Source organism: Lissotriton vulgaris, chromosome 7, assembly GCF_964263255.1.
Source record: "Lissotriton vulgaris chromosome 7, aLisVul1.2, whole genome shotgun sequence".
NCBI classification, from domain to species: domain Eukaryota; kingdom Metazoa; phylum Chordata; class Amphibia; order Caudata; family Salamandridae; genus Lissotriton; species Lissotriton vulgaris.
In genome coordinates, this window is record NC_141695.1 from 46275146 (window position 1) to 46419324 (window position 144179).

Genomic DNA, 144179 nt, shown 5'->3' on the forward strand with positions numbered 1-144179 from the left:
ACCCAGATAATCATCCGGCTGGACGATGGCCCGGGAGCGTCCACCAGGTTGCAAGACATACTTAAAGCCACGGTCAACTGGATGTCCGAGAACTCCTTAAAAATCAATCCGGATAAGACGGAAGTGTTGCCCATCTCCATCTCGGGCAACCCCTGGAGTGAGAAATTTTGGCCTGTGGAGCTGGGTGTGCCACTGAAACCGGCAACTGCAGTCAAAAGTCTAGGCCTATACGTGGATGACAAACTATCCATGAAAAAACAAGTCACTACGGTAGTAGGTACTTGTATAGGCCTGATACGACAATTAAGGAAGATCTCTGCATTACTTTCATTCTCTACTCTGAGACACGTGGCCTCAGCCACAATCCTAGCTAGGCTGGACTACGGGAACTCCCTGTATATAGGTTTACCCCAGCGGCTGCTGGATAAACTACAGGGGGTTATGAATGATGCAGCCAGGCTGATTTATAAGAAACCCAGGACTGCCCACTCTTCCCCCCTGATGCAGGAGCTACACTGGCTTCCGATTCGGCAGAGGGTTGTATTTAAAGGCCTGTGCATCGTACACAAGGCGCTGTATGGTAAAGCACCAAGATATCTGAAATCCCGCCTATTCCCATACATACCAGGCAGGACCTTGCGCTCGTCGGACGCTACCCTTCTGTCCCAATCTCGGTTCAAACTAGCCATGGTGGGGGGACGTGCTTTCTCTAATACACTCCCAGCTTTGTGGAACAAACTGGCCCCAGAACTTAGGAAGGAAAGCAATTTGCTATCCTTCAGGAAAAAATTAAAAACTGTACTTTTTAAGCAAGCATGGAGCAGACCCTAGGCGCTCTACTGGGGTCAAGTGAATGCCATACCTCACGTCGTAATCTGGACAAAACAGCGCTTAGAGACCCCGGTGGTTATAACGCGCTATATAAGTTAAATAAATAAATAAATTAATTAAAAAATGAAAATAAATCCTTATAAATAATAGGGACTGGTGTATTTTAGAAAAGGTGTGTAACATTACATGAATTGTGAAAAATAAAATAATGTAATTGAAAGTGTATGGTTTGAAAATGAAAAGTAGAGGTTTATAGTTCACGTTTTGAAAGCAGTTCTAGAGGGTCAGATCAAAGTGTATGGTTTGAAAATGAAAAGTAGAGGTTTATAGTTCACGTTTTGAAAGCAGTTCTAGAGGGTCAGATGCATGATAGATTTATAAAAAATAGAACATGTTTTTAAATATTATTATGGAAAAAATATGTGCCTTTATGTACTATTTACATTATCTGCCTGTTGCGTATTCTTTGAGTTTTAGTAATCCTGTGTCTTATAAGTTTTCTAGGGGCGGTTTGAGGTTCATGGTGGGTTTGGGCAGGGAGGGTAGGTGGGGGGTTTGTAATAGGGGGTCCGGGTGGGGTGGAGTGCGGAGTTTAGTGAAAAGTGAGGGGGGCGGGGAGTTAGGGTGTTTGGTAATGGAGCAGAGTCAGAGGACGCCACATTTGTGTTATGGGGTGCCACGGAAATATGTATTTATTCTCAGAGGTTTATTATATTAAGGATATATATCAACATGGTGGTCGCGTGAAAACAAAAGTTGCTTTTACATAGCAACAAGTCTCATATAATTAAGAGACGGAGTGTATATAGTGCTATTTAGTACTCTGCTATGTGATTGATGTCGAATATTTCATAAGAGGAGGCTTTAAAAGTTTTTCGATAAACTGGTTTTCTAGGGAAGTGGGTGGAGTTTTCCGTGTAAATTGCAGAATAGAAACTAGTAAGAACCAATTGGAAGTGTTGTTTTAAAGTCACATGACTGCACATGCGTGTCTCGACGCCTGTACGCGATAGGTGGGTGCGCGCACCCGGTCACGCACTATAAGAAAGCGGCGAAAAAACATCTCAGAATATGCTCTTGGAGCTCGTTTTGGTAGAAAGAGTTAGTTCTGAAAAGAACTTTTTTTTTTTTTTTTTTGGAAACAAGTGTTATGATGCTTTTGATTTCTTAAAGTGCTACGACATTTTTCAGTATGTCATACTATCCAAATAAAGTGAAGAAATTTAACTTTTCTTGGAGCATTTATGACTCTCAATTTTGTGTTTAATTAGAGTAAAGCTTTGCTCTCCGTATACAAGAACTTCTCCACAGTTGTTGCATTTTATGTGCACGTTCGCCAGACATGGTTTCAAGTCCATTTCAGCACTCGATGGAGATACAGGTCGTCCACCGGAAGATGTGCTGATTACTTCTGCTGGTAATAGCGTGGCCTCCGTTTTTCTTGTCAAAGGTGGTCGCTCATTTCCTTCAGATTCGGAAGATGAATGCGGAACGGTAGCCATTGCAGCAAAGTCTTCGGGAAGATGTTCGACGTTGTTTTCTCTTGAGAGTAGAAAAGAAAGTGATGGAAGTGGGTGGAGTGCTGCGTGTAAATTCCAGAATAGAAACTACCAAGAACCAATTAGAAGTGTTGTTTTGAAGTCACATGACTTAACATGCAAGTCTCAGGTCCTGTACGCGATAGGAGGGTGCGCGCACCCGGTCTCGCACTAAAATAAAGCGGCGAAAAAAGATCTCATAATATGCTCTTGGAGCATGTTTTGGTGGAAAGAGTTAGTTCTGAAAAGAACTTTTTTTTTTTTTTTTTTTTTGGAAACAAGTGTTATGATGTTTTTGATTTCTTAAAGTTGCTACGACATTTTTCAGTATGTCATACTATCCAAATAAAGTGAAGAAATTTAACTTTTCTTGGAGCATTTATGACTCTCAATTGTGTGTTTAATTAGAGTATAGCTTTGCTCTCCGTATACAAGAAGTTCTCCACAGTTCGTGCATTTCATGTGCACGTTCGCAAGATATGGTCTCAAGTCTATTTCAGCACTCGATGGAGATACAGGTCGTCCACCGGAAGATGTGCTGATTACTTCTGATGGTAATAGCGTGGCCTCCGTTTTTCTTGTCAAAGGTGGTCGCTCATTTCCTTCAGATTCGGAAGATGAATGCGGAACGGTATCCATTGCAGCGAATTCTTCGGGAAGATGTTCGACGTTGTTCTCTCTTGAGAGTACAAAAGAAAGTGATGGAAGTGGGTGGAGTGCTGCGTGTAAATTCCAGAATAGAAACTACCAAGAACCAATTAGAAGTGTTGTTTTGAAGTCACATGACTTCACATGCAAGTCTCAGGTCCTGTACGCGATAGGAGGGTGCGCGCACCCGGCCTCGCACTAAAATAAAGTGGCGAAAAAACATCTCATAATATGCTCTTGGAGCATGTTTTGGTGGAAAGAGTTAGTTCTGAAAAGAACTTTTTTTTTTTTTTTTTTGGAAAGAAGTGTTATGATGCTTTTGATTTCTTAAAGTTGCTACGACATTTTTCAGTATGTAATACTATGAAAATGAAGTGAAGAAATTTATCTTTTCTTGGGGCATTTGTGACTTTCAATTTTGAGTTTAATAAGAACGAGGCTCTGCTCTCCATACAAAAGAATTTCTCCACACTCGTTGCATTTCATATGCACCTTCGCAAGATATGGTCTCAAGTCCATCTCAGCACTCGATGGAGATACAGGTCGTCCACCAGAAGATGTGCTGGCCACCTCTGATGGTAATAGCGTGGCCAGGGCTCTTGTCGATGCTTTTGCATAATGCTCAGGATGCCTTTGTTTAACATGCCGCTGCATGGTGTGTATAGAAAAGGAATATTTTTTATTTGGATTTCCCCTTGAGAGCTCCGAATTGCATATCGTGCAGGTTACTTTTGGGGCATTCACTTTCTTTTGATCTTCAGGATAAGTAAAAAATTGCCAAATGAAAGATTCCTTTTTTCTTCTTAACGCTGGTCGCTCATTTCCTTCAGATTCGGAAGATGAATGCAGAAGGGCAGCCATTTCAGCAAAGTTTTCCGAAAGATGCTCAACGTTGTTGTCTCTTCAGAGTAGAAAAGATTGTGAGGAAAGTGGGTGGAGTGCTTCGTGTAAATTCCAGAACAGAAACTACTAAGAACCAATGGCAAGTGTTGTTTTCAAGTCACATGACTTTACATGCGCTTCTTAGGACGTGTAGGCGGTGACACTATCTAGTTACGAACGTGATTTCATACTTAGGAACTAGCATTCAAAAAACCTATGAAATTCACTGAAAAAACCATAGGTTTTACACACGTTATAGTTAGGAAATAGCATTTGAAAAACCTATGAAATTCACTGAAAAAACCCTAGGTTTTACACACGTTATAGTTAGGAAGTAGCATTTAAAAAACCTATGAAATTCACTGAAAAAACCATAGGTTTGACACCAGTTATAGTTAGCTGGAAATTTTACTGACATAAAACCAATGAAATTCCACGTTATAGTTAGTTGGACTCACTATAACTTGCGCGTGTAATGCACTGCTAATGACATTACATATTACATCACTCATGACATGGTCAGTGACATCACTCATGACATCACTGATGACAGACCTCCTTTAAGTGTAATGTAACCCTTAAAACACATATTGGAAAATAGAAATTAAGATTTTCAAAAAAATGGAGATACCCATACCAGTTACAACAACCAATTCAGTAATTCCACCATCTATATACACATTCTCTCATTCACCAACAGTTCTATATAGTCACTCTTACATATACTCACACATCATATGTAGTGATACACCTATTCATCCTGTTACACACCGACAGTCATCCAAAAGTTACTCACACACATTCTCACACATGCAAATAAACTATTGAACATCCATTCATTTGCATATACAACTATACACACACTACCACGTTACTTCTAAGGAAACTTATACATACTTACTCTCTTAAACAATCACTTATAGACACACATACTTATTTAAACAGGAACTCTTACAATCTATCACTTACACATATACTGCCTTATATAAATCAATACTCACATATACTAGATTAAAATATATCTTCTTACTGATAAACACACTAGTGAGACAGGCATTCAATCACTAACACACACATATACACACTCATCCACCCATACAGTCCTGTACATATGCTGTCTTCAAAAAACATAGAAACAGTGAGTCAGTCATTGATGGATCTATATGATAAGTAACACCCCCACAAAACCATAGAGACACTCATACTGATACTAAAAAAACATCTAATAACCCATATAAACACACATGTAGGTACTCATCAACCCATGCAGCCACTTATTCACAAAGTGAAACACTGATACATATATTTAAATATGTAAACATTACTCGCTAATATATGTATTCACTAAGATACACTTAATAAGCCAGTTATCCAATCATTTCTTTTAAAAAAAAACATTCATTAAGACAATAATTTAAACATTTATTCTTTCCTCGACCTTTACATATACATATATAAAACATATTTATTTTTTAGAAAGACACACATTCACTGGATGGTGTCATTAGTGATGTCACTGACCATGTCATGAGTGATGTAATATGTAATGTCATCAGCAGTGCATTACACGCGCAAGTTATAGTGAGTCCAACTAACTATAACGTGGAATTTCATTGGTTTTATGTCAGTAAAATTTCCAGCTAACTATAACTGGTGTCAAACCTATGGTTTTTTCAGTGAATTTTATAAGTTTTTTAAATGCTACTTCCTAACTATAACGTGTGTAAAACCTAGCGTTTTTTCAGTGAATTTCATAGGTTTTTCAAATGCTATTTCCTAACTATAACGTGTGTAAAACCTATGGTTTTTTCAGTGAATGTATATATATATATATATATATATATATATATATGAAAATACACAAGTTTGCCCACAAGCAAAGCTGCGCACTGAATGAGATTCAATCAGGAAAGTTTTATTACCGGATACCGCTACGTGTTTCGACACGCCAAGGTGTCTTGATCACACGATAACCTCTCCCCATTTCTCAGCATGTTAAATACACAGCGAGTTTCTAAACAATAAACATAAATGATATGTGCAAAAGTCGGCTAAACCAAAGTGAAACCCGTCGGTCGTATTGGAATAGTGTTTCTCTAATGCCTGCATACGAAAAACATGACCGTACAACTGTGTATACACTTGTGATATCTGTAAATTAAACATATTCCCTGTACTTTAACCAGTAAATTATCGATTTACTGATAAGAAGTCACAATTCGGTCTCTGTTCTCCGTATTCTTTTATGTACTCACTGGATGGGTTACAAGCGGCATCAGGAACTGCTTAATTAAGTGGGAGGAGATTCAAATCAAAAACATTTCAAAAATATCACATTGTAAACGACATTTAATTTGTTTAAAATTCCGGATATATAAAACCAGTGCCTAGCGTTGTACTAACTTTGCAAGATCGCTACACTCAGAAACAGTGGAGGAGTGATCTTACGATGGAAGAGGAAGGAGAACGAAGGACAGAGGCAGTAGCCCTTTTTGCCAGAGCACCAGGCAAAGGAGGGGGAGGGGCTGTAATGATGGAAAAACCAACAAGTAATCCCCTGAAAATGCAACTCAGAAAATATGAAAAACTTAAAAAACAAGAAAGCGCTAAGTGGTGGGAAGCCACTTCCCTGCAGGACTACATGAAAAAGAGATGGTACCACGCGGTCTAAGAATATACATAACACCCTCTCACAAATCCCCCAACGCCAAAATGCTGGAAGAGTGGGCACAGAATTCAGCGACCAGCAGCAAAAATATGCTATGCATACTGATAAAATATGCATGGGAAGATCGTGAGGATATCTTGAAACAACTGAAAGAGTTAGAGGATGAGTTTAAAAACAGCGGGGATCAAGACATAATTAAAAAATTTATGGATGAACTTAAAGGGCGTCTAAAGAAACATGAAGACGACATAAAATACCGCAAGCAGCGCAAATTGCATAGAGATTTTGGGGACTATGACAGTGGCAGGATCCTTACTTACAGCCCAAAATATGACTATCTATATAAACAGCCTGGCCCACAAATACAAGCCCCTGAAAGTGCAGAAATAAGAGCGGATACTGCAACACCGAGTATCACAAGTGGATCAGATACGGATGTCTCAAGGAAAACTACAAGTACCCTGTCAGAAACAGAAATAACCAAGAGACCGGCGACTTTTTTAGAGGAGTTCAGAGTGCTCAGGACCCGGCACAATAAGGAAGCGGAAACAACACAACGGCAACCTTTCCAGAAAAGAACGGCGCGAGGATGACCAAGGGGATGAGCAAGAGGTCGGGGAGATCACGCCAGAGACGCCTCAAGCTCCAGCAGAGGAGAAGAAAACGACAAAAAGCCAGTGGGAACCAAAAGAGGTGGCTACAGAAAAAGGAGATAATCATGGATGATGCAATGGTAAATAAAACTATAATTAACTTATCATCCAGATCATTAACTTTAAAAGAAAAACAAACTCTATGCTTGGGACTCACTTTCTGTCACACCGAACTATTTGACTATGCGGGGACAAGAGTTGACATTTTTAAATTTGTCAGGAAGATGAAATTAAAAAAATGGCACTCATTAAGACCGGACAGAATAGGACCAGAGCTTGACTGGAAGAAGGTCCCCAGAATTAACTGTTGATGAAGTAGATACACTCCAAGATGTATATTCCTTAAATGATATGATAGGGGATAGCCAACAAGACAATCAAATAGTGGGAGTGAGAGAGACAAGAACAGACAAGGCTGCATGTACTTCTTTTAAACCAAAGTCTACATTCTTTCCCATACTGCCTCATGACGCAATAGATACCTTCCACGAAGGGGCAGAGACCTATATATTACAGAGGCTCTCAAACAACTAGAAGGGAGGGCCTTTTATTGCAAGTCCAACTCTGAAGAATACAATGCAAGTATTACTGGAACTTGGGACAAACTACTTAAATGTAGGAATGAGGGACTCCTTTCTTGGCAGGAATTCTGTTTCCTCAAGAGGGATTACCCTAAGATGCCCATTTTTTACCTTCTCCCGAAGGTCCATAAAGACTTAAGAGAACCACCTGGAAGGCCTATTATCTCCTCCATAGGAATTATCAATGAGAATCTATCAATATACATTGATCACTTCCTGAGAGAACATGTATGCCTTCTTCCTTCCTATACTAGGGATACTACAGACTTCCTCAATCAGATTGAGAACATTCTATGGATGGAAGGAGCATTTCTCATCACAATGGATGTAAATGCTCTTTACACCAATTGACCATGTCCAGGGTATGGAGACCTGTTACCATTTTCTTAAACAATGAGAAATAGGCTATAGAGACCACACAGGTATGCTTGTTAACATGATGAAATTGTGTCTTAGAAATAACATCTTTATGTTTGACGGGTCCCTCTATAAACAAGTAAGAGGTGAGGCCATGGGGTCAGCATTTTCTCCCAATTTTGCCAATTTATTTCTAGGAAAATGGGAGGAGGAAATAAGGAGAAACATAAATCTTGTGGCAGATTTCACCAAAGTTCAAACCTCGATCAGATACATTGATGATCTGTTTGTTATCTGGCAGGGTGCAAAAGAGGAAGCTGTTAAGTTCATTGAGAAATTGAACTCAAACAGCTACAATATAACCCTGACATATAACATCAGTAGCAACTGTGTTGAATTTCTTGATACTGTCATAGAAGTAATTGATGGTCATCTTATTTCCAAACTCCATAGGAAAGATACTTCCGGAAATAGCTTACTCCATGCCCTCAGCGCCCACCCAGATCCATTGAAATGGAGTATACCTTATGGGGAGCTTCTGAGGGCAAGGAGAAACTGCAGCAGCTTAGAAGGTTTCCTCAATGAACTAGAAATGATGCTGACCAGATTCAGGGAACGGGGATATCCTGAATGGGTCCTTGCTAAAGCTGTTAAAAAAGTCCAAGATATAGAGAGATCCTCTTGTACCTAAACCTAGGGAGGACACTGCCCCTGCCAATACAAGAATCATCACCACTTTTCATCAACAATCCAGTAAAGTTCAGAAAATCATCACTGAAAACTGGAAAATTTTACAAGCAGACAATATCGTAGGCCCCCAAATTACAGAAAGACCGCAGATTACATACAGGAGAGGTAGGAACCTAAGGGATATCCTGGTGAAGGGGGGTATCACTGAGACCAAAAAACAACACATTCAGGGACTCAAAGGTTTCTATCCCTGTGGACACTGCCGGGCATGCAGGACCAGTGTTATGGTCAAAGATATTGCAATCCCAGGTACCCATGAACGCAGAATAATCAAGCAATTCCTAACATGCAACACTAACTTTTTGGTGTATATTCTAGAATGCCCCTGTAAAACCAAGTATTTAGGAAGCACCACCACATGGCTAAAAAGCGTGTGCAAGAACAGCTAAGAGCAATAACTAACAAAGACGCCAAATATCCCATTGCCAGACACTTCCAAGAATTTCATAAATCTAACAACTCCTTGTTGAGATACTATTCAGTAGAACAAGTCAACACAGGAAGACGGGGTGGCAATAGAGAACTAGCTCTTAGAAAAAGGGAATCCAGATGGATCATGGAGCTCGAGACTAGATTCCTGGGAGGGCATAATATGGATGAAGAACTGGCAACTCATCTCCATATTGAATAATGTTGCATGGGGAATTTTATTGGCTTTTTAACCTGTGGCAAGTTTGTAGTATGATCTTATGTTTCCATCCACTGTGTACAGGTGTTTTGCAAATCTTGCAAAGTATAATTATGTACAGATATACTTTCAGTATATGTTTTAAATCATTTTAATTATTTCGTTGTTATATATCTCTTTCAGGAAATAAGGATGGGGAACGTCCCACTCTCTGAACACTTCACTACGGCCCCTCCTTTCTCCATTTGGATGGAAGAACTCACTTCACCTTTGTTAAGATAAGATTTTCACTTTAGGCACTTTATCCCCACTATTCACATATCAGTTGTCTACATAGATGGTTTTGGCAAATTGCTGTCTATTCCAATTTTTATGACTCTGGGGCACTAGACCTCATGCATCAACTAGTCATGATTTGTATTGTCATATGTTAACCAGTTATAAATTAGCAGGGCACTAGACCGCTAATATGTTTACATTACGTGCACTAAGCTCTCTCTTTGCATAATGGGAGGGTTGCTTAGATAAACTGGGGTGTTTGTATAAACGGAATGGACTTGGTACGCATATACCACACCCCATTATCAAGAATGTATTGGTAAAAAAACGGTAAAAAACAGTTACCTTTATTTTGCAATGTCCTTGACTTCTGTTACTTAGATTTCACTGTCTAAGGCTCTCAAATGTTTACATATTTATAAGATATTTACTGGTTAAAGTACTAGGAATATGTTTAATTTACAGATATCACAAGTGTATACACAGTTGTACAGTCATGTTTTTCATATGCAGGCATTAGAGAAACACTATTCCAATATGGCCGACGGGTTTCCCTTTGGTTTAGCCGACTTTTGCACACCTCATCTATGTTTATTGTTTAGAAACTCGCTGTGTATTTAACATGCTGATACATGGGGAGAGGTTATCGTGTGATCAAGACACCTTAGCGTGTCGAAACGCGTAGCGGTATCCGGTAATAAAACTTTCCTGATTGAATCTCCTTGAGTGCGCGACTTTGCTTATGGGCAAACTTGTGGATTTTCATTGAAATTACTCGGCTTTGGGTTTGCCGATCTTTCACGCCACCTGACTACGGGAGGAGGTACCCGGAAGGACCCAGTGTGCTTTGTTCATATATATATATATATAGCAACCACTCCCGATTTGCAATAAAAAAATCGGACTCCGACACTCTGCATTAGCTTTACCATTCAGCCGTTTATTTTCTTTTCGCTTGACATGCTTTGGCACACCTGCGTTGTTCACAATGGCCAGCCACATAAAATCAAGTATTTTTAACAGAGGCACAGAGAATCACATGATCATCGTCATATTAAACAGGGAAGAAAGACTACTATATTCCAACATTGCATCACCACGTTATCAGAGGCCACTATTTTTGAATCAATAGTTTAAAATGTCACTAAAAATTCAATTAATACAATCCATAATTCTATATGGCTGAGATACCCGCCACCCCCTCTCAACACAATCCCCAAGGATGGGAAACCGGAAACGGTTCTGAACTTTTGGAAGACGGGAGGGAGTGACCCTCCCGGCCGTATTTATTAAAATATGAAACAAAATTAAAACATTAAAATAACAGTTTCATATTAATGTACAATTTCATTTCCACATTGTGATGTTTGGCTAACCTTAACATATTCTCTAATACAAAGGTTCTCCTAGCCGAACTAACATCCTACAAAACTTTTAACTTGAAATTGTACATCCTAACGTTTAAGGGGCAACGGCAAGGTCGTAACCGGTGTCAAGATCCCTAAACCAGACATATCCCCCTCACTTGTGAGGGGCGACCGCACAGAGGTGTACCTCAAGTGCATTTACCAATTTCCCTTGACTTGACGGGGGCCCCAATAAACTCGACGCCATTTAAAGGTCGTCCGAGGACTCGTGTGAGGTATCTAGAAGGTAGCGTAGACCCCCTCCCAAACCCCACACAACTTACCACATCTGCCGTCGCAGATGTCCTGGCCCCGGGAAATTCCCCAGGAGGGGGCTGTAGCCCCTCCTACCCAGGAAGGGGCCTTGACCGCCTTTCCTTTCCTTTCGGCGGCCCATCCTTAGAAGGGACCGCCTCCCCGTTGAGGGGCTAATGGCCACCTCCCTCGAGCGCTCCCATCCGTAATGGGTGACGCCCACCCATAGGGATCTTCCAATTACTGCTCACCGATCATGACCTTACCGCCCGACCAAAATAAATACGACAATTCTAACTAAATTACTAAATGACTAAATTACTAAAGACAGTAACAATTACAACTTATTAAAAGGCATGATTACTGGTCAACACTAGTGCATAATTACTTTATTTGCAAAAACATACTACAATTTAACCATTCTTTATTGCATATTCAAAGTTATCACGATAATCATCACAACCTGCAAAAATTAGCGTTACCACATCAAACTTTATTCAAAACCGCTTGCTGTCCTCAGGGGCTGGTGGGTGGGTCAAAATTGGCTCTTCGTTCCGTCTCGAGCTCACGTGCAGCGAGGAGGTGCAGCTTCAGAGCACAGGAACAAGAGGATGCTTTCTTGGCTTGTTGCTCCTTTTATCCGTCTTCAGGGCGGGCGTAAACCCGCCCCTGCCTGCCCCAAAGGGCGTGGCCGGCCGCGTCAGTGTCTAGGCCAGCCCACTCCAGGGCGGGAAAAAGCTCGCCCCGGCTACGCCGCTTCGGGCATACCAGCCGAGACTCGCCTCCCGCCCAAGATGGCTTCCCGGGGGGATCGTGGTACTCCGCTATACGTTCGGGGGGACCGAATGGTCGCCCCTTTCCATATGGCTGAGATACCCGCCACCCCCTCTCAACACAATCCCCAAGGATGGGAAACCGGAAACGGTTCTGAACTTTTGGAAGACGGGAGGGAGTGACCCTCCCGGCCGTATTTATTAAAATATGAAACAAAATTAAAACATTAAAATAACAGTTTCATATTAATGTACAATTTCATTTCCACATTGCGATGTTTGGCTAACCTTAACATATTCTCTAATACAAAAGTTCTCCTAGCCGAACTAACATCCTACAAAACTTTTAACTTGAAATTGTACATCCTAACGTTTAAGGGCCAACGGCAAGGTCGTAACCGGTGTCAAGATCCCTAAACCAGACATATCCCCCTCACTTGTGAGGGGCGACCGCACAGAGGTGTACCTCAAGTGCATTTACCAATTTCCCTTGACTTGACGGGGGCCCCAATAAACTCAACGCCATTTAAAGGTCGTCCGAGGACTCGTGTGAGGTATCTAGAAGGTAGCGTAGACCCCCTCCCAAACCCCACACAACTTACCACATCTGCCGTCGCAGATGTCCTGGCCCCGGGAAATTCCCCAGGAGGGGGCTGTAGCCCCTCCTACCCAGGAAGGGGCCTTGACCGCCTTTCCTTTCCTTTCGGCGGCCCATCCTTAGAAGGGACCGCCTCCCCGTTGAGGGGCCAATGGCCACCTCCCTCGAGCACTCCCATCCGTAATGGGTGACGCCCACCCATAGGGATCTTCCAATTACTGCTCACCGATCATGACCTTACCGCCACAGGCCCGATAGTTGACCGGCTATCCGGACCCCCCACAACACTCCTGCCTAAAGGTCATGTCATAAAGTCCTTAGCCAAGCTATCAGGTCTCCTATGAGTAACTCGTTCCACATCCGGGACAAATGAACACCATCCCCCAAATACATACTGTCCCCTTTAATACAACCATGCGAAATAGAATGCAGTGTACTTGAACGGAACAATCTACTCACTTTATTATTAATTTTCCTTACTGAATGATTCAGAGCAGAAACCGAAAGAGCCCCCCGCCACACTTTCCGTGGGATCATATGGGACCATGCAATTGTGCACCCTGGAACTCTTCTCGCTAACCAACTTACCGTGGAAAGCATCGCCTCAAGAAGAAGTCGTCTACCAGTGGTCACCAAATCATTGCCCCCAAGATGTACTATGACTACAGACGGCGGTGACCTCGTCCGCCCTAACAAACCCTTGAAAAATGATCGAAAATGGTCAATACAGAGCCCGCCCTTTCCGTAGAAGGACACACTGTACCCGTATTCCCCAGCCACGTGAATCATGTCACCTGCTTTGAATACGTCCGCGGCACGCCTCACGTATGAGTGGCCCACGACCCACACCTCCTTTTTCACAGCCGGTGATGTCTGACCGCTGGCCCGGTGTTGGGTCGACTGCACAGTCCGCCCCGCCTCGTAGGCTTGCGCAACTGAAAACCAAACAAAAACAAGAAGCGTGAGTACATCATTACAGCTTCACAACATGTGCAACCGCACATACCTCTTATAACAGTTCGAGGACCAACGCCCCACACGTTTTACTTGTTCGACATTCAGACCCCTGGCTGTAGCCTCTGTAGCAGCCCCTATCCGAAAGGAATGGGTCCCAAACTCGCCGGGGTTCAAGCCCGCGGCCGAAATCGACTTCGCAAGCACCCACTGAAACTGAAACCTCGTCAGTGGGGTGGCGTCAGCGTGTCTCAACAAGGTCCCCCCCCCATGATGCCACCCTTTGCGCTAAATATTCCTCTACGCAACCCACCGGGCACATGGAAGACCCGGGAATCCTTTGTATGATTATGCAGTCCCCAATCGCACCCTGATCGGTCTTGGACCTGACAAACGAGACAGTCATTGTCTCCCCCCTGACCTGAACGTGCTCTCGGCACAGTCCCCCCATGGTATCCTGCTTGTTCTTTGCCACTAGTTCGCTTACCCGCATAGCCCCATGGAATGCTAGCACAAAAGCGGCTCGGAATAACCTTGTTTCATACAGGGATGAACATGTTGCAGGGAGTACAGATAACAACAGAGCCAACCTATCCAGACCTATTGGGCGCCTTGCATCTACTCTGTGACCCTCAAGGCGTTGCCACCCACGTAGCGCTTTTTGCACAACGAAAGACGCAGTCGGGTCCTGAATCCCATGAGCCCTTGCCATAAAGGAAATGGCGGCCCGATGCCTCTGGGCCGTAGCCACTGATTTGCCTGCCTGATGTAAAGACAGCAGAAAATCTACTACTAGTTCTTCCTGGCCCCAAAGCTCTCCCCTAGCAGCCCCCACAAAGGCCCAATAGGATCGGAACGCCCCTTCATATGCCTTCCTCGTCCTGGGTGCTAAACTCTCTCCCACGAGGTTCTGTAGTTCGGGGCACCGAGAGACCAGAGAGCTTCGGGAAAGGGTGCCGCCACCGGGTCCGCTGTGGGCAGAAAACCCCAGAAGGCCTGCATACGAAAACGAGAAAGCGCATCAGCCGCTTTATTCATTACCCCTGGCACATGTCTTGCCTTAAATAGCCCGTTCAATTGCATACACAATAACACAATTTCTTTGAGCAATCTCAGAATCCATTTGCATCGTGCTGCCTGGCTATTGATACACTCAACCACGGTCATGTTATCAGACCAAAACACCACAGAGTGATCTCTGAACCCCTCAGGCCAAGTTTTCAGGGCCACAAGAATGGGAAAAAGTTCAAGAAAGGCAATGTTACTTGTCAGCCCACACTCATGCCACCATAACGGCCATTTTTGAGCCGACCATCGTGTGCCGAATATGGCACCAAAACCAATGCTCCCAGCTGAATCTGTCCACAGCCCCAGCTCCTCGGAGGACACGGCCGGTTTATTCCAGACAATTCGACCATTGAACTCCGCCAGAAATGCCAACCAAATGCGCATGTCCTGGCGAACCTCTGCCGATAGCCTCGTGCGATGATGACCCTCCTTCAGGCCGACCATGGCCTGAGCGATCGAGCGGGAAAAGGGGCGGGCCATCGGCATGACTCTCAGGGCAAAATTCAGCTGGCCCACCAATTGTTGCAACTGATGCAGCCTGACCTTGGACTCGCTAATACATGCTTCCAGGGATGCCCTGAATCTTAACACCTTCTCTCTTGGTAATCTAAAACAACCTTCCACTGAGTCGAGCTCGATCCCCAGGAACTCTAGGCAAGTCGAGGGACCCACAGTCTTACCTGGTGCCAATGGCACACCGAAATGCTTCATTAAGGCACAAAATTCATTCAAAGCCTGTCCACATTCCGGATCCCCGGCCGCCCCCAGAAACAAAAAGTCATCGAGATAATGCATGATATGTTGAAAACCCGTCCTCTTTGTGAAGACCCATTGCAGAAAACAACTGAACTTTTCAAAATAGGCACAAGATATAGAGCAACCCATTGGCATACATCTATCCATGTAATAGTGACCCTGAAACATGAAACCAAGGAGACGCTGATCGTCTGGGTGTACCGGGAGCAACCGGAACGCTGACTCAATATCTGACTTCGCCATCAGCGCCCCAGGCCCTAGGCGATTCAACATGGCAACGGCCTCATCGAAAGATGCGTACCGCACCAAACACACTTCCGGGTCTATCGCATCATTCACGGAAAGACCACGTGGGGCTGATAAATTATGTATCAGTCGGAACTCACCCGGGTGCTTCTTAGGGACCACCCCCAAAGGAGAACAAACAAAGTTAGCACACGGTGGCTCATCAAATGGACCGGCGACTCGACCTCGAGTAACCTCCTTCCCAATCTTCTCCTATACCACGGTCATATGTTGCAAGACCGACAGTTGGTTTTTACATTTTGCTACACCCTGAAACTCCCCCACTGGGATGTGGAAACCATATGAAAACCCGTTCCGCAACACCCCAGCGGAAGCATGATCCGGGTATTCGCTGAGCCAAGGAATCATTGCCATGGTATCAATCGGAGTAGGTAAAGGCGCCCCTCGGACTATTTCAGACCTGTTTGGCGCCTCCCCTACCCCCGTTATCACCCGTTTTGGCTCTGCACATGGACTCAGGATGGGATGGCTGCCCACACCCTCCACATTCGTGTCTAAATTTGCATGACCCCTGGGGCCTCGTACATTTTCCCCTGTTAAAGTTCCAACAAATCCCCCTTTTACCTGCGTTGCCGTTCGGCCTCGAGTGGTAGTCGTTACCTGTACCTGATCGAAAGGGTGTCCCAGCATATTGGCGGGAGGACTCACCCCCGCTACTCCCTACCAATGGTAACTTCAACATACCAGTACTCTCCATTTTTGACCACGAAACAGAGTCGTAACAATCCCAAGTCAAGTTTTTGTCGTGTTCTTTCGCTTCTCTAAAAATATTATCGTAACAGAACCACTGATTGCCCCCATATGATACAGAATATTCCATGATCCGTGACTGATAAATAGGCAATTCGGACAGCAACTCGGGCCTACGTTCGCCCATGATGGAGGTAAAAATTCCCCATGCCCTGCCCCAAGTGCCAATGTTTTCGTCAACCTTAAAGGCGGCCATCTTTGCGCGCCAAACACTCGGATGCATGAGCTCCTTTTGGCTCTTAACATGCTCCATCTCATAATGGTCGGTAAGCAACGAGAAAATGTTTACATACTCATCTGCCCACATCTTTTCCTTAATAGCCAGAGGGACATGCTGACCCAACTTTTCCCTTTGTGAGGGTGCAGACTCATCCCTCGCAATCGGCAATGGCCGCTTACCTGAACCGGAAGCTGCATCTGCCGCTGGACCTGCTCCTGTTGCTTTTCCAACCGCCGGAGACAGCGTGATAACTGGCGATGGTGCCTTCACCGCCTCCCTAGTTTCACGCAGTTGCTTCATCAACACCCGTGCGTCGTCAGCCGTGGCGCCCTCGCTATCTTTCCCCAACTACGCTGCCAATTGTGCTGCCAACTCGGGCGGCATATCCTCCCCGGACACGGGAGTGACCACCACGGGAATCGGATTCCCCTCCTTCGGCACCGGAGTTGGCTCTTCGAGTGGGGTATCGGGAACCGGGATGTCCCCCCCAGCTGCCCCCCTTCTGGGCCTCTTGCCTTTTCCTCCGGGAGCTGCTCCTGCCAAAGGTCGTTTCGGTCCCCCTTCCCCGTCTCTAGCCGCCATCTGCTTCTTCAGATCGGTTACTTCTTTCATGAGCATACGGAGCATCTGGTCGGTAGTAACTCGCTTTCCGACTTTCTTAGGCATTCTCAGACAGAGTATCTGTAAGACAAAAAAGAAAGATTACCACGCTCAAAATTGGCTCTTCGTTCCGTCTCGAGCTCACGTGCAGCGAGGAGGTGCAGCTTCAGAGCACAGGAACAAGAGGATGCTTTCTTGGCTTGTTGCTCCTTTTATCCGTCTTCAGGGCGGGCGTAAACCCGCCCCTGCCTGCCCCAAAGGGCGTGGCCGGCCGCGTCAGTGTCTAGGCCAGCCCACTCCAGGGCGGGAAAAAGCTCGCCCCGGCTACGCCGCTTCGGGCATACCAGCCGAGACTCGCCTCCCGCCCAAGATGGCTTCCCGGGGGGATCGTGGTACTCCGCCATACGTTCGGGGGGACCGAATGGTCGCCCCTTTCCATTAGTGTTTAGATAAATCAATTATTCATTAATAATCCTAAAAACATCAAAAACTACTATTTTACTCATAGCACAGAAAAACTTACACCCAAATTTAAAAGATAGTTTTTTGTATTCAAGATTAATTACTCCTGAGGCGCAATCATCTGTTTACAGCACACCGGGCTTATATAACACCGCTGAGACTTTCCAAATTTCTCCCAGACAAGAAATGTAATAAATGTAATTTACCAGGAGCTTCAGATATTCACATGTTCTTGGAATGCCCCAACATCGGTCAGTTCTGGGAGGAAGTGCTGTCTACCCTAAATTCCATTATGAACACATCACTAGTAATTTCATTGCCACTAATCATCTTTGGAACCGAGGACAGTATTTCTGGCGAAGCAAGATCTTTTTTGTTTTATGCTATTCTGTTGGCTAGGAGGCAGATTTGCATACGGTGGGTGGAAAAATCTGCTCCAACATATTCGGATTGGCTCACGTCTTTATATGAAACATCAAAGGTGGACATGGCTAGAGCTTGCAATAACCGTAATCTGGCCTTTTGGGATCTGTTGATACAGTGGAGATAGTGTTCCGGGGTTTTTTTTTTTTTTTTTTTCCCCGGGTCCTATGATTATGCCAATAACACTCCTTGGACCGGGTCTGGCCCCGATACGGTTTCTTTTTGGTCCTGCAGGTTGAGACATACCTAGATGGAGTCAGCGTAAGAATGCAAATTCCCCTTCTTCTTGGGACTTCTCTGCCACCATTAAAACATCTCGGAGTCCAGTTTCGGAGATGGGTATCGTTTTCTTGATTCCCTCTCTCGGTCGGGGACACGCAAGGTGGTTGGCATTTCCTAAGCAGGGGGTAAGGCAAATGAGGACAAAAAAAAAAAAAGATTAATTACTCCTTTCCTTGATTCAGTCTCAATGGGAGTCATTTCCTGAATTTCTCTTTTAGGGCCAGATGTAGGAACCCTAATACCGGTCGGAAACGGCCGATTTTGGCCGCTTCCGACCGGTATTAGGGTTTTCAGATGTAGGGCATGCATTTACAGAATCTGTATTTTACTGATTCTGTATTTACTGATTCAGTAAAATTACCGAATCAGTAAATACAGACTCAGTAAAATACCGATTCTGCAAATGCAGATGTAGGTGGCACATGTCAGAGTGCCACAGGGCTTTAAGAATCGATATTTTACCACCCAATCCAATTGGGTGGTAAAATACCGATTCCAGGTGTGCATGCACATCTGTGCATGCACACATGTGCCATGTGACACACAGACATGCCCATAGGGCATGTCTGTGTGTCACATGGCACACAAGCCTGTAATTTGAGTGCCAGAAGGTGTCAAAGTGACACCCCCTGCACCCTTGCAAGAATAGGTAATTACCAAATTGGTAAATACCGATCCGGTATTCCGCATTGATTCCTATGGGCTTCAAGGCCCATAGGAATCAATGGGGGATACCGATTCGTATTTACAGAATCGGTAATTACCAAATCTTACAGATTTGGTATTTACGGAATCAGAATGACCTACATTTCCACCCCACTAATTTACCACTTCTTAAATACCGAATCGGTATGATTCGGTATTTTAGAAGTGGTAAATTAGATTTACCAACATCCGGCCCTTAATGGCAAATGGCGTAGTTAATTTCAATAACTACGCATCCAAAGTTCCTCAGATAGAATTTATGGTGTCAAACAGTATTTCTTGAAAAGAATGGAGGGCCAGCCCTTAAGCAAAATTAATTGTTCATTTCTGTCAATTAATCAGATAATTATAAAATTAGTGCAGACATAAACTGTCAAAGATTTCTCATATTTCAATAAAGTGCAATACAATTCAATACAGTAAAAATTGACTACCACTTGAGCAAAAATTCTTATACAGTGCAAGTGCTTTATAGTGCATCTCATATAGTGCAAAAGTGTTTGTAATATACAAAGCATATTTTGAATATACATTTAATGCTAGTGCTTTTTCACAGTTTAATTCATAGGTATAATTCATAAAACATTAAAGGTCTTACAATGTTGTGCAAATTATCGCTAAGTATATGCACAAATACTCAGCATATACAATATTTCCAACTCAAAATTACTTTCTTAATCTTTGTCTCTCTACATTATTCTATACTCAATCATTATTCATGACCTGGATTGTTTTTCAGCATTCACAAATTAAATCCGAAATGACCATGACAATACATGTAAAATTCTAAACTACAGTTCTCCTCTGAATATCACAATTTAAAAGATAGTAACTATTAAAAAATCTTTGAATTGGAGTTTTTAGATTCATTTGAGATGTCATCAGTGATGTCATGAGTGATGTCACTGACCATGTCATGAGTGATGTAATATGTGACGTCATCAGCAGTGCATTGCATACGCGCAAGTTATCGTTAGCTGAACTAACTATAACAGGGGCATTTCAATGGTTTTGTATTTGTGAAATGTCCAGCCAACTATAATGTGTGTAACCTATGTTTTATTCAGTGAATTTCTAAGAGTTTTAAATGATAATTCCTAACTATAACGTGGCTGAAACATATGGATTATTCAGTGAATTTCAAAGGTTTTGTAAATGATAATTTTTAAATGTATTATTTATTATATTTCTTTCTTTTTATACTAATTTCCTACATTTTTAGTATAAATATTTATGTTTATTTTTTTAAAGTTATATTGCATATTCTTAATGTAAAATAATAAAACTAAATTTAGATTGTTTTTGTTTATTAATTACATTTTTCTTTCAAAATATTAAAAATAAATTCTATATAATTCCTTTTTCATTGTTTTTTGGGGGAGAATCGTACGTCATTCACACCCACCTCGTAAGAGCACCGTAACCGCACCATAAGCGGACGCAAAGCCATCTGACTTAAAAAGAAGAGATTAGATTGCTTCATAACATTTCCTATTCCAACTCTTATAAGACCCCTCCTATTTAATTCATTCTACTTTGACTTTGTAAGAAGTATCTCTTCTCTGAAGCCTGTCAAATTAGAATGATGACAACACCTATGGACCAATCTTTCAGCCACTCCCCTGATGGAGAATTTATTGAAGGGAAAAAAAAGTCAATTCACCTCTTGTGACCTATAACATTTGTCAAACTACACTTTCCCGGGGCAATCCTGCGAAAAAATATTCATTTGGCACTGCAAGTATGGTGCGGCACATGAAGACCTTGCACCCCAAGAATTTTGCAAGATCTGCAACAAGGAGGTCGCAAGTGCACCAGCTGTGGAAAGCAGTCCACAACCACATATTAAACATGATTTTAGTGAAGTTAAAATCCTCTAGATTGATTGTGACAAACTTTTATGTGACGGGGAACAGTCGATCGACCTCATAAAACGCAGGAAGCGTGAGAATCGCTGTCATCATTACTTTTTTTTCACATTCCATTTTGTTCCTGTTGGACACTTTTTGGGTCCCTGTTCTATTTTTTTTAGCTTTCAAAAAATAAAAACTTGTTAAAAAAATGGAACACTAAAAACATAAAAAAAATCTATAAGGCATTTATATCATAGTGAAGTACTTCCGAAGCACTTGAATGTAACATATCCATATAAATATGTTACAAGTCTATGCTTCAATTTGTACTGCTAGTGAAACTACCTGGGTGAACTTGTATGTGCTAGGAATGGATTCACAACACCCTTATGCCTCTTTTACACATCTGTTGCATTCCTTTCGTGATGCAGCGGTGGTGCAAAAGATGTGCCATAATGTGTGGTATTCACAATGACATGCATATGGAAGGTGCATCACATTGTAAAGCCCTGCGCCAGAAAATGGCTTTCCTGCGCAGAGTGGGGGTGGGGGGGTGAGGGTGGAGGTGTTCTGGTGCAGAAACGCCTCCTAAAAGTGACAAAGTGAAATCTATAAGATTTAATTCTGTCACTGTTATACTAATGCTGCATCAAAACACTGCATCTGCTTGAAACAGGTGTAAGGATTGACACAGCATTGTACGCATAGGGCCCCAAGAGAATTGCTGGAGCTGCATTATGTTTCCAATGCAAGTCAAGCAATGTGCCACCTTCACAACACAAATACATCACATATCTGTACCGTTTTTGTCCCATAATACACCACATTGTAAATACAGTGCATCCATGGTGGTGATGTCACAGTGCACACTAACTGGCATATCTCTGGCTATGTACCACTTATTGTACATCTGCTGATTACTGTTTGAATGTAGTGAATGGATTACTATACCCTGCTTAATGAAACACTACAAAACTATAACAGGAATGACAAAGTGTTTCGTGCAAGTGTAAGGATAAAGACTGGTGAATTGAACATATAAAAGATACATTTGCAGGTGCATAGAACAGTGCATGCATAGTCTATAGGATATTCAATCAGTCCATGCCCTAAGGCCCACTTTGCACCAAGACTACTTAGGTACTGACTGAATTATTACAATTCTGCAAGCACGTGTTTGTCTGAATGCATAGCAGCTTTACTTTTACAACAATGTATACATAACACATACTACTATATGGTTCACTACAATACTGAAACAGTAGTATGATCGTGTTTGCTGGAAGTGTAAGGATACACAGTGAGGAATTGAAGGTATAAAAGATACGTTTCTGGGTGCATAGAACAGTGCATGCACAGTCTATAGAGGTTTTAAACAGTCTATGGACTAACGCCTGTTTTAATCCATCAGTATCTAGATAGTGAGTGGATCATTACTCTTCTGTAAAGAAAGTTCCTCACTAAATTTATTACAGCTTCAGTTTTACAACGGTACAATGGAAAAGAACATACTGCTGACTGGCTCACTACAATACTAAAACAGCAGTGTCTGGTGGAAGTCTAAGGATACAGACTGGGGAATTGAAGGTATAAAACACAAGTTTACAGGTGCATAGAAGACTGCATGTATACTCCATAGGGATTTTAGGCAATCCGTACCCTCAGACCCACTTTGCATATTTTAAATCAATACAAAAATGTCAAGAATATATAACTGAATCTATAAGTGCTTCACTTTTAGTACAATGAATACATTAGTAGATAGTGCTCAAACCTTTATTATTTTTAAACAATAAATCTATTCTTCTAACATCTCATAATTTATCAGACCTTCTAAAATAAGTTCATCAGGTATTTCATACACATCAATTCCCTCATTAGCAGTTTCCAAATTAATGTGTTATAACATTTCAACATAATTTAATGCTTCCAGAAAATCTGCATCAAAGCTTTCATCTTCGAAATCATAGCTCAAGTCTGCAGCACTAATTTCCCCTTCTTCACTCTCATTGCCTGTAACAGATACGATTAGTTCTTCAATTATACTCAAGGTAATATCCAAAATCTCCTCAGTATGAGGCTGTTCTCTTTCCATAATTTTTCCTTTCTGCTGTTGCTCCTTGTATAAACATACAAACAGTTCATTTTATCAGTTTTTGTAATATATAACAATTACAAAACTAGTGTTTTTACCTATTTTGGCCAACAAAAAATGTTACATATAAATACCATTGTCTAATAACATACCATTAGTAGAGTTTTACAAATTTACAAACTTATATAAACATAATTACTCATAAGGATATCCTGTTCTTAGGTTTTCTTAAATTTTGAAACCAGTCACTCTTTATGACTATTTGAAAAGACTCAGGCTGTTATAGTAAGTACAGTACTAAAAAATGTAGAATATGTCTTTTCACCTTACCCATTCCGAAATAGTAAATATGTTTTAGTAAAATGCAAGAGATACTATTGAATGTCCAGAATAACACTGTGCATCTGTGTATATTTAGATATCATTATCAAACTACTTTTTGAATACTTTGGTACTCACCTTTTAACATAATTAGAAAGTAGTAATTCCTTATGTAAGTCGAAAATACTCACAACAACAGGTATAGAACACTTGTACTGTCAGGAACAGTAAGCCCAGAAACTCTTACCGAATACTTTCACAGTAACAGATGACGCTAGTTCCCAACTCCCAATCCAGGATCCTCCAGAGACCAACCTTTTTAGTCTAATCTCTAAAAAAAAAACATGGGAGAAGGCGACTGGGAAAAAAAATTAAAGAAGACGAGACTGGCTCGCGAGTTCTGGATTTCCTCCTTGGCACCTTCTCTCTAGCTGTCTTGTTTTATTCACAGACAATCCCTTGACATGGATACATAACGGAAACTAACAAAGAACAATTATTTAATAATCTACCCTACTATATCTCTATTCCTTATCTGTAATTTAGTGTAACGCTACTAATTACCTATCCCTTGGTCTTTCGAACTAGCCTTTCCTCTAGTGTGTATCTGCAACCTTGTAGCTTGCCGTTCTTTATTTTTTTCACTGCTGATAACCTATATTTACATAACATTCATGAACCTAGGCCTCTCAGTGTATTGCCTAATTTTTATATTATTAATGTCCTTGTGTTCTTCTACCAACCGTTCTTTATGCAGTTGCTTGTTATTTTGTCTGTCAATCCTTCAATATCTTGTGTTTTTCACTAATGTTCCTTCTTAATTCTAGTTGCGGGTAGGAGAACTAAGTTAAGTTTAACCTGGAACTTTCTTTAACTCTCTCAAAAATATTTGTGCTTTCTCTTCAGGAATATCTATGGAGCAATTGAAAACGGGTCTGAACTCCGGAACGTCTTAGGTGAAGTACGCACTTGTTTGGGAGCGCGCGCCTCACCAAGGATTCCTCACAAGTGTGAGATAAATGACCTCGTCCTCGAGGCGGCAATCTTAGAATTCCTCTGTTGCACTAAAGCTCTCCACGTATGTTTCCTTGCGGATTCTTCATCTCTCCTGCGACAGCTAGAGTTTAGATAAGTCATTATCGTATCCACTGATTTATTAAGGGTTAGGACGGGTACACTCAGTATATACTTTTTTGAACTGTCTTTAAAAGATACAAACCATCTTTCCAATCGAAGCCCATGTTAGATGTCCTTCACATCTAACATGAGCTTCGATTCGAATTCCATAGAGCATATTATCAAGCCCATTATCGCTGCTTTATCTGCAGTTTTCTGCAGATAGAGCGGCAATAATTTTATCTTCTGTCTCGATAATATGTCCCATAATTCCTTAATGTACAAAGATGCACTACATACATTCCCATACAATTATCAACGCACCTTTCAAATTGATTTGCAGATTAAGAAGAATGCCTCTCACACAATAGATATTCTTATACAGAATCTCTCTAGTTCATTGTTTGCAGCAGAACCACGAAGTGGAACATTTTACACATACATATATATAAATAACCAATTAAAATCCTTCACACACTAATTCAAAATGAAACACACATTTCTATTGCTTTAACATTTCAAACCTTTCCAACTGACATAACATTCCACCCTACCCCCAACAGATCATGCAAAAGTCAACTATCAACAATGGTCAAAAGTTCAGCACTCTATGAAACACTGCTCCTCATCAATGTTAAACTATGCATAAGAACTTACTTATAAGTACCAATAAAGAGAAAAGGTCTCATTACAAGCAACCAACATATAAACACATAAACTTGATAGATACCTATAAAATTTATATATTTTTTTATTGATTTTTTCTTGCTTACGTACGCTTATCTGAAACAACTTTCAGAATTTCGCACAGTAGACGTACACTAAATATACAATGGAATTTTTTTTTGCATCTATCACTAATTTTTTTCATTCCCCGGGGACCCCATCCCCCGGTGCTCAAATATAACATTCAGAACTGTGGGGAGAGCCCCAAACCCCCCACGGTCCCTGCCGGCTCCCTGCGCCCTTCGGGATCCAGAATTGTTTTTTGTCGGAGAGATCAGATTACATGCTGCTTTCTCAGATGAAAAGCAATCTGCTTTCCTACTCGAAACACAACTCTCGCCCTACTTTAGCTAACAGCAGTGTCCCTGGGATAGGCACCCCTTAACACTGCAGGAGCCGGCCCTGGTAGGTGGTGGGTCCCAGGGCCATAAAAGGCTCAGCAAAGGCCATCCAAGACTTTCACCTTGCAGATCATTGCAAATCCCCCTAAGCAGTCCTAGGGGGACAGGAAGTCCTATAGCAAATAACACACTTTTCCTGTCAATCTACATACTCAATCTACACACATATAGAAAGAAATAAAACATCACATTTATTCCCACTTAAATCAAAACGAAACACACTTTTATACTGCTTGAACTTTTGTCCCCTTCCCAACTGACAACACTTTCAACACTTCCCCCATTCCACAATCTGCCAGTTAGCATAGAAACACTTCAGGGAACACCTAACTCAGCACACAGGTGAAAAGTTCATCACACATTGTTGAAAATTAAAACAGCAAGTCTGCTTGACTTGAGAATAACCCACCATATCTTATGTAGCATTCTTTTCTATCATGTTTTCTTAACCAATAACAATCAGGCTTTTATAAAACAGAAACATGCATCCTAGCTTAGTGTAGAATGTTCTCGAACAAACAATAATTTCTTTTCTTTTTTCAGAACTGCAGGTTGTCCACCATTTTAGAAAAATCTTACTTTTCAAACGGCCATTCCATTTACAGAGACCTTCAGAGTGCGTCCAGATCTCCCTTTAATATGCTTTCAGTGTGGATTGTGGGACACAGCTATATTTTCTGTAGCCAAACGTATGCACAACAGAAAAGAATTCAGAAAGACCTACGTGTACCAAGTGTAGACATTAAATGGATTGGACAGAGGATTAAAGTGGCATCAATTGATGCCATTGGTGAAATCCTTTTTACATCTCCAACACCCTGACCTCATAATTGTGCACTGTGGTAGCAATGACCTAGGCACTTTGACAGGGGTAGGTCTGGAAATGCTTATGAAGGACACCTTTCAACAATTGATGACACTGTTCCCCGAAACTGCCTTTGTGTTTTCTAATATATCCCAATGGCAGAAATGGAAGCGATGCAACCACTATTGTCCACAGATTGAAAAAGCTAGGAAACATGTGAATAAATCTGTTTCTGCCTTTCTCCGAGACTATAGAATGGAGTCCATCTACCACAACAATCTACGTTTCAATATGGATGACATCTATAGGAGAGAGGGTGTACATTTTACAAATGAGGGAAACAGAGTATTCCTCTTGAACTTTGGACTCTGCATTGGTACTTACTTCTAGGTACTAAAATCTCCCAATAAACACAAGGGCTCTTTTTAGAGCCACCCAACATCTAAACACATACATTCTTCTTTTTCTCACTTCAGTACGCTTATGGGATGACTTCCAATCTTTGCACCGTACATCGTACATACGTGCTTGGTAGGCGTACGATAAATCTACCATAAAAAAATAGCCTTTATCACTGATTTTTTATAAGCCCCAAGGACCCCATCCCCAGGGACTAAAATGTAACATTGCGTACCGTGGGAAGAGCCCCAAGGCCTCAGCGGTCCCAGCCGGCTCCCCACTCCCTGCGGGAACCGGCATTCCTTTTAGTCACAGACAGCAGCTTACACGCTTCCAGTCCACTTTCAAAGATGATTTCAACAGTTATAAACTTTATAAAATAATATAGCAGTGCACGCTAAAGGAGAAAAGTCAGCACAATTATAATAGAATAGAAAGTAGACTAAAAAAAAATACTTCCACACTCAACAAAGTAATAAGCAGACTTCATAGTTTAATTTAGGAGCACCCCACCACAACTAGTTTTTGAAACGCATTATACAATAAAATGAGTCACAAAATAGGCTACATACATATTGACTGTATGACTGTATTTTAACGTCACATAGAAAAAAGAAAGCCACTCTTATGCTACTAGGAAAACACAACACTATGTAGCCCAAATTTCAATTGTAGTGATTTCTTAGTTGCAAGTCTAGTTGTCGGATTGACAAACACACTCCCTCATAACTGGTATACACCCACACCACACACATTTAGCGTATCCGTCACTACACACGTGACCATATGTATAAAAAAGACAGAGCGCACGTGTTGTACGCCATTTTAGAGTTGTTCCCGAAGCACGGAACAAGGGGCCCACTACCACTTTGGCCTCTTTGGTCACTGAGTTAGTGGTGCCAGAAGCACTGAGTGGGTGACAAACCTGCGATGATGATGATGGGACCATGAGTATGTTGTTAGCCATACAGATATCAAGACTCAGCACTCATTTCTCCCCTGAGGCAGAAGCCTGGGATCTACAATTCTATCCCTGCATTTTGGTAAACATTATTTTAAAAATTGTATATATTTTAGAAAGTCCGTTTTTACTTGCCATATTAACGGGACACTCGAGTGCAAGAATCACGTTGCACCAAGGCTTATTGCACATGCCTTCCTTCCCTGGCGCAGCCGATTAGGGCACTGACGACGCGGGGCAAAGGCTGTGGGTGCCATCTTGCTGGGAGGAAGCGTTGTTGGTCCAGTTGCAGGACGCCTCCCGCCCTCCCGGATACTTAAGGGGTGGTGTTGACACGGCACAGGACTTTTGCTCATTTCTCCCCCGAAGCGGAAGCCGGGGGATTTACAATTCTATCCCCGCATTTTGGTAAACATTATTTAAAAAATTGTATATATTTTAGAAAGTCCGTTTTTACTTGCGATAATAACGGGAAACTCGAATGCAAGAATCATGTTGCACCGAGGCTTATTGCACACGCCTTCCTTCCCCGGTGCAGCCGATTAGAGCACTGATGACGCGGGCGAAGGCTGTGGGCGCCATCTTGCTGGGAGGAAGGGTTGGCGGTCCAGTTGCAGGACACCTCCCGCCCTCCCGGATACTTAAGGGGTGGTGTTGACATGGCACAGGACTTTTGCTCAATTCTTTCCTGAGGCGGAAGCCGGGGGATCTACATTTCTATCCCAGCATTTTGGTAAACATTATTTTAAAAATTGTATATATTTTAGAAAGTCAGTTTTTACTTGCCAAATTAACGGGACACTCAAGTGCAAGAATCACGTTGCACCGAGCCTTATTGCACACGCCTTCCTTCCCCGGCGCAGCTGATTAGGGCACTGATGACGCGGGGCAAAGGCTGTGGGTGCCATCTTGCTGGGAGGAAGGGTTGGCGGTTCAGTTGCAGGACGCCTCCTGCCCTCCTGGATACTTAAGGGGTGGTGTTGACACGGCACAGGACTTTTGCTCATTTCTCCCCTGAGGCGGAAGCCGGGGGATCTACAATTCTATCCCTGCATTTTGGTAAACATTATTTTAAAAATTGTATATATTTTAGAAAGTCCGTTTTTACTTGCCATATTAACGGGACACTCGAGTGCAAGAATCACGTTGCACCAAGGCTTATTGCACACGCCTTCCTTCCCCGGCGCAGCCAATTAGGGCACTGACAATGCAGGGCAAAGGCTGTGGGCGCCATCTTCCAGGGAGGAAGGGTTGGCGGTTCAGTTGCAGATGCCTCCCGCCCTCCCGGATACTTAAGGGGTGGTGTTGACACGGCACAGGAATTTTGCTCAATTCTCCCCTGAGGCGTAAGCCGGGCGATCTAGAATTCTATCCCTGCATTTTGGTAAACATTATTTTAAAATTTGTATATATTTTAGGCAGTCAGTTTTTACTTGCCATATTAACGGGACACTTGAGTGCAAGAATCACGTTGCACCGAGGCTTATTGCACATTTCTTCCTTCCCCGGCGCAGCCGATTAGGGCACTGACGACGCCGGGCAAAGGCTGTGGCCACCATCTTGCTGGGAGGAAGGGTTGGCGGTCCAGTTGCAGGACGCCTCCCGCCCTCCTCTATACCGTATAAAAAAACAATGCCTTTCCGTCCGCAAGCCCGTCTGCGCCCGTCCGCGCCGGGACCGGGCCGAGGGCATATCTCGCCACCTTCCCTACTCATCTCTAATGTTGACAGACCTTCGTCCATCTCCCAAAGATAAATTCACCAAGAATAACCTAGGATCTATTTCAGATATTTCCTCTCTTGAATGCTCTCATTGAAAGGTCACTATACCTTTAGTGAATAACACAACTCACTGTAGTAAACAGAAACATCCCAAAAAAACGATAATAGCGCTTACTAATGTTCGTTCACTAGGAAAGCAGAGACAAGAAATATCCGATCACGTCAGAGATAGGAATATTGACATCCTGTTTATGACTGAGACATGGATGGACAATACGTCCGATCCAGATCTCGTGATTGCGGTCCCAAGTGGATTTAAAGTCTACAGACATGATAGACAGGGGAAAAGAGGGGGTGGGATAGCTATAATTGCACGAGATACAACAAAATAATAAGCAGACTTCATAGTTTAATTTAGGAGCACCCCACCACAGCTAGTTTTTGAAATGCATTATACAATAAAATGAGTCACAAAATAGGCTACATACATATTGACTGTATGACTGTATTGTAACGTCACATAGAAAAAAGAAAGCCACTCTTATGCTACCAGGAAAACACAACACTATGAAGCCCAAATTTCAATTGTAGTGATTTCTTAGTTGCAAGTCTAGTTGTCGGATTGACAAACACACTCCCTCATGACTGGTATACACCCACACCACACACATTCAGCATATCCGTCACTACACACGTGACCATATGTATAGAAAAGAGAGAGCGCACGTGTTGTACGCCATTTTAGAATTGTTCCCGAAGCACCGAACAAGGGGCCCACTGCCACTTTGGCCTCTTTGGTCACTGAGTTAGTGGTGCCAGAAGCACTGAGTGGGTGACGAACCTGCGATGATGATGATGGGAACATGAGTATGTTGTTAGCCATACAGATATCAATACTCGGCACTCATTTCTCCCCTGAGGCGGAAGCCGGTGGATATACAATTCTATCCCTGCATTTTGGTAAACATTATTTTAAAAATTGTATATATTTTAGAAAGTCTGTTTTTACTTGCCATATTAACGGGACACTCGAGTGCAAGAATCACGTTGCACCGAGGCTTATTGCACATGCCTTCCTTCCGGTCCGAGGTAGGAATATTGACATCCTGTTTATGACTGAAGCATGGATAGACAATACGTCTGATCCAGATCTCGTGATTGCGGTCCCAAGTGAATTTAAAGTCTACAGGCATGATAGACAGAGCAAAAGAGGGGGTGGGATAGCTATAATTGCACGAGATACGTATAAAATACGGACCTTACCGATATCCTCGCTCACTTGCTAAGCAATGCAATTTGCTATCAATCTATACTCCTCGCACACTTTCAGAGGACTGCTGTTATATAGACGGCCAGGAGCACGCTCCGGATTCCTTTCTGAATTTGGCACTATCTTGGAAACTTTGGCAGTTGAGGAGTCATTAACGGTACTTGGTGGCTTTAACTTCCATTTAGATAAAATTGATGATTGTGACACACTTTCTCTTTGGTCTGATATGGAAATTTTGGGGCTTCCTCAATTAGTAAAGCGCCCTACTCATGATGCAGGGCATACGTTGGACGGTATCTTTTCCAACTTAGAGAATATTCATATAACCAACATCCTCCCGCTCCTCTGGTCTGACCATCATGTAGTTTTAGGTTCTATTATAACTTTCGAGGCTTCCACTGCTAGTGCAGCCCCTCTAAGTCGTGAACCATTTAAGGCTTGGCGAGATAATAACAACCCAAACCTTAAACTTCTACTTGATAATACCAAACCGATTTTGTCAAATGATCCTGATATTGCTACTAAGCAATACCAGGACTGGTTAGGTTATGCTACTAATTCATTGGTTCCTCTCAAATTAGTAACCAGAAACAGGAAAGTCCCCTCAGCCCCATGGTCTTCTGAGGAACTAAGAAAGCAGAAACAACTTTGTAGGAACAGGGAGAGGCATTGGCGGAAAAATTATGATGAAGAAAGTAAAAACCATTATAAGGAGATGTTAGCTCAGTATAAATCTATTTTAGCGAGCAAATAGAGGATGCAAGGAATTACAATAGGAGGCTCTATGATATCACTAAGCAGTTAGCAGGAAACACTCCTGATCTTAATCCTCCTCCTCCCCAATCCTTTTGTGATGCATTAGCACAATTCTTTTTCACAAAAGTGAATGATATCTATTTAGCTTTCTCCTCCAATGCTAAACACATTATACACACTGAACACCCTTCTTCTCCTAGCAGTGTACTCACTCAGTTTAGTGATATTACAGAGGCCCAAACCAGAGAGATAGTAAGCTCTATTAATCTGGATCAGCCTTGGATCCAGGCCCTCTAAAAACCCTCTCCCCAATCATGGACTCTTTGATTCCGGTTATCACGCAAATTTGCAATTCCATGTTTAGTTCAGGAACCTATCCAAGCATGTTAAAAATGTAACTCCTGAAGCCCCTTTTAAAGTAACCATGCCTAGAAAAAGTTGAGTTGAAAAATTACAGACCTATTTCCAATATCCCAAATTTTGGCAAAAGTCGTAGAAAAGGCAATGAATACCCAGTTATCAGCTTTTATTGAGGAACATCACCAACTGGACGGGACCCAAAATGGGTATTCAAATGACAGCTAAGTGCCTACTGGCCTCTTTTCTGAACGATAGATCTCAGGCGGCGACCCTGGGACCTGTCTCTGCCATGTGGGGTACCACAAGGTTCATCCCTTAGTCCGACACTTTTTAATATCTATGTGTCGGACCTAGCTAAAATCATCAAAGCACACGGGATGAACCTTACCTCATACGCATATGACACACAGTTGGTCCTGGCCATCAAAAATGATGGAGAAAGAGTAGCCGAGAGGTTTAAAGTAGGCATGTTGGCAATTGGACATTGGATGTCTGCAAATTGTCTAAAACTTAATTCCGAAAAGATGGAAGTGGTAACCTTTGGACAATTATCCCCAAGTTGGTCCCCCGCCTGAAGGCCAACTTCTTTTGGAACTCTGCCTAAACCGGCTTCTAAGGTTCAGAGCCTGGGAGTTGTCTTCGATAATTATCTTAATTTTGTTGCCCATGCCAATCAGACTGCTGCTACAGCATTCCATAAACCACGATTGGTGAAAAAAATTCTTCCTTTCCTACCGAAGAGTGCAGGCAAAACTCTGTTAAGTTCCCTAGTCCTATCCTCGTTAGACTATTGCAATGGCTTATTTGCCAATGCCCAGACCCGGGTAATTAAGAAAATGCAGACGGTACAGAATGCAGCGGCCAGACTTCTTTCTGGAATCCCTAGGCATACACCCATAGCTGATACAATCAGAAGCTACCATTGGCTCCCTGTAAGAAACCACATTGAATTTAAGACACTATGCATAGTATATAAATCATTGCACAAACAAGCACCCCAGTTCCTGAGAGACCAGTTGACACCTTACTGCCCTTCAAGACCACTTTGTTCTTCTACCCTTAACGAATTAGTGGTGCCACGTACAAAATCCGTCTCTTGGGGAGATCGCCGCTTTTTGGTTGCGGCTCCAAAACTTTGGAACACATTACCCCAGTCCATTAGGACCAGCCTCTCTCTCATGTCATTTCGAAAAAAACTGAAAACGTGGTTGTTTAATCACTGATTGTCAGAATCCTAGTAGTGGAGAATTTTTGCAGAAGTAACAGCGCCGAGACGCCTACGGGCATTTGTTCGCGCTTTATCAAATGTTATTAATAAAATAATAAGTAAAATAAATATGAGACTTCTTTGTTGAAGATTGGGACTACATCATGAAGAAAGTGTCTTTTCCATGAAAAAGGTAAGCAGTGAGGCTTGAGTATGCATCGGAAGGAGTTGTAGCTGACTACGTACGAAAATGCGACTTAGTATTTTAGACGAACGCACTCCTACATGTTTATTTTTTTTTCCCAATAGCAGTAACGTTTTTGTAATCGCTGAAATGTCCGGAATATATGCACAATACAAACAGTTCGTAGAAATCTGACAATCCACGTCTATAAAAGCACAATATTATCTAACTCCAAATTAATATAGCAACAATTACCAATCATAACATCTTTCTTTTATTATCTTTTAGATGTACAGCTTCACAATGGATTATCTAACATGGACGACGGCAATAGCATAAGGTGAGCAAAGAAGCTTGTTTCTGAAACAAGGACAAGTTATCTGTCAAAGGGGAGAATATGTAGCATGCAGCAGGCGCAAAAAAAACATTGGGCTAACAGGGCTTCAGATAGGATGAGATAGCTTACTGGGCCCACACACAGTCACACCCGAGTACATCACAGGTCTTTTAAAGACATTTTGCTCGTTAATGAGGCTTTGATATTTCTCCCCCGCTTACAGCCCCTGCAGCTCCACTCTTATTTTTGCTTGAACTAAAGCCCCAACTCCAAATTTTTTCAACGTCTGACTTTTCAAGAAAAAATCTCAACTCCAGACGCTACGAGACAGTTTTAATGTTGTTTTCTCTCTCTTTCTCTCACTCTCTGTGACATCATTTCTCTTTCTCTTTTAAACATATAGAAAGTGCTGTGTATTTTCACATGTAGAAGCAAAGCTGTCCTCAAGTTGTGAATTCCAGTGTTTGGCCGCAGTGTTTATACAACGGTAAGCACAGAGGCCTAAATATACAATTCCTTCATTACAATGCATTAGAAATAAGTCGGCGTATTTTCAATCCCGTTGTGCCACTTTTGTGTCAGTAACGCAGTAGGCACTTCCACAAAGACACCACTTGAACGCAGCACTATAAGAGAAGTAAATTGTACAAGGCACACTGCAGATGTAAAATCGTACTGTTACCTTGACTTGTAATGCTTCAGCTCATTTACTCACATCTACATAATTCTCAACTCTAATTTCTTTTTTGTTTTGCATATTACTAATGGTGCGACTTTTGTAGTCCACTTCACAATTTGTTTCAAATAATGTTTTTTTAAAGTTATTTTTCTAGTTCTTTATAATATAGTTATCATTAAGTTTCCCTTAGTTATTATTTTAATAAAAGTTAATAAAAACAACTATATACTTCTTTTTTTTGTGGGAGGGTTGACGGTCGACAATAAAAATAATATTCATAATGTTGAAATACTATAATTAGATGTTTAAGAGTAATATTGAAAAGTACTGAGTTATATTTTCTCTGGATACACTACAAAATGATAAAAAAATCAAACTAATACGAAACAATGTGTACCATATTTTCAAACATCTTGCAACATTTTCCATTGCAAACCAACCCCCCTACAAAATTAAGTGTGTGGGCCTCAATGACGCCCCTCAAACCACGGAAACAATCACCCCACAAAGATTTTCATATTGTATAAAAAGGGCTGCATGCCCTTCGCCTCGTGCCCTGGAGTCCGCCACACCCAGACCCGGTTCCTGCAGTGTCCTGGGAGGGAAACGGACATTACAAAGTGGTCATAACCACGCGTGATCGTCACCACAACGCCATTAAGACGCATATACCTTTACCTCCGCAACCTTCCCGGAAAGCTGGAAACATGCCCAACTCAGCGCCCTCCTGAAGAAACCCACAGGTGACCCCAGCAAACTCAAAAACTATCGCCCTATCTCACTCCTTCCATTCCCGGCCAAAGTCATCGAGAAAGCTGTCAACAACCAGCTCGCCGCATTCCTTGAAACCAACAAATCCCTCGACTCCTCACAATCCGGCTTCCGAGCCAAGCACAGCACCGAAACCGCCCTCATCGCAGCAACAGACGACATTCGAACTCTACTGGACAATGGAGACACAGCCGCCCTCATCCTCCTCGACCTCTCCGCAGCCTTCGACACAGTCTGCCATAGCACCCTTCTACAGCGCCTCAAAAACATCGGAATCCAAGGAAAAGCACTGGAATGGATCACCTCGTTCCTCTCCGGAAGAACCCAGAGAGTCCGCCTTCCACCATTCAAGTCAGAGGCCACTGAAGTCATCTGCGGCGTACCTCAAGGGTCCTCACTCAGTCCCACCCTCTTCAACGTTTACATGAGCCCCCTCGCGGCCATCGCACGCCAACATAACCTCAACATCATCTCCTACGCCGACGACACTCAACTGATCCTATCACTCACCAGAGACCCTAACACGGCCAAACCCAACCTACACGAAGGAATGAAAGAAGTAGCCGAATGGATGAAGCACAGCCGTCTGAAACTGAACTCAGAAAAAACAGAAGTCCTCATCTTAGGTACCTTCCCCTCCGCCTGGGACGACTCTTGGTGGCCAGAGGCCCTTGGAAAAGCACCCATCCCGACGGACCACGCACGGAACCTGGGCGTCATCCTGGATTCCTCACTCTCGATGAACAGACAAGTCAACGCCGTTTCTTCATCTTGCTTCAACATTCTTCGCATGCTCAAAAAAACATTTCACTGGATCCCTACCGAAACTAGAAAAACAGTCACCCACGCTCTGGTCACGAGCCGACTGGACTACGGAAACACCCTCTACGCCGGCACCACTGCAAAACTCCAGAAAAAACTACAACGCATCCAGAACGCCTCAGCCAGGCTCATATTAGACCTCCCGCGTAAAGAACACATCTCTGATCACCTGAAAAACCTCCACTGGCTCCCCGTCAATAAGAGGATCACTTTCCGGCTCCTAACCCACGCACACAAAGCACTCTACGAAATCGGACCCGAATGCCTCAACACACGACTATCCTTCTACACCCCCTCCCACCAGCTACGATCCTCCAACCAAGCCCTTGCCACTGTACCTCGCATCAACAAAACCACCATGGGAGGTAGATCCTTCTCCTACCTAGCAGCTAAAACTTGGAACTCACTTCCCACTCACCTTCGCCTTACTCAGAACCATCTAGCATTCAGAAAGCAACTCAAAACGTGGATATTCGACAAGTAACTCCCCGCCCTTCTTCAAGCGCCTTGAGACCCTCTGGGTATGTAGCGCGCTATATAAATCTTTTGACTTGACTTGACTAAATGCATAAGCATGGTAATGGCTTTGTGGTGACGGACACGCGTTGTAATGGCTGTGGCTTACGTGCTTCAAATTAGATATTAGGTCTACGTGTGACCAAGTCTGATAACATCAGAGTCCAAGGACAAACACCATGGTGTCTGTGGCAGGAAATCTCATCGATCACAGAGAAGATAAGCGGAGGGTAAAATGACAGTAACAGATATAATAAAAATAACGGAGGAAAACTACTAAAATGGCGGTGGACGGAGTATGTAATCAACGTTTGGCGCCTCAACACTACATTTCAAATAATTATAGATACAATATGTTTATTAACGTATTACAAAAGTATTGCAGTGGATGACACACACGGCTTGGGAAAAGAAAGAGGCATATTTAATACCTGAAATGAGGAGAAATTTGTTTGGCAAACTTGAAGAAAAAGAAAAAAACGTGGGCTTGGAAACAAGGCTGCGCATGCGTAGAGATTACAACTGGTGCACAGAAAAAAAGGAACATTTTACATACTATCAGAGAAATATAGCTCTTTTTTTGACCAGTAAACTTAGTTCTCAAAAATAACTTTTTTTTTTTTTTTAGCCCCAATGCCCCCACGATCCTAGAAGGCTCCCCGCATCCTTCGACAGCCCGCATTGCTTTAACACAGACAGCAGCTTACATGCTGCTCTCTCTGGCAAAAACTGAAAGAAAGAGCAGATTAACTTGCTCTTTTTCAAATAAGAAACGGGTTTGCTATGGCAAAGTTGGAGTACTGATGGTACCACCCTACCATAGCAAACAGCAGTGTCCCGGGGGTAGACACCCAGGGACACTGCAGGAGTTGGCCCTGGGAAATGGTGGTCCCCAGAGCCATCAAGAGCTCTAGGACTTTAAAAATCCCCGAAAAGTAGTAATACCTGGGGCTGGGAGGTCCATGCCGTCACAAACCCCCCTTTTTTTAAATATTACTGCACCAGCAAAGGTGGTACAAAAGGGGGTGCGGATGGACGGCGCATCTGAATCAATCAAACACACACCCAGTCAAAAGATCTGGGTTTAATCCATCAACATTCTTTTGCCAACTCTGCCACCCCAGTTCAGACATGGCTATATTCTAATCAGTCTGGCCCTGTGCCTCATGGGAACAGTCCAACCCGAACTGCCAAGCCATGTCTTCCCTGGACCAGAAGCAAGCTTCCGAGGACCGGTTTCTGGCATTCCAGCCGTCTTCAGCCCGCCTTGCTTGAATCCAGTGGCACAGTGAGCAAGGGACTCACGTCTGAGCATACCCTGCCACACTTATGGCGGCCAAAAGCGGTACAGAAGGGGGTGGTGATGGACAGAGCATCTGAATCAATCAAACACACACACCCAGTCAAAAGATCTGGGTTTAATCCGTCACCGTTCTTTAGCCCACTCTGCCACCCCAGTTCAGACATGGCTATATGCAAATCAGTCTGACCCTGTGAGTCATGGCAACAGTCCAGCCCGAACTGCCAAGCCATGTCTTCCCTGGACTGGAAAAAAGCTTCAGAGGACCGGTTTCTGGCAATCCAGCCATCTTTAGCCCGGCTTGCTTTTATCCAGTGGCAAAGTGAGCAAGGGACTCACGTCTGAGCATACCCTGCCACACTTATGGCGGCCAAAAGTGGTACAAAAGGCGGTGGTGATGGACGGAGCATCTGAATCAATCAAACACTCACACCCAGTCAAAAGATCTGGGTTTAATCCATCACCATTCTTTATCCCACTATGCCACTCCAGTTCAGACATGGCTATATGCAAATCAGTCTGACCCTGTGACTCATGGGAACAGTCCAGCCCGAACTGCCAAGCCATGTCCTCCCTGGACAGGAAACAAGCTTCCGAGGACCGGTTTCTGGCATTCCAGCCATCTTCAGCCCGGCTTGCTTGAATCCAGTGGCAAAGTGAGCAAGGGACTCACGTCTGAGCATGCCCTGCCACACTTATGGTGGCCACAAGTGGTACAAAAGGGGGTGGTGATAGACGGAGCATCTGAATCAATCAAACACTCACACCCAGTGAAAAGATCTGGGTTTAATCCATCACCGTTCCTTAGCCCACTCTGCCACCCCAGTTCAGACATGGCTATATGCAAATCAGTCTGACCCTGTGCCTCATGGGAGCAGTCCAGCCCGAACTGCCAAGCCATGTCTTCCGTGGACCGGAAACAAGCTTCCGAGGACCGGTTTCTGCCATCCCAGCCATCTTCAGCCCGGCTTGCTTGTATCCAGTGGCAAAGTGAGCAAGGGACTCACGTCTGAGCATACCCTGCCACACTTATAGCGGCCAAAAGAGGTACAAAAGGGGGTGGTGATGGACGGAGCATCTGAATCAATCAAACACTCACACCCAGTCAAAAGATCTGGGTTTATTCCATCACTGTTCTTTAGCCCAATCTGCCACCCCAGTTCAGACATGGCTATATGCAAATCAGTCTGACACCGGTGCCTCATGGGAACAGTCCAGCCCGAACTGCCAAGCCATGTCTTCCCTGGACCGTAAACAAGCTTCAGAGGACCGGTTTCTGGCATTCCAGCCGTCTTCAGTCCGGCTTGCTTGAATCCAGTGGCAAAGTGAGCAAGGGACTCACGTCTGAGCATACCCTGCCACACTTATGGCGGCCAAAAGCGGTACAAAAAGCGGTGGTAAAGTGAGCAAGGAACTCACGTCTGAGCATACCCTGCCACACTTATGGCCACCACAAGCAATACAAAAGGGGGTGGTGACGGACGGAGCATCTGAATCAATCAAACACTCACACCCAGTCAAAAGATCTGGGTTTAATCCATCACCGTTCTTTAGCCCACTCTGCCACCCCAGTTCAGACATGGCTATATGCAAATCAGTCTGACACTGTGCCTCATGGGAACAGTCCAGCCCGAACTGCCAAGCCATGTCTTCCCTGGACCATAAACAAGCTTCCGAGGACCGGTTTCTGGCATTCCAGCTGTCTTCAGACCGGCTTGCTTGAATCCAGTGGCAAAGGTGGCGGTCCCCGGGGCATGTACTCCCGGGTAGCCATGCCCTTTACAAGAACAGATTCTATTCTTCCATTCTACGTGTTTCATGAGCCCCCACATACTTCAAAATAAAAGATGGCGCCAACCCTTCCTAGTTTGGAGCGTTGACAGCCAATCAGCATGCAGCTCGCGCTCGTAATTGTACGGATTCCCATACGCGTACGCAGCAATTTTTCTACTTTAAAAAAAAATAGAATATATTGCCTAAAAAAACCATGAACGACCCCCTGAGCAAGCCTAGAGGGTCAGGATGTTTCTATCCTGCCATCTTTCCTTATTTCTCATCTTTGTTTTACTATTTTCTTGTGACTCGGTTCTAGTGATGAACAAGATGGCTGCCAACACTTCCTGGTTTGGAGTGTTGACAGATCAGCATGCAGCTCGTGCTCGTAATTGTACAGATTTCCGTATGTGTGCAGTACTCCGTCTCTAGATATCGCTATGATTTTACTTCTAATTTTCTCAGAAACTACTGAATGGATTTCTAAGATTTTTTAAAGGCTAATTTCTAACTATGACGTCCCTGAATGTAATGTTTTTTTCAGTGAATATAATATATATATATATATATATATATATATATATATATATATATATATATATATATATATATATATATATATATATTCACTGAAAAAACCATAGGTTTCACACCAGTTATAGTTAGGAATTAGCATTTAAAAAACCTATTAAATTCACTGAAAAAACCATAGGTTTCACACCAGTTATAGTTAGCTGGAAATTTTACTGATATAAAACCATTGAAATTCCCACGTTATAGTTAGTCGGACTCACTATAACTTGCGCGTGCAATGCACTGCTGATGACATCACATATTACATCACTCATGACATGGTCAGTGACATCACTCATGACATCACTGATGACACCATCCAGTGAATATGTGTCTTTCTGAAAAATAAATTTCAGCTAACTATAACTGGTGTGAAACCTATGGTTTTTTCAGTGAATTTAATAGGTTTTTTAAATGCTAATTCCTAACTATAACTGGTGTGAAACCTATGGTTTTTTCAGTGAATTTCATAGGTTTTTTAAATGCTAATTCCTAACTATAACTGGTGTGAAACCTATGGTTTTTTTCAGTGAATTTCAAAGGTTTTTTTAATGCTAATTCCTAACTATAAGTTTCACTTTATAAATAAGACTGTTAGCACTCTAGTTGTTCTTTTTAACACTCTGGTACATTCTGTCATTGGGCTACAGTTGGGCTACATCTAGTTGAATTTTGGGCTACATTTACAATTTTTGATCTCTGGTGGCCATCTTTGGGCTACATTGGGCTACTTTGGGCTACATTTGGGCTACATTTTGGCTCTAACATATATTAAGCCCAATGTAGCACAATACATATTTTTCTAAAGTTAATGTTTTTTACAAACCACTTCAGAATAGGGCTACCTGTCCCTACAATTATCCCATTTTTTTTAAAAAATTTTTGGAGAGCGCTCCCGGAGCGCGCCTCGGGGAGCGCCCCTAAAAGCGTATTTTTAAAAAGCGCCCCGGGGCGCGCTCCAGGGAGCGTCCCGTGAGCGCCAATATCGCAAACGAAAACATGATCGTGACGTATCGCGTAGCCGCGACCGCGTGATACGCACGGCGTAAGCGCACCCGGAAGTACTCGAGCGAATACAATCGCACAACGTAAACTTCCGGCGCGCTTACGCTGTGCGACCCGGGGTGCGCCCACGGGCGCGCCCCGGGCGCGTAGCGTAAGCGCGTCGGGTCATGTGAGCAGAAAATAACACTTTTCATTGGTTCATAACAGTTTTAGTTTCATAATGATGAAGCCCCTGGTCTTGTGACCTGAAAATAACACTTCTCATTGGTTCAGGACAGTTTTTTTTTTCTAAATGATGAAAGACCCCACCTTTTTTCCTTATTCTGACTTTGTCCTTTGACTGAGGAAGACCTGTTTGTTGCTCTCTCTACTTTTTTTCTCCAAATAATGGCTTCAGTAGTAGCATCAGCTGGTGCATCTGCCCCACCACCACCACCACCACCACCAAGAGGACCAGCTCCAAATTATATTGGTGGTCAAGAACAGGAGGAGGAGGAAGAGGAAGAGGAGGAGGGGAGAAGAAGATGGCTGCCAGAAGAAAATACACCTTACAAACCCAAACCACACATTGTTTGGCAGTTTTTTTCAATTCCAGAGGGGAAAAAAAAGGTGAATGCTCCCAAGGTGACTTGCCTCATCTGCAATGATGAACTTTCACGGGGCAACCCAAACAAGAAATATTCTTTTGGTAACTATACCATGATTCGGCACATGACAAGAAAGCATCCAAACAACTACTCTCGTTCAGAGTTCCGGGAACTGGCCAGTAACCTCCCCCAGTCATCAAGGACCCCCTCCCAAAGAAACCAACCCACTTCCTCGCAACCAGAAACATCTGAGGTGATGCCTTCCATTCAGCCGAGATTTGCTGATTTTAAAATTACTTGTACTGCTTGTGGCAAGCTTATCTCCTATGGGGAACAAAGTGTTAAGCTCATCGTCCTTGCAGGTGATAATCACAAGTGCCCCAAAAGGAAATAATTTTTTGGGTTTTTTGTTTTTTTGCTCCAGTTGAGCCAGTTTCAATTCCCTTTTTTTGTTTCTCCCCCTAAAAAATACAAAAAAAAATATAAAACTGTTTTGAAAAGCCAAAAAAAGTTCAAAAAGTTCCAAAAACACAAAAAAAATATAAAACAACAAAAAGAAGAAAAAAAAAAGTTCTTTTTAGAACTACCTCCAATTTCTAAATCAAAACTTCATTTTTTGAAAACTCTGTCACCTTTTTTCATCATAGTGCGCTCCCCGGGCCGCTCCCCGGTGCGCGCACCGTGCGCTTCCCCCGCGCAAAACGAAAAAAAAAAAAATATTTTAAATGCCCCGCGGGGCCCTTTTATAGCCCCCACATCAAACCTAGGGGGTCAAAGGGGTCTATCCCTGACGCCTTATGGTCAGTTCCCACTTTGTTTTAGCCACCTCTTATGTCTCGATTTTACCGAGACACAAGATGGCGACCGCTCTGGACTGTTTCGAATGTTTACAGACACCCGAGAGCCAATCAGCTTTCCATGCGCACCTCGCGTCACGCGCCCGGAGCGCTCCCTGGTGCGCGCACCGGTGCGCTGCTATAGATATATATATTTTTTTGAACCTAAATTACTCAAAATCCACTGGAGCACATATCTTGAGACATAGCAAAGGCACATCGGGCTACCAGTCCCTACAATGTTGCCAAGTTTGGTGTAAATCCATTCAGCCGTTCGGGCTAAAAGTGAAATCGACCGCCCTATGGAAATTAACATGGGGAAAACGCGTTTTGGGACCCCCCTTTTATCTCGGCCCCCGCTTATTGTATCCCCCCAAACTTTCAGGGAAGGACCGGAGCTCGACGAGGCCATTTTCATGAAATTTTCAGGCAGATTCGTCAACCGGTGCCAAAGTTATTCCAAATAGAATTTTGAGATTTAACATTGAAAAAAATCCTAACTATAACTACCTACTGGCGACCGCCAGTAGGTAATATATATATATATATATCTCTCTCTATATATATATATATATACATATATATATATATATATATATATATATATATATATATATATATATATATATATATATATATATATATATATATATATATATATATATATATATATATATGTATATATATATATATATATATATTATATATTCACTGAAAAAACATGGCTTTCAGATACATCATATTTAGAAATTTGCCTTTAAAAAAATCTTAGAAATTCACTGAAAATATGAAAATACCATAGGTTTCAGGGACGTTACTCGAGTCCCACTGTGCTGACAGCCTGCTGCTCTGGTTGGGGGTCCCCCTGCATGCCTGCGTCCCATGGTGTGCAGATGCACCATCGCAGCTTGGGCTGTCCCCTGGCCGCTGAGTGAGTTTTCAAGACCCAGTATCCAGCGGTAAGCACATTCTCTGTAGGCATACTTATGGCACCACCCGTCAACTAATTCAATAATTGCCAGCAGCAGATTGCACATTATCTATCCCATGATCTCTGGATTTGAGCACAATGCTATTTACAACACCATAAGGTGAGGGGAAACTGCTGGCTGTAGATGTTTCCGCTAGAGCCCACATGCCCACACTGGGAAATCAGTGATTGCTTCAGCTGGTCCTATGGATGTTTTCTAGGGCCAACTTCACATTGGTTGCTTAAACAGATCAGGGCATTGATGAATTGGCTGTCTATTTTGTACAGAAAATTACCACTATTCAAGAATCTCTCCAGGCCACTTTTCAGAAGCATACGATGAGTCTGGGGTGTCCCTTGCCAGACCATGGTCCCTTCCTGTGTGATTTTCCCCCATTAGATCATGAGAGTTCTCTTGACATCTTGGCAAGTCTTAAATCCGGATCTCCACAGGATCCTTGCCCTGCCAAGTGTCTAGCAAATATGGCACCTGTTCTAAATGACCTGGTTAATCCCATCCTGAATCTGTCGCTCTCTTCCGGGGTAGTTCCTAAGGCTTGGAAGAGCGCCATGATCCTGCCACTCATTAAAAAACCAGCGCTCGACCCGTCAGTCCATGCCAATTACAGACCCATCTCCCTACTCCCTGCTCTGGCGAAAGTGACTGAGAGGTTTGTTCACAGATCTATTTCTAATTTTATCGAGGAAAAGGGTCTGTTGCATAGCACTCAATCTGGCTTCCGTGCAAATTTCAGCATGGAGACTGCACTCCTTGAAGTCACAGATGCCATCAGGGAGGAGTTTGATGTTGGAAGAAAAGTGGTACTGATTATGCTAGACCTGTCGGCGGCTTTCGACACCGTTCCCCACGCACTTCTTCTTTCCAGACTCTGGGACTTTGGTCTGCGGGGAACGGTGTGGAATTGGCTTCAATCCTTCTTAGCCGACCGCCGACAGACAATCTGGGCGCCTCCCTACTCCGCCGAAATGTCACCGCTAGAAGTGAGGGTTCCCCAAGGTTCCATCCTGAGCCCCCTCCTTTTTAACAGCTTTATGGCCCCCCTGGCGGTGACGGCGGAGTCTTTCGGCGCCCGGATTGTCACCTATGCTGACGACACCCAGCTCCTCTTTGTAAGCAACAAGGATGGCCTGTTTGACGATGCCCAGGTCAGGGGCTGTTTGAGCGCTGTTTTTGAGTGGTTTGGACGTCATGGGCTGAAGTGCAACTCCGACAAGTCGGAGTTGCTCTTCTTTGGTTGTACCTCTGAACCTGATTGGAAACCCTGGTGGCCGCAAGATATGTTTCCTCCCACTAGTTCGTCTTTGAAAGCCAAAAATTTGGGAGTTATGATTGACAATGAGTTATCTTTCGGACCGCATATTTCATCTCTTACTGGGAAATGTTTCGGCATCCTTCGGATGCTTCGTAAATTCCTCCCTCTAGTCTCCATCCAGCACAGGAAAATCATTGTCCAGGCACTGATTGGCTCTAGGCTGGATTATGCGAATGTGTTGTTTCTGGGACTTCCCAAATATCTGGTTAGGCGTCTGCAAATTGCCCAGAATTCTGCAGCCCAAGCCATCTTTGGTCTTCCAAGAAAAGCCAGAGCCACTGATCTTCTCTCAACACTACACTGGCTTCCTATTGCTAAAAGGATTCTGTTTAAAACTTTGACCACGACTTTCAAGGCCCTACATGGCATAGGCCCCAAATATATTTCCAAACGATTGTCCTGGTATAAACCCCCCAGATCTCTTAGATCTTCGTCCCTATCAAAAATGAGTGTTCCCATTATCAAGCATGCTAGAGCAGGAGGACGGTCTTTTCGCTACTTAGCTCCTCATGCTTGGAATGACCTCCCAATCTCTTTGAGACAGACCTCTAGCCTTCTGTCCTTCCGAAAGGCCCTTAAGACATGGCTTTTCCCTTAATTTGATGTTGCTTCCTGTGTCTGCACGTCCTTTCAGTGTTATGTACTCCCTTCTTCGGTTGGGTTTCCTTCGATAAAGCGCCGGGATACTCCGTGGAGTGGCCGTGCGCTATAGAAGTATAAAAATAACATAACATAACATAACATAACAATTGGATGAGCCATGGTGCACTACTAAGAAATATATGAGGACACTGCAGTGCCACTTCCACGCACTGATACTGAGCATCAGATTAATCACGGTGACAAGTGAATTGCAAACCGTGCTGCATTAGGAAAGGGCCTCCCCATCACCACTAGTTTTCAATACCTATGTCTTACCCCCCTGGCCTCCTGCCCTACTCAATGGGGTGCACATATACTCATCAGCATCTACTGTCCTTTGACTCTGCTAAACCCCCCAGACGCAATGAGTACAAGCTGCACAATGATGGGCCTGGGATCCCGGGACAGTGGACTCTGCGGCTCTAGAGGGGACTGCGGCCATCCTTGCCGAATTGAAGGCTGAATTCAGTGCAGTGGATACTCGCTTTGACAGCATTGCCTCAAAGTTAGAAGGCATGCATGAATGCATTGATCAACAGGAGGCTCATATTTCAACTGAAGACCAACATGTCAGATATTGAGGATGTTCGTACCACCAACACTCAGTGGATTGCTAAAATGGAAAAACTACTCAAGCAAACAGAGGCCAAGGCGGAAGACTTGGAAGCGAGATCCCGCAGAAATAATATACAGATTGCGGACATATCCAAGCCCTTGAACGTGGGTCGAATGTGCAACTATGTCGAGAGCCTCTTCACTGAACTCTTTGTCAGCGAGGCCTTTTCTGCCTCTTTCACAATTGAAATGGCCCATAGATTCCTTGGCATACGGCCTGTACCAGGAGCACCACCTACATTGATCATTGCCAAGCTTATAAACTATTATGACAGTGACTCAGTGTGCACATTTCCTGCAAGGAAGGCTCACTGCAATACCAGGACATGTTGCCTTCATTTTACCTGGACAATACCTCAATAGTTCAAAACTCACGCCATAGATTCAAAAAAGTGAAATGCACCCTCTACGGCGTCAATGTTAAATACTCAATGCTCTATCTGGCAAGACTTTTTGTTCCTTTTGGTGGCAACACACATATCGTAAGGTAAACAACCTTTACGACGCAACTTTTACCACGCAGTGCCTTTACAACGCAACTTTTACAATGCAAACCATTACAACGCATTGCGCTGGGGGGCGCTCTAGGATAGGGAATAGGTTTAATTTACTATCTAACACCCTACTATCCACGGGTGCTGGAGTTGCAATAGTATTTTAAACTATTCACTATCCAGCGCCCCAAAGCACTATGCGTTGTAAAGGCATGCGTTGTAAAAACTGCGTTATAAAGGCATGCGTGGTAAAAGCATGCGTTGTAACCTCATACATTCATATCGTAATGCTGCGGCTGAGACACCTGGTGTTATGTCTTCCACTTGTATATCCTCTGCTTGACGGTGTACTATTCCTGAGAAGTACTGAGTCAAAGCTGATAACAGTAAAATGCGAATCATAGTCTATGATCCACATAGTCTATGATCCACATTTTACTCTTATCATCTTTGATGGTGATGGAGGACCACCCCTCTGCTAGTGACTACCAGTCGACATCTCTTTTGTCTCTTGATATTTTCTTATCTTCCATGAAAATGCAGCAATCACTCCTAAACACAGGAAACAGTGCTGTTGTAGTGGACACCAAGCTAAGTTTACTTAATAGGTTGTAACTTTAAAAATGCATTCCCATGGTCTATCAGGTGCTCTTCATGGGTGTTGTCCCCCAAGGATGATTCCTTTAAGGCCCTCTTCTTTTTTGAATGGGGTATGATTTTTGTGATTCTCTGGTCACAGATGTTACTCTGCCAGAAGTGCGAGGGGGCTAAAGGGGCGTTCAATACTTATTTTTTGCACTGCTATTTAATTTACTTTGTTGGTCTCAATACAAAGGAAAAGTACACACTATATTTTTTATGAAAGATTCAATGCGTTTTTGTTGACAGGGCGATTCTAGCTTATCCATCGCCTTTCCTTGCTCCTACTGCCTGTTCCTACATCTAACATGACTGCCGGTATCTTTTCAATAAAATGTGTATCCCGGAACGTGCAAAATCTGTCCATTTCCCATAGGGGCTGGCATGTACTGTCATATTTATCCAGAAATGGTGCAGCATAGGTTACCTTTCTCCAAGAGACACACTGCCCACCTGGTAGAGTGCCTTGATACGTATACATATTTTGCTAACTATAGCACGTATTCCAGAGGGGTAAATATTCTCGTACATAAAGTGATACCATTCGTCATGGGAGAAGTAGTTGCCGATCCTGATGGTCGCTATTTGATTGTAGCAGGAACATTAGGCACAACTACCATACTGTTAGTTAATAAGTTATGCACTAAACACCGAGATTCTCACAAATATATCGGTACAACTCATTCGGTTTTATACTTCCAATATACTCAAGGGTGGGGACTTTAATCTTTACATGGAACTGATGCTCAATACAACTGGCCCAGGTCATCTCATGAATCCACACTGGTTGCACACTATCACAGAAGTTTTTATGGAAGCATGGTGACTGAAATATCCCAATACTAGGGAATATACATTTTACTCAGCTCTACACACTACCTGGTCCTGAACTGACTATTGGTTCATCATGCTTGACTTAGCACATACACTTACGGATATTTCTCATCCACCTAGATCATTTCCTGATAATTTCCCAATGTTCTTCTCACTGTACAGATGCCAGACAACATGCCACCATGTCCTTCCTGGCATTTCCTCACAAATGCCTTACTGGATGAAGTCTCCCGAACCAAACTCCATGAGGAAAATGCTGAATATTTCCAACCCAATGCAGGCACAGTGCAGCATTTCTTGATAAAATTGAATGCTTTAAAATCTTTATCAGAGGGGTCTGCATAGTGAAAACACTCTAGAGTACTCTGCTCCATTTGCAGAGATATGGCACAGATGAAACAAATACTAAAAACATTTGACTCTGAGGTGCCTGAGGTGCCTATTGGAGACCATGCTGCATACTTACAGAGGAGGGCGACACTCATTCCGGAATTCCAAGAACGTGCCTACCATGATTTCAAATATCTAAGTAAATACGGTAGCACAATAATGTATGGCTAGGGGGAGAGGCCTGGACGCACGTTGGCCAATATTCTGCGCCCCCATATCAAGTGGCAAGGATCCCCTCCCTCCTACTCCTCGATGATGGCACCCTAGTAATATCATCAAAAGATATAACAAACACATTTCTGCAATACTACACTAACTAATACTCTTCTAAAGCCAATGCCAACACAGACACCGTTCCAGACTATCTTGCAGAAATTGCCATGGTTTGGATGGGCAAAGGGCAGCAGCAGTTCTTAGTCATGCCCATCACCTGCAATGATATAGCACAAACCATTGATGAACTTAATGGTACCTCAGGGCTAGATTGTTTTACCGGTGCATTTTACAAAGCATACAATGATTAAATAACCCCATACCTGTTTGAGGTATATGGGTAATAGTTGTCGTGGGGGGTATTTCCCCTGACCATGCGAGTGGCTGTCATAACCATCTTATTGAAGCCCGCTAAGCCACCAGAACACGGATCATCCTACTGCCTGTTATCACTACTAAACCATGACAAAAAAACCTGGCCAAGGTACAGGCAACTTGACTATCTCTCCTAATTGGCATAATCATTTCCCCGCTACAGAGAGGATTCATCGCTAACCGATCCACATCAGTAACTATACGTACTATCTTATTATATGCAGCACAACAGCGCGCCTTAGAGTGAATGGCACTGTCACAGATCAGTTTCCTATATCTCGAGGAACACAAGAGGGGTGCTCCCTGTTGCCTTTACTGTTTATAGTAGCGTTTGTGCCTCTTTTCCGACATCTGCAGGAGCACCACCTGGCTAGATTACTACAGTTCCAGCGTGGCCTGTTATTGTGCTATTCCTCAGACACCCCTCAACAAGCCTCTCACTGGTGCTGAGAGAAGTGGTTCATTGTGCAGCAGAGTCTGGACTCAAGATCAATTGGTCTAAATCAGAAATATTCCCACTAACAGATGCTACATTTCAGGTGCCTTCGGACCTCCCTCTCTGGTCTACATGGACCCCTCTTGATACCTGGTATCTACTTACCTCGCCAAAGTTCAGAGGTAATAAGTCTGAATTACAGCCCTGTGATAGACAAGCCAATTGAAAAATGGATCCATGGCTGGCTGTATTGCAATAATAAAGATGGTGGTATTTTCCCGGTTTCTATATTTAATTCTGAATACCCCCATCATGCTCACTAATGCCTTCGTAGATAGCCTCCAAAGTGCACTTACCTGGTTAATAAGGGCAGGAAAACATTCCAGTATTGGCTGGAGTAACCTAATATTGCCATATGAACATGGAGGATTCAGAGGCCCAGATTTTTATCTTTATTACTCAGTTGTGCAAGGGCACTTCTCTTACCATTGGTATCATCCTGATGCACAGCTCCAATTCCTTGAGCCTGAGAGCCCATAAGTTCATCCTTACCCACTGGAAGCACTACTGCCATGGGGATTGCCCAGAAATATATTGCAGAAATTCAGACGATTTCAACAACTTGTTGGGCGTGGAAAATACTGCACCAGCATCTTGGTTTGCAGCATCTCTATTCCCCGCACATTTCACTATCAAATAACTCATGGTTGTCTGTCACAACCGGAAGCACTGATCCAAACAATGCTTCATACCTGTCACTTACAAATGATTGGAGACATGTTCCAAGAGGCTAGCATGCGTTCGATCTCAGCCCTTCATGAGGGAGAAAAAGTCACACAGATAGACAGATGTATCTCCACTCGCGTAACGGACATTGAAGGGGCCTCCCTGCACGGTACGTGAAGGTGCCCCCACCGGGCTCAATCAGGAGCTCTACGGCCAGACTGCAGTGCCGAGGGGGCCCCCTCAATCTTGGGGCCCCTCGCACAGCAGAGCCTGCGGGGGCCTGTGTTACACCCCTGTGTATCTCATATAGGCTACACTGCACTTCCATCAGGCAATCTCCTGCCCCCATAAACCTCTTAACTTTCCTCTGCTAGCACAGATAATCACAACCCCCGACAGCAGCAATTCACAGTAAACCAAATTGGTATGAAATAATCATAGATACAAACTGCTACATTTGACATATTTGCATCAATCATATTACACTCCACAACTTGTCTGTGAACTCAACTCCACCAAGCCTCAAAGCTTTCCCAGATGCACTGCCCAACATGCAGATTTTGTACATTTAGCCTGGAATTGTGCACCCATACTGTGTTACTGGCAGGAGGTGTTTGGCATTATATCACTTATGATAGGAGCAGTTATCGAGCCAACTCCACTGGTGGCCCTCTTGGGCTATGTCTTTCTTTTGCCAAAGGGAGTTTGACAGTACACTGCCATTGTAGTATTATTGACTAAACACCAGGTACCTCTCCACTGGGAAATTATAATGATGCAATCCTACATTGTATCCACAACTGAAAAGTGCCTCTAACTATGTTCCATAATCCTATTCTCCCATATGTGCCCCCCTCTCTTGCTCTTCTATTTGTATCATTGTCAATATGCCTTGTATTTCCCAAACCTTTCCAAATTGTAGCATCCAGATGCAACATCTTACAGCCCGCCCCAACCCCCCATTTAGGGATTTTCAAAAGTTATTGGCCCTTCTTTTAAAGGCCCTACCCAGGATGGTCAGAATTTCAATTCCTTTCAAATATTCAGTGTCTTCTTGTGGCTTAATATTGTTTATCTCTTTAGAAAACTGCCAGAAATCATCTCAAACTTGGGCACATGGTTATTCTCTTTCTCATTAAGCCATATGGAACACGTTGTGCTCATGTTTCTGATAATGGGGAGGCCTCAGTCTTTTACAATCGCAGTATACAAAGCTTCGTCATGGCCATCACCATACCGAACCATTGCCAGAACTGTAGTGTGATCTCTGGGTACATCGAGGAATAGTGACGAAATGCAACTGGGTTTGCCTATTCCCCAGAGCCCTGAGATACACATCAATATAGATAGGTACATTAGATATATAAATATAACATAATATATAATGTAATATAATAGATAATAATGTAGGTAAGTGCCAACTTAGTGCAAGGACATCTACGCCGCCATGGAAAGGCACTTCCCTGCCTGGATAGTAATATGGATAGCGGTGTCTTTCAGACACCGCCACCATATCCAGCCCCTTTTCTGCCTGGTCGACTTGACGACCGGCGTAAAAATGGAGGATAGTCTTTCCGTATGCCGGGGTCCCGCCGCCATAGTAATGGCGGATGGAAATGGGATAAGGCCGGCGGTAAATGGTGAGCAGATCGCCACCGCCATGTGAGTGGTGGTGATCCGCCTGACATACTAATGTAAATTGTAAATTGATACTTGTATAGCGCACTACTCACCCGCAAGGGTCTCAAGGCGCTTGTACGAATACCGCTGTGGAACCCATCCTGGCTTTCCCTGTGAGGTGTCCACTCCTGGGCACCCCAAAGGTGGAGGCCAGGCATCCTTAGCGTTGTGGGGGCCGTTGTGGAGATTATGAGAAACAAAACTGGGTATGGGTTTCCAGGCAGTAAGGCCAAACCCTGCCTAAACTGTTACCAAAACTAATGCCAATACTGCCACAAAAATTCACAGTCCTATACTCTGCACATGATCCAAACTCTATGCATCAAGGAATCTAATCACAGACTTAATCCATTTCAATTTGCATTTTATTTGCAATATTCTTCTTTTTGTATTTTTTCAAAACATTTTTCTGTTTTATCAAAATTTTGAAGCACACAAGAAATTACACAATACAAACAATAAACATATCACTACTTACTTTTATACACCATCCATACCAAAAGACATTGCAATCACACTATACACGCAATCACACTGCTAACAATCTGAGAAGGGGTACATTTTTATACAAATATATACATTTCATGGGGAAGAAACCATAGATATACGTTTTTTGTTTTTTTTAAAATCAGAATAAGTTTGATCAAACAAATAATTCAATTCTCTTATGGTTTCCACGTAAGAAACGTTATATACAAGGGTCTACGCGTTTCAAACTCCTCAAATTTGGAGTTCTCGTCAGGACCGAAAGCTGTGAATGACAAGAAAAAGGGGGGACCTCAGTTATTAAGGGCACTGTGTCTATATGTACCGCTAGCGGTTCAACACCCACTTCCCTGCTTCTTACCTCTCTAAGTAGAGTTAGATGTGCCTCAAATAATTCATCAAGTTCACGGAGCGGGACCACCTTTGTAACAAAAGTACACCTAGTTGGTATAACCTTCTAATATCCACAATCCATAACAAGTAAGCCCAACCTGGTACTCACTGCTTGCGTGTTCTCTTTCACTCCAGTTCTATATGGAAAGAAGGGATAGGGACTCTATCAGTGTTTTATCTTAGGAAGACTGCAGGTCTTTAAATGGGACGCTGATTAATAATCAAATTCCATAGTTTCTTACCATTTGTTATGGTGGAGGGCACCGTAATTACGATCTATTCTGAGTCGTGCTCACAGGGCATCTGTGGGGGTCAATGGGTGAAACATTTCTTAGTATATTCGTGTGCATTCACGCGCGCTGCTATTATGCATGAAAATGGTTTGAAGAATCTTACCGATGTAAGTTTGTAGCACGCCGCATCAGGCACCGACCGAGCAGCACTCGAGAGACGCGCCCACCCACATCCAGACGCGCGTCCCTAACGCCACATTGTTGGCTCCCGACATGCATGGCCATTGTTGCCTGCATTGTTAAAACTACTCCGCGTTCACAAACAGAGTGAACTAAGAGCTGCTACCCTCTGCAGTCGAAAACGGACCTCGAGATACCTTTTAACGCAGAAACTTCCCCTGGACCCCCCTTAATGCTCTTCATCACGCCTATCTACGTGCACCATTGCCATATTTTGAAGAGAAGGACCGTTAACTACTAGAGTTTATTCTCTCCGCCTCATTGAGGCGGTATTGACCACATTCAGGCATGTTTTTGTCTATTACAAAGTCCTGATGATGATCCCGTGTATTTATTTGAGCTAAGGGATCGAAACGTCGACACCCATGAGTGGGGTGACACGTGTATTATTTTCAATTGTGATTGTGTACACCCAACTCCAGGCGATACTGAGATTAATTTCTAACTCCTTACAGTACCCTGTCCTTGCTCCTTTTCCTTTGCCTGAAAGACACCCCTTTCACCTTTACGCTATTCTTGTTTTTTTCCTCTGGTTTGTACGGCACAGGCTTGTGTCAAGTTATACTGTTTATACTGTAAGATTGGATATTGCTTCCAGAAAATAAACTCCTTTCCCGGCTGGGTCTGGAAATTTGATACTCGTATAGCTTCCATTGTGTACCTATACTGCATCAGTTCGAATTTTAAATACGCTAAGTGTCCTTTTGTTCCTTATAACACAATATACATACAGGCACTTAATTACTATGTATCCCCATTCTTCTCAGGTTAAGCTCTATATACCTGTAAATAGGCACATGAATGTTTGTTTTTTGTTTTTGCTATCCTAATTATCGTGTTCATACACTCTCTATGATCGCCCTTTGTGATTTTTGTGGTCAATAATGTTTTGCCCATTCGTAACAACACTGTATTTCTTCCTAAGGTTCACGCTCTAGACATTATGAGCGTCTGAGTAGGAAAAGCGCTGATTAGACGCTGTTGATAGTCAAATAACCGGTGACGTTGTTTCCCGATTCCCTTCCTCAGACCCAACTGCAAAGCATTGTCAGGGTCCTCATTAAGGGAACGTGTAGAATTCCTACGGGTGCTTGGCTTTGATAAAGTGAGATGGTTGGGCAATTTACTATGCTGCAATGCCCGGATACTGCGGAGCAGGTATGTTACTGAAAGGGAAGTGTGGTAAAGTATTAGTGGAAAGTTAAAAGCTATACAGTGATCCCAGTACCCATAGGGTAAATATAAACTTTAATAACTGGGTCACGGCTAGCATTAAAAATGCTACTGGATGCTATGGGTACAATGGGTATAATATTTATTTTGCGATTTCTAAAGCGCCTGGTGACCCGTAGGCATCCCCGCGCTATTCAACCTGTAAAGATCCAGAGGGGGGAAGAGGGAGTGCCTTATTTGGGGAACAGGAGGGTTTTAAGTTTCCTGCGGAACACCATGTGGGAGGGTTCCAGGCGTAGACTGAGAGGGAGTGAGTTCCACGCTGTGGAGGCTTTGACCGAAAAGCGGCGACCGCCGGTGCGAGCCTTCCTGAATTTGGGCACCGTAGCAAGATGTTCGGCGTCGGAGCGAAGGGGTCTTGAAGCTTTATATGGGATAACCATATTTTTAAGCGCGGCAGGGCCAGCTCCATTGATGAGCTTGTGGGTGGTACAAAGGGCCTTGAACTCTACTCTCTGGCGAACAGGGAGCCAGTGTAGGGTTTTGAGGGCGTGCTTAGCCGACACTCTAGGAGGAAGGTTCATGATATCTATAGGGTCCATTAGGGTCTCCTGCATCCAAGTGTGTTCTACATGTTTCAGATAGGCCTTTTGATTAAAACTGGCTTTCCTCAGGACCAAAATAAGTGGTGGTGCAGTTTACTTAATTTAAGTGAATGTGTGATTTTGAAAAATGTGTAGCACTCGCTAAGGTGCTCTATGTGTACCAGGGGGATTACCTCTCGACCTGATGCCTACTACAGCCAGAAAAACCCTTGTCCTTCCTCTCATTACATCTAGGCTGGACTACGGGAATGCCCTGTATTTGGGAGCCAATAGCAGGTACATCACTCGGCTACAGCGCATACAGAACGCAGCAGCCCGCCTGGTCTTGATGCTGCCCTAAAGAGCATCATCCAAGAAAGCTCTAGAAACATTGCACTGGCTTCCGATCAAGGAATGGGTGCTGTTTAAAACCCTGTCGATTAGCCACAGCATCATTCAATGGTAAGGCCCTACTTATCTTCTCAATCTGGTGACCCTGTACACTCCTACCCTACGCATCAACTGAGATCGAGTGGTATGGGGCTGGTTAAGGCTCCCAAGATCAGAAGGGCCCGGATGGGTGGGCAATCTTTCCATGTTCAGGCAGCCCAACACTGGAACATACTCCCACTTAGTCTGCGGCTGGAGACCTCGGAACTGGTGTTTCGCAAACAACTTAAAACATATATCTTTCCTTCAGGGCAGAGGGGGTGGGGTGCCACTCTGTTAGGACTGCAATAGAGGGACTTGCTTCTTTGAACGTTTGTAAGCCGTATTCCTAGCGCGGGGACACACTGGCCTTAGTGTAACCAGGCGCTTTAAAAATGTTCTTATTATTAGCGTATTAGTTGGCAAATAGCCATTAATGCCCCATGCAGTAGTCCTGGCAGTGCTGTTGGCCGATACTTTCGGTCGGCATCTGCTGTAAACCTCTTGCTGTCTCTGGGACCTCCTACAGTGTGTGGCTACAAGTCATATCCCCCCTCTGGGACCCATGAAGTGAGGCCATTATATGCTTCACGTAAGCCATTTTTTTCCTTCTTTATAAATACTACTTATTTACGGGTGTCCCGATTTTTATACCTTAGTCGTGCCTCGGTATTTTAATCAGATTCTCTTTTTAAATTCTGATAAAACACATCGGTAATATCCAAGTAGGCGTACATATACATTACCAGTATGCTTACGATTATTCATGACCTGGTGCCGATTATAACAAAGACTCTGGCATGTTTTTCTGGGTCACATCCAATACATACGATTGCACGAGGGCTAATGTGTTTATGTAGATAACACAGCACCAAAATCCTTCTGCAATAGAGCATTTTTCACTAAAGTCATGAGAGCATGCAGTATCAGAATAACTGAAGTCACTCATGGGCATGTTCAAGCACTGTAAGAATTTATTTATGGCTTGTGACTTGTGTTGTCCCTGTTTTATCCGTTTTTATTTCATACGTGACTTATATCGGTTCTGTTCTCCACCACAGGTGAAGGTGCGCCTTATCGTGCACACACCGCAGTGGTTGGTTGGTCCTGATGAATGCCTCGTTAACAGGACACAGTGACAAAAATATGTTGACCACTCTTATTTTTCACTTTATTCTCACTTTAGGATACATCTGGTAAAATTAACTAGTTAATTATCCTCCACAACTGTTTTTATTGATGCCTGGTTTTCCACCAATAAAGTTCTTTGGATAAAACCATCTGTCAAGGTCAAGCTACGTTGTCCCTTACCTTGGGCTGGACCAGGATTCTATATTCTATATTAGAACCCCTCTCTCAATTCTGTGATGCCTTCCTGCAACCTCTAGTTAAACTCATCCCGTCCTACCTACAGGACACTAGAGATGTGCTTCGTCTTATCAATGATATGGATGGTAGAGAGGACATCGATTGTCTCCTAACACTCGACGTGGAAGCACTATACACGAATATACCCCAGCAGGCAACACTTGAATCCGTGGAAACACTCCTCCGACAAGAGGAGTGGGTGTCCCCCACTCCGGTTTCCTTCATTATGGAGTTAGCACATATTGCGTTGACCGAAAATTTCTTCAAATATGAGTCGAACTTGTACCACCAGATACGCGGGACATCTATGGGCTCGACCTTTGCGCCGAGCCTGGCCTGCATCTACATGGCATCATTTGAGGAAAGATGCATCTACCCCCCAGACCACAATCCGTTCCGGGAGAATCTCACGTGCTGGCATCGATATATTGACGATATTTTGGTGTTCTGGAAGGGGGACCGGATGACCTGTGAGGCGTTCTGTGTTTGGATAAACCAACAAGACCCGTTTCTCAAATTCACGGGCACTATCTCAAGTGAACACATCCCCTATTTGGACCTTACCATAGTACTGGAACCCACGACGATTAGCACCACCCTCTATAAAAAAGAGACGGACAGGAACAGTTTGTTACCTTACAGTAGCCACCATACGAAATCCCTGAGGGATAATCTACCATTCGGTCAATTTCTCCGCCTCCGGAGGAACTGTAGCTCTACCAATGACTACAAACGAGAAGCACGCGCCCTCCAAACCAAACTTCTGGACCGGGGGTATCCCACCCGCCTTTTGAAAGACTCTACCAAAAGAGCCCTCAATAACAACAGAGAGGCCCTACTTGAGGTTCATCCCAAGGTACCAGACGACAAGATCACCTGCGTTACCTCATTCACCAAAAACTCCGCCTTTATCAAAAAGACTGTCAACACCCACTGGGGTATTCTCAACTCCGCGGGGATGGAGCTACCACGTCCACGTTTTGCTTTTAAGAGGACGGCAAACCTCAAAGATACCCTGATCCATACTCGTCCCAAGAAAACTTCCGTTCAAGCTGCCAATACACTTTGGGACTTGCCTCCTGTTACTGGTCACTATCGTTGTGGTACTTGTGTCGTATGCCCACAGACCATCCAGGGCAAGACAATTATACTTAACAACAATTTTACATGGACTTACAGTAAACATACGAACTGCAACAGCTCTAGGTGCATATATGCCTTGATTTGCCCCTGTGCATTGTTGTACATCGGGATGACCATGCGCCCCGTCAAGCAAAGGATAATGGAGCATAACAGCAACATTCGTTGTCATAAATCACACACAAAACTTTATGGCCACTGCAAGGATAAGAACCACCCTCCAGAAAGCATTCGATGGACTGTCATTGAGTCACTACCACACCTCAACCAACAAGCACTCTTCAAGCATGAACAGAGATGGATACATCGATTGCAGTGCGATACGTTGGGATTAAATGATGGGGTGCCCTGGACTACACTCGCCAGATAATCATGACTCTGGACACATTGTCCACTCCCATATGCCTGTGTATGCCTTGTTAATACACCTCTGTCCACTCCAAGATGGCGCCCGCCCTACCATGCTCGGCCTGCGCTGTCTTTAAACGGACCCCTCTTCTCTTTTCACCCTTGCGTGCCGTCTCTTAGCAACCGGACGGACGCACCCTCGCAATGCGCGCGCCTCTCCCCCATTTAATCCGGAAACTTTCTGACTACCGAGCCGGCTGCCCAGACTATTGGTTTCCAGTGGGAGGGGTAGGTGCAGAGAAGCCTGCCTGCAGCGACGTTTGAGGTAAGGCGTTGAGCCGTAACTCCGCTCGCAGACTGCAATGGCATGCAGTCGTCCTTTAACCTTGATCGCGGTAACGCGGATTGGCTGTACTCTTCCTTGATTCCCCCGCGGGCTGCTCTCCTCTTCTTTCCCTTTAGGATCTCCTCACTCGCTGCCGGTCCCACCTGGACAGCTCGTGAGGTTTCCAGGAGGAAACAGTAAGGGTAAGTGCCCCGCCGCTTGACAATACGATTCGAACCACGCTACTGTGCGGTAAAAGGCGTCATCTCCTGGTCCCCCGCCTCCCTCACGATCGGAGTCGGTTTCTCACACGTACTCTCAACGCGCGCTGGTTTATGTGACCACTTTACCAACGCACGAATTCATAATTCTACAGAGTGTCAAACTACGATTGTTTGGGTTGTTCTGTGTGGCTCTCTTTTTTACTGTTTTAAGCTCAATTCGAGACTATTACTTTTCCCAAACTGGTGTCACACGCCGCCTCATTAGCCTGAAGGGTATGATTGACACCCCTCCTGCTACGTGATGACCTTATCCATTATGTGTGCTGCAAAGTCGATATAACGGCATGGTTAATGCATACTAGTCATAGCAAACCAGCATGGCAGCATAACTTAGTGCGAGTATTGCACACGCACTCAATTGATTTGAATCTGATTCTCTCTCTCTCACAATAGCACCTGATGTTGTCACTTCTTAGACAGGATCACCCACTGGGCACGCATGTTCTGATATTGTGAACAAAGGCACATATAAGATGTAACTAAAAGACATAGCAATGGTGCCATCATTTGTGTCTATATTGTTGTTTCTTTTCATTTTCTTTCAGTTCCCAGGAGGTCCCCTGTGTGGAACCATTTCGGTACGACACTCTCTTAAGGTCGTATTCTGGTGTCCTCCTAATTTTGAGGATCCGAGCAATTTATGAGCACCCAGGTCCTGATGAATCGCCCTTAGGGCGTGAAACATGTTGACCAGTTTTTTCACTTCAAGGGTTGAGTAAGGGTTGGTCTCATTGCATTACCACCCCTTAGTACCCCTGTATCTTTTAATCGAAGCAGGAAGCCTGACTATTAAAATAATCACCGACAGGACTTCACTGACTTCTTTTAATCCCACCACCATGCTCACGATTGCACCCCTTTAGGCCCCTCACACACACACACCCGCTGGCCCAGAATAGAAGATCTCCACCAAAAGTGCAGCTTCCATCGCTGCCCGACGGGCATTGCACCGCCAGCCTGCCGAAGGAGCAGGATACCGATGATGACGCTGGACGACCATCGGCTGGGGCTACAGTAGTAGTCCTGCCGGTAGCCTGTGTGAGGTATCCTTACATTCTGGAATATGGGTCTACACCACGCACTCTAGATCCTCACTTCACTCCCTGTCTAATTAAGTGAGAGAGAATACTGGCTGAGCTAAAATTCTTAAGCTCTCCTGGGGGAACACTGTACACCGATTGTTGTTTATTACGTTTCAGGACAGGTACATTGGACCCCACTAAAAATCGTCCTCCCTTCTTCCCCTTGTTTGATATCATCAATCTGGACCAGGATTCTCTCTGGACGACGTAGAAGATTTCGCAGAGACGCAAGGGACCAACTTCCAAAAAGTCTAATTATAAACTCACTGATCTTAAATTACAGCTAGAATAGATTTAGACTTTAGGGAGAAAGGCCGGTACTGGACGTTGTGGAGAGGACGTTTGCTTGCTGTCGACCTGCGAAACAACAAGCAGGATGGACGTTAAAAGTACTCTGGGCTTTCTCTATGACTTTCTCAAACTACCTTCCTTGAACTCCCCCTAGTAAGTTAGTCTTAATTCTAAACTACTAGTCTCCTACCTGCGATCAGCGAAGTTTTGACTTGGTCCAGTATTTCTTTCCTGTGAGGATAGATATCGTCTGGTGATTAGTGATGAAGCTCCCAGTCTTGAGGGGCAGAGAAAATGGTAGGCCTGAAAGTAATGCAAATAAAAATCACTTAGCAATGGTTTTAGTAAAATTATGAAAAGAAGAATCCTTCCTCTTCTAGAGGTACTTGCGAATGATTTCTTGACGTCCTGGTTATGCTTCTATCTTCTACTTGTGTGCAAACCTGTTGACTACACAAAAAGAAGAGAAGATACTTTTGCCTATGCAGATATCTCTAAGGGATTTTCTTTAAACCCCTTTTTGAAAACTGCTCACTTTTTGAAAACTGAACACTTTACAATACCTTCTTGTAGTGTTCTACCTTTCACTGAACTGAACACCTTACAATAACCACTTGTAGTGTTCAACAACATTCACCAAACAATATTTCTGAAAACATAAAATAAATTAGATTTCTCCTTGTAACTATAATCTTTCCAAAATGACTTGTTCCAAGTCTCTATTCGGCTTATAAGTCTTTGAAGATAAACTTTCAATGTCTTTCTTGCAATGGGCGGCGGGTTTTGAAACTAAAAGTACTTATCTTTTGCTAGATGCTCTTTATCCTGGGCAGGTAACTGGAAATGTTAGTAATCCTAACAAAGTCAATCCGGAATCAAAGTCAGAGCCCCAAGGCAAAGCAGGATGAAGAGGCTTCCAACCGCGATGCTTCTTTAACAGGATCCTCGAGGCAAAGCGAGTTCCAGAAGCCTGGGTGCGGTTTAAATAGAAGACCGCACCCAGGAAAGTAGTGCACGACCAGCAGCCGAGGATCGCTGCCAGAGAAAACCATGCGCGCAGAATACTTGCGTGTCAAAGCCTTCAGAGCGGCTTTAAACGCACTAAACAGTTGCGTGTGAAAGCAATACAAATAAGTCAAATGAGCCCGCTCACTGGAACCTTGTAATGAATGGAAAACCCTCACATTGGCAATAATAGCAACATGTACAAAAGATACCACTATATCGAACATCAAATGAAATAGTATCACCGAGGCTGATTACATGAACAACCAGGAAAAAGCACTACATACATACCTATCGTGCTGGTGCACGGGATTGCGGTGGGATTTTTTAAGTGAGCCAAGTCTCTCTACTTTGCTTGGGTAGGGGATTCATGACAGTACTCCCCTCTCAAGATCCCCCCCAAGACTGGTGAGATTGGTTTAGGTTTCTCAGGGAATCTAAGGTGAAAAGTTCTTACAATCTTAGGTGCAATCTTCAAGTTTTCTAAGGGTTCCCATGGCCTTTCTTCAGGACTGTAGCCCTTCCAATCTACTAGATAGAAAAGTCTTCCACAAACCCTTTTAGAATCTAAAATTACCTTAACTTCAAATTCTGGATGACCTTCTATAAAAATAGAGGGTGGAGGTTGGACAAAACGAGTCCGAGGATGGAATGGTTTCAAAAGAGACACATGAAATACCGGATGAATTTGGTATTTTGAAGGAAGAATCAACTTGACGCAAACTGGGTTTATCACCTTATCAATTGTAAAAGGACCTATACATTTAGGATTGAATTTTCGGTTTCCTTTAATTTTCAAATTCTTGGTACTGAACCAAACCTTTTCTCCAGGTAGGTAATCAGGTTGTTTAGATCTATGTTTGTCAGCAAACCTCTTTTGACTTTCCTTAGCCTGAGCCAGATGGTATTTTGCTTGTTCCTGTATGGAAGACAAATTAGATATGTAGTATGAAATAGCTGGAACATCATTCTTTCCGTTTAAATCATTAGGACAATTTTTGGGATGAAAACCAAGATTACAGAAGAATGGGGACATCCCTATGGAGGAATGTTCAACATTGTTGTAGGCAAATTCTAATTGACTCAGTAAATCCGACCACTCTTCGTCTATATCTTTTAACATACATCGAATAAACTGTTCAATAGTCTGGTTGGTACGTTCCGAAGATTTCATCTTTCCCTTTACAGGCTTTGTGGGGCAATATTTAACAAAGTGACCAGTTTTGCCACAATAGAGGCATTGATTCAACTTCCTCCTCTTATCCTTCTCATATTTGGGCAATGGACCTCTAATTGAGCCTATCTGCATAGGCTCAACTGAATCCAATCTCGACCCCGAGTCTCGAGAAGTTGAGTTTCTATCTTTAGCCAGAAAAAGTTTATTATCACCCTTACCTCTCTCCCCCTTCCTTTCAGAGAGGCGATGATTTAACTTAACTACTAAATCAATGAACTCATTGATATCTTCTGGGGGTTCCAAAATCTGAGTAACCATATCCTTTAGGTCATCCCTCAATCCTCTGTAGAAGATTGAAACTCTTTTGTCATAAGGCCAACCCGCTTCTAGGACCAATCGATTGAATTGGGAAATATAACGAAGCAGATCAGACGATCCTTGTTTTAAATTCAGTAACTCATTATCTGCAGATTGTACAAAAACATGTTTAGCAAATAGTTTCTTTAAAGCACGTTCGAAATTTTGAAAATTGTATAAAATAGGGTCATCATTCTCTACTAAAGGGACTGACCACAAGGCAGCATCTCCCCCTAAATATGACAACATAAAAGCTACCTTAGAAGAATCATCTGGAAAGGCGGTTTTCTTTGCCAAAAAGTGTAAATGACACTGCTGCAGGAATATGGAGAACTTATTACAATTTCCAAAGAAACGGTCTGGCTGGGCTAAAGGAGTAGGTGTGTGAGTCACTACCTGAATTTGAGTCTGAGGGTCTCCCCCTGAGGTTTCACCATGGAACGTGGCTGGTATTAAGATCGGTTTCTATTGAAAAGTTGACTGTAAAATAGATCCCTCTTCAAAGAAGCATTTTCTTCCCTTAATTCCTGAAGAACTGCCGCTACATCCTGTAAGGTAACTTGGTCCATTGCATCTTGGCGAAATGATCTTCTTGGGCTTTGCCTTCTGTCAAGGTCAAGCTACGTCGTCCCTTACCTTGGGCTGGACCAGGATTCTCTCTGGACGACGTAGAAGATTATCTTTTGCTAGATGCTCTTTATCCTGGGCAGGTAACTGGAAATGTTAGTAATCCTAACGAAGTCAATCCGGAATCAAAGTCCGGGCCCCAAGGCGAAGCAGGATGAAGAGGCTTCCAACCGCGATGCTTCATCAACAGGATCCTCGAGGCAAAGCGAGTTCCAGAAGCCTGGGTGCGGTTTAAATAGAAGACCGCACCCAGGAAAGTAGTGCACGACCAGCAGCCGAGGATCGCTGCCAGAGAAAACCATGCGCGCAGAATACTCGCGTGTCAAAGCCTTCAGAGCGGCTTTAAACACACTAAACAGTTGCGTGTGAAAGCAATACAAATAAGTCAAATGAGCCCGCTCACTGGAACCTTGTAATGAATGGAAAACCCTCACATTGGCAATAATAGCAACATGTACAAAAGATACCACTATATCGAACATCAAAAGAAATAGTATCACCAAGGCTGATTACATGAACAACCAGGAAAAAGCACTACATACATAACGCTCATGCTGGTGCACGGGATTTGGGTGGGATTTTTTAAGTGAGCCAAGTCTCTCTACTTTGCTTGGGTAGGGGATTCATGACACCAAGGCACCTTTTAAGCCACTCTTTTTACACGCCCTACTGGCATACTCACATCGATAAAAAACCTGCTCTGCTGTAAACAGGCACTGTAGCTCACCAGGTAGGCATTTGGCCTCTCTGGTGGGAACCCAATGGTGAAGCATGTTACTATCTAGGTTGGTGAGTAAGGGTTCTTTTCAAAACTCTGAGTGATTTTTCTTGCTCGCTCTTTGTTTATAAATCACACTCTTTTGTTGTTTATATGATACTACTCAGGGAGACGAAGAGTGACATAAATCACCCTCTCTCTCCTGTTGTTTAGCTATACTTTTCCTAGATAACCAGGAAGATCTTAGCAATTCCCTGTAGCTTGTTGCTATGCCTCTCAGCATACTCTTCACGGGACGATGACTTCAATTCAGTGTCCAAAAGTCTTTTTTCCTGTTTGTAAAGTTCAGTACCTACCTTGTCAACCCTGGAAATGAGTTTTTATAGTTCCCATTGACGGAGGTAAGGCTTTATGCATGTGGGGCAAGAGGGATTCTGCCCCTCTTGCTGTCCCCTTTGCTGCATCCAAATCTTCAGTTTTTAGAGTGCTGTTCTTTGATTTGCAGCTTGGCTGTTTCTGGTTGCCCTTCCCCGTTCTGGATGTGGCACAAGCTGCTGCTTTCTCAGCTCTGCCAGGTAGCTGCTAGCAGCATTGTTGAAGGCGAATGGTCTGTGGTTTACCAGGCATATGCAGCCAGGGTCGCCCAGCAGATTTTGGTGGTACAATCAGTACCCAGCAAAATAGTGCCATACTTCACGAGAGAGTCAGGCAGTCCAAGCAGCTCCAGCACATAGGTAAGGGTATGGCAAATGTAAGGCGAGAGAACTGCGAGCCTGTATAGTGGAAGATATGGGGTGCATGGTCATATCAACTGCCTGAGACAGGCAGGTCCACCAGGAAGTGCCCACAAGACAAATCCACCAGCAGCATGCCCATGCAAGTTTATATGAAAGGTTCCCTGCCAAGGTCTGCTGACTAGCCTGTCAGAATTTTATGCAAGGTAAACGTGCGGTAAGGAACCATCAGTGCTAAGACAATCCACAACTCACAGAGACACTCTGGTGGTCATGCTAATCTGCCCACTGTCCCAGTGAATATCCATCTGTGCAGTGCAGGATCCTCCAAGATGGGCTACCAAGCCCTCAGGCTTACACTGTGCGATGGATTAGGTCACAACTTTGGGCAAACGCTCAGTGCAGCTAGTGGGGTTGCTCTTGCCCATCCCCCAGTCTGCCTGCTCTGCAGCAATACCCCAGCTGCTTCCACTCTCCACCAATCTCTGGGTGGTCACCTCTTCTGTCACATCTAGGGAAGGAGGCTCTAAGGATTAAATGCCCCAAGCACGCTGTGTCTGCACTGCAGAACTCATTCAAGCACCTAATTCATCTGTGCTGCTATCTTGTCTTAATGAAGTTAGGACTGGGTGTGCTGCAATGGCACTCAAGCAGGGCCAGAAATTGATGGAGACAGTATACAGAGCTCCCAAAACCCAACCTCAACACTCTGCTACAGAATGGGAGACTTATGTCACTAATAAGCATTTGGATCTTGTAACAGCATACAGATCATCATTCCAGTACTGCCATCTTGAAGCAAGGTATTCAAGCTCCCTTCTGGTTTATATTATTACATTTAATAGGTGATATATTTGCTAGGGGACAGGTAGGAATGTCATGTTTGCTCTCTGTGTCTCAGCATGGGGGTTAAGGACTCAGGGCCCGATTCACAGAATGAACTTAAGACTCAATCCTAAACGTACTACTATTTTGGTATTCACAGAATGCACTTACTACTTTTGGCATTCACAGAATGAACTTACTACTTTTGGTATTCACAGAAGTTAGGATTTTGTCTTAAGTTTGTCTTAAGACAAACTTAAGGCAGACTTAAGACAGACATAAGACAAACTTAAGACAAACTTAAGACAAACTTAAGACAGACTTCAGACAGACTTCTGACATACTTCTGACATACTTAAGACAAAATCCTAACTTAAGTCTGTCTTAAGTTTGCCTTAAGTCTGTCTTAAGACAAACTTAAGACAAAATCCTAACTTCTGTGAATGCCAAAAGTAGTAAGTTAATTCTGTGAATGCCAAAATAGTAGTACGTTTAGGATTGAGTCTTAAGTTCATTCTGTGAATCGGGCCCTCTGTTCTACTTGAGAGGTGCAGGTTGAAATTTGTTTTATGTAGGACTGGTTCTTTTTTAAATAAATGTAATTTAAAATATATTATTGCCTTATGTATATTTTAGCCTGTAGCAGTGCTATGCTCAAAGCTACTGTTAAGCAATGGCCACTAGGAAAAACCCTGTGATAGTCCCATCTAGGAAAGTTAGCTTCACACTTCCAGTCTAACTATAGGATCTCCATTTCCAAGACTCAAACAATACTAGTCTCCATTGACCCAGTGTGGGTTATCAACCATGTCTACGTCTCATTTAGCCTTTGTGAGCCTTAACATCGCAATCCCTAATAAACTTCTCTGCAATGGTCTAATACCTACTCTCTGAAGTACTCGCTGAGGCAAGGATGTAAAATTTGTTAAAACCACATTTCTCCTAAAATCATTCTTCCCCTAACCTGAGATGGCCCCATGTTTGAGTGTGTCAATACCTGAATGAATGCACCAATGCTTGAAATGTACTAAGTATATAGAAACCATATATTGCATCCCTGCATGCTCCGATTCATAGCATTGCTCGTAACAAATGCAGTAATAAACAATTGCTCTCAACGTACCGTAGCCTAGTGAGACAAGCCTATACACAAATCCCCTGAATTCATGTATGTAGAGCACATTGCCTGAATGACAAACTCTGGAAGCACAAACCATGTTCCAAACCAGGTATGACACAGTTTCCACTATAGTTGTATGCTCAAATTCACTCTTGTGTTTTGTTACTAAGGGCCCGATGTAGGTAATCCCAGATTACCGATTCTTAAATACCGAATTATACCGATTCAGTATTTAAGAACAGGCAAATGGGATGTAGGTAATTTTACAGAAAAATTACCGAATCGGTAAGTTTCGGGCCTGGAGGCCCATAGGAATGAATGGCAAATACCGAATCGGTAAATACCGATTCGGTGATTGGAGGAAACATTGAAGGGTGGCAGGGTGTCACTTTGACACCCTGTTGCACCCCTCAATTGTGTATGGGTGCACATGTTGCAGACATACATGCCCCAAGGGCATGTATGTCTGCAACATGGCCCTGTTGGAAAAGCAAAAAAAATGCTTTTTCAAGGGTTTTTTATTATTTCCCACGAACTTCTAGTTGGTGGTAAATAACGAATCCTTAACTGAGTAATGCACTAACTTGAGTGCTTCCTACATCCTGGATTCGGTATTTTACTGAATCGGTATGTTCAATTCAATTCAATTCAAATAAGCTTTATTCGGTCTTTAAGTTTAAAACCATAAAAGCAACAGAGAAAAATACATACGTGTATATAAGACAACAATTCATTACAAGGTTAAAAGAAAGAAAACCGACTATTTAAAACAAACTAAAATAAATCTAGTGCAAAGTAATATTGCATGGTACACAGAGTCCCCTTTCACCAAGTATTATAATTCAATGCTCAGGGGCCAGGATAAAAGTCAAACAAGTCCCAGATACAAATAGGGCCATCTCCAATTTTTGTCTGGGAAAATCGTAGATAGGGGACAATGTTCCTGTGTTTGAATGTAATTAATATCAAGTCTCCCGGAATGTCTTTGGGCAACATACCTAGCCACCCCACCCTCCTGACGCTCATGATTCGGCCATCTAGAGCAGGTGGCAGCGGTCTGTTATTGAGCCAGAAGATGGCTTTATTCAGCAGGTCCTGGCGTGTTTCGAGTTTGCCCTGACTAAGTGCAGGGACCCCGGAGAGAACGGTCACGTAGGGGGCGGCTTCTGGGGGTAGATTAATTCGATGCCTTCTTTCTTGGAGAATCCTAGGAGCTATGAGAGGGACATGAGTGGGCTTAGAAGTAACATTGCGGCCACTTGGAATGGTTGTGTTCAGAGGGGAATTAATTGTTTGTGCTTTCCTGTGTGCAATGGACTTAGGCTTTTCATGGTTGGTAGAGAGAGTAGGACTTAAGGGAATAGCAGTATTTTCAGTTAATGGATAAATCCTTATTACTATTTTTTCAATACTGGTCAACCTGTCCCCCAGAGCGTTAATTTTTGTGACCAGGGGTGATAATGCAGCGTTCAACAATCGCTCGATGTGGTCCAGTAGGGTCGATTGGAGGGGCGATACAAAGTCATTTGGTCTAGTCCCCGCCTTATACAATGTTGATAAAGTTGGGTTGGCGGGGGATAATGAGGGGCTATAGCACATTTGATCGACATTTGATAGATTCTCGTCGATGTTCCTTTTACTGGTTGATCCCCGGGGCAGTGTGTTAGCTTGAGAAAGGATTATTTCAGGGGATAAAGGTACATCCTGGGGGGTGCAGTTTATCTGGTCAATATCTCTGCCCACTGTAGGGGGGTTGATATGTCAGGGGCATAGTTTGTGCCACACAGGGCATTCAGCTCCTCCCAGATGGACATAATTATTGGACTACAAAAACCCGAAAACGACACTAGGCAGTACAAAAACAGTAAAGATCAAAGGGTTAAGTGTCTCTGTACCTCCTCCTTCGATGGGGCCAAGTGGGGTGGCCCGTCCCGTCCTCCTCAGGTCCTCTGAGGGCCACAGAGGGCCCACCCTTTGCCCGGGCTTTGCCCGGCGTCCCGCGGAGCGGAGCAGAGCGCAGCTTTGAAGCGCCTCCTGGCGCACTAGTGACGTCTCAATGCAGCGCCGCCGCTGAGGCTGCCGGGAGGTGTAGTCCCGGGGCGGCGGTGCTGTAGTCAGCAAGTAATGACTCCTGGCGGTGGCGGCTGCAGTGGGGGCCTCCTCGCCTCCCCCCTTCCTCGGGTAGGTGTGTCCCCCCGCTCCGCCGAGCAGAGCGCAGCTTTGAAGCGCCTACTGGCGCACTAGTGACGTCTCAATGCAGCGCCACTGCTGAGGCTGCTGGGAGGTGTAGTCCCGGGGCGGCGGCACTGTAGTCAGCAAGTAATGACTCCTGGCGGTGGCGGCTGCAGTGGTGGCCTCCTCGCCTCCCCCCTTCCTCAGGTAAGTGTGTCCCATGTTAAGAATTCGGTATTTTACCGAATCCTTAAATTACCGATTCGGTAAAATACTGAATCCTTAAAAAATGCCACCTACATCTGGAAAGCCCAATACCGGTCGGAAACGGCCGAAATTCGGTAATATATTTGGCTACCTACATCAGTCCCTTAGTGTATTTTTGAATTTAACTTCCTGTTTCTAACACAAAGTTCCTATTTTACACAAGATTACCCATGTGCAATAAAAATGATGCATGGGTTAAATTTGCATACCTTAAATATCCTCTACATTTTTTCATAATCATGATCATTTTTTGTTAGCTACTGTAACCTGGGAAAGATGTCCCCACACGTTACCTATAATTTCCCTGAATGTTCCTTGCCAATGCAGACACCATGCATATACTTTATTCTTCCAATGTTGTTACTACTTTCTAGACCCACTGAAAAACTAAAATGAACAAAGACATTTATTGGATGCATGTCTGGCTCTGGTGGATCGGAGAAGAAGTGATCATGTGATAAGTGCAACAACAGAATAGTGATAAAATACTGCTAGAAAAGTGATATACTAACGATAGCCAAGAGCTGGAAAGAAACAAACGAATTCAGAAAAGAGAGATGACCCCACACTATTGGGGATAGAGCACAACAATAAGAACCAAAGGTTTATCTCCCCTTGAACACTGATACACTCACTCTCCACTAACCATTCATACCCCACTTGTTACACAAGCACTTTTAGTCCAGTACTACAAGAAAGGTATATAGGTGAAAACATGTTTATATTATAATAAAAAATAAAAAAAACACACAAGATGATGGACGGAATGTTGCACAATGGCAAAACATTCACCCCCAGTCTGGGGTGAATGTATGACGTTGTTCTGCATTCTGTCCATCAATTGTTGTTTGCAATTATATAATAATAAAAGACATTTACAAAATGTATGTACTCACAATGCAACAATGCAATAGTAGTCATAAAAAATCTTCTGGTTAAAACATACACCCATCACAAATTACTTATGGAATTAGCTGCTTTAGGATATTTTACTAAACAACTCCGTTTTAAACCTTATAGACGCGTCCTGAAGCCCCCGCCTGATTGAATACAATCCCCAGCGTGCTACAAACTTACATCGGTAAGATTCTTCAAACCATTTTCATGCATAATAGCAGCACGCGTGAATGCACACGGATATACTAAGAAATGTATCACCCATTGACCCCCAAAGATGCCCTGTGAGCACGACTCAGAATAGATCGTAATTACGGCGCCCTCCACCATAACAAATGGTAAGAAACGATGGAATTTGATTATTAATCAGCGTCCCATTTAAAGACCTGCAGTCTTCCTAAGATAAAACACTGATATAGTCCCTATCCCTTCTTTCCATATAGAACTGGAGTGAAAGAGAACACGCAAGCAGTGAGTGCCAGGTTGGGCTTACTTGCTATGGATTGTGGATATTAGAAGGTTATATCAACTAGGTGTACTTTTGTTACGTAGGTGGTCCCGCTCCGTGAACTTGATGAATTATTTGAGGCACATCTAACTCTACTTAGAGAGGTAAGAAGCAGGGAAGTGGGTCTTGAACCGCCAGCGGTACATATAGACACAGTGCCCTTAATAACTGAGGTCCCCCCTTTTTCTTGCCATTCACAGCTTTCGGTCCTGACGAGAACTCCAAATTTGAGTAGTTTGAAACGCGTAGACCCTTGTATATAACGTTTCTTATGTGGAAACCATAAGAGAATTGAACTATTTGTTTGATCAAACTTATTCTGATTTAAAAAAAAACGTATATCTATGGTTTCTTCCCCATGAAATGTATATATTTGTATAAAAATGTACCCCTTCTCAGATTGTTAGCAGTGTGATTGCGTGTATAGTGTGATTGCAATGTCTTTTGGTATGGATGGTGTATAAAAGTAAGTAGTGATATGTTTATTGTTTGTATTGTGTAATTTCTTGTGTGCTTCAAAATTTTGATAAAACAGAATTTTTTTTTAAAAAATACAAAAAGAAGAATATTGAAAATAAAATGCAAATTGAAATGGATTAAGTCTGTGATTAGATTCCTTGATGCATAGAGTATGGATCATGTGCAGAGTATAGGACTGTGAATTTTTGTGGCAGTATTGGCATTAGTTTGGTAACAGTTGTGGAGATTAAGCAAGCTATTGCCCAGAGTTGCAGAGTGGGACTCCATGATTGGAATAGGCACCGAGGCGAGAATTATCAGGTCCTGGAATTTTTGAGCCCAAGACCCGTCAAGGCGGGGAATTGAACCCTGGTCCCGGGACAGACCTCTGCATCAGGATCTGCCGCTCTAATCATTGAGCCACACTTCTCCTAATAGACCCCTTGATTTGGAAACTGGCAATACATGGACACGATGATTACCCATAAACTGTAATTCGTCTAATGTGGTCTACCTTACTTCATGCCCGTGTGGATTGCGGTATGTAGGTATGCAGTATGTAGGTATGACCAGGTGAAAATAAAACAACAAGTGTGTGAACCCATTAGTAATATTCGGTGTAGCAAGAACACTAGTAAGCTGACTAAACATTTTTTTAAGTCTAATCACACCTCGAACGATCTACACTGGACTGTTATCGAACAGATAAAACCAGAAAATAAAGAATTCCAAGTATTATTTGAGAAATAGTGGTTTATTGACATGCCACACATGCAAATGGGATCAATGTTAACATTCCATGGGGCTCAGTTATGCGTCGCTGAAATTCCACTGACATGACTGTTGACCCACACATTCTTGAGTTCACAATATACATACAGGCACTTAATTACTATGTATCCCCATTCTTCTCAGGTTAAGCTCTATATACCTGTAAATAGGCACATGAATGTTTGTTTTTTGTTTTTGCTATCCTAATTATCGTGTTCATACACTCTCTATGATCGCCCTTTGTGATTTTTGTGGTCAATAACGTTTTGCCCATTCGTAACAACACTGTATTTCTTCCTAAGGTTCACGCTCTAGACATTATGAGCGTCTGAGTAGAAAAAGCGCTGATTAGACGCTGTTGAGCGTCAAATAACCGGTGACGTTGTTTCCCGATTCCCTTCCTCCGACCCAACTGCAAGGCATTGTCAGGGTCCTCATTAAGGGAACGTGTAGAATTCCTACGGGTGCTTGGCTTTGATAAAGTGAGATGGTTTGGCAATTTACTATGCTGCAATGCCCGGATACTGCGGAGCAGGTATGTTACTGAAAGGGAAGTGTGGTAAAGTAATAGTGGAAAGTTAAAAGCTATACAGTGATCCCAGTACCCATAGGGTAAATATAAACTTTAATAACTAGGTCACGGCTAGCATTAAAAATGCTACTGGATGCTATGGGTACAATGGGTATAATATTTATTTTGCGATCTCTAAAGCGCCTGGTGACCCGTAGGCATCCCCGCGCTATTCAACCTGTAAAGATCCAGAGGGGGGAAGAGGGAGTGCCTTATTTGGGGAACAGGAGGGTTTTAAGTTTCCTGCGGAACACCATGTGGGAGGGTTCCAGGCGTAGACTGAGAGGGAGTGAGTTCCACGCTGTGGAGGCTTTGACCGAAAAGCGGCGACCGCCGGTGCGAGCCTTCCTGAATTTGGGCACCGTAGCAAGATGTTCGGCGTCGGAGCGAAGGGGTCTTGAAGCTTTATATGGGGTAACCATATTTTTAAGCGCGGCAGGGCCAGCTCCATTGATGAGCTTGTGGGTGGTACAAAGGGCCTTGAACTCTACTCTCTGGCGAACAGGGAGCCAGTGTAGGGTTTTGAGGGCGTGCTTAGCCGACACTCTAGGAGGAAGGTTCATGATATCTATAGGGTCCATTAGGGTCTCCTGCATCCAAGTGTGTTCTACATGTTTCAGCCAGGCCTTTTGATTAAAACTGGCTTTCCTCAGGACCAAAATAAGTGGTGGTGCAGTTTACTTAATTTAAGTGAATGTGTGATTTTGAAAAATGTGTAGCACTAGCTAAGGTGCTCTATGTGTACCAGGGGGATTACCTCTCGACCTGCTGCCTACTACAGCCAGAAAAACCCTTGTCCTTCCTCTCATTACATCTAGGCTGGACTACGGGAATGCCCTGTATTTGGGAGCCAATAGCAGGTACATCACTCGATACAGAACGCAGCAGCCCGCCTGGTCTTGATGCTGCCCAAAAGAGCATCATCCAAGAAAGCTCTAGAAACATTGCACTGGCTTCCGATCAAGGAATGGGTGCTGTTTAAAACCCTGTCGATTAGCCACAGCATCATTCAATGGTAAGGCCCTACTTATCTTCTCAATCTGGTGACCCTGTACACTCCTACCCTACGCATCAACTGAGATCGAGTGGTATGGGGCTGGTTAAGGCTCCCAAGATCAGAAGGGCCCGGATGGGTGGGCAATCTTTCCATGTTCAGGCAGCCCAACACTGGAACATACTCCCACTTAGTCTGCGGCTGGAGACCTCGGAACTGGTGTTTCGCAAACAACTTAAAACATATATCTTTCCTTCAGGGCAGAGGGGGTGGGGTGCCACTCTGTTAGGACTGCAATAGAGGGACTTGCTTCTTTGAACGTTTGTAAGCCGTATTCCTAGCGTGGGGACACACTGGCCTTAGTGTAACCAGGCGCTTTAAAAATGTTCTTATTATTAGCGTATTAGTTGGCAAATAGCCATTAATGCCCCATGCAGTAGTCCTGGCAGTGCTGTTGGCCGATACTTTCGGTCGGCATCTGCTGTAAACCTCTTGCTGTCTCTGGGACCTCCTACAGTGTGTGGCTACAAGTCATATCCCCCCTCTGGGACCCATGAAGTGAGGCCATTATATGCTTCACGTAAGCCATTTTTCTCCTTCTTTATAAATACTACTTATTTACGGGTGTCCCGATTTTTATACCTTAGTCGTGCCTCGGTATTTTAATCAGATTCTCTTTTTAAATTCTGATAAAACACATCGGTAATATCCAAGTAGGCGTACATATACATTACCAGTATGCTTACGATTATTCATGACCTGGTGCCGATTATAACAAAGACTCTGGCATGTTTTTCTGGGTCACATCCAATACATACGATTGCACGAGGGCTAATGTGTTTATGTAGATAACACAGCACCAAAATCCTTCTGCAATAGAGCATTTTTCACTAAAGTCATGAGAGCATGCAGTATCAGAATAACTGAAGTCACTCATGGGCATGTTCAAGCACTGTAAGAATTTATTTATGGCTTGTGACTTGTGTTGTCCCTGTTTTATCCGTTTTTATTTCATACGTGACTTATATCGGTTCTGTTCTCCACCACAGGTTAAGGTGCGCCTTATCGTGCACACACCGCAGTGGTTGGTTGGTCCTGATGAATGCCTCGTTAACAGGACACATTGACAAAAATATGTTGACCACTCTTATTTTTCACTTTATTCTCACTTTAGGATACATCTGGTAAAATTAACTAGTTAATTATCCTCCACAACTGTTTTTATTGATGCCTGGTTTTCCACCAATAAAGTTCTTTGGATAAAACCATCTGTCAAGGTCAAGCTACGTCGTCCCTTACCTTGGGCTGGACCAGGATTCTCTCTGGACGACGTAGAAGATTTCGCAGAGACGCAAGGGACCAACTTCCAAAAAGTCTAATTATAAACTCTCTGATCTTAAATTACAGCTAGAATAGATTTAGACTTTAGGGAGAAAGGCCGGTACTGGACGTTGTGGAGAGGACGTTTGCTTGCTGTCGACCTGCGAAACAACAAGCAGGATGGACGTTAAAAGTACTCTGGGCTTTCTCTATGACTTTCTCAAACTACCTTCCTTGAACTCCCCCTAGTAAGTTAGTCTTAATTCAAAACTACTAGTCTCCTACCTGCGATCAGCAAAGTTTTGACTTGGTCCAGTATTTCTTTCCTGTGAGGATAGATATCGTCTGGTGATTAGTGATGAAGCTCCCAGTCTTGAGGGGCAGAGAAAATGGTAGGCCTGAAAGTAATGCAAATAAAAATCACTTAGCAATGGTTTTAGTAAAATTATGAAAAGAAGAATCCTTCCTCTTCTAGAGGTACTTGCGAATGATTTCTTGACGTCCTGGTTATGCTTCTATCTTCTACTTGTGTGCAAACCTGTTGACTACACAAAAAGAAGAGAAGATACTTTTGCCTATGCAGATATCTCTAAGGGATTTTCTTTAAACCCCTTTTTGAAAACTGCTCACTTTTTGAAAACTGAACACTTTACAATACCTTCTTGTAGTGTTCTACCTTTCACTGAACTGAACACCTTACAATAACCACTTGTAGTGTTCAACAACATTCACCAAACAATATTTCTGAAAACATAAAATAAATTAGATTTCTCCTTGTAACTATAATCTTTCCAAAATGACTTGTTCCAAGTCTCTATTCGGCTTATAAGTCTTTGAACTAAAAGTACTTATCTTTTGCTAGATGCTCTTTATCCTGGGCAGGTAACTGGAAATGTTAGTAATCCTAACAAAGTAAATCCGGAATCAAAGTCAGAGCCCCAAGGCGAAGCAGGATGAAGAGGCTTCCAACTGCGATGCTTCTTCAACAAGATCCTCGAGGCAAAGCGAGTTCCAGAAGCCTGGGTGCGGTTTAAATAGAAGACCGCACCCAGGAAAGTAGTGCACGACCAGCAGCCGAGGATCGCTGCCAGAGAAAACCATGCGCGCAGAATACTTGCGTGTCAAAGCCTTCAGAGCGGCTTTAAACGCACTAAACAGTTGCGTGTGAAAGCAATACAAATAAGTCAAATGAGCCCGCTCACTGGAACCTTGTAATGAATGGAAAACCCTCACATTGGCAATAATAGCAACATGTACAAAAGATACCACTATATCGAACATCAAAAGAAATAGTATCACCAAGGCTGATTACATGAACAACCAGGAAAAAGCACTACATACATAACGGTCGTGCTGGTGCACGGGATTTGGGTGGGATTTTTTAAGTGAGCCAAGTCTCTCTACTTTGCTTGGGTAGGGGATTCATGACACCAAGGCACCTTTTAAGCCACTCTTTTTACACGCCCTACTGGCATACTCACATCGATAAAAAACCTGCTCTGCTGTAAACAGGCACTGTAGCTCACCAGGTAGGCATTCGGCCTCTCTGGTGGGAACCCAATGGTGAAGCATGTTACTATCTAGGTTGGTGAGTAAGGGTTCTTTTCAAAACTCTGAGTGATTTTTCTTGCTCGCTCTTTGTTTATAAATCACACTCTTTTGTTGTTTATATGATACTACTCAGGGAGACTAAGAGTGACATAAATCACCCTCTCTCTCCTGTTGTTTAGCTATACTTTTCCTAGATAACCAGGAAGATCTTAGCAATTCCCTGTAGCGTGTTGCTATGCCTCTCAGCATACTCTTCACGGGACGATGACTTCAATTCAGTGTCCAAAAGTCTTTTTTCCTGTTTGTCAAGTTCAGTACCTACCTTGTCAACCCTGGAAATGAGTTTTTATAGTTCCCATTGACGGAGGTAAGGCTTTATGCATGTGAGGCAAGAGGGATTCTGCCCCTCTTGCTGTCCCCTTTGCTGCATCCAAATCTTCAGTTTTTAGAGTGCTGTTCTTTGATTTGCAGCTTGGCTGTTTCTGGTTGCCCTTCCCCGTTCTGGATGTGGCACAAGCTGCTGCTTTCTCAGCCCTGCCAGGTAGCTGCTAGCAGCATTGTTGAAGGCGAATGGTCTGTGGTTTACCAGGCATATGCAGCCAGGGTCGCCCAGCAGATTTTGGTGGTACAATCAGTACCCAGCAAAATAGTGCTATACTTCACGAGAGAGTCAGGCAGTCCAAGCAGCTCCAGCACATAGGTAAGGGTATGGCAAATGTAAGGCGAGAGAACTGCGAGCCTGTATAGTGGAAGATATGGGGTGCATGGTCATATCAACTGCCTGAGACAGGCAGGTCCACCAGGAAGTGCCCACAAGACAAATCCACCAGCAGCATGCCCATGCAAGTTTATATGAAAGGGTTCCCTGCCAAGGTCTGCTGACTAGCCTGTCAGAATTTTATGCAAGGTAAACGTGCGGTAAGGAACCATCAGTGCTAAGACAATCCACAACTCACAGAGACACTCTGGTGGTCATGCTAATCTGCCCACTGTCCCAGTGAATATCCATCTGTGCAGTGCAGGATCCTCCAAGATGGGCTACCAAGCCCTCAGGCTTACACTGTGCGATGGATTAGGTCACAACTTTGGGCAAACGCTCAGTGCAGCTAGTGGGGTTGCTCTTGCCCATCCCCCAGTCTGCCTGCTCTGCAGCAATACCCCAGCTGCTTCCACTCTCCACAAATCTCTGGGTGGTCACCTCTTCTGTCGCATCTAGGGAAGGAGGCTCTAAGGATTAAATGCCCCAAGCACGCTGTGTCTGCACTGCAGAACTCATTCAAGCACCTAATTCATCTGTGCTGCTATCTTGTCTTAATGAAGTTAGGACTGGGTGTGCTGCAATGGCACTCAAGCAGGGCCAGAAATTGATGGAGACAGTATACAGAGCTCCCAAAACCCAACCTCAACACTCTGCTACAGAATGGGAGACTTATGTCACTAATAAGCATTTGGATCTTGCAACAGCATACAGATCATCATTCCAGTCCTGCCATCTTGAAGCAAGGTATTCAAGCTCCCTTCTGGTTTATATTATTACATTTAATAGGTGATATATTTGCTAGGGGACAGGTAGGAATGTCATGTTTGCTCTCTGTGTCTCAGCATGGGGGTTAAGGACTCAGGGCCCGATTCACAGAATGAACTTAAGACTCAATCCTAAACGTACTACTATTTTGGTATTCACAGAATGCACTTACTACTTTTGGCATTCACAGAATGAACTTACTACTTTTGGTATTCACAGAAGTTAGGATTTTGTCTTAAGTTTGTCTTAAGACAAACTTAAGGCAGACTTAAGACAGACATAAGACAAACTTAAGACAAACTTAAGACAAACTTAAGACAGACTTCAGACAGACTTCTGACATACTTCTGACATACTTAAGACAAAATCCTAACTTAAGTCTGTCTTAAGTTTGTCTTAAGTCTGTCTTAAGACAAACTTAAGACAAAATCCTAACTTCTGTGAATGCCAAAAGTAGTAAGTTAATTCTGTGAATGCCAAAATAGTAGTACGTTTAGGATTGAGTCTTAAGTTCATTCTGTGAATCGGGCCCTCTGTTCTACTTGAGAGGTGCAGGTTGAAATTTGTTTTATGTAGGACTGGTTCTTTTTTAAATAAATGTAATTTAAAATATATTATTGCCTTATGTATATTTTAGCCTGCAGCAGTGCTACACTCAAAGCTACTGTTAAGCAATGGCCACTAGGAAAAACCCTGTGATAGTCCCATCTAGGAAAGTTAGCTTCACACTTCCAGTCTAACTATAGGATCTCCATTTCCAAGACTCAAACAATACTAGTCTCCATTGACCCAGTGTGGGTTATCAACCATGTCTACGTCTCATTTAGCCTTTGTGAGCCTTAACATCGCAATCCCTAATAAACTTCTCTGCAATGGTCTAATACCTACTCTCTGAAGTACTCGCTGAGGCAAGGATGTAACATTTGTTAAAACCACATTTCTCCTAAAATCATTCTTCCCCTAACCTGAGATGGCCCCATGTTTGAGTGTGTCAATCCCTGAATGAATGCACCAATGCTTGAAATGTACTAAGTATATAGAAACCGTATATTGTATCCCTGCATGCTCCGATTCATAGCATTGCTCGTAACAAATGCAGTAATAAACAATTGCTCTCAACGTATCGTAGCCTAGTGAGACAAGCCTATACACAAATCCCCTGAATTCATGTATGTAGAGCACATTGCCTGAATGACAAACTCTGGAAGCACAAACCATGTTCCAAACCAGGTATGACACAGTTTCCACTATAGTTGTATGCTCAAATTCACTCTTGTGTTTTGTTACTAAGGGCCCGATGTAGGTAATCCCAGATTACCGATTCTTAAATACCGAATTATACCGATTCAGTATTTAAGAACAGGCAAATGGGATGTAGGTAATTTTACAGAAAAATTACCGAATCGGTAAGTTTCGGGCCTGGAGGCCCATAGGAATGAATGGCAAATACCGAATCGGTAAATACCGATTCGGTGATTGGAGGAAACATTGAAGGGTGGCAGGGTGTCACTTTGACACCCTGTTGCACCCCTCAATTGTGTGTGGGTGCACATGTTGCAGACATACATGCCCCAAGGGGCTTGAGAAAGGATTATTTCAGGGGATAAAGGTACATCCTGGGGGGTGCAGTTTATCTGGTCAATATCTCTGCCCACTGTAGGGGGGTTGATATGTCAGGGGCATAGTTTGTGCCACACAGGGCATTCAGCTCCTCCCAGATGGACATAATTATTGGACTACAAAAACCCGAAAACGACACTAGGCAGTACAAAAACAGTAAAGATCAAAGGGTTAAGTGTCTCTGTACCTCCTCCTTCGATGGGGCCAAGTGGGGTGGCCCGTCCCGTCCTCCTCAGGTCCTCTGAGGGCCCGCCCTTTGCCCGGGCTTTGCCCGGCGTCCCGCGGAGCGGAGCAGAGCGCAGCTTTGAAGCGCCTCCTGGCGCACTAGTGACGTCTCAATGCAGCGCCGCCGCTGAGGCTGCCGGGAGGTGTAGTCCCGGGGCGGCGGTGCTGTAGTCAGCAAGTAATGACTCCTGGCGGTGGCGGCTGCAGTGGGGGCCTCCTCGCCTCCCCCCTTCCTCAGGTAGGTGTGTCCCCCCGCTCCGCCGAGCAGAGCGCAGCTTTGAAGCGCCTCCTGGCGCACTAGTGACGTCTCAATGCAGCGCCACTGCTGAGGCTGCTGGGAGGTGTAGTCCCGGGGCGGCGGCACTGTAGTCAGCAAGTAATGACTCCTGGCGGTGGCGGCTGCAGTGGGGGCCTCCTCGCCTCCCCCCTTCCTCAGGTAAGTGTGTCCCATGTTAAGAATTCGGTATTTTACCGAATCCTTAAATTACCGATTCGGTAAAATACTGAATCCTTAAAAAATGCCACCTACATCTGGCAAGCCCAATACCGGTCGGAAACGGCCAAAATTTGGTAATATATTTGGCTACCTACATCAGTCCCTTAGTGTATTTTTGAATTTAACTTCCTGTTTCTAACACAAAGTTCCTATTTTACACAAGATTACCCATGTGCAATAAAAATGATGCATGGGTTAAATTTGCATACCTTAAATATCCTCTACATTTTTTCATAATCATGATCATTTTTTGTTAGCTACTGTAACCTGGGAAAGATGTCCCCACACGTTACCTATAATTTCCCTGAATGTTCCTTGCCAATGCAGACACCATGCATATACTTTATTCTTCCAATGTTGTTACTACTTTCTAGACCCACTGAGATACTAAAATGAACAAAGACATTTATTGGATGCATGTCTGGCTCTGGTGGATCGGAGAAGAAGTGATCATGTGATAAGTGCAACAACAGAATAGTGATAAAATACTGCTAGAATAGTGATATACTAACGATAGCCAAGAGCTGGAAAGAAACAAACGAATTCAGAAAAGAGAGATGACCCCACACTATTGGGGATAGAGCACAACAATAAGAACCAAAGGTTTTTCTCCCCTTGAACACTGATACACTCACTCTCCACTAACCATTCATACCCCACTTGTTACACAAGCACTTTTAGTCCAGTACTACAAGAAAGGTATATAGGTGAAAACATGTTTATATTATAATAAAAAATAAAAAAACACACAAGATGATGGACGGAATGTTGCACAATGGCAAAACATTCACCCCCAGTCTGGGGGTCGTTGTTCTGCATTCTGTCCATCAATTGTTGTTTGCAATTATATAATAATAAAAGACATTTACAAAATGTATGTACTCACAATGCAACAATGCAATAGTAGTCATAAAAAATCTTCTGGTTAAAACATACACCGATCACAAATTACTTATGGAATTAGCTGCTTTTCCTACATACATACACAACAGATTATTAATGGACAGTAGACATGAATTAACATGATTGAACTACTTTAAGGCAAGTAAATCTGAGATGAGGCACACTTAGCTGGAAACACTGATATTTTATCTGGGATATTAAATCTCATTTTCCAGTATGGTGTCGTTAGAGAGCTGTTCTTTTATTTGCATTAGTCAAAGCTGTGTTTATTATGAGACACAAGATATTCCTTGGCTGATTACAGGCCAATCAATAGGTGCAGAAGCTCAGTCCTGCTCTGAAGAAGCCAAAATGCTGTCACCGACTGGAAGAGCTTGGCTTGCCAGCTATCTTTTCTCTTTTGTGTCAGGGCTGATGGGAAATATGTTCATCCTCATTGCAAATTTCATTCATTGCCTTAAAGGCAACACTGACCTCACCTCCTGTGACCTGATCATCTCCAGTCTTGCAATCTGCAATCTTGGTGACCTGTGCCTTTTCTTCATACTTTATATAAATCATATTCTTTCTCATGCTTTAATTCCTTTTGGTAAGGCATTGAAAGTGATGGCAGCCATACGGACTTTTACTCAATGCTGCAGCTTCTGGTTTTGCACCTTGTTCTGCATCTACTGCTGTCTGAAGATTGTGAGATTTACGCACCCCGTACTTGTGCAACAGGCAAGGAGATTCTTAGCCAATGTTCCTTGGGTGCTCCTGGCTTCTGTATTCCTTTCCTTAGCAACAAGCGTTCCAGTAACAATTATTACTGAGATACAAACAGCAGCCCATGGTCCATTTAATATTTCAACTTTCCAAGATAATAGTGGCTGTGGCAATGGCTCGGTGTTGGCATTGCAGTTTTTTGAGTATTATGTTAAACTAATACAAGTGCACTTTGCCAGTATATCATTGGTCTATATGATATTCCTCGTGTCAGCTGTAATGATCCTCATCACCCTCTGCAGACACATGAAGCGGATGGGACAGAATGCAGATGGCTTCACCAACCAGAGCATGGATGCTCCCTTGTCGGCAGTCAGAACAGTGGCACTGCTCCTCATCCTCTATTCCTTGTTCTACTGGATTCAGTGTGTCGGAATAATTCATGATTATTCCGCTGACAGTCCTACAGGCTCTATATCTCGTGTCATGCATGGCTACTTTCCTGCTGTGAACTCCATAATATTAATATTTGGGATCTCTAGATTAAAAAAGACACTTTGCATTATCATTTCTCACATCCTGTGCTCTGAGGGGGGAGGGGCATGAAGGAAGTGTCTTTGTATCATTAGTGACATTTAGTTTGAATTGGAGCTACTGAGTAAGTTTCAACTTGGATGCTAATGTTTATTTGCCCGTGACAAGTACATCAATTCTTTTCAGGTTGAAGTTGAGGTATGAGTTTCAATCATACAATTTCAACAAAAATATTTTTGACAACACTTGATTTACTGTACATGTGTGCATTGTCATTGAAGGCAGGCGCTAAAACCCTTGTGATTGATATTGAAGTCAATGTGATCCACCATTACCATAGGATAAGCTGATCTAGATCCAAACAACAGAAACACTGACTAGAGCCAAGGATATTTACTTTAATAGAAACACCCATACACTCAGGGGTAAATCTACTCACATTTTGCACTGCTTCAGGGTCACAAAAGCTAAACAGCACAAAATGTTTTTGCCTAATTCACTTTCCAGTGCATTGTGCTGTAAAGTAATGTGGAAGAAATGCAAAGCAGCGAGAAGCACTGCTTTGCGTTACTTAGAGCCACGTGTGGGGGGTTCCCATCCTACCACCCATGCCTGGATGCAAAACCCTATCTACAAAAATAGTATACAATGTTTGGGGCCAAAAGTTAAGTAGAGAAGCTTCCACCTTCCCCCCACTCAGCGCCTTGAGACCCTCACGGGTAAATAGCGTGCTCTACAAATAGATTGATTGATTGATTGAACACCATTTAAACAGAAGTGATAAGAGAGAAATATTTGTATTTCTACTTTCTTCACGTGTGCTGCACTGTACAGCACACAGGCAAAGTAAGAAAAGTTTTAAAAGTGTGTCTATGTATGGTATTTTGTACTGGAAGGGTCTCCTTCCAGTACAAAACCTATGGTAGACTTAGACACGCACCTTAGCACCATGACGCTAAGGTGTGGCCTGCCCCACGACAGCTTAAATTAGTGTACGTGCTAGGGAGAGGGGAGGAGAGAGCCATATCTCTGTGGATACGGTGCACTCCTTTCTTCCTGTCATGTAACGCTGCGTTTTTGTCTGCTTTGCTATGTTCCGCGACGTTTTTGTAAATCTTGTAGTCTATTCAAAATTCTGATCCGCTGTTTCTTACTTTGTTCTTCTGATCTACTGAATGATTTGAAAATATGACACTGCCAATGTAACATGTATATTTATCAATATACCAAGTGTGCCTAGTGACAGAGAATAGCATTATTCACTCTGCACACTAGAACAACTCCCTCAGCACTGCCGAAAAAAAAAGAATGACTTGTACGGTTTTGGTGCCAACCAAGTCAGAAATATAGAGCACTTGAAACTAAAAAGTGTTTTAACTCTGGAAAGACAAATGAGTATGATACATGTCATTTGTGGGTGCATGTACCTATTCAAAGCCAATCTGACTAGCATTGAATCCAAGCTACTCTTTCACTGTAACATTTGCCTTTGCGCCATATGGCAGTTCAATCAATGCTTATGATGTTCAAATAGTCTAACATATGAACTGGAGTAGCGTCGTTTTGACTCCAACCCTACATGTCACGGAAACGCAATATTTATGTTTGCTGGACATTATACTCTCTACATGTTTCATATTATTAATGAGAATTACAATATCAGAAAGTTATTGAATCACCTTACATTAGAGATACTGAACTGTGTGTGTGCTTTAATGTTTTGATTATAATGTGACTATTCGCAGGTCTTGATTACCTTGATATGTATGGCTTTGAGTTATACTGCATATATAATAAGTGGAGTTTACCTTGTAATCTGATTTCTTTTATTAACAATCGAATTATATGTACAAATATAATCATGTATTTGATGTGAATAAGGAAGTGATTTGCTAATTTGGCATAACTGTGGAATGCTGTAGACATGCAACCTTTAATTGGTACAAGTGGTTTGTTTTTGCAATGTTCTTTCCTCTTCAGGTACCTCTTTGTGGTCTTATTGCCGGAAAAAAATATATTAGTACTAACAATAGTAAGGTACAAGTAAGAACGGTTTGCAAACATGTGGCTCTAACCAGCTGAATGACAGGAATCTATTCATTTGGTATCTGGAAAAGGAGATATTCAAGGTTGGCTGGATGGCTTAAGTTTTCAGATGCGTGTCTCAAGGGAAGAAGAAGATGCCTACCTTGGAAGAGAGGAAAACTAGTTGTTTTAGTCATGTGAGAGATGTTTTCTTCCTTAAATCTTTCAGGTTAAATAGGGGGTTACTTTGATGAAGCAGATCATACTCCTGCTGACTTGAAGAGGCTCCGACCTCTTTGCCGTATATAACTGAAAGTGAGGTGTAAATGCCACACACTTGACTGCTTAAAGATTTCTACCAAAACCTGTACCTATGCTGACACCTTCCTGCTTATTATTATTCTCGACAGCCTTTTCACTAGATGACCTTAATTTTGGGTAGGACCTGATTAGTAATTAAGGATTTATTCATGATTAATCTTTTACATTGCAGTCACTGAATTTCTTCTATGTGTCTTGTCATTGAGAGTACATTTTGTAAGAAGACTTGGTCTGCCATTGGTGAATTTGTACCTTTACACCTTCACAATATGTTTTTATCATTCATTTACATTAATTGAACTATTAATTTGTAATAAACATGTTAACCTTACCACCGATGCATAGTCTTCTTTGTATAGCTTAATGGGGTCTAATGGTGCACTGGTGGTGGGAAGATGAGGTCCTCTTGGGTCCTGAGGACCTCAGGACACTATTGGACTTCATCCGCCTAGCAGCAGTACGCCAGGAGCTGCGTTTGCAGAGTGGTGTTGAAAGGGGGCATGGCCTCAGACCACCTCTCTGCAACTTAGCTCTGTGGCACATATTAGAGTTACCAGGTGGGCTAGTTGGCCCCCGGGTACCCTCAGGAATGAAGGGGACTTAATACCCCAACTTAGAATGCACCAGGAGGTGCTTTTGCTGAGTAGTGTGGAAAGGGGCGTAGTTTTGTTCACCTCTCAGCAATCCCACCATGCAGGGCTTACTGGAAGTAAGACGCAGACTAGTTGTCCCCTAGAGGACCCCCAGCAGTGAAAGGGACTTCAATTCCCATCCAAGAGCGCGCCAGGGAGAGGAGTTGCAGAGTGGTGGGCAAGGGGGACATGGCCTGCTATGAGAATTTAGCAATCCTTCCATTTGGGACTCACTGGAGGTATTAGGAGGGGTAGTTGGCCCCCAAGGTTGTCATTGGGGTCCTACTACCCTTCTTGTTACCTGCAGTAAGTCCCACACAGTGGGATTGCTAAAACGTCTAAGCAGGACATGCCCCCTTTCTCGAACACTCTGCAAACCCTCCTCCTGGCAAACTACGGGGTGGGGATGAAGTCCAATTTAGTCCGGAAGGACTTTGGGGGCCAAGAAGCCCTCTTGGTACTTTGTCTAAGTCCTATTCAGTGGAATTCCTAAGCGCTGGTTGGAGACCCAGGACTCTTTCTCCACCATTCTGCAAATGTGATTGCAACTTAAAGAAGCGTCTTTCTGTACCTCTGGCTTTGAGGTAGTTTTAGTCCCCCCGCCCTATTATGTACTAGGGCCTTACAACGAAGGTCATGCCAATCACAGAGGTACCCCAATGCATAGTGTTCCATAGTGTATGTAGGTGTTTTCACTGTATTCTAAGTGTCTTTTAGCATATCTCTGACTCTAGGCCTGGTTAGTTAGCATCGGATGCCACCAGTACCCATCAGCAAAAAGTTGGGGGCACAGGATGACTTTGCAACAAGGCCTCTTTCTGCTCCCCAGTCGTTTTTTTATGTACATCTCTTGCTTCGTTCTACACCTGTCTTCGTCTTTCTGGACTTCTATTGCCTCTTTCTGCATTTCTGTTGCTTCTTTCTGAACCTTTATTCCTCTTTCTGCTAACGTCCTACCTCTGTAGGCATAGTTAGACATAAGCCTTTAAAAAACCTCAGAAATTCAATTAAAAAAACACAGGTTTCAGGGGCGTTATAGTTAGAAATTTTCATCTAAAAAACTGTTGAAATTCACTGAAAAACCAAAGGTTTCAGGGACGTTATAGTTAGAAATTAGCATTTAAAAAAACCTTTGAAATTCACTGAAAAAAATACAGGTTTCCAGGACTGTATAGATAGACATTAGCATTTAAAAAAACCTTACAAATTCACTTAAAGAAACACCGGTTTCAGGGACATTATAGTTAGTTGGACATTTCACTTGTAGAAAACCAGTGAAATTCGTATGTTATAGTTGAATTAGCTAACTATAACTCGTGCGACCGCAATGCACTGCTGATGACGTCACATATTACATCACTCATGACATGGTCAGTGACATCACTGATGACATCTCAAATGACATCACTGATGACATCATCCGTGTGATAATGTAATGCATCTTCTAACACCCTAAAATAACCATTGATACACCCACTTACAGACTGCCATTCTCAAAACCATAGACACTCCAACACCAATACCTACATACCCACTCACTGATTCTTAGGTCTATACACCCATCCACTCACTCACCCATACACTCACTAATACACCTATATAGACACTCACACACTGCCACTCATCCATAGAGTTGCTCACATGCCTAGTCAATCGTGCACGGAATTAATCACCTTCTCATTTACTCACCTATACACAAACCACCTCACTTACTCATACAGATACTAATACATACTTACGCTCTTATACAATCACTGATACAAGCACACCCTCATCTATATAGCCACTCTCACTATCACTCTCTCACTTATAATACATTATATACTCCAACACTCACATATACTGCCTTTCACATATGTTGTTACTCACACATGTACTACTGAGATATCCATTCACTCACCAACACACCCTTACACACTCACCTACCCATACAGTCTATCACAGGTGCACTCTTAAATCCATACACATAGTGAATAACCTACTCAGACATCTATGCACAGAGTCACACACCTCAACCGCACAAACACTCAGGCACCCATACTGATAGTCAGACAACCAATCGATAACCCATATAGACACTCATGTAGCTATTCACCAACCCTTGCAGCCACTTCCACACCAACAGACATACTGATACAGACATTCACGCAGTTTAGTCACGAACCCATACATTCAGTAAGATAGGTTAATCACTCACTTAAAGAGTCAGTCACACACCTACTAAATCATCCATTAAGACACACATACACCCACTCATTCTTTAATACACCTTGGCCTATATATATTAAACATATTTAAACTTTACAGAAACACACAGTCACTGGATGTCATTTGAGATGTCATCAGTGATGTTATCAGCGATATCACTGTCCATGTCATGAGTGATGTAATATGTGATGTCATCAGCAGTGCATTGCGGGGCGCAAGTTATAGTTAGCTGAACTAACTATAACATCCAAATTTTACTGGTTTTGTATGAGTGAAATGTCCAACTAACTATAACGTCCCTGAAACCTGTGTTTTTTTCAGTGAATATATATATATATATATATATTCACTGAAAAAACTATAGGTTTTAGGCCATATATAGTTAGGTATTATCATTTACAAAACCTTAATTTACTCGCACAAAACCATAGAAATTCGCATATATAGTTAGATGCAATAACTATATATCGCGCACCCGCAACCCACTGCTGATGATGTCACATATTACATCATTCATTACATGATCAGTGACATCACTGATGACATCACTGATGACATCTCAAATGACATCACTGATGACATCACTGATGACATCACTGATGACATCTCATTTGACATTACTGATCACATCTGACATCACTGATAATATCATTCATGTGATAATGCCATGAACCTCTTCGGACTCTAATATAACCTTAGATATACTCAGTGTAAACAGACACTCAGAGACTGTTACTCATCCATGGAGTTACTCACACACCTAGTCAGTCATGCAAAGAATCAATCATACCTCCTTTTCTTCAACTATACAGTTATACACACCTTACTTAATCAAACATATACTAACACATATTTACTCTCTTATACAATCCCTGATACAAGTTCACAATGATCCATACAGCCACTCACACATTCACTGGCTCTTATGCACAGTTATTTATATATGTCAACTCTTACATGTACTGTGTTTTACATATGTACTTACTTTGACATGTAGCACTGAGAAATCCAACTACTCAGTAATGCACTCATGCTGATAGTCAACCGCCCATACAGCTGTTTCCACATGCACTTTTGAACCCATACATCTACTGAATCAACTGCTCACACATCTATGCACAGAGTCACACACCTCCCAGCCACCCCCACACACACACTCAGTCTCCCATACAAATATTTGGGCAACCAATCAATAACCCATATAGTTACTCATATAGCTACTGATCAACACATGCAGCAGTTTACAGAACTACAGTAATAATGATGCACAAATTAAGACAGTTTAGTCACTAACCCATGCACTCAGTGAGACACATTTAATCATTCTCTCATACAGTCAGTCATGCACCTACTAAATCCTTCATCCAAACACTTATACATCCACTCATTCTTCAATATGTAAGACATATTTTAACTTTACAGAAACATACAGTCACTGGATGTTGTCATTTGAGATGTCATCAGTGATGTCATTTGAGATGTCATCAGTGATGTCATCAGTGATGTCACTGACCATGTCATGAATGATGTAATATGTGACATCATCAGCAGTGGGTTGCGGGTGCGCGATATATAGTTATTGCATCTAACTATATATGCGAATTTCTATGGTTTTGTGCGAGTAAATTAAGGTTTTGTAAATGCTAATCCCTAACTATATATGGCCTAAAACCTATGGTTTTTTCAGTGAATTTCAATGGTTTTTTAATAGCAAATATCAAAAGCTGTCAAATGTGAAGTACGTGATAGGTAAAAACATTTTCGTATTTATGCACGCTGTTGTACTTTGAACACTGCCCCCCCCTCCCCCCTCGCTCTTCTCTTAGCAGTACTCTCTCTTTGCAGATAGTGAAGGGTAGTTAACGCAGGCCTTTGCCCGTTCTAATCCGTCGTGTCTGCTTCTCTCTACATTTGATTGATTGTTATCCAAGCATTTACTGTTTTAGAATTAGTTCTCTTTGGTTCATTTTCTATTTACAAACAAGCACAGAGTCGCAATACTCTGTTTAGTCTTTGCAGATAGTGAAAAATCGTTTTAAAAAACAAAAGGAATCAAGCAAAATCAGTAGGCCACTAATGGGATCTCTTTTTGACCTAGCTAAAGTAGAAACATTAAGATTAACCCCTCATGAGAAATACGAAACTAGTGAGATGAACTGAGCTCCACACGATGATGGCTGCAAGACAGCTCGGCTCCGCCACCCACCCCACCCAAAATAACGACAAACCCTATGCAAATATTATAAATATATACAACACACCAGCAAAGTAACAGGGTAAAACATTTTATTAAATAACTATTTACATAACTATTTTATACTTTTAGTTGCCCGATCCGGCTAGCTCAATCGTTCGAGCATGAGACTCATGCACTCTGATCTCCTTGGCCTCAGTCAAGCATCAATAGTAAGATTTTGAGTGTTCATTCATAGTTTTGGTCCCTGAGTTGCTTTGATGTTACTGCCTTGCACAAATGGCATAAGTCCTGGATGTTGGGTGCCATACTTCAGAGTTCTGAGCAGCGCTTGTAACACTGTCTAAATCTTATTTGCACCTGCTGCAGCTTCACTATTCTCAAAGTAAGTGGGGGCCGTTTGTGGACCTGACTGCATTTGAAAACAATGTGATACGGTACCTCCCTAAACCGCATGAAGGAGGCCCCCGAGGGGCGGTGTGATGGCACGGACTCGGAGAAGACGCTTGGCTTCGACCCCCTCCCCAAGTCTTATAGCCCTGGTGTAGCCTGAGATCGCACCCGACATAGCCGGCCGGCTCCCGGGGTCAAGCTGTCTTTGATGTTTTGTAGCCTTTCGAATTCTATCCTTAGACGGCATTGTCTAATTCCCAAATAATCTGCAGTTGAATCTGTGGTGAAATATAATAAAAAATGTTATTAACCACTATTACCAAACAGTAAATCAATAACAGTAAGAACTAGATTCGACAATGCTATAAAAAAAAAGTATGCACAAGGGTGCAGGGGGTATCACTTTGACACCCTCTGACACCCTCAAAACAGGCACATGTGCCATGTGGCAAACAAACCAGCCCTAAGGGCAGGTCTGCCTTTCACATGACATAGGTGTGCGAGCACACATGTGCATGCACACCGGAATCGGTATTTTACCATGAAGTTTGATTTCATGCTAAAATACCGATTCGTTAAGGCCTTTGGGACTCAGAAGACTCCCCCCTACATAACAAATTAACAGAATCGGTAAAATTACTGATTCGGAATTTTACAGAACAAATAATTTTTCCGATTCTGTAAATGTAGATTTACCTACACGTGGCCTTGGATTTAAGCACCTACATACCGATTTGCCATTTAACGATTGGAAACGGCCGAAAACGGCCGTAACCGGTCGGTAAATGGCCTGAAACGACCACCTACATCTGGCCCTAAGTGTGCATGCATTTGATTTCAAACAAAGTTTTAAAACATTTTATGTAAAACAATAATACACCTAGGGCCAGATGTAGGTAAATCACATTTACCGATTTTTAAATACGGAATATTACCGAATTTTACCAATTCGGTATTTCAAAATCGGTAAATGGGATGTAGGTACCAACATCTGATTTATTATCGATTCCTTAAAAAATCGGTATTTACCGATTCGGTAAATACCGAATCAGTATTTGCTATTGAATCCTATGGGCCTTGAAGCCCATAGGATTCAATTCAAATACCAATTCAGTATTTACCGAATCGGTAAATACCGAATTTGTCAAGGGTGCAGGGGGTATCACTTTGACACCCTCTAGCACCCCCAAAACGGGCATGTGTGCAATGTGGCACACAGTCATGCCCTAAGGACACGTCTGTCTGTCACATGGCATATGTGTACATGCACAGATGTGCATGTACACAGGAATCTGTATTTTACCATGGATTTGTATTCCATGGTAAAATACCGATTCTGAAAGCCATGTGCCAGTGGAAAATTGGCTACCCACATTTCAATCTTGCATTTTCGGTAAAATTACCGAATCGGTAAAATTACCGAAAACGCAACATTTAAGGGCAAATTAATTAATTTTACACATGGGGGCGTATTTACAAGGGCCTTACACTACAAGGAAAATGGCTTCATATGACCAGACACACATGGGGACGTATTTACAAGGCCCTTGAACCCGGTGGAAGTGACTTGAAATTGCTAAGCACACATAGGAGAGTATTTACAATGCCCCTGCAACACTTATGCATCATTTTTTACATGTACACCGTAACAATAAAAACACAATTACATCATATATCTGTTTAGAAACATGGAAGTGGTGAAAAAAGCCAAGCTTGACGTTACGGCAGCCACGAGGTAGCTAGGCTCCGCCACCCCCCCACTGCTCCAAGCATGTCTGTCCCACCGCCCGCCACGCCCATTAACGGTAACATGAAATAGATACAAATCAGCAGATGCCTACCCCCATTCCGGAAACTCCCGAAGTGCAACAGGACCACGGTTACACCCATCCAGAAGATGAGGCCTCGACACGTGCAGGGCCATCCTGGTATTTAGCCTCTACTTTATATGCTACCTGTATCAGGGAAGTTGTTTTAAATGCCCCTAAGCCACCCCGAACGAATGTCACCTGGCCCCCCTAGTACGAACGAAAACGACCCCGTACCACTGTAGGTTATCTCTCTTCCTCAAAAATGACAAAAATTACTTTCTAGGACGTTTTGGACATTGATGATTTTCATACGATCTATTTATTAAAGTAATACTCATCTCTCCGCATGAAATTAATTTTCCACATACTACACAAGTCTATCTCATCTGCCTAAAGTTCTTTTACAGATTTGGGACCGTTTCCCTTGCCTCTGACTCATTTATTGCTAAGTCATTGGTGGATGTTTTTGCCGGTCGGGGATTATCCATCAAATCTCGAAGTTGTGCTTTAGAATAATTAAGAGGGTGCCACCTCTCCATGTGCCGATGCATGGTATGATTACCATAGCTATATTTTTTTTCGGTCCCTCTCGAGAGTTTTTTTTTTGCAGATGAGGCAGGTAACGAGGCAGGTAACGAACCTGGCATTAACTTTCTTTTCATGAGAAGGAAAAGAAAAAAATTGACAGATAAAATTCACTTTCACATGGGACGTTCTTGGCATTTCTTTCAGAAACTTTTACATCACTGTGTCATTTCTTTGTCTATCCTGGTTAAAGCAATGTCATGTAAATAGTTGTTTAAAAAGTTTTTTTTAACGTGTTTACTTTGTTGGAGCGTTGTATATATTTATAAGTTATTAAAGTGTTATAATCCTACAACTTTGTTGGAGTGTTATATATTTATAATGTGACACATAATTATAAAAACTTTGATGTACAAAGGGGCATCCCTGGAATCTTCCGCTTCAGGCTCGGACCCACGCACCCTCACAGTGAGAATCCCCTCCCCAAGCACAATACAGGATGGTTATCAGATAGTAGGAACGCATGTGGTGTGACGGATCTCATCGGGTGGGGGCCTTGATCTACTATAACTCCTTTGAAGAGGGGTGATTCTCTACAGCTGTAACTATAAACTACATCTGCAGGGCTAGGTGATAGCCTGGGACCTGCCTGGACAATCGGACACAGAGGAAGAGGAGTGTCAGAGGGTGCGGTAGTGAATAGGGTGAAAGGGAGGTGTCGGGCGGGCACAGGGTGTGATTCTCAGAGAAGAACAGCGCAGATGGGAGGAGGTTTCTGGCCCATGCATGAGAGAGAGAGCGGGGGAGACCAGTGCTTGGGGGAGATGCTTGCGAGGGTGGGGAGCCATGCTGAGGATCGGCGGCGTGGGTCTGGTCAAGGCATCTAAAATGGCTGCCGTGCTCGACAAAAGTGTGGCATTGCAAAAAAGGCAAGATGGCGCAGACAATGTTTATCAATAAGGATTAATTTATAACAATCATTTTTAACAAAATATTTACTCGCAGTGACAAAATGGCGGTCAACAGGTCCTGATTTCTATTGAATCGAACGTTAACAGATGTCACGCAGCAAAAAAAAAAAAAACGCTCAAGCACAGCCGCTGGAAGACATGTATCAACATATATGAGCCTCCTCAGCCACCCTCAGAAAACATAAGGGGTCAGGATACGTCTCCCGTACCCCCTTATACCTAGTAATTTAATTAAATCGAAACACAAAATGGCGAATTCACGTTTCGCTACCAGTTTGCGACCCGGTTCGCGAACCGAGAAGCGCTTCTACCGCGAAAAATCAAATTTTTATTATTTGCCCCACAGAACCCTTTAATAACCCCAACATCATTCCTAGGGGGTCAAGAAGGATCTATCTTGCCCCCTTTCATTAAATTCCCCCTTCGTTTTTCTCCTCCTCTTGTCTCTCGATCCTACCGAGAGACAAGATGGCGGCCGCACCGGACTGTTTAGAATGTTGACAGACACCGAAAAGCCAATCAGCTTTGCTACGCAAAGCTCCGTTACGCGAAAAGTACGCGATCTGGTGCGCTATCTGGGACGCTGTTACAGATATATCTGTTTTTTTAAACGTTAATTTCTCAAAATCCACTGGAGCACATATATTGAGACCCAGCAAAGGCACATCAGGCTAACAGTCCCTATAATTTTGCCAAGTTTCTTGTAAATCCATTCACTGTTCGAGCTAAAAGTGAGGCCAAAGGCCCTACGGAAAAATAAATGGGAAAAACGCGTTTTGGGACCCCCCTTTTTTTCTCGGCCCCCCCTTGACGGAACCCCACCAAATTTTCAGGGGCTGCTCAGAAACAAAATGTGCCATTTTCCTGAAAATTTCAGCCGATTCCGTCCACAAACGTCAAAGTTATTAGACATAGAATTTTCAAAAGTTCCATAGAGAAAAAATCCTAACTATATATACCTACTGGCGACCGCCAGTAGGTAATATATATATACCTATAATATATATATAAAAAACCCTAAGACAATTGGAAAGTAATTATATTTTACTTTTAGATACCAGGATCCCTAATGGGATGAATACAGGGGAAGATTTGCACTGTTTTCTATAATTGTGTTCAACATCTGTGCTGTAAATCTCTTGTTTGTATAATCATAGAGGTATTTTTCTACTGTTTTTAGATACGTCCCTAGTAGGTTATCCTGAATCTTACCAATTTCTGAAAACATTTGCCTGTGCGGATAATGTTTGCCTATACTGAAAAGTATTAGGGCACTATGCCATAATGTTTCTAATCCCATTGGCCACTCTGATTATACCCAGTGTTAGTATTTTAATGTGATTTATATAACCAATTGGTTTTCTAACGTCATGTAACCCTCCATCATAGGGGTTCTAATGTGCTGTCCAAATTGCGTCTCTTATATCTATGAATTGGATTCCTATTTAAGGGTTTGGATTTTTGCACTTTACACGTTTTTGCACTTTATAACTGTTTTTGCACTTGCACTTTCTTACTAGATTGATTCATCGATAATTTCTCGAGTCAGCATTGTATTAATAGACTGTTTACATAACTACTTTTAATCATTTTTATTACTACTTCCGTTGTATTAGCCACGGTACGATATTTATATGAAATGTACATTGATGATCCATTTATTTCAATGAGATGAGATCTATTTATTATATCTGGATTACTTGAATATTTGTATCCTCGGAAGTCGATTTTAAGTATTTTTATCATGTCTATTTTTGCTGACGCCGCTTCAATCTGTGCCTGCACTGTAATTAAGCACAATTATTGGTTCCTATGTTCATGTGATCAAGGCTACCGTGATGTAGCCGAAACGCGTCATGCTGGTGACAAGGGAGCAATAAACTACCTCTGAAAGTACCCTGAAGCGCTGTTGTGGTCTGTACCTGCATCGTTGGATCGGCGTTCAGAGCCAATTGGTAGGAGTTTGGAACGGATATATATATATATATATATATTACCTACTGGCGGTCGCCAGTAGGTATATATAGTTAGAATTTTTTTGAATAGGGATTTCTGAAAATTCTATGTTGAATAACTTTAGCGTTGTAGGACGGAATTGGCTGAAATTTTCAGGAAAATGGCACATTTTGTTTCTGAGCGTCCCCTGAAAGTTTGGGGGGGGTTCGTGAAGTGGGGGACGAGAAAAAAGGGGGGTCCCAAAATGTGTTTTTAACATTGAGTTTTCCATAGGGCGGTTGGACTCACTTTTAGCTCGAACGGCTGAATGGATTTCTATGAAACTTGACAAAATTGTAGGGACTGGTAGCCCGATGTGCCTTTGATAGGTCTCAAGATATGTGCTCCAGTGGATTTTGAGAAATTAACATTCAAAAAAATATATATATCTGTGACAGCGTCCCGGTTAGCGCCCCGGTTTGGTACCTGACGCGTAACGGAACTTCGCGAGGAGAAGCGGATTGGCTCCCCGGTGACTGTCAACATTCTAAACAGTCCTGAGCGGCCGCCATCTTGTGTCTCTGTAGGATCGAGACACAAGAGGTGGCAAAAACAAAGGGGGAAATGAGCATAAGGGGGCAGAGTACATCCTCCCTGACCCCCTAGGTTTGACGAGGGGGCTTTAAAAGGGCCCCGCAGGGCAAAAAAAAAAATGTTATTATCGGTTTTTTTGCGGGGGGAGCGCCCGGTACACGCACCGGGAAGCGGTCCGGGGGAGCGTAATATAGGGAAAAAAGAATGAAAGAATTTTCAAATATTGTATGTTTATTGATTGTTCTTTTTGTTGTATTTTTTTTTGTTTTTTTTATTTAAGTACCAACATGTAGGTATCAATGCAGAGTCTAAAAATAAATATACACCGTCTCCTTTGTAGATATCTTGCATGTTGTTTCAGAGGTTATTGTGGTATATGGAATTCATAGCATAGTCTGTCAGGAAAGCAGAAAGAACATGGAGGCAGGAGATGATAAAGAGATGTTAAATACACATTGGAGATAATATAGTGGGAGAAAGGAAGTAACTATGAGCAAACTTACTATGTAACACAAAAAAGTTGCACAGTATGTTTTAAGTCTCACTTTATATTTTATCTTTTTGGGTACTATTTCATACTTTTCATATTAAAAAGAATAATATCTCAAACAATTTTAACTTTTAAAATTTAAATTTATTGTTCTGATTTTTTAAAATCTAAGAGAATTTGTAACATTAAATCATCCGGTATGTCCTCCTTTTCATTCCAAGAATCACATTCTTCAGCACATTTTATTAATTCTTGGTCTAGTGTTTCATCCATAAAGTCTACTTCTTCTTTTTCTTCATTAGGATTGTTTTCAATCTTAATTTGAAATGAAATTGTATTTTCTTTTTCCTGTGCATCCATTTTCTTGCTGTAAATTGCATAAAAAATAAAAATATCAGTAGAGATAGGGCACTGTTGGGTTTAAGTTCAGACAGGTACTTGTGACTTTTTAACAGTGAAGTTATCTTTGGGCAGTGCATGGTTTCAGGCAGGAAGTAGAACTATTAAAAAGTGCCTGTGATGAAGCATAAGTAAATTCATAATTATACCACAGAAGCCTAAGACAATCAATAATTTAAATAATTAAGTCTTTCTCAATGACTAACTCTTATAGTGGGACAGTATGTAACTATCTGAAAACGTTTTCCTAAATTAATTTAAAGTGCATAACATAGTTCTCCTTTCAATTTTTTTAAATTATATCTTACCTTTGAAAAAGAAGTTAAAGTTGTCAGTGAAAATGCTCTTGAAATGTACTTCAGGAAGTAGTAGTCAAAATGGCTGTGTTTCTCTCTCTTTCTTTATATATATTCAGGTACATAACAAATCAAATGTCTTGAAATAATAGTAGAAAATGAAAGTAACATTTTAATTGGTTGTCAATTCTAACACTTCATATGTGTTTTTGTCATGTAATTTACCTCAGGATATTTAGTCAGGCCTACAGCATGATTTTCTCAAAGGAATTCCATCAAATTTGGGTAAATGGTAGGGACTGCTATGTAGTAGGGCCTATTCTATATTTGATGAAAGTGTCTCTAGTGGTTTTTCTGTAAATTACTTTCCTACCTTTTTTTAGCGAGCGCTCACCGGTGCGCGCCCCGGTACGCGTACCGGCAGCGTTACGGGAGTCCTCCATTTTGTGTTTTGGTAGAATTGTGACACAAGATGGAGGGCAAACAATGTTCGGAATGGGTAGAAGGGGGCAGGGAAGACACTTCCTGACCCTCTAGGTTTTCTGAGGGGGGCTTAGGACGCTCATATAGGCGAAAAAATAAAAATGAAAAAAAAAATTTGCGTCGGGAGCGCCCGGTACGCGCACAGGTAAGCGAACCGGGGAGCGTACTTTGGTGAAAAATAGTGAAAAAAGTTAGAAAAAGAAAAACGTTTTGAATGATCAGAGGTAGGGTAGCTCTGAAAAGAGCTATTGGGTTCTGTGGCTAATTTAGGTACCTACAAGTAGGTTCCAATGCACAGTTTTAAATTAAGGAGGAATATTCTATTCCCCTCATCGGAGAAGTGCACACCATCTCCTCTGTAGATGTCTTGTATGTTGTAACGCAAGTTAATGTTGTATATTAAACCCATTCTAAAGTCTCTCATGTAAGCAGAAACAGATTTATTCACATGTTTCCGTGCTTTCTCAAATTGTGGACAAAATTGGTTGGACCAGTTCCATTTCTGTCTTTGGCATATATTGGAATATACAAAGGCAGTTTGGGGAAAAAGTGTAATCAATTGATGAAAGGTGTCCTTTAAAACCATTTCCAGACCAACTCCTGTCAAAGTGCCCACATCATTTCCACCACAGTGCACTATTAAGAGGTCAGGGTTTGGCAGATGCATAAAAAAATTATATTAAAAAGATATAAAATATATTTTTCCTTTAAAAGAAGAATACATTTTACAGCTTTTGATATTTGCTATTAAAAAACCAATCACTGAAAAAACCATAGGTTATAGACCATATATAGTTAAGAATTAGCATTTACAAAACCTTGAAAATTCACTGAAAAAACCATAGGTTATAGACCATATATAGTTAGGGATTAGCATTTACAAAATCTTATTTTACTCACACAAAACCATTGAAATTAACATATATAGTTAGTTGCACTAACTATATAGTTAGTTGCACTAACTATATATCGCGCACCCGCAATCCACTGCTGATGATGTCACATATTACATCAGAGTTAATCAAGTGAAGAAATGGACACTTGTAACAGATCCAGACCATTGGTTGGAAAAACTATGGTACCCTCAAAAGACCCAATGTAAATAGGTTTAGCGGTAAATATCGTTCCTCCGCCCCTACATTGTGGTTCGTTGGCAGTTATCATTGGGTACCATAGGTAGTGTGGGTGCCTGCCTCAGCCAGAGGCTCCTCTGGTCTGGATTGCAGTGACCAGAGAAAAAAATTTCTTGTGCAAGGAAAAATCAAAAAATAACTGTTAAAAATAAGATCAGCGCCTAATGAAATTTAATGAAATGGTGTTGATCTTATAATAAAACCAATGGGTACTTAACCTAGATCAAGTTAAGGGATCCGGAAGTATAATTTTTCATGGGTGTCGACATGTTTCAGCCCCCCTTGGCTCAAAGGAGTCTACGGGGCTTTCGTCAGGACAAAAAGGGACAGACAAACATAGAAGTTCTACTCACACGTATTTAGTGGAGTTCAGTGCGATTGAGGGTCAACCTTTATTTATGCCCAGGGGTAGTGAGTCTTGCATGGGCCTAGTATTTCTGTGGGTTGTCTTGAATTTAAACATCATGGAGGCCATGGATTGAATGGGATTGTGCTGATTTTGCAGTGTTTTTCGATTTTTGGGTGTGTTCATGGGGAGGGACATGCCATGTGGCTGGTGGCCATTTTGAGTGCAGCTACAGGCACTGGCCATGTGCTGGCAGGCAAGTGGCCATTTTGAATGCAGTCTTTGTTGTTAGGCCTCCAACCATTTTGCCTACTTTTCAACCTTTATTTATGCCCAGGGGTAGTGAGTCTTGCAAGGGCCTAGTATTTCTGTGGGTTGTCTTGAATTTAAACATCATGGAGGCCATGGATTGAATGGGATTGTGCTGATTTTGCAGTGTTTTTCGATTTTTGGGCCTGTACTTGTGGCCTTTTCACCAGGGGTATTTGAGTCTAGCATGGGCCTAGTCTTTCTGTGGGCTGTCTTGAATTTAAACATCATGGAGGCCATGGATGGAATGGGATTGTGCTGATTTTGCAGTGTTTTTCGATTTTTGGGCCTGTACTTGTGGCCTTTTCACCAGGGGTATTTGAGTCTAGCATGGGCCTAGTCTTTCTGTGGGCTGTCTTGAATTTAAACATCATGGAGGCCATGGATGGAATGGGATTGTGCTGATTTTGCAGTGTTTTTCGATTTTTGGGGGTGTTCATGGGGAGGGACATGCCATGTGGCTGGTGGCCATTTTGAGTGCAGCTACAGGCACTGGCCATGTGCTGGCAGGCAAGTGGCCATTTTGAATGCAGGCTTTGTTGTTAGGCCTCCAACCATTTTGCCTACTTTTCAACCTTTATTTATGCCCAGGGGTAGTGAGTCTTGCATGGGCCTAGTATTTCTGTGGGTTGTCTTGAATTTAAACATCATGGAGGCCATGGATTGAATGGGATTGTGCTGATTTTGCAGTGTTTTTCGATTTTTGGGGGTGTTCATGGGGAGGGACATGCCATGTGGCTGGTGGCCATTTTGAGTGCAGCTACAGGCACTGGCCATGTGCTGGCAGGCAAGTGGCCATTTTAAATGCAGGCTTTGTTGTTAGGCCTCCAACCATTTTGCCTACTTTTCAACCTTTATTTATGCCCAGGGGTAGTGAGTCTTGCATGGGCCTAGTCTTTCTGTGGGTTGTCTTGAATTTAAACATTATGGAGGGCATGGATGGATTGGGATTGTGCTGATTTTGCAGTGTTTTTCGATTTTTTTGTGCTCTATAACTGAACTGATGTTCCTCTGTCTTCCATTTTTTTTAGGTGCACAAGACTCAAGAGAACCACCAGTGCCAGGAAGAAGTCCTGCAGCGGTGTGTGTGTGCAGCATAACGTCACGCGACGTCACGTCTGGCCTCAGACAACTCTACAATTCGTGCAACTGCGGCCTGCTGTCTGACCTGCTCTGAAGAAGATGGCCCCGCCCCCAAAGAAAGTTCTCCGTAGCTCCTCTAGCAAGAAAGTTGCTAGTAAGGAGCAGAAGAAGCAAGTTACCAAGGAGGCTGGTGTGCCACCCGCCACTTTTTTTGGGAGCAAAAAAAAAAGTACGCCTGCAGCAGCAGGATCTGCTGGGGACCAAGCTGAGAGCAGCACCCCTGCTCCATTGGGTTCAGTGCCTCCACCACCACGCCAACTTAAGTCAAAGCCCTTGAGTGCTTCAGAGGCAGTCAGTGTACTTCTCCAATCACCATCGACCAGTGATGTTGGCTCATCGCAAGAAAGTAGCAGCAATGTCCCTGAATCAACACAGGTTGTTGTAACTCATCTGACAAGTGTTGAACAACCACAGCCGCAACAACAACACCATGTGCAAGTACACGCCCAAGTACATGTGGAAGGAGAGGCAGCAAAAGGAGATGCGCAAGCAAAGGTGCATGGAGGTTCACAAGTGCCCACAATAGTTGTTCCTCCCGAAGTAGGGGCACATTTGGAAATCGACAATGAAGCTGAGGTATCATTGGAAGCCACTCCTCCTGATGATCATTCATTGTCTTCCACATCCCTAGCAAGGAAAAGATCAAGGGGGGTGTCTACATCTTCTTCAAGCCCACCTCGTTCTGATGCAAGTGATCTGTCTTGGGAACCACAACTGCGGTCTGACAGTGAGGCACACCATGATCTGACACCGGTACCTAAGCGTAAAAGGAAGGTCGTCCAAAAACTCAAACCTATGGAGTGTGATGAGGCTCAACAAGAAGTGACAGATACTGCTGGTGATGAAGCCTCTCACGATGATGACGAGCCAGTCATCACAAAGGTCACTGCAGCCCCACCGGGCATGCAGCAAAGAGACATTTTGACCCTATCCCGAGAAGCTGCTGAGCGTGATGATGATGTCGGCGAGGAGGCAATGGAAATGGAATCATTAGATTTGGAGTTAAGTAGTACACCAAAACCTACCGCTTCCATATTTCTTCGCAAGAAGGTACCCACCTCGTCCTCGACCTCAATTCGTGGTGGTGAAAGTGCAAAACGTACTGAAGTTCGGCAATCCACATCCTCCACTTCATCTGTCATTAGCAGCAGGACCACCACCACCAGTATCGCCGCCTCCTCCGGCCCCCGAAGACATTTCAAGTCTCCAGTTTGGGACTTCTTTAGTGTTTGCCCAAAAAAGGAAAACGTAGCCATTTGTAGCCTTTGTAAGCTTCGATTTAGTCGTGGTAAGCTTGGTTCTAACTATGGTACCGGAGGCCAGAGAGGTCATCTTGAGAGAAGGCACGCTGTCCAATGGTTTCCGCACCTAGAGGTGGTCAAGAAAGCCGGAATTGCACGTAATGAAAACGTTGATTTGTCATCTGCTGATGACGAGGAGGGAGAAGAAGACGATTCAAACACTTCACTTACACCCAGTTCCCATGTCAGCAGCACACCCCATGGGAGCCACACTAAGAGTGTGGGAGAGAGTGAGACATCAATGCGGGAAAGTTCATCAGCGAGCGTAACTGGGTCGAAGAGATCATCATCATCCCGTAAATCATTGGTCCAGGGCAACATTAAAAAGATGTTGTTTACAGAAGCGCAATATGAACGCAACCACCCAATGACCCGTCTGTATAACACTAAGCTGTCTAAAATGCTAGCTCTGGACCTTCTCCCTTTTTCTTTTGTAGAAGGGGTTGGTTTTCTAGAATTAGTGACAGCGCTCTGCCCTAAATGGAAGGTTCCTAGCCGGTTCTATTTTGCCCGAGTTGCGGTTCCAGCACTACATGAAGATGTTCTGAAGGTGATTGGGGCAGCTTTGCAGAAGAGTGCTGTTCACACTATACATCTGACAACAGACATGTGGACCAGTGGCGCAGGCGCTGATTACATGTGCATCACTGCACACTGGGTCTCTTTTTCAGGGGCTAAAGCAAAGCTAAACTCAGGTGTTGACACTAACATTGTTTTTAAAGGTGCTCGGAAACATGCAACACTAGCCATATTTGGTTTGGAGAAACGTCACACAGCAGAAAACATTTTGGATGTCTTTAACACAAAGGTCCTTAACTGTCTGTCCCCACTAAAACGCAAGGTTGGTTATGTTTCCACGGACAATGGCTCCAATATAGTTAAGGCCATGAGGGACGGTTACTATTTCAGAGTGCCGTGTTTGGCGCACTGTATAAACCTGGTTGTCCAAAAATTCTTGGGTAATAAACGCAGTGCAGCGTACAGTGTATTGGAGAACTGCCGAAAAATTTGCAAGCATTTCAGGCATTCTTTTAAGGCCCGGAAGCAGCTGAGGAGCATGCTATATCAATGTCAAATGCCAGTGAAAGCACTCATCCAGGAGGTGGTAACACGTTGGAACTCAACCTTCTACATGCTTGAGCGTCTGTATGAGCAGTATACGCAACTCGATCAATATTTCTTGAAAGAGGGTATAGAGGAGCTGAGGATGGGTGGGCCGCAATGGAACATAGTTGAAAGCCTAACACGCATGCTTCGTCCTTTTGAGGTCTTCACGCGTGCAGTCAGCAAGGAGGACTCTAATTTGGGAAAAGCTATCCCATTGTTGTACATGCTGGAGGACCAACTGAAGGAGGTGTGTTCTGTGTTTGGAAAAGATGACAAAAAGAAAGACTCTTTGCTTCTGGCTGAGCAATTATTAGAGCTCCTACAAGGTGATGAACGTCTTAAAAAGATCCACTCAGAACAGCATTACATTTGTGCTACTATTCTGGATCCACGCTACAAAAAGGCGCTGGCAGGCAGAGCATTCTTTCCTTTTGGTGATGAAGATGTTACAAAGTACAAACGTTGGCTAGCCTTGTCAGCCAAGAAGTTTGAAACAGAACGGCTGGAAATTGAAGGAAATGGCAGTACATCAGCAGGCCATCCCCAGTCAAAACAATCCACTTCTGCACCTGTGGCTGTGGCACAAGTGACCTCTCAGCCGTTAAAGACACCGGCAACCGGATCATCTGCACGAAAGACAACAGAAACATTGGAGGCTGAAGAGGATTGGCTAGCTCTGCGTGGGTTTAGTTCTCAAAAGGTCAGAGGCACAGCAAGAGCTACGCAAAGTGGAGGAACCTTGGAGGAGGACCTTGAGTCGATGGTGAAGGACTATCTGAATGACTCCACAGAGGTCTATGTTAATTCTGACCCATTGGCGTATTGGCATGGGAAAAAAGAATTGTGGCCACAGCTCACCAACCTGGCTTTAAACTACTTGTCTTGCCCACTCGCAAGTGTGTCTTCTGAACGGGTTTTCAGTGCGGCTGGTGGGATTGTAACTCCCAAACGGAGCCGCCTCTCGCCCAAAAATGTGGAGAGGTTAACAATGATCAAGATGAATCAGCACCTCATACCACCAGATATAAGAGTACGAGAGAGCGTGCCGGATGAAGAGCAGGTGGCCAGCAACATAGATGAGGGAATTTCTACTCTGTCAGGTGGCACTGACCTCACCCTGGCTGAATTCGCAGAGTATGATGACGAAGCCTTATTCTTATTCCTGGACCGTGATACCGACTTCGAGCCCTGAAAATGAGACAACGAATCAATAACTTTCTTTTTCATCCTTATTCACTTTTATTCCTGTGTGTCTGTCTTTCTTTGTTGTGCACAGTTAATATAATTCAAACTTTAATCAGATAATCACAAAAACAAGCCCATCAGCAGAACTGTCTTCACTTGTTTGCTAATTTATTTGAAGGTGCCGCAGTCTGCATTCCTCAGGTTCACAAGTTCAGAAGAACATGCTCCTCTATCCTCCTCCTCCAGACTCCTATTTCCATCAAAGCAGAGGGCTGGTTTACGCCCAATGAAGAAAGACTCAGCACTTGTGGGGGTGTTGTTCTACCTCTTTGCAGGTGAGTTGACGGGTCTGGGGCCATTGCTGGGAAGCACTAAAAGTGGTTTGGACCAAATCCGAGGCGGAAAATTTTTTGTGTTTTTGATGACTTGCTTGCCTTTGAGGTGCTCTTAGGGGGGGTTCCGTCTGTTTGTGGGTGAGTTTCGTGGTCTGAGAGCATTGCTGGGACACTCTAATCTTGATTGCATTTGCTTTTCAGGAAATCCGTCGTGCCAACCCCGACTTATGGCCTAGCTACGCAGCGCGTTTGGACCGAAGGCCCAGAAATATTGCAAGTATGAGATTTTGCTTTTGGCCTGTTTGGGGGTGTTATGCTTCTTGGCGGGTGGGTTGCCGGGTCTTGGGGCATTCCTGGGAAGGTCTAATACCGGGTAGAAGTGGTTGGGACAAAATCCAGGCCGATTTTTTTTTGGGCTATTTCTGACATTTTGCTCTATGTAGCGTTTTCGGGGGCCTGTTTGGGGGGCTTCCTGGTGTTTGCGGGTGAGTTTCGTGGTCTGGGAGCACTGCTGGGACACTCTAATCTTGATTGCATTTGCTTTTCAGGAAATCCGTCGTGCCAACCCCGACTTATGGCCTAGCTACGCAGCGCGTTTGGGCCGAAGGCCCAGAAATATTGCAAGTATGAGATTTTGCTTTTGGCCTGTTTGGGGGTGTTATGCTTCTTGGCGGGTGGGTTGCCGGGTCTTGGGGCATTCCTGGGAAGGTCTAATACCGGGTAGAAGTGGTTGGGACAAAATCCAGGCCGATTTTTTTTTGGGCTATTTCTGACATTTTGCTCTATGTAGCGTTTTCGGGGGCCTGTTTGGGGGGCTTCCTGGTGTTTGCGGGTGAGTTTCGTGGTCTGGGAGCACTGCTGGGACACTCTAATCTTGATTGCATTTGCTTTTCAGGAAATCCGTCGTGCCAACCCCGACTTATGGCCTAGCTACGCAGCGCGTTTGGACCGAAGGCCCAGAAATATTGCAAGTATGAGATTTTGCTTTTGGCCTGTTTGGGGGTGTTATGCTTCTTGGCGGGTGGGTTGCCGGGTCTTGGGGCATTCCTGGGAAGGTCTAATACCGGGTAGAAGTGGTTGGGACAAAATCCAGGCCGATTTTTTTTTGGGCTATTTCTGACATTTTGCTCTATGTAGCGTTTTCGGGGGCCTGTTTGGGGGGCTTCCTGGTGTTTGCGGGTGAGTTTCGTGGTCTGGGAGCACTGCTGGGACACTCTAATCTTGATTGCATTTGCTTTTCAGGAAATCCGTCGTGCCAACCCCGACTTATGGCCTAGCTACGCAGCGCGTTTGGACCGAAGGCCCAGAAATATTGCAAGTATGAGATTTTGCTTTTGGCCTGTTTGGGGGTGTTATGCTTCTTGGCGGGTGGGTTGACGGGTCTTGGGGCATTCCTGGGAAGGTCTAATACCGGGTAGAAGTGGTTGGGACAAAATCCAGGCCGATTTTTTTTTGGGCTATTTCTGACATTTTGCTCTATGTAGCGTTTTCGGGGGCCTGTTTGGGGGGCTTCCTGGTGTTTGCGGGTGAGTTTCGTGGTCTGGGAGCACTGCTGGGACACTCTAATCTTGATTGCATTTGCTTTTCAGGAAATCCGTCGTGCCAACCCCGACTTATGGCCTAGCTACGCAGCGCGTTTGGACCGAAGGCCCAGAAATATTGCAAGTATGAGATTTTGCTTTTGACCTGTTTGGGGGTGTTATGCTTCTTGGCGGGTGGGTTGCCGGGTCTTGGGGCATTCCTGGGAAGGTCTAATACCGGGTAGAAGTGGTTGGGACAAAATCCAGGCCGATTTTTTTTTGGGCTATTTCTGACATTTTGCTCTATGTAGCGTTTTCGGGGGCCTGTTTGGGGGGCTTCCTGGTGTTTGCGGGTGAGTTTCGTGGTCTGGGAGCACTGCTGGGACACTCTAATCTTGATTGCATTTGCTTTTCAGGAAATCCGTCGTGCCAACCCCGACTTATGGCCTAGCTACGCAGCGCGTTTGGACTGAAGGCCCAGAAATATTGCAAGTATGAGATTTTGCTTTTGGCCTGTTTGGGGGTGTTATGCTTCTTGGCGGGTGGGTTGACGGGTCTTGGGGCATTCCTGGGAAGGTCTAATACCGGGTAGAAGTGGTTGGGACAAAATCCAGGCCGATTTTTTTTTGGGCTATTTCTGACATTTTGCTCTATGTAGCGTTTTCGGGGGCCTGTTTGGGGGGCTTCCTGGTGTTTGCGGGTGAGTTTCGTGGTCTGGGAGCACTGCTGGGACACTCTAATCTTGATTGCATTTGCTTTTCAGGAAATCCGTCGTGCCAACCCCGACTTATGGCCTAGCTACGCAGCGCGTTTGGACCGAAGGCCCAGAAATATTGCAAGTATGAGATTTTGCTTTTGGCCTGTTTGGGGGTGTTATGCTTCTTGGCGGGTGGGTTGCCGGGTCTTGGGGCATTCCTGGGAAGGTCTAATACCGGGTAGAAGTGGTTGGGACAAAATCCAGGCCGATTTTTTTTTGGGCTATTTCTGACATTTTGCTCTATGTAGCGTTTTCGGGGGCCTGTTTGGGGGGCTTCCTGGTGTTTGCGGGTGAGTTTCGTGGTCTGGGAGCACTGCTGGGACACTCTAATCTTGATTGCATTTGCTTTTCAGGAAATCCGTCGTGCCAACCCCGACTTATGGCCTAGCTACGCAGCGCGTTTGGACCGAAGGCCCAGAAATATTGCAAGTATGAGATTTTGCTTTTGGCCTGTTTGGGGGTGTTATGCTTCTTGGCGGGTGGGTTGACGGGTCTTGGGGCATTCCTGGGAAGGTCTAATACCGGGTAGAAGTGGTTGGGACAAAATCCGAGCGGAAAAGCCTTTAGTTTTGGCACTTTTTGTAACTTAGGGTTCGTTAGGGTTAGCCCTAGCAGCAGGATTGCATGTGTTTCGGGGTGTTCTAGATTTTTTAAACTGAGTTCTGGGGTCTTAGAGCACTCGTGAGAATGTGTAATTTTGGTTGCAAGTCATTTGAAGAAAATCCATGGTGGGAAAGGGGGGATTTGGCATAGTTAAAGAAAGCCTTTGCCACTATTCTTAACTTAGGGTTCGTTAGGGTTAGCAGTATTTCTATTGCATGTGTTTGAGTGGGGGGGATTTCGAGTCTTGGAGCGATGCTGGCTATGGCTACTTTTGCTTGGTTGCTTGCAAGTGGTTTGAATGCAATCCACGGTGGGTAATGGGTAATTAGGGTACTTCGGCCTACTTTTACTTTCAAAGTAAGTTGTGTCACCAGTTTTCTGCTAGGCCTCGTTTTTTGAGATTTGATTGGGGGTCTTCTACATTTTTGCGACTGGCTTTAGTAAGGGTCTGGGTGGGAGCACTGCTAGGAAGATCTAATTTTGTTCTAAAACACAGTTTACAGTACACCTAGCTTGAGGGGCAAGATCCGCTACATTAATTTGCCCATACTTATTTATCCTTCAAAAGGTGACTCAGAGTACGCACTTTCAAAAACATTGTACTGTCTACTAGGAAAAACAAATTGTGACTTTTTGCACTCCACAGCCTACATACCTTATATTTATTTATCAGTGGTGTTGTAATATTATATCACTTCCTGTTTTTCGTTGAATAATTACAGGCCGGGTTTCAGTCTCTGCAATGGGGAAAAAAGGATGGAGTCAGGCTTCACAGTAGCGAGCCACAATTCAGCATCAGGCAGGCAGTGGACAGGGTGTCTTCTGGTGACCAACATCGGTGGACGAAGCGTCGGCTGCAATGGAGGAGTGCCGCTAATAGGAGGATTTTTTTTCTGCGGGCAACTTACTTACCACTTCCAACAGGACCACTACAACCACATAGATACAGTATCCCTTGCCTTTTTCTCTGACTGTGACTGCATTTCTTGGCTCTCTCTCGGCTTCTACATTGATCCCTTAACACATCACTTAGTCCACTCCACTATCTGCACCACACATAGTCATTTGTAAGTGCTCCTACGTAATTCGCAAGTCGCAGCACGCCCCAGGCCGTAGAGGACTGGGATGGCCCCAATGATGAAGCATGTCACCAAGGGGCAACCCTGGTGAGTGAGGGGACACCTAGAAAAAAAGCAATTTCTCCTTTTCTATCTACTATACCTTATGTCAGGTTACGCAGCCCCTAAGCGCCTACCGTACTATGAAACTACATTTCCCATGAGTAGGCGGGAGACTTGCAGACTATTTAGTGAGACTATATGAGAGTACCCTTGTATGTTAGGACAGCACTTCACTGATGCCTGTCTTGTCTTCTGTTACAGGTATCCTTTCCCTGCTGACCCTACCTTTACCCATCCCACATTTTTTATTTTAGTTTGTTATTTTTCTCCCCCGCCTAATGCCTCGAACACCCTGTGTTTACACTTCTGGGTGTTGGTGACATTTGGAGGTGGAACCATATTTGCATCGACTGGATCACGGGGAGTAAACCTGACACCTTCCAGACCAACCCCATTGAGTGTTGTTGTGAATGGATTTATAGTGACCAGCAAGGCTCTCGGGTATCTGGCTACAGAGACCTTATGTTGAATATCGTTATCAATAATTCCACACAGGCCCTGTACTGTCGCATTCTTTCTTTCCACAGTTGTCGATGATATATTCTTACTCTGCTTGACAAAGAACCATTGCTAATGTGAAAGAACTTCAACCGAATTAGTAGTTATACTTTACCATTTGTTAGGCTACAATGTGGCACTGCTCTACTGTACTTCTGTCACCTGCTATATTCTCAGTTGTACCGTTGAATTGCTCAGGAGGACAAACCAGATTTCATTTTCTTTTTTTTCATAGGCATGCAACTGCCACTGTGTCACACCACTAGTACCACCGCTATGAGGAAATTTTATCCGACCAAGATTGCCAACGTTATTCGGTGTTTCCCGTGGAGCCAGCCCTGGGTCTAGCCCTACTTTCAAACACAAATTACAGGTAAGATAAGCGTTTGGTGGTTTGGGGGTATAATGGAGTATTAGTACGAGAGACGAGAGACTGAAGGTAGTACTACTAAAGTCCTAGGACTCTTGGATTCACTTCACTTAGTCTGTGAGAGGCACTTAGTGTTGAAAACATTTGGGCATTTACACTTAAAGGAAGAAAATGGAACTAAACTTTCAGGAAAACAGTCAACGTTAAACCCCCACCCACCAGGCAAGCAGTAAAAAACAGGTATGCTCAGATAAAGTTTGAAAAAGTATATTTATATCCCTAACAAAATAATCTCCCGCAAGACCCTCCCTAACCCCAACGATTGTCCTTCAAAAGTCCCCAAAAACCCAACTCCCAATTCCCACCCCCCAAAAGTCTCTAAAAAAGGGGCAAGGGACACTATGGGTGGATGCTGTTAACTTTTTGGGCCAGGGCATCATGCTCCTCGCGGAGCAAGGCGAGCTCCTGCTGAAGGCGGGACACCATCAGGGTAGTGCGGCGCAGGCGTGCCTTCACTGCCTTGCAGGTGCATGGCCTGTGAGAGGCAGCTGTTGGCCTTGCTGCTCGGCGGTGGCGTTTGCCTTTGGCAGCCCGGCTCAGTCTCGGTGGACCACTGTGCTGGGTGGCAGCCCGTGGGGCCACGGAGGCCGATGCAGACGACGTTGTTGTAGTTGTCGACTGCACACTTTCCACGTCCTCCAGGGCCACCAGCCGCCGATATTCCGCAACAGTGGCCTCGATCCTCCGTTGCCGGGCCGCTCTAGCCAGCTCCTTCCTCCTTGTTCGTTTGGAAGGAGAACCTATATGAAGAAAGAAAGACATAGTCTGTAACCAATGCTCTTTAAGATTAACTCAATCATTCAGCAGAAATTTGTGCTGCAGTACAACTAGCAACTTGCAAGCGCATTACATAACTATTGAGGCCAGTATCTATCTAACCTCACACTTCTTCATCCTTGCTCTAACATTAGTGGGAGTTTAAGGAACAAATTCTACGAGCACTGTGGACTTCCATTGGAGTCGACTATGAAAGTACACCAGTCTTATTCTTCTTCTTATCTCTTGTTTTGGAAAATTGGTACGTTATTTTCTGCAAGCCGGCATAATGCCAGCGCAGTAAACTTGCACCCGAGAAAAAGAGACGCACGCCATGAGGAGTGACCTAGACTTGCGTTGCCGTTGCGTTACTGTACCCGTCCAGTACATGCAGGTGGTGAAGCTCTTACTTTTCTATTACGGGTGGCACTGAGAATACTCTGTTACAACTCAAGGGCTACTGCTTAATTAATTTAACTTTCACCCTACAGTGGAAATGAGTACTAGAAATGGAAAATTGAAGAAGATAAATAATCTGATTATCTATCACTTCACATGGGATGTTTTTGCTTATATATGGGATGACTTTAGGTGCTTTGCTTTTTATTGAGTGACCAGTGATACATCCACACATGAATGACTGAGTACTACTAAACTTATTAAGAGAGGTAGGGAGTGGCCACCATAATAACCGGATCTATGCAGTGCTTGCAATACAAACTACTGCTACTATTTATGGTAGTATTTGGACAAAATTAAAAGTTCTTTTCCTTGCCTTTCCTACACTGGAACGGACGTGCGGGTGCAGTGTTACATGCTCTTCAAAGTTACACTTAGTTCATCCACTGACCGTCTACTCTCTCTAGATCATGGGTACTCACAAACTTTCTCTCAGGGGCTACATTTACAGTGTAGTTTGGGGCCGAGGGCCGCACTGGTGGGGGCGGAGTCAGAGGGGGCGGGGCTAAAGCAAAACGATAACTTGTGACCATGAGGTTGCACACAGGTCCCTGCAGCAGATGCCCTCATCCACTGAGCCACCAGACCCAGCATTTACATACATCTCTCTCCCTCCTGCTCTCCCTCCTGCCCTCCCTCCATCTCTCTCTCCCTCCTGCCCTCCCTCTCCCTCCCCCTCTGTCATCTCACTGTGTGTGTGTCTATCTGTGTCAGCCTTCAGCCCGGGTTGAGACCGCTTCCTCAACGCGCACACACAGACAACAACACCAAAGTACTTAACAGGTCTTTAAAAGACCATTAACATATTATTGAGGCTTTGTTTGTTTTAGCGCCCCTGCTTCTCCACCCTGACAATCACTGCTTGCCCGGCCCCACAGAGCAGAGGCTTTGTTCTATTTCACCTCTTTGTGGCCTTGCATCTCCACTCTGCTCTGTGGGGGCCGGGGGAGCAGTGATTGTCAGAGTGGAGATGCAGGGGCGCTAACAGGTGAAATACAAAAAAGCCTCTGCTCTGTGGGGGCCGGGGGAGCAGTGATTGTCTGCAAGGTCTGCGCACCGCCAAGGAAGGCTTGCCGGGCCACCACCGGCCCGCGGGCCGTACTAGGAGTACCCCTGCTCTAGATACACATATGCTATCTAAGAGTCAGATAGTAGCATGATCCAGGTATATGGACACATACAGTTTCTGTGTCACCCACCCAGGCTGTTGTCCTTCCACCCATCATTGCTTCATCATTCACCCAGCCATGCATCTCATATTCTTGCCTTCCCAGCTAGTCTTCAATCTCAATAAGTAAGGAATATATAAGAGCTTACCTCTGGCCGCCACCACCACCGTCTCAACTCTCACAGCCGCCGCCGCCGCCTCCTTCCCTGAACAATCGGCCTCCGCCTCCGTGTCCAGCACCACCACCTCCACACTGGCCCCGCCACCAGATGTTCCACCTACAAAGTACATGTAACAATGTTAGAATAAAGCACTCACTAGTCACTAGTATTTGGTCTAGGAATGAAGACATGTGAAAACAATGTAATTTGTGACTGTCTACGTTAAAGTTAAAAAAAATGTCCCTTTTTCCAGGGAAGGTTGTCTTGCTGCACTTTTTGGCACAACTGATGAAGGCTGTTTTTTTAACACGCACCATTTTTCTCCACATAGACAGAAGATGGACTTCTAACTACAAGATCAAGTTGAAACCAGGTGAGAGCTCGGCTCGACCACAAGAAATGTCTTCAATTAATCGTCAGCACTAACCACTTTTCCATTATCAGTTAAACGTTTAGTTTTATTATGACTTCATTTTAATAAATTTGTTTACTTTTAATAAAGCTTTTAAACTTAAATACAATCTGTGTTTTTTGGTCCAGACTAGAGTGACTGAGCGAAAGGTTTTGCAATTTTTGCAAGCATGAGTCCAGATAGAACACTTCAAAAGACATTATGGACAATCCCAGAGGACTGCACTAAGTTGATAGAGCTATTGCTGACTAGAATCATGGGAGTTTCGCCAACCGTGCAATCTTAGTTAGCTACACAGACAGACTAATAAGAATAATCTAGTAATACCACAGGGAGTCATAGTAGAGGCAGGATAAGAATTTAGATACAGTCTACAAGAAGAGCAAAGACAATTTTGAAAAAAGTCAAATGAGGAACGCTAGGAAAAATAGGTACTAGTCTAAAATGAAAACTTACTGGGGCCAGCAGAGGAGCCCTCGCCTGCCCGATCCTGGCCCTGTTGAACAGCATCCGCCGCCTGCTGCTCCTGTGTCCTCCTCTCGCCCCTGGGGGGAGCTGACGTACAACATGAAAGAAAGAACAGAAAACATGGATGATTGTTGCTTGTCAATGTCAACCAAATCAAACATTTCAAAAGAACAATAACAAAATATTTCCGCGAAATTATATTGATTATGGTTACTTTTCATTTATTTGCGGACCTGTGACTTCGAAAGTCACGTAACTCACTAAACAAAGTACTGAAACGTTCACCTAGGACTGGCAGTCCGCAGTCCGCAGGCAAGACGCAAAGTGACAGACAAACTCCATTGTGATTTCAGTCAGATCAGTGACAACACTAACAGTTGCCTGCTACATTACCAGTCATTTAAATAGTCAAACTATCAATCCACCGCCACTATTTTTCTTATTGTCAGGGTTACAAAGGAAGGGGCAGATTTAAGCCCTTGCGGCTCTTTTGCGCCGTTCTTGCGTGACTTTTGTGACGCAGCAGCTAAACAAAAAAGGTCGCCATGGTGCGGCGTATAATATTATAACAACGTGACGCATTTGGGAGATGCATCCCGTTATAAAGCCCTGCGCCATCAGGGGGCGTTCCGGCGCAAGGGAGGGCATTCCTGCGCTGGAACACATCCTAATAGTGGCTGAGGGAAATCTACAAAATATCAATCAGTCACCTTTAGGACAATGATGCGTCACACAAACCCTGCACCTGCTTGAAGCAGACGTACGGCTTGACCCAGCATTGGGGAGATAGGGTACCCCAGAGCATTGATGGAGCTGCGCCATCGTTGCGACGCAACTCCAGCAGTAAAGCTTCGGTGACGTTTTGGGCCCATGGTGCGCCGCATTGCAAATACGGCGCACCATGTTTGGTGGTGGTAGCGGGCCGCACAATTAATGGCGCATCCCTGCTACTTTGCAGGGATGCGACGGTAATTGCAATTCTGCCCCTTAGGGGCATACTTACTTACGCGTTCTGGCGCATCTCCAGAGATGCGCCAGATCATCATCAAATGCGTCACGCAAAACTACCCTTGCGACACGGCAGATGTGCCTCATTTACAATGCGGCGCGCCCTGGCGCAAGGGTAGGCACTTGCGTGACGCATCTCGTCACGTAAGAGCGGCGCATCGCTGGAGTCACGTCGCCAACGCAATGCAACTCCAGTAATGCTCAGGGCCACCCAATACTTAACATGCTGTGCCAGTCCTTTCGCCTGCTTCGAGCAGACATAAGGAATTGAATTGACGTAGCAGCGTCGCAGAAGTGCCTGCGTTAAATCTTGTACATTTCACGCAGGCAATTTTGCGAGGCGCACAGCCGCTGGACCGCCCACCCTGCGTACTAGGAACGCACCCATTGTGGTGCAGGCCCATGGCTTTATAACGTGACGCATCTCCCTAGATGCGTCATGCTGTAAATGACTCGCAGAGATGCGGCACGTTTACGCCGCTGTTGCGTCACGCAAGGCAACGTAAACGTGGCGCAAGGGGCTTGTAAATGTAATCTGCCCCCTAGTGTCTAGCATTACGCAGTTCTGTAAAGTACACTCATACATAATAGTTACTCAGGCCAATGAGACCACGAAATAGAAAACAAATAAGCATAGTAGCAACGCCACTGAGAAGGAGAGCAGTGCACCTGAAATGCACAGAAGATTTTGAAATATAATTTAACTACAATGTAATCGTCATCAGCGGCATTATTGGCTTGCTCCATGTAAAAAACAAATATTTGCAATACAACAACACAGAGCAGGAGAAAACATCATAGTAGTGAGTGATTAAATGGCTACTACTACTCACCAAGCCCGGGGATCTCCAAGCCGAGCTGGTCCAGCAGGTCGCGCTCGCGGTCCAGGAGGTCCGTCCAGCGATGGGTGACCTGGCTGTAGGTGCGCTGGACCCCGTAGAGGTGGGATATGGCCCAGCACACCTTCTCCCACCGCTTCCGGCGCTCCCGCATGTTGTAGCCGCCGGCCGCGATCCTGCCGCCTTCCGCGATGGTCCTGGGCAGGCGGCGCTGGACGAAGTAGACCAGCGCGCCCACTTCCTCCGGGCTGAATATCTCCCGTCGCGTCACCTGCTCCCCCCTCAATCTCCCGCATGCTGTCCTGCCACTGGGTCCAGCACTACTCCCCGCCGCCGCTGCGGCCCTCAAGTGCCTGGGCAGCTTCACGGCGCCTGGCTTGACCATGGTCTGGGCAGGTAAGGTAGGAAGAAGTAGAAAATTAAGAAAGAATAGGATAGGGAAGAAGAAAAGAAAAGAGTTTAAAAAAGTAGTTTAAAAGTAAAGAAAAATAGCAGAAAAGACAAAAATATACAGCTAGGAAAAGAGAGGGATAGATAAGAAGCAAAATCGTAAAAAAAAAACTGAAAACAAGCAAAGGATGGCAAAGATACCAAGAGGATTAAACACCATGCCCAGACACAGGAAATGAATGAAAAACAAGATGGCCGGCGCCCGTTCACGAGCGCGAAAGTAAGTTCGCGCGAGATTTTCCTCGCGATCTCGTGCGAACCTCTAGATTTCCCGCGCGATCTCGTGCGAACCTCTACTCGCAATGCGCTTACTGCGCGAGATTATACATAGCGGGCGGAAACGGAAATACGTCACGCAAACAAAATGGCCGCGCCCGTACTCGACCTTGGGGTAAATTCGCGTGTTGCGCTGCAAGCGGCTCGCGAATACTGCAAAAAAACTCGCGAAACAACAAGCCGCAAAAAAATAAAATGCTCATTCGCACGAATTGGCGGCTTCCGCGGTCGGTTTCGCACGACGCCGCGCCCCGCGAATAGCGTGAAAAAAAACGAAAAACGATTTCAGCAAAAGCAAAAGCAATGAGCAGGTGCAAAAGGTCAACCTCATGATTTGTAACGATTCTTTGTAGTGCTTCCTGAGGGGGCCCTCCAGAATTCGGTTGCCTGCTTGCAACTATTGTGTGACCCTGCTCTGACCTTAACTGTATGCCACAAAGGTCCTGATTTACAGCTAAAGGAGCAGACAAGCAGGTGCCAGGCTGGAACTTTAAATTCTTTCAGTGACACATTAATTAGCCCCTAATTCATTATTGTCAGTTGGGGCAGGGCAGGTGTTGTAACTAATTTTGCAACAATGAAAGCACTTAGCAAGTGCAAAAGATCACTAATCAGGGCGCACTAAGGAAGCAGGTGCCAGCTAAAAAAATATTCTGTGACACATTAATCAGCCCCAAATTAATTCAGGTCACTTGAGGCAGGGAAGGTGTGCTTTGCTTTGCCGAAAATAATGTACACTGGACAACCAGAGGGTGTGGTGATGAAACAGAGGGTGGCATGGGTGGGCCAGAGGGTGGCATGAGTAGTCAGAGAGTGGCAGTGGTGACAGAGAGTGGCAGTGATGAAGAAGAGTGTCCCAAACAGGCTGGACATGTAGAAACAACAAGTTCGCAAAACTTGCGACCCGACAGGTAAGTTCGCAAATTGCGAAATTGTAAAAACCCTCGCGAACTGGCAGAAACACGGGCGAACACAAAAAAAAAAAAAAATCCGCAAATTCGCGGGAATTCGCGGATTTTGCGGATTGCGAATCCGCAAATCCGCAAAATTCGCGAACGCGAGATCCGCAAAATTCGCCCATGCTTACGCGTAACGGAACTTTGCCAAGCGAAGCTGATTGGCTCTCCGGTGTCTGTCAACATTCTAAACAGTCCGGAGCGGCTGCCATCTTGTCTCTCGGTAGGATCGAGAGACAAGAGGAGGCCAAAACAAAGGGGGAAATGAAGGAAAGGGGGCAAGGTAGACCCCTTCTGAACCCCTAGGATTGATGAGGGGGATATTATAGAGCCACGCGGGGCAAAAAAAAAAAAAAAAAAATGCGATTTTTTCGCCGTAGAGACGGGTTTTGGTACGCGAACCGGGCAGCTAACCGGGAAGCTAACCGGCAGCGTAACGGGAGTCGGAGGAGTAGCTGATTGGCTGTCAACATTGTAAACAGTCCGGAGCGGCTGCCATCTTGTCTCTCTGTAGGATCGAGAGACAAGAGGTGGTGAAAAACGAAGGGGGAAATGAAGGAAAGGGGGCAAGGTAGACCCCTCCTGACCCCCTAGGATTGATGAGGGGGATATTAAAGTGCCCCGCGGGGCAAAAAAAAAAAATTTGCGATTTTTCGCCGTAGAGGCCCGTCCCGGTACACGAACCGGGCAGCTAACTGGGCAGCTAACCGGCAGCGTAACGGGAGTCTGAGGAGAAGCTGATTGGCTGTTAACATTGTAAACAGTCCGGAGCGGCCGCCATCTTGTCTCTCGGTGGGATCGAGAGACAAGAGGTGGAAAAAAAAAAGGTGTAAATGAAGGAAAGGGGTAAGGTAGACCCCTCCTGAACACCTAGGATTGATGAGGGGGCTATTAAAGTTCCCAGCGGGGCAAAAGAAAAAAAATGTGCGATTTTTCGCGGTAGAGGCGCTTCCCGGTACGTTAACCGGGCAGCTAACCGGCAGCGTAACGGGAGTCCGACATATTGTGTTTTTGGAGCATTTGTTTGCATACCGGGTAGCGTTCCGGTAAGCGTAACAAGGGGAAAATCAAGAGAAACAGTAAAATAAAATTTAAAGGAGTAGATTTCCACCAAACTTGGCAAAATTGTAGGGACTGTTTGTTTGATGTGCCTTTGCAAGGCCTCAAGATATGTGCACGTGTGGATTTTGTCTAATTAAGGTTAAAAAAAAATATATATATCTGTAAGCGTGCTCCGGCGCGCTTACGTTACGGGTTTTGTTTGCGCTGCAGAGACGATACGTCACGGTTATGCGATGCGTCATGAGGCGTCTCACGGGCTACGTGATACGTCACGTAATAAAGAATATATTTTACAGCTATAGATATTAGCTTTTAAAAAACCAATGAAATTCACTGAAAAAACCATAGGTTATAGACCATATATAGTTAGGAATTTGCATTTACAAAACCTTGAAAATTCACTGAAAAAACCATAGGTTATAGACCATATATAGTTAGGGATTAGCATTTACAAAACCTTATTTTACTCGCACAAAACCATTGAAATTCCATATATAGTTAGTTGCACTAACTATTATGGCTGAGATACCCGCCACCCCCTCTCAACACAACCCCCAAGGATGGGAAACCGGAAACGGTTCTGAACTTTTGGAAGGCGGGAGGGAGTGACCCTCCCGGCCGTATTTATTAAAATATGAAACAAAATCAAAACATTAAAATAACAGTTTCATATTATGTACAATTTCATTTCCACATTACGATGTTTGGCTAACCTTAACAGATCTCTAATACAAAGGTTCTCCTAGCCGAACTAACATCCTAGAAAAACATTTGACTTGAAATTGTACATCCTAACGTTAAGGGCCAACGGCAAGGTCGTAACCGGTGTCAGATCCCTAAACCAGAATACCACCCTCACTTGTGAGGGGACCAACCGCACAGAGGCGTACCTCAAGTGCCTCTACCAATTTCCCTTTGACTTGACGGGGGCCCCAATGAACTCGACGCCATTTAACGGTCGTCCGAGGACTCGTGTGAGGTGTCTAAAAGGTAGCGTAAACCCCCTCCCGAACCCCACACAACTTACCCATCTGCCGTCGCAGATGTCCTGGCCCCAGGAAATTCCCCAGGAGGGCCCGTAGCCCCTCCTATCCAGGAAGGGGCCTTGACCACCTTTCCTTTCCTTCCGGCGGCCTATCCTTAGACGGGACCGCCTCCCCGTTGAGGGGCCAATGGCCACCTCCCCCGAGCGCTCCCATCCGTAATGGGTGACGCCCCCCCCATAGGGATCTTCCAATTACTGCTCACCGATCATGACCTTACCGCCCGACAATAAATACGACAAATCTACCTACATTACTAAATTACCAAAACAATTATGACTTATTACAAGCATGATTAGTGATCAACATTAGTGCAAAACACTTTATTTGCAAAATATACTGAAAGTGACCATCTTTATTGCATATTCAAAAATATTACGACAATCATCACAACCTGCAAGAAATAGAGTTACCACATCAAGACTTTATTCACAACAACTAGCTGTCCTCAGGGGCTGGTGGGTGGGTCAAAATTGCTCTTCGTTCCGTCTCGAGCTCACGTGCAGCGGGGAGGTGCAGCTTCAGAGCACAGGAACAAGAGGATGCTTTCTTGGCTCGTTGCTCCTTTTATCAGTCTTCAGGGCGGGCGTAAACCCGCCCCCGCCTGCCTCCAAGGGCGTGGCCGGTCGCGTCAGTGTCTAGGACAACCCGCTCCCGGGCGGGAAAAGGCGCGCCCCGGCTACGCCGCTTCGGGCATACCAGCCGAGACTCGCCTCCCGCCCAAGATGGCTTCCCGGGGGGATCGTGGTACTCCACCATACGTTCGGGGGGACCGAATGGTCGCCCCTTTCCATATGGCTGAGATACCCGCCACCCCCTCTCAACACAACCCCCAAGGATGGGAAACCGGAAACGGTTCTGAACTTTTGGAAGGCGGGAGGGAGTGACCCTCCCGGCCGTATTTATTAAAATATGAAACAAAATCAAAACATTAAAATAACAGTTTCATATTATGTACAATTTCATTTCCACATTACGATGTTTGGCTAACCTTAACAGATCTCTAATACAAAGGTTCTCCTAGCCGAACTAACATCCTAGAAAAACATTTGACTTGAAATTGTACATCCTAACGTTAAGGGCCAACGGCAAGGTCGTAACCGGTGTCAGATCCCTAAACCAGAATACCACCCTCACTTGTGAGGGGACCAACCGCACAGAGGCGTACCTCAAGTGCCTCTACCAATTTCCCTCTGACTTGACGGGGGCCCCAATGAACTCGACGCCATTTAACGGTCGTCCGAGGACTCGTGTGAGGTGTCTAAAAGGTAGCGTAAACCCCCTCCCGAACCCCACACAACTTACCCATCTGCCGTCGCAGATGTCCTGGCCCCAGGAAATTCCCCAGGAGGGCCCGTAGCCCCTCCTATCCAGGAAGGGGCCTTGACCACCTTTGCTTTCCTTCCGGCGGCCTAACCTTAGACGGGACCGCCTCCCCGTTGAGGGGCCAATGGCCACCTCCCCCGAGCGCTCCCATCCGTAATGGGTGACGCCCCCCCCATAGGGATCTTCCAATTACTGCTCACTGATCATGACCTTACCGCCACAGGCCGGATAGTTGACCGGCTATGCGGACCCCCCACAACAACTCCTGCCTAAAGGTCATGTTTCAAACTCTTTAACCAAGCTATGAGGTCTCCTATGAGTAACTCATTCCCCACCCGGGACAAATGAACACCATCCCCCAAATACATACTGTCCCCTTTGATACAACCATGCGAAACAGAATGCAGTGTAGTTGAACGAAACAATCTACTCACTTTGTTATTTATTTTCCTTACTGAATGATTCAGAGCAGAAACCGAAATATCCCCCCGCCACACTTTTCGTGGGATCATATGGGACCATGCAATTGTGCACCCTGGAACTCTTCTTGTCAACCAACTTACTGTGGAAAGCATTGCCTCAAGAAGAAGTCGTCTACCAGTGGCCACCAAATCGTTGCCCCCAAGATGGACTATGATTATAGACGGCGGTGACCTTGTCCGCCCTAACAAACCCTCGAAGAAGGATTGAAACTGGTCAATACAGAGCCCGCCCTTTCCGTAGAAGGACACACTGTACCCGTATTCCCCAGCCACGTGAATCATGTCACCTGCTTTGAATACGTCCGCGGCACGCCTCACGTATGAGTGGCCCACGACCCACACCTCCTTTTTCACAGCCGGTGATGTCTGACCGCTGGTCCCCAGGTGTCGGGTCGACTGCACAGTCCGCCCCGCCTCGTAGGCTTGCGCAACTGAAAACCAAACAAAACAAGAAGCGTGAGTACATCATTACAGCTTCACAACATGTGCAACCGCACATACCTTTTATAACAGTTCGAGGACCAACGCCCCACACGTTTTACCTTTTCTACACTCAGACCCCTGGCTGTAGCCTCTGTGGCAGCCCCTATCCGAAAGGAATGGGTCCCAAACTCGCCGGGGTTCAAGCCCGCGGCCGAAATCGACATCGCAAGCACCCGCTGGAACTGAAACCTCGTCAGTGGGGTGGTATCAGCGTGTCTCAACAAGGTCCCCCCCCATGATGCCACCCTCAGTGCTAAATATTCCTCCACGCAAAGAACCGGGCACATGGAAGACCCGGGAATCCTCTGTATGATTATGCAGTCCCCAATCGCACCCTGATCGGTTTTGGACCTGACAAACGAGACAGATATCGTCTCCCCTTTGACCTGAATGTGCTCTCGGCACAGTCCCCCCATCGTATCCTGCTTGTTCTTCGCCACTAGTTCGCTTACCCGCATAGCCCCATGGAATGCTAGCGCAAAAGCGGCTCGGAATAACCCTGTTTCATACCGGGATGAACATGTTGCAGGGAGTACGGATAATAACAGGGCCAACCTATCCAGACCTATCGGGTGCCTCACATCTGTTCTGCGACCCTCAAGGCGTTGCCACCCACGTAGCGCTTTTTGCACCACGAAAGACGCTGTTGGGTCCTGGATCCCATGAGCCCTTGCCATAAAGGAAATGGCGGCCCGATGCCTCTGGGCCGTAGCTACTGATTTGCCTGCCTGATGTAAAGACAGCAGAAATTTAACTACAAACTCTTCCTGGCCCCAAAGCTCCCCCCTAGCAGCCCCCAAAAAGGCCCAATAGGAACGGAACGCCCCTTCATATGCCTTCCTCGTCCTGGGTGCTAAACTCTCTCCCACGAGGTTTTGTAGTTCGGGGCACCGAGAGACCAGAGAGCTTCGGGAAAGGGTGCTGGCACCGGGTCCGCTGTGGGCAGAAAACCCCAGAAGGCCTGCATACGGAAACGAGAAAGCGCATCAGCCGCTTGGTTCATTACCCCCGGCACATGTCTTGCCTTAAATAGCACATTCAATTGCATACACAACAACACAATTTCTTTGAGCAGTCTCAGAATCCATTTGCATCGTGCCGCCTGACTATTGATACACTCAACCACGGTCATGTTATCAGACCAGAACACCACAGAGTGATCCCGAAACCCCTCAGGCCAAGTTTTCAGGGCCACCAGAATAGGGAAAAGTTCGAGAAAAGCAATGTTACTCGTCAGCCCGTCCTCGTGCCACCATGACGGCCATCTTTGGGCCGACCATTGTGTGCCAAATATGGCCCCAAAACCAATACTCCCTGCCGAATCGGTCCACAGCCCCAGCTCATCGGAGGACACCGCTGGTTTGTTCCAGACAATTCGACCATTGAAATCCGCCAGAAATGCCAACCAAATGCGCATGTCCTGGCGAACCTCAGCCGAGAGCCTCGTGCGGTGATGACCCTCCTTCAGGCCGACCATGGCTTGAGCAATCGAGCGGGAAAAGGGGCGGGCCATCGGCATTACTCTCAGGGCAAAATTCAACTGGCCCACCATTTGTTGCAATTGATGCAGTTTTACCTTAGTCTCATTAATACACGTTTCGAGGGATGCCCTGAATTTTAACACTTTTTCTCTCGGTAATCGAAAACAACCTTCCTCCGAGTCGAGCTCGATCCCCAGAAACTCGAGGCAAGTCGAGGGACCCACAGTCTTACCTGGCGCCAATGGCACACCAAAATGGTTCATTAAGACACAAAATTCATTTAAGGCCTGTCCACATTCTGGATCCCCGGCTGCCCCCAGGAACAGAAAGTCATCGAGATAATGCATAACATGTTGAAAACCCGTCTTCCTTGTGAAGACCCATTGCAAAAAACAACTGAACGTTTCAAAATAGGCACAAGATATAGAGCATCCCATTGGCATACATCTATCCATGTAATAGCGACCCTGAAACATGAAACCAAGGAGACGCTGATCGTCTGGGTGTACCGGGAGCAACCGGAACGCTGACTCGATGTCTGATTTTGCCATCAGCGCCCCGGGCCCCAGGCGATTCAACATGGCGACGGCCTCATCGAAAGATGCGTACCGCACCGAACACACTTCCGGGTCTATCGCATCGTTCACGGAAAGACCACGTGGAGCTGACAAGTTATGTATCAGCCGAAACTCACCCGGGTCCTTCTTGGGGACCACCCCTAAAGGGGAACAAACAAAGTTAGCAACCGGTGGCAAATCAAATGGGCCGGCGACACGACCTCGAGTCACCTCTTTCCCAATCCTCACCTGTACCACCGCCGTATGCTGTAAGACCGACAGTTGATTTTTACAGTTTGCTACACCCTGAAAATCCCCCACTGGGATGCGGAAACCATATGAAAACCCGTTCCGCAACACCCCAGCGGAAGCATGATCCGGGTATTCGTTGAGCCAAGGAATCATTGCCATGGTATCAATTGGGGTAGGTAAAGGCGCCCCTCGGACTATATCAGACCTGTTTGGCGCCTCCCTTACCACCGTTATCACCCGTTTTGGCTCTGCACATGGACTCAGGATGGGATGGCTGCCCACACCCCCCACACTCATGTCTGAATTTGCATGACCCCTGGGGCCTCGTACATTTCCCTCTGTTGAAATTCCAACAAATCCCCCTTTTACCTGTGTTGCCACTCGGCTTCGAGTGGTACTCGTTACCTGTACCCGTCCGAAAGGGCGTCCCCGAGTATTGGCGGGAAGATTCACCCCCGTTACTCCCCAACAATGGTACTTTCAACATTCCTGTACTCTCCATCTTTTGCCAAGACACGGAGTCATAACAATCCCAAGTCAAAATTGGGTCGTGTTCTTTAGCTTTCCTGAAAAGGTTGTCATAGCAAAACCACTGATTGCCCCCATATGCTACGGAATACTCCATGATACGTGATTGATAAATAGGCAACTCGGTCAGCAACTCGGGCCTGCGCTCGCCCATAATGGAGGTAAAAATGCCCCACGGTCTGCCCCAAGTACCAATGTTTTCGTCAACCTTAAAGGCGGCCATTTTTGCGCGCCAAACACTCGGATGCATGAGCTCCTTTTGGCTCTTAACATGCTCCATCTCATAATGGTCGGTAAGCAAGGAAAAAATGTTCACATATTTATTCGCCCAAATCTTTTCCTTAATTTCCATTGGGACATGCTGAGCCACCTTTTCCCTCCGCGAAGGTACAGACCCCTCCCCCGCGATCGGCAGTGGCCGCTTACCTGAACCAGACGCATTTTCCCCTGACGGAACCGGTGGGGTAACAGGAGACGAAGCCTTCGCAGCCTCCCTAGCTTCCCGCATTTTCCTCATCACTGCCCTGGCGTCGTCAGCCGTGGTGCCCTCGTTATCTTTACCCAACCACGCTGCCAATTGTGCCGCTAACTCGGGCGGCATATCTGCCCCGCTCACGGGGGTGACCACCACGGGGATCGGATTCCCCTCTCTCGGCACCGGGGTTGGCTCCTCAAGTGGGCTCTCGGGGACTGGGGTCTCCCCCCCGAGTGCCCCTCTTCTGGACCTCTTGCCTCTCCCACCCGGGACTGCTCCTGGCAAAGGCCATTTCGGTCCTCCCTCCCCGTCCTTAGCCGCCATCTGCTTCTTCAAATCGGCTACTTCCTTCATGAGCATGCGGAGCATCTGATCAGTGCTGACCCGCTTTCCTACTTTCTTGGGCATTCTCAGACGGAATCTCTGTAAGACAAAAGAAAGATTACAACGCTCAAAATTGCTCTTCGTTCCGTCTCGAGCTCACGTGCAGCGGGGAGGTGCAGCTTCAGAGCACAGGAACAAGAGGATGCTTTCTTGGCTCGTTGCTCCTTTTATCCGTCTTCAGGGCGGGCGTAAACCCGCCCCCACCTGCCTCCGAGGGCGTGGCCGGTCGCGTCAGTGTCTAGGACAACCCACTCCCGGGCGGGAAAAGGCGCGCCCCGGCTACGCCGCTTCGGGCATACCAGCCGAGACTCGCCTCCCGCCCAAGATGGCTTCCCGGGGGATCGTGGTACTCCACCATACGTTCGGGGGGACCGAATGGTCGCCCCTTTCCAATATCGCGCACCCGCAATCCACTGCTAATGATGTCACATATTACATCATTCATGACATGGTTAATGACATCACTGATGACATCACTGATGACATCTCAAATTACATCACTGATGACATCACTGATGACAACACCCAGGGACTGTATGTTTCTGTAAAGTTAAAATATGTCTTACATATTGAAGAATGAGTGGATGTATAAGTGTCTGGATGAAGGATTTAGTAGGTGCATGACTGACTGTATGAGAGAATGATTAAATGTGTCTCACTGAGTGCATGGGTTAGTGACTAAACTGTCTTAATTTGTGCATCATTATATATGTTGTTCTGTAAACTGCTGCATGTTTAAATCAGTAGCTATATGAGTAACTATATGGGTTATTGAATGGTTGCCCAAGTATTTGTATGGGAGACTGAGTATGTGTGTGGGTGGCTGGGAGGTGTATGACTCTGTGCATAGATGTGTGAGCAGTTGATTCACTAAATGTATGGGTTCAAAAGTGCATGTGGAAACAGCTGTATGGACAGTTGACTGTGTGCATGAGTGTATTGGTGAGTGAATGGATATCTAAGTTCTACATGTCAAAGTAAGTACATATGTAAAACACAGTCCATGTGAGAGTTGACATATATAAATAACTGAACATAAGAGCCAGTGAATGTGAGAGTGGCTGTATGGATCATTGTGAACTTGTATCAGGGATTGTATAAGAGAGTAAATATGTGTTAGTATATGTTTCAATAAGTAAGGTGTGTATAACTGTATAGTTGAGGAAATGGAGGTGTGATTGATTTTTTGCATGACTGACTAGGTGTGTGAGTAACTCCATGGATAAGTGACAGTCTGTGAGTGTCTGTTTATACTGATTGTATCTAAGGTTATATTAGAGTCTGAAGATGTTCATTGTATTATCACATAAATGATATCATCAGTGATGTGATCAGTAATGTCAAATAAGATGTCATCAGTGATGTCATCAGTGATGTCATTTGAGATGTCATCAGTGATGTCATCAGTGATGTCATTTGAGATGTCATCAGTGATGTCATCAGTGATGTCACTGACCATGTCATGAATGATGTAATATGTGACATCATTAGCAGTGGATTGCGGGTGCTCGATATATAGTTAGTGCAACTAACTATATATGGAATTTCAATGGTTTTGTGCGAGTAAAATAAGGTTTTGTAAATGCTAATCCCTAACTATATATGGTCTATAACCTATGGTTTTTTCAGTGAATATATATATATATATATATATATATATATATATATATATATATATATATATATATATATATATATATATATATATATATATATATATATATATAATAGGGAAAAAACCCTAAGACAATTGGAAAGTAATTATATTTTACTTTTAGATACCAGGATCCCTAATGGGATGAATACAGGGGAAGATTTGCACTGTTTTCTATAATTGTGTTCAACATCTGTGCTGTAAATCTCTTGTTTGTATAATCATAGAGGTATTTTTCTACTGTTTTTAGATACGTCCCTAGTAGGTTATCCTGAAGCTTACCAATTTCTGAAAACATTTGCCTGTGCGGATAATGTTTGCCTATACTGCGAAGTATTAGGGCACTATGCCATAATGTTTCTAATCCCATTGGCCATTCTGATTATACCCTGTGTTAGTATTTTAATGTGATTTATATAACCAATTGGTTTTCTAACGTCATGTAACCCTCCATCATAGGGGTTCTAATGTGCCGTCCAAATTGCGTCGCTTATATCTATGAATTGGATTCCTATTTAAGGGTTTGGATTTTTGCACTTTACACGTTCTTGCACTTTATAACTGTTTTTGCACTTGCACTTTCTTACTCAGATTGATTCATCGATAATTTCTCGAGTCAGCATTGTATTAATAGACTGTTTACATAACTACTTTTAATCATTTTTATTACTACTTCCGTTGTATTAGCCACGGTACGATATTTATATGAAATGTACATTGATGATCCATTTATTTCAATGAGATGAGATTTATTTATTATACCCGGATTACTTGAATATTTGTATCCTCGGAAGTCGATTTTAAGTATTTTTATCATGTCTATTTTTGCTGACACAGCTTCAATCTGTGTCTGCACTGTAATTAAGCACAATTATTGGTTCCTATGTTCATGTGATCAAGGCTACCGTGATGTAGCCGAAACGCGTCATGCTGGTGACAAGGGAGCAATAAACTACCTCTGAAAGTACCCTGAAGCGCTGTTGTGGTCTGTACCTGTATCGTTGGATCGGCGTTCAGAGCCGATCGGTAGGAGTTTGGAACGGATATATATATATATATATATATTACCTACTGGCGGTCGCCAGTAGGTATATATAGTTAGGATTTTTTTGAATAGGGATTTCTGAAAATTCTATGTTGAATAACTTTGGCGTTGAAGGACGGAATTGGCTGAAATTTTCAGGAAAATGGCACATTTTGTTTCTGAGGGTCCCCTGAAAGTTTGGGGGGGGTTTGTGAAGTGGGGGCCGGGAAAAAAGGGGGGTCCCAAAATGTGTTTTTAACATTGAGTTTTCCATAGGGCGGTTGGACTCACTTTTAGCTCGAACGGCTGAATGGATTTCTATGAAACTTGACAAAATTGTAGGGACTGGTAGCCCGATGTGCCTTTGCTAGGTCTCAAGAAATGTGCACCAGTGGATTTTGAGAAATTAACATTCCAAAAAATATATATATCTGTGACAGCGTCCCGGTTAGCGCCCCGGTTCGCGTACCTGACGCGTAACGGAACTTCGCGAGGAGAAGCGGATTGGCTCCCCGGTGACTGTCAACATTCTAAACAGTCCGGAGCGGCCGCCATCTTGTGTCTCGGTAGGATCGAGACACAAGAGGTGGCAAAAACAAAGAGGGAAATGAGCATAAGGGGGCAGAGTACATCCTCCCTGACCCCCTAGGTTTGATGAGGGGGCTTTAAAAGGACCCCGCGGGGCAAAAAATAATTTTTTATTATCGTTTTTTTTGCGGGGGGAGCGCCCGGTACACGCACCGGGAAGCGGTCCGGGGAGCGTAATATAGGGAAAAAAGAATGAAAGAATTTTCAAATATTGTATGTTTATTGATTGTTCTTTTTGTTGTATTTTTTTTTTTTTTTATTTAAGTACCAACATATAGGTATCAATGCAGAGTCTAAAAATAAATATACACTGTCTCCTTTGTAGATATCTTGCATGTTGTTTCAGAGGTTATTGTGGTATATGGAATTCATAGCATAGTCTGTCAGGAAAGCAGAAAGAACATGGAGGCAGGAGATGATAAAGAGATGTTAAATAGACATTGGTGATAATATAGTGGGAGAAAGGAAGTAACTATGAGCAAACTTACTATGTAACACAAAAAAGTTGCACAGTATATTTTAAGTCTTACTTTATATTTTATCTTTTTGGGTACTATTTCATAATTTTCATATTAAAAAGAATAATGTCTCAAACAATTTTAACTTTTAAAATTTAAATTTATTGTTCTGATTTTTCAAATTCTAAGAGAATTTGTAACATTAAATCATCCGGTATGTCCTCCTTTTCATTCCAAGAATCACATTCTTCAGCACATTTTATTAATTCTTGGTCTAGTGTTTCATCCATAAAGTCTACTTCTTCTTTTTCTTCATTAGGATTGTTTTCAATCTTAATTTGAAATGAAATTGTATTTTCGTTTTCCTGTGCTTCCATTTTCTTGCTGTAAATTGCATAAAAAATAAAAATATCAGTGGAGATAGGGCACTGTTGGGTTTAAGTTCAGACAGGTACTTGTGAGTTTTTAACAGTGAAGTTATCTTTGGGCAGTGCATGGTTTCAGGCAGGAAGTAGAGCTATTAAAAAGTGCCTGTGATGAAGCCTAAGTAAATTCATAATTATACCACAGAAGCCTAACACAATCAATAATTTAAATAATTAAGTCTTTCTCAATGACTAACTCTTATAGAGGGACAGTATGTAACTATCTGAAAATGTTTTCCTAAATTAATTTAAAGTGCATAACATAGTTCTCCTTTCAATTTTTTTTAAATTATATCTTACCTTTGAAAAAGAAGTTAAAGTTGTCAGTGAAAATGCTCTTGAAATGTACTTCAGGAAGTAGTAGTCAAAATGGCTGTGTTTCTCTCTCTTTCTTTATATATATTCAGGTACATAACAAATCAAATGTCTTGAAATAATAGTAGAAAATGAAAGTAACATTTTAATTGGTTGTCAATTCTAACACTTCATATGTGTTTTTGTCATGTAATTTACCTCAGGATATTTAGTCAGGCCTACAGCATGATTTTCTCAATGGAATTCCATCAAATTTGGGTAAATGGTAGGGACTGCTATGTAGTAGGGCCTATTCTATATTTGATGAAAGTGTCTCTGGTGGTTTTTCTGTAAATTACTTTCCCACCTTTTTTTAGCGAGCGCTCACCGGTGCGCGCCCCGGTACGCGTTGTGTTTCGGTAGAATTGTGACACAAGATGGAGGGCAAACAATGTTCGGAATGGGTAGAAGGGGGCAGGGAAGACACTTCCTGACCCTCTAGGTTTTCTGAGGGGGGCTTAGGACGCTCATATAGGCAAAAAAATAAAAATGAAAAAAAAAATTTGCGTGGGGAGCGCCCGGTACGCGCACCGGTAAGCGAAGCGGGGAGCGTACTTTGGTGAAAAATAGTGAAAAAAGTTAGAAAAAGAAAAACGTTTTGAATGATCAGAGGTAGGGTAGCTCTGAAAAGAGCTTTTGGGTTCTGTGGCTAATTTAGGTACCTACAAGTGGGTTCCAATGCACAGTTTTAAATTCAGGAGGAATATTCTATTCCCCTCATCGGAGAAGTGCACACCATCTTCTCTGTAGATGTCTTGTATGTTGTAACGCAAGTTAATGTTGTATATTAAACCCATTCTAAAGTCTCTCATGTAAGCAGAGACAGATTTATTCATATGTTTCCGTGCTTTCTCAAATTGTGGACAAAATTGGTTGGACCAGTTCCATTTCTGTCTTTGGCATATATTGGAATATACCAATGCAGTTTGGGGAAAAAGTGTCATCAATTGATGAAAGGTGTCCTTTAAAACCATTTCCAGACCAACTCCTGTCAAAGTGCCCAAATCATTTCCACCACAGTGCACTATTAAGAGGTCAGGGTTTGGCAGATGCATAAAAAAATTATATTAAAAAGACATAAAATATATTTTCCTTTAAAAGAAGAATACATTTTACAGCTTTTGATATTTGCTATTAAAAAACCAATCACTGAAAAAACCATAGGTTATAGACCATATATAGTTAAGAATTAGCATTTACAAAACCTTGAAAATTCACTGAAAAAACCATAGGTTATAGACCATATATAGTTAGGGATTAGCATTTACAAAATCTTATTTTACTCAAACAAAACCATTGAAATTCGCATATATAGTTAGTTGCACTAACTATATATCGCGCACCCGCAATCCACTGCTGATGATGTCACATATTACATCACTCATGACATGGTCAGTGACATCACTGTTGACATCACTGATGACAACTTACATGACATCACTGACAACATCACTGATGACATCATTCATGTGATAATACGATGAACCTCTTCAGACTCTAATATAACCTTAGATACACTCGGTGTAAACAGACACTCACAGATTGTTACTCATCCATGGAGTTACTCATGAGTGATATAATATGTGATGTCATTAGCAGTGCATTACACGCGCAAGTTATAGTGAGTCCAACTAACTATAACGTGGGAATTTCAATGGTTTTATGTCAGCAAAATTTCCAGGTAACTATAACTGGTGTGAAACCTATGGTTTTTTCAGTGCATTTAATAGGTTTTTCAAATCCTATATTGAATATTAATATAATATATATTTTTTTAAAGTATATACATTTTTTTAAATATTTCCCTCTGGAGCGTTCCTGGTGCGCGTACCGGTGAGCGCCAAGGTGCGGGTACCGGGGCGCGTTCCGTCAGCGCACCCAAAAAAAAAGAAAAAAAATAATGAAGGAGTGAGCATGAGGAATGGGGACAAAGAGAGTGGTGTAAAGAGAAAGAGATTTAGAGGGAGAAACACAGAGGGACTGTGTAATAGATAGTAAAACAGAGAAAAGGTATAACAGGAAGAAACTGAGGCAAGGAAAATTAATAAGGGAGCAAAAGAAGAGAGGAAAGAGGAAGAAGACTAAAGCAGAGGTTCTGGGAGAATGTCAATGGGTGATGAGAGTAAAAGGAAGGAGAGTAAATGATGGGGAATGACAGGTAGTGACGGAACCAGAGAAAAGGAACAGTGGTGACAGAGGGAAAGAAAATAGCAGTGAGTGTAAGTAAAGAGGAGTGGAAGAGGGTGGATAAAAGTGAATAAGGGTAAGACATGGGGAGTGACAGAGAGAAAGAACAGAGAGAGTAAAGGAAGGAGTGTCAAAAAGGGACTAAGTGAACCCGTAAAAAAGGTAAGTGAGGGAGTGTGGATGAGCAGGGGCACTGAAAGAAGTTGAATGTGGTAGGAAAGTAAGGAAAAGAGAAGTAAACATGGAGGATAAGAATATGTGAGGGAAGCAGAGTAAGGAAACAGGGGTGAGGTAGGGTGAGGGAAAAGTAGTGAGGTTAAAGCAAAGGGTGATGACAAACTACATTTTGTAGTCACACTTACCATATAATTAATGAAAACTTACTTGTATCTGTGAAAGACAAAAGAAAAAACAAGTTATAATTAGTCAAATATATATTTTAAAATAGAAGACACAGGTCAAGAGGTAAAAAATCAAAAAAGTGTACTAAGAAATAAAGCAAGAGTGAAGGATACAAAAACAGAAATAAAGTAATGTAGAAAGACAAAAAAGAGTGGAAAAGAAATAGAAGGAGTACAAATTACTGAAGGTAAGTAAGATACTAAAAGAATGTGGGATACCAAAACGAAATCAGGAAAGAGAAGTAAGTAAAAGGAAAATGAGTGAAAGGGAAAGGAGTCTAAATGAGGAACCATTAATAAGAAAGAGGAATGGAAGATGACTGAGAGTGAGTGAAGGGGAGTCACATTGTGAAGGGATGAAAGGAATGAGGTTAATATAGAACGATAGAGGAAAAAGGAGTGAGAAGGTAAGTACACAGAAAGAGAAAGGGAAGGACTGAGTGAACTGCAGTACAATGAGTGAAGAAAGGAAAAAGAGTAAAGGAGCAAAAGAAGGAAAGAGAGGGGAAGAGAACTAAAGCAGTGGTACTGAGAGAATTTGAGAAAGCTGAAAGTGGTGCAAGGGAGAGTGGAAATGAAGACAGTTGAAATTGGATTGAGGAGTTGTGAAAGAAGTGGAGTAAAGGAACAGCGATGAAACAAAGTGAAAGAAAGGCAGTGTAAATGAGTAAAGAAAGATAAATAAGGGTGGAAAAAGGAAAATGAGTGTGATACAATGGGAATATAATATACATTACACAATTCAAACTATAGAATGACTTATACAATATGTTAAATTGTTTATTTTTGCTGTTCTCAGAATATATTGAATTTCACTTAAATTAGTGAGTTCAAACTCTTCATCATATAACAGCGGGAAAAAAAAACACAATCTAAAAGATTGTGTTTAAAAAAAAACATAAAAACCTACAAATCATATATGTACACTAATCTTTGATTCACTTACTTTTCCTTGAGGCCAAAGAGTAGATAGTGAAGGTCCTTTTGGAAAAAAAGTCTGCTGTTCTCTAGAACTTCCATTTCATCGACTTCCTATGAAGAAAGATATAAGAACATCATACCTTACACTTTCCTTATGGCCAAATAGTGTCAGATATATGAGTATTTTTTTAAATTTCTCTAATTAAACTCTGAAATTACCGTTTTCCCGAAGTTTTCAAAGAAAAGCTCATATAATATTTTCACAATCTTTAAATATTCATATTCCCTTTTTTGATCACTCATGTTCAACATTTCCAATAAAACTGAATTCACTTACTATGAGATCCACTTACAGTACCCATATCAGATATAAATAATTTTAAACATTAGACTAACTAACTAACTTTTATTAACTACTCCCGTCTTCATAGGCCAATTACCTTTACTAAAACTTTGGTTTTAAAAACACTAGGTAAGAATTTTTAAAGTCATAAGGCAAACGTTGTTTACAGGTCAAATGAGAATCATTGCAGTAACTACATCCTTTTTTACATTTTAAGTAGCATGTATAATGACCTGATGTTGTCGAAGGACCGTCATGATAAATAATAGCTACAGTTGTAAAGGTTCTCAAAGAAGCCACAACATTTTTGATACAAGTTGTCAATTTAATTCCATCAGGTCTACATCGTTGGAAAACTAAAATGATATACTGACCATAACTTTGTATAAATAATGTGGATATCATTGGACACTTACATTGGGTACACACCATATTATGATCTGCTGCTTTAACTAGATTATTAAATGACACTGATTTACAGTCTGGTAAAGTCAAATATATAAATCTTTCAGTGTCTATTATAGTATTACTTGATGAACTACAGTTTTGGCAGTCATGCTGCCATTGATAAAAAAGGCTAAAAAAATTATCTACATCTACACCTTCATCTTCCAAAACGCCAAACATATACATTAAAAATTCCTGACAATCCTGCTGAATGTTCTGTGAAAATGTATCTTGACCAGAACACATATCTAAAATATTTCGAATTTCTGTTACACTTTCTATTTTTGCTCTATCACTGCTACATTTCTCAAACACAGAATTCAATAAACCACACAATCTTTGATCCCGATTTTCAACAATCTGTTCTTGTAAAGTTTGAAGAAAAAAACAACATTAACCACTACATTAGCATAGCAGTTGACACCAGAACTGTTTTCAAACTGAAATCCAACAACATTTTCATCAGAATCCTTTTTCTTTCTGTTTTGAATTACATTTTCATCTACTTTTTGTCTTTTTGCTACTACCTCACTGCAATTATTGTCATTTCTTCTTTTTCGAGCTACCACACATTTTTCAAACGGAGGATATTGAGGCAAATGTGGAGCATACTCTCTTCTTCACCTATTGTATTCTTTAACACAATCTAGATCAGCACAAATCTTTGTCTCATCACACTCAATCAAGTACAATTCTGACTCGTGATAATGCCACATATGCCATACCCTCTTTAAACACTGATCTTCCAATGTTCACCAAAGCACTATCTACACTTAAACCTTGAGATTTGTGAATTGTCACCGCATATGGCAAACAAACAGGAAACTGTTTTCAGCGAACATATAAGTCTTTTACAAGCAAAAATCTAGCAGAACAATGACTGATTTGTTGTACTTGCTCAATGCCATCAAATTTAATTTTTAAAATAAATTCAATTCCATCTCTATTTCTATAATTCACAAAATCAACAACATAACCCATTGCTCCATTTACCAGACCTCTTTCAACATTTAAATTCCTTCTCAAAATTATACAACAATTTAAACACACATTCAGAGTCTTTTCAAAACCAGCTGTTTTAGAAATACTTTTCTCTAATGAATCCAATTTTGTGTTCAAATTTTTTGACAAAACAATTGTTGCACCCATATGCTCTATTTTATCTATTGCTTCCAGTTTCACAATTTCTTCATTTTCTAACTTTAACATTTTGTTGTTGAAGATGGAACATTCTTGCAGAGTTGGCATCAAACATATGCCAGATTTCTTCTCAGTCATTTTAAAAAAAATATTCTCTGGAAGAATGTTTTCATTTGGATACAAATTTGAAATTAATCGAGCATGTAAAGCTTCTTTCCCAAGCTCACTTACTTTTCCAATTCTTACATCTTGTAGAATATTTTTATAATCTTCATCCTTTGCCTGTCGCATATTTTGAAGCAGTTCAGCATAATTAAAATGTAACCACCTATTAACGTTTCCAATGCTTCCAAGGGACTTCCTGGTATCTTCATGCGTAAGCATTTTAAACACTGGTTGTCCTTTTACTGGAGTCAACTGCAGTAGATATACAAAAACAATAATGTGTTTTCCTCCAAATAACACATCATACTCTGTTCTAAGAATTTCTTGCATTCTCAAATGCACAAAAGCAAGCATTAGATTTGATACCATGCTTACTTCATCAATGATAAGAAGTTTCATTTTCTTCAGGACTCTGGAAACTTCAGAACACGCATCTCCAGATAGCTTGTCGTAATGCAATTTATTATCATGCTCTACTAGCAGCATCAATAAACGATGTAGAGTAATCCCTTTAATGTTATGTGCTGCCAGTCCAGTTGGTGCGGTTACAAAAACAAGACAGCAGTGATTCAGTCCTTTTCTGCAAATAAGTTGCAATGGCTTTAATCAGAAAACTTTTTCCTGTTCCCGCTTCTCCACTTATGCACAGTCAAACAGGCTTAAATGATGTACATGAGCACTCTTTTTTCTCATTTCTGAATCCATGTTCTATCTGTTCTGTGACTTCGTCATATATAATTTTCTGGTCAACGTTTAGTTGCTTTACCAAATTTTCTAAGTTAACTACATCCTCTTGAGCTTGTTCCATAGCTCTTTCCACCTCATCCATGGCAGTTGCAGCTTCATTTTGGATATTTGGTCCTCCTAGTGGATCCTGACTCAATGAAGTAGAACTCTGACTGTCTTGAGAACTGTCTCTTGCAATCTCTTCAGCAATTGTGGCTTCTTGCTATATTTCTTCGTTCAACATGTGTAGATAATTTGGAAAAACAGGACATTCTATGGTATCCTTGGTTCCATTAAAAGAGTCTTCATAAGAGAGAAAATCTCCAAGTAGTTCCTCTTCTGTACGCCATGGCTTAAACAGTTGCAGAAGAGCTAAATAGTAAAATTCACCTTTGTCTGGAGCTTTGCAACTCAATTTCCGATGATTAATCAAATGGCCTTTTCTCTGCTTCACTAGACATCCTTCATAGCCAATGACAGCATATTTTCCATTATTGATATCTTATGTAATGTTCCTCTTATAACTGTAGTTTTGCAGAACTTCATACAAACAAGTGTTCTCAAGTTGAGTACTATATTCAATTTCTTGTACAGATTTCAAAACTCGGTTTCTTGTTGCAGCAAGACCTAGACTCACCCAAATGATTGTTCTTGATTTGGCATAGAGACTTGCTGATGATAACCGATCAGAACATTCATATGCTCCAATTTCTCGATGCGACAACATCTTCAGACTGAAACTTTATATTTCTTGCTTAGACTCTTTTCATGTGAAATGTCTTCCCACTTTTCCTTTAGTTCTGTCTTTTCTTTTTTTGTGATGTAAGATGTCACATATTGAGCCACAGCAATAGAGTTGTCAGCAACAAACTGAATATCCATGTTAGCATTCCACATGGACAAAATCACTGGGTTGTAGTCGTTGATGTACTTGGACTCTTCGTTTCTTTTTAAATTGTATGTATTTTTGGGTGATTTCCTTGTCACAGTATGTCGAAGAGATGACATAAAATTATTTACTCTTCCCTTAGAAATCACTGGTCATGGAAACGCAAAACGACATTTCGTGTTGTACTTTTCCTTGCTTTTGAATTTTTGACGACAGTACTTCCCACAATGATGGGATTGGAAGCGTTAAACTTGTTGACTTAAATTATTTTCTTCAGTACTTTTGGGAATAGCACATGTTGAATACTCTTCAATGAAACTCATCACTGTTTCATCTGAATCTAATCCAAATTTGGGTGCATCTTTAATCCACAACAACATATATATATGAGGAGCACCTCTCGCTTGATACTCCTTTCTCCAAAATAAATCCAAAACCTCTCCAAGAGGAGGATTTTTTTATTGGTAATAACAGACATCATAGCTTCAAATCTATGATTGAAATATCTGCATACATTCACTGGATCCAAAGAACACAGTTCTCCTGGTGTTTTCAATTCTGTATTTTGTATATTAGCATTTGCCTCGCGTAGAAGTTCAAGTAAGTCGTCCCATGCATACTCAGCACAGCTAAGAGTAAGGAACCATGTAGGAGTTTCTAAGTTTCTTAGCATACATTTCAATTCCCCATGACGACGGTACCAATACTCATTTGTACCACGCTCACATGCCATGAGATTGAGTAGATGAGATTCCAAAATATTATCTTGCAGATTGACATTCTTCATAAAGTCCCTTGCCGAAACATTTTGCAGATGTGCTCCACTTTTTAGTATATGATTTACTGCATATGAAAGTCCAGACAAGTCACTTTCATACAGCAGATGAAAGAAATATAGAATGTGTGAGAAGTTGGCCTGGTATGTAATGCTCACTAATTCTTAGTGATCACCAAGCCAAGCAACCCTTATGATGATTGGTTGTAATTCAACCTTGTAGACCAGTTATCCTAGTGGTAATGTGGACAAAGCAGTCTTAGGCTAAACTCTGAAAGGCATGTGAAGCCAGCTGTATTACCATACACAACCCCCTTGAATACCAAGTGAAAGGGACACCACACAGATATATATTGAAAATATATATTGATTTATTAACTATAAAATCCCCTGGACTCTTTATGAGCACAGAAGCACAAGCGTTAAATCACAAGACAGTTTAAAATACACAAAAGTTGCACAATATGGATGAGCCCTAGGGGCCACCTAAACCATATACTAAGAAAGTGGTATAAGAGATACCAATTGGAAAGGAAGTAGGCCTAGGGCCTTGGGAATCGCTGGAGCTATTCAAGACTATCACTGATTAAGTCGGGAAAGGCCCACGGGACTCGGGTGCAGTGTTTTAAAGTGCATGCACTTCTCAATGTAAAGTCTATGGTGCGTAAAAAGTACAAACTTAGATAGTTCGGAACCTTCCGAGTGACCTAGAACGCTGAAACTTAAGACACAGGCCCTTGAGATGTGTACCAGTGTAGGAACACCGGCGGAGCTGAGTTACCTCACCCACAGGAAGCGGGTGCACAGGGTTGAAGTAGTGTCGGGTTTCGTCACGCTGGTTGATGGTGCTTGGAGCTGAAGATGCTACAGGCGGCTCGATGTGAAGAGTTCCGGTGGATCCAAGGGTGGATCTGAAATTGTGAAGACCTGAAAGCAGAGGGGACAATGTTCAAAGTCACTAGCCAGTGACAACCGTGGAACCAGATTGGAACCAGGCGATGTCGGGTGCAAACAGGCGTTGTTGTGTAGCTTCTCTCTGCAGCCACGTGGACACCCGGGGTCGAGGACATCCAGGAGTCAGTCACAAGCTATCCTACGCAGGCTAATGAAAGCCACGCTGGAATCAAAAGATGCTTAACACTCGGACCAGCAAGGTCAGAGCGAGTGCTCCTTTTCACAGGAGCTTGGGCAAGTCTGGAGCAACCAGACCCGCTGTGTAGTTTGTCGGTTTCGTCGCCAAGATGGCCGCTGACCACGTGGCTAGTGGCCGGGATGGCGCATCAAGTGGCACAATGCAAAAGGGCCCCACGCAGATCGTGGAGATGCTGGGGGGCTGATCTTCGGTGCAAGGGCTGCTCGGTGGTGGGGGTTCTCAGTCCCTAAAGCACATTGTCGAGGATGCCTCAGATGCTGCGCAGTCAGCTTTTCGAGTGTCTTCCAAGAGGGCCAGTCCCACGTCACTCCGTGCCTCCACGGGTCCCTTCTTTGCAGGGACTGTGGATCGGGCTCTGAGAGGTCTGGGAGTCTGGTGCTTGTCGGGCTCTGGGCTTGGGCTCCGGCGGGAGGCGGCAGCAAAGCAGACGTTGAGTTGCTGGTTGGTGCCTGTGTTCACAGGGTGGCCACTCCTCGGCCACAAGGGAGATTCTCTTCAGTCTTCTGAGCAGCAGAATGTCGAAGTCCAGTCTTCTTTTTTGTTTAAAGTGGATTCAGGATGATCTGCTGTGCAATGGCACAGCTCCCACTCTTATTCCCAATCTGAGGGGTGGATCACCTACTAGGTCCCTCCTCTGGGAGGAACCAGGAAGGGGGGCGGTTACACCCCCTTTCCTTTGTCCAGCTCCTCACCAGGCCTGGGTCTGGAAAGTCCCAGGACCGGTTTGGACTGGCTTATGCACGGGGACACCTTGTGTGCCCCGGGCATGTCTGATTCTATTCAGCCCTGTCCTACCCAATACACAAAACCCTGTCTGGGGTGGTGCTCGCACCTCCCAAGTCAAGTCAAGTCAAGAGATTTATATAGTGCGCTACATACCCATAGGGTCTCAAGGCGCTAGAGGAAGGGTGGGGAATTACTTGTCGAATATCCAGGTTTTAAGTTGTTTTCTGAATGCTAGGTGGTTCTGAGTAAGGCAAAGGTGAGTGGGAAGTGAGTTCCAGGTTTTAGCTGCCAGGTAGGAGAAGGATCTACCTCCCATGGGGGTTTTGTTGATGCGAGGTACAGTGGCAAGGGCTTGGTTGGAGGATCGTAGCTGACGGGAGGGGGTGTAGAAGGACAGTCGTGTGTTGAGGCATTCGAGTCCAAGTTCGTAAAGATCTTTGTGTGCGTGGATTAGGAGGTGGAAAGTAATCCTCTTATTTACGGGGAGCCAGTGGAGGTTTTTCAGGTGACCAGAGATATGTTCTTTACGCGGGATGTCTAGTATGAGCCTGGCTGAAGCGTTCTGGATGCGTTGGAGTTTTTTCTGGAGTTTTGCGGTGGTACCGGCGTATAGAGTGTTTCCGTAGTCCAGGCGGCTCATAACCAGTACGTGGGTGACCGTTTTTCTAGTTTCGGTGGGGATCCAGCGAAATGTTTTTTTGAGCATGCGATGAATGTTGAAGCAAGATGATGAAACGGCGTTGACTTGTCTGGTCATCGAGAGTGAGGAGTCCAGGATGACGCCCGGGTTCCGTGTGTGGTCCGTCGGGATGGGTGCTTTTCCAAAGGCTTCTGGCCACCAAGAGTCATCCCAGGCAGAGGGGGAGGTGCCTAAGATGAGGACTTCTGTTTTGTCTGAGTTCAGTTTCAGACGGCTGTGCTTCATCCACTCGGCTACTTCTTTCATTCCTTCGTGTAAGTTGGTTTTGGTGGTGTTAGGGTCTTTGGTGAGTGATAGGATCAGTTGAGTGTCATCCGCGTAGGAGATGATGTTGAGATTGTGTTGGCGAGCGATGGCCGCAAGGGGGCTCATGTATACGTTGAAGAGGGTGGGGCTGAGTGACGATCCTTGTGGCACGCCGCAGATGACTTCAGAGGCCTCCGACTTGAATGGTGGGAGGCGGACTCTCTGGGTTCTTCCGGTGAGGAACGAGGTGATCCATTCCAGTGCTTTTCCTTGGATTCCTACAATTCTGAGGCGCTGTAGTAGGGTGCTATGACAGACTGTGTCGAAGGCAGCGGAGAGGTCGAGGAGGATGAGGGCGACTGTGTCTCCATTGTCCAGTAGAGTTTGAATGTCGTCTGTTGCTGCGATAAGTGCGGTCTCAGTGCTGTGTTTGGCTCGGAAGCCGGACTGTGAGGGGTCGAAGGATTTGTTGGTTTCGAGGAAGGAGGCGAGCTGGCTGTTGACAGCTTTCTCGATGGCTTTGGCCGGGAATGGAAGAAGTGAGATGGGGCGGTAGTTTTTGAGTTCGGTGGGGTCAGCTGTGGGTTTTTTCAGAAGGGCGCTGAGTTCTGCGTGTTTCCAGCTTTCCGGGAATGTGGCGGAGTTGAGGGAGCAGTTGATGACTTCTCAGAGGTATGGTGCTATGATGGAGTCTGCTTTGTTGAAGATGTGGTGAGGGCATGGGTCAGTTGGGGATCCTGAGTGGATGGAGTTCATCAGGTGGATGGTGTCCTCAGTGGAGATTGGGTTCCAGTCATTAAGGATGTTCAAGGGGGGTGAAGATCCTGCAGAAGGTAGGGTGGGTTGGTCTTCGGGTCGGTTGTCGAAGCTGTTGTGGATGTCTGCGATTTTGTTGTGGAAGAAGGAAGCTAGGGAGTCGCAGAGGGCTTGGGAGGGGGTGATGTCGTTGGAGTTGTTTGATGGGTTGGTAAATTCTTTGACGATGTTGAATAATTCCTTGCTGTTGTGGGCGTTGTTATCTAGACGGTCTTTGAATGCGGCTTTCTTGGCAGACCGAATTAGTTGGTGGTGTATGCGGGTGGCGTTTTTGAAGGCGTCCCTGGTGCTGGTGTGTGGGTCTTTTTTCCAGGCCTTCTCGAGGGAGCGACAGTGTTTCTTCGATTTCTTAAGATCATCGTTGAACCAGGAGGCGTTTTTGCTGCCTGGTTTGCTTTGACGTTTTTTCAACGGTGCTAGGATGTCGGCGCTGTTGGATATCCATTGGGTGAGGTTAATGGCTGCTTGGTCGGGGTTTGAGGAGTGGGCGGGGGGGTTTAGAAGAAGCGATGAGGAGATCTGGTCGATGGTGATTTTGTTCCAGTTTCTTCGCTTGGTGGGTTGAGGATGGTTGTGTATTGTGGTCTTATTGTAGGTGAAGAGAACGCAGCTGTGGTCCGTCCAGTGAAGAGCTGTGGTGTGACTGAAGGAGACATGTTTGCTGGAGGTGAAGATAGGGTCGAGTGTGTGACCTGCAATGTGGGTGGGGGTAGTGACCAGTTGTTTGAGTCCGAGGTTGGCAAGATTGTCCAGAAGGGTGGTGGCGTTGCTGTTGTTGCTCTTTTCCAGGTGAAAATTGAGGTCTCCCAATAGAATGTAGTCCTCGGAGGGGAGGACGTGTGGGGTGATAAAGTCAGTGATGTCGTCGCTGAATTGTGCATGGGATCCTGGAGGTCGGTAGAGGAGAGTGCCTCTGAGTGTGGTCTTGGGGTCGGTGTGGATCTGGAAGTGGAGGTGTTCGGCGCTGGCAAGGTTGACATCTGAGCTGGTTGAGATGCGGATGGAGTTCTTATGGACGATAGCGATGCCTCCTCCTGTTTGCTCGATGCGGTCCTTACGGATGATCTTGTATCCTTCCGGGATGGCAATGGCGATGTCTGGGGCTGAAGAGGCATTCATCCATGTTTCTGTTGGGAAGGCGACGTCCGGTGAGATGGTGTCGAGTAGATTCCAGAGGTCGATGGTAAGTCTGTGGACCGAGCGGGTGTTGAGCAGGATGCATTTTAGGTGGTTGGTGTCAGGTCTCTGATTGGTGTTGGTGGATGAGGAGCTGGTTTTGGTGCCGTCGAACTTGCAGGAGTTGCAAGAGAAGGGTCCATGGGTGAGTCCAGGAGCGGCTTGGACGCAGTTGGGGGAGCGGTCGGGGTTAAGGGCTAGGAGGATGGAGGCGTCGTAAGTAATGCGGGAGGGCTGGGCATTGCGAGGGCCAGGGGGTTTGGCGCTGGGTGCGGTCCAGGAGTGGACGGGCGTAGACGGGCTTACCTTTGGCGCACCTTCGGCGCGGATGGGGCACGACCGCTGCGCGAGGACCCTGCGCGAATCTACAACTGTCATAAGTGGATGGAGAGGCAGGAAACCCTTTGTCCAGGCCACCATCTGCCGAGTTTCGGTCAGCAGCAGGAGGCCAGACTCGTGTCTGTGGTGGCAGCATCCATTTTGTGATGCTGAGGCTCTGGTTAACTTTAACCGGGGTTAAGGCTACACACATGGCGTGTCCCTCTAGAAGGGTGGAATGCTATCCCCGTCGACAGAACTGTCGAGGGGATAGTATTCCAATTTGTATGACACCTTACTCGACATGTTTTGATACAGCCAAACCAAAGATAGCATTTAACCGCGAGGATTATAATGCACTTAAGAGTATATGGTATGGCAATATCCCGGAACAGCTTAGGGAGTGGTTCCCGACAGCTGCAGACAGGCTCAGCTCATGCTAGAGCACCATCTCACATATTTCCAAGCACTCTGCCTCCAGGATTGATGAGACCTTCCATAGGAGTGGCTGATAGGAACATATGTGTCCAGTTTAGAGTTAGATATAGGGATACTATATCTAAGCAAGAGGTGATTACAAAAACTTACCCCAGCTGAGTGATCAGCCAGTTGTGTCAAATGTGGAGGCCAGGCCAGGGGTGGCACAGTACATGCTGCAGCCCCTGGTAGGCCTTGGAAACACCTATGCCCAGGGTACCTAGGGTACACTGTTACAGGGGCCAATAAGGTGAACCAGTTACAATTCGTAATGCACCTAAAGTGCATTGGCAGTAATTTAGAGAGAGAACAGCAGGCTGTGGGTCTGATTAGCAGGCCCACAGCCACATTAAGTCATAAACCAGTGAAGCAAAAAGCTAAAATTTTGGGTGACCATAGGATAGCAGACCCTACTCTCCTACACAACCCCCCCCCCCTCAAACACAGGGACATTAGACTAACCTTGACCAGTTGTGTCTTCATGTTCTAAGTGGAAGTACCTGGAGAGACCATCTGCGCTGCCATGGTCAGTCCCTGGGCGGTGCTCCACTGTAAAGTTCATCCCCTGTAGGGAAATGGACCACCTGAGTAGTTTGGGGTTTTCACCCTTCATCTGATTAAGCCATAAGAGGGGCTTATGGTCGGTCTGAATCTTGAAGTGAGTGCCAAATAAGTATGGTCTCAACTTCTTCAGGGCCCACACCACAGCAAAGCCCTCCCTCTCTATAGCTGACCAATGTTTCTCTCTGGGGGTCAGCCTTCTGCTAATAAAAGCAATGGGCTGGTCCTGGCCATCTACATTAAGCTGTGAAAGCACTGCTCCCACTCCCAACTCAGAAGCATCTGTTTGGACAATGAACTCTCTTGAGTAGTCAGGACTCTTCAGGATAGGTGCAGAGCACATGGCCTTCTTCAGGTCATCAAATGCCTTTTGACAGATTTCTGTCCACTGAACCTTTTTGGGCATCTTCTTAGATGTCAGATCATTAAGAGGAGTCACAATGGATCCATAGTTCTTAACAAACATCCTGTAGTACCCAGTCAGGCCCAAGAAAGCTCTGACCTGAGTCTGGGTAGTTGGAGGGGCCCAGTCCTTGATGGTCTGGATCTTACTCTCCAGTTGTTGAACTTGGCCTCCACCTACAAGGTGGCCCAGGTATACAACCTTGCTCTGCCCTATCTGGCACTGTGTTGCCTTGATAGTGAGGCCTGCCTTCTGCAGAGCCTCAAGCACTTCCTTCAGTTGGACCAGGTGATCCTCCCTGGTGGAGCTAAAGACAGCAATATCATCCAGATAAGCTGCACAAAAGTCATCCAACCCAGTGAGCACTTGATTCACCAACCTTTGGAAGGTGGCAGGTGCATTT